The 144179-nt window shown below is 39.4% G+C and overlaps 4 protein-coding genes across 8 annotated transcripts in view; 3 read left to right on the top strand and 1 right to left on the bottom strand.

The window, feature by feature from the left end:
• Positions 1 to 2533, top strand: part of FAM135A (family with sequence similarity 135 member A) — an 81821-nt gene extending 79288 nt beyond the window's left edge. For 3 of the 4 annotated variants that reach the window (XM_027884200.1, XM_027884198.1, XM_027884199.1), the window contains one exon: positions 490 to 2533. In XM_027884200.1, the coding sequence (XP_027740001.1) occupies positions 490 to 695 (206 nt within the window). In that variant the 3' untranslated portion in view covers positions 696 to 2533. The remainder of the gene's footprint in view (positions 1 to 489) is intronic. The other variant, XR_003571261.1, reaches the window with a different exon arrangement.
• A 3392-nt stretch (positions 2534 to 5925) lies between these two features.
• On the top strand, positions 5926 to 13147 carry SDHAF4 (succinate dehydrogenase complex assembly factor 4). Its single transcript, XM_027884202.1, has 3 exons — positions 5926 to 5997; positions 8339 to 8491; positions 12848 to 13147. Exons 1-3 carry the CDS (start codon positions 5958 to 5960, stop codon positions 12955 to 12957), a joined length of 303 nt encoding a protein of 100 aa, XP_027740003.1. The 5' UTR covers positions 5926 to 5957; the 3' UTR covers positions 12958 to 13147.
• Positions 13148 to 34598: 21451 nt separating this feature from the next.
• Positions 34599 to 122258, top strand: SMAP1 (small ArfGAP 1). Of its 2 annotated transcripts, XM_027884209.1 has the most exons (11): positions 34599 to 34787; positions 60380 to 60513; positions 61215 to 61300; positions 65104 to 65179; positions 74168 to 74245; positions 78303 to 78383; positions 100133 to 100217; positions 108693 to 108820; positions 119163 to 119331; positions 119966 to 120297; positions 121279 to 122258. In XM_027884209.1, exons 1-11 carry the CDS (start codon positions 34670 to 34672, stop codon positions 121411 to 121413), a joined length of 1422 nt encoding a protein of 473 aa, XP_027740010.1. In that variant the 5' UTR covers positions 34599 to 34669; the 3' UTR covers positions 121414 to 122258. The 2 variants fall into 2 exon arrangements, with proteins under 2 accessions (XP_027740010.1, XP_027740011.1); XM_027884210.1 differs by lacking the exon at positions 74168 to 74245.
• A 15-nt stretch (positions 122259 to 122273) lies between these two features.
• On the bottom strand, positions 122274 to 141829 carry B3GAT2 (beta-1,3-glucuronyltransferase 2). Its single transcript, XM_027884211.1, has 4 exons — positions 141250 to 141829; positions 129766 to 129910; positions 122884 to 123032; positions 122274 to 122804 (listed from the first exon to the last, which is right to left on the bottom strand). The coding sequence occupies exons 1-4, from the start codon at positions 141787 to 141789 to the stop codon at positions 122718 to 122720; spliced, it is 921 nt and encodes a 306-aa protein (XP_027740012.1). The 5' UTR covers positions 141790 to 141829; the 3' UTR covers positions 122274 to 122717.
• Between the last annotated feature and the right edge of the window lie 2350 nt (positions 141830 to 144179).

Raw genomic sequence — 144179 nt, 5'->3', positions numbered from 1 at the left:
GGTGGGATGAACAGAGCCTCCCTCCATGAACAAGGAGGACAAACAGCTTTGATTTTTGAGGATATTAAGTTGTAGTGTCAAGCCCTGAGCTGTAGTTACTTGAGGCTTAATAGAAACACTGAAAGAAAAGGTAGTTTCCCATTTTCAGTGAGAGTTAGTTGTTGTATTTACTGTTGAGACATCCTAGCACAATTGCATTCTAGCATTATATATTGACAAATAAATAACTTTTACATAGTTGATGAGGACATTCTCACTATACTAATAGTACTCACTGTACTAATACTAAAATGCATAGCTTAAAAATATTTTTCCAGCATTTCCAGGGGAAATTAAACTTCCTGTATAATCTACCTTAACAGAACCACAGTTTAACACATTTCATTACCTCTCTTACTCTGCAATGTATTATTTTTGAGTTCAAGGTCAAAGAATTGTATTTGCTTCTGGTGATTCACACAGTACAATTTTTTTTTTTTTCATCTACAGGACCAATTTATGCTGAAATGATCCAGAACCTGCTTCTGCCAGTTCTTCAAAATAAGGAATGTAATTTGGTTCGTTATAATGTAATTAATGCATTACCCAATACAGCAGATTCTCTCATAGGGAGAGCTGCACACATTGCTGTTCTTGATTCAGAAATATTTTTAGAAAAATTCTTTCTTGTTGCTGCCCTAAAATATTTTCAGTAAGAAATGCATTGTAAGAGACTTGGTTATTACCTCATTAACAGATGAATTGAAATAATGTGTGGTGTTAAAAGTATAGCCTAAGCTGTATTTTAAGAGATATTTATACTTTTTATATGAAGATAATTTATATCATCCACACTTAGGGCTTTTTAACATCAACTTTACTTTCTAGGTAATGTGGCTGTGCAATATTTTTTTATTTTGTTCTTTTTACTTTTCTATTACTTTTTCTTAATTTGGGGTACCTAATTATTTAGAGATTAAAGCACAGTGTGTACTTTGGTTGGTTTGTTATTGGCTCTCAGACTACAGAATTCAATGTTACTTGGCTACATTTTACAAGAGGCTTTAGATGCCAAAAATAAATTGGATTTTAAAATTCTAATAAGGTCTTATGTGTTCAGTTGTCGTATTTTAGCACTGTAGGAAATTTAACTGGAAACACAATGAGCTGCTAAAATACTGGATATTTGAAAATGACAATACTGCAGGTCTCACTACAGCTTAACAGTTTTCTACAAAATCATTATCATCATTGTTAAATATATTATGCCTGTGAGGATACACTTTCTACTGATCTCAAAAACATGTCAGTTTACATACACGAGTTTTATTACTGGAACTTTCGTTTTCAGAAGCAAATGGCAACTAAGGATTTTTGAATGTTCAGTGATAGCTGCCTTCAAATAATTGAGGTTTTGCAAACTACTAAAATGGCTCCCTACTCTATCGGTTCTCCAGATGAACATGGACAGTTTTACATGGACTTCCTTGTATGTAATTAAAATAAGTAAACATTTTAAGTTTCTGCAATACTTTTATGAATTTAAGCAATTTTTAAATATTGTTAAAACATTTTATTGACTACAAAGTATTGTAAATATAAATCAGTACATCTTCAAATGAGACAAAATTGTAAACTTTACCTGTTTGGTGACACAGATAAAATGTTTTTTGATATACAGGAATGTTAAAGGTCTATTGACTTTCTACTGGTGCTGAATAGCATTGTTGAATTCCCTTTTCTCTGTTTCAGACAATAATTCACTACAGGTTGGGGAAAAAGAGTTACATGTGCATTCACTAATTGTACACTAATTGTAATGAACATTTTTTGAAAAATATAAATTTGTTGTATAATGCATGTTTATTTTTAGCATTGTGTTATTGCAACTGGTGTTAATAAAATGAACAAATGACTCTAATGGAAGCAATTAAAGAAACTGAAATGTTATGCTAATTACCAAAATTCTTGGGAGGCTTTTTTGTATATAATTAATAATTTTGTACTTTTGAAATTAATATAGCAATAATAGTTTATATTGAAGTGATTTTGCATTTGATATGGTTTGTTGTATAATAGTCTTTGTAATATATGGGAGGGGTTTTTTGCCTGTAGCATACAGGATGCTTAAATGAGTACCTACAGTTCAGCAATGTACACACTGTAAAGAGTATTTTATTAGAGTTGTGTTAGGCAAGTCCTTCTGACACAAACATGTCTTAAATACATTCTCGCTATAAAAATGTCTGTTTTTATTAATAATTTTGTATTATAATGGTACTACTAGTTCTAAATGTTTAAACTATGTTCTGGTATCTCAACTGTCTTTTTTTTAAGAGTATTATAGTAGTTGGCTAGTGGCTAAACTTTGAATATCCACTTAAGGGCGCTAAAGCTACAAAATATTCCTTGATTTACAATGAGGATGTTAAACTGCTCTTAGTACACAAGTATTTAGATGGTTCTGTCACTGTTGAAAAATGTCTATCTTCCTTTCTGTCTCTGGAAATCTGAAAATATAAAGCATGCTTTTGTGATCAGCAAAGCAGAAATATCCTGGCAGAAAGTCGTTTTTTGGGTTTTTTTAATAGTAGATCCCATTCACTTAAGGAAGCTTGAATTAGGTCTGTTCTTTGAGGAGAACAGACAGTGCAGGAAATCACATGATATTTGCATATAAGTTTATCAAGGAACGGGGCAAATTAAGACAACATTAAATTCATTTTGTCTCCCCTCACTTGTATTACCCAGTGCAGTCCATATGTGGTCTGGTAGCCCAGCATGTCCGCGAAGCATATGAAGTTCATATTTGCACTTACAGACTCTAAGGTACACTTGGTCTCTGAGCAGCACATTCAGCCTTGGATGTTTTGGACAACTGTGCCTGTGTTGTGTGGCATGTTCCCCCTACTGCATATTTCTGCCTTCTCTTTCCTTGACAGAAATACAGACTCATATATACATAATTGTGTCGTCTGATGCAGTAGCAGCTATAAAGTGCTCCATCTCATCACTCTTCTCTTTGAATCAGGGCTTCATCTTCCTGTAGTGATAGTGACCTCACCTTTATGCAGGTATCCTACAGCTGCTTGAAGAATTATTCTGCTTACAGAATGAGAGGTAAGAATTGAGGTCGACATTCCTTTAGAAAACCGCCACTCTCTTGTTTCATGAAGGCAGTAGGCTGCTACTGTTATTTCACAAAGCTCTCTGGGGTATTATTAGTAGGTCACTACATAAAATTAGGTAGTGTCTGAACTTCGGTTTGCATGTAGTGTATAGAAATTAATTCCTTGGTTTGTGTTTGAATCTTCATCAAAATTAATCTTTCTGGTCCTGTAGATCGAGCAATTGCTATCATGTTATACGGAAAATCACCAGGCTTTACAGCAGGCCCAAGAGATTTCACATTCACAGAAAACTTACTCTGTACCCACAAAACCCCTTGATTCCAAGCCAGTTTTATTTGCCCAGCCCTGACCAGGTGTGGTGTTCAGATAACCAAGCTTCTTGAAAGGGTCTGAGAGGAAGAGTGGGCATATAGGCAGTATCAGAATACTTGCTGCCTGGGGCAGTGCTGGTTGTGGTGCATTCCAGATAGACCCATGGCCGTTACATTTGTCTCATCTGAATTGACCTGCTGCATGGCTTGTGCTACCTATAAGTCTTTTACTTCCTGCTTTTTAGAAAACCAAAGCAAAATACAGCACTGTTTGTGTCATCCTCGAGAGGCAAGCTGCAGTGCAACAGATAAATGATCAGTAAACAGAGGAAGGAAAACGAAAAAAAAAAACCAACCATTGAACTTAATCACAAAGTAGAATATTCCTGTGGCGTATGCTATGTTTGTTTTTTCCAGTGTTCAGATTTATTACCTCCTCAGCCACAGGATCTAGACATGCATAATTCAAGAGTTAAAAGTGAATTTTGCATTTTACAGCAATACAATATATGAAGACAGAAGAAAAATGTTTTGTAGACCTCAACTTATTTTGGGGTGGATAAACAGTACCTCATTAATCCTTCATTGCTATTTCATTCTTGCCATTTGGAATTGCACACATATGCATGTGCATACGATGGATGCGTGTGTGTATGACTTTCCATGGATTGTGTTAAGCTGTTTAGGAGCAGAGCTTACTATTATTTGGTATCTGCAGACAGCCTGGTATGAGAGGCTTTTTTAAAGGAAGGATTTAATTTTTTTTTTTCTGTATTGAACACCTAAATTATAAGTTCTTGAACTTCAAAGAGATCTGTTGGGGTTTTTTTTCTTGTTCCTTTTGGGCAGAAGAGCATTTTTTTTCTGCAGTCATGTTTATTCTCTCTCATCTAGAGGCCCAGCATCTTGCTGTTAGAATAAAGAGAAGGATTTCTCATTATTTTGAGTCTGTAATGTCTAATTAGTCATGTTATAAAACGTTGATTGAGAAAATATCACTTGTAAAGTAGTCAGTTATATTTAATACTTCCAGTGTACAGCCTTTGCCAGATGTAGAACAGTAAACTCAAGGGAGCATTGCTGTTCTTAAATTATCAAGATTTACTTCATAAACTCTTCAGATGTGAACACAAAATACTATTTTAGACTCAGCTCTCCAAGTTATTTTCTGCAGTTTAGTACCTGTGCACAGAGGGCTTCAAATTCTGTTTTATGGAAGAAAAAGGTCAGCTGGAGAAGTTTGAACAGTGACAAAAAGCAAATGTTGCCATACTCAAATCATTAACTGTGGCTAATTAACTGGAGCTCCACTCCATGAGCACAGGTGTTACTTATCCCAGGGTTAGGGTTATACTGAGAGAGAGTGTTAAAAGCACCTTCACGGGTTAAACTGGAAAACTGAAAGGCTGCCATCTGAAGTCCTCTGGTCCAGCAGCCAGGGTTGCTGGATTCATAGAATCATATGGGTTGGAAAGGACCTTTGAGATCATCAAGTCCAACCCTTGATCCACTACCAACCAGAGTTAGTAGACCATGGCACTGAGTGCCACATCCAGTCTCTTCTTAAAAACCTACAGGGACAGAGAATCCACCACCTCCCTGAGCAGCCCATTCCAATGCCTGATTACCCTCTCTGTAAAGAATTTCTTCCTAACATCTGACCTAAACCTCCCCTGGCAGAGCTCAAGCCTATGCCCTCTTGTCTTACTGATAGTTGCCTGGGAGAAGAGACCAACACCCACCTGGCTACAGCCTCCTCTCAGGGAGTTGTAGAGAGTGATGAGGTCTTCCCTGAGCCTCCTCTTCTCCAGGCTAAACAACCTCAGCTCCCTCAGCCTCTCCTCACAGGACTTGTGCTCAAGTCCCTTCACCAGCCTGGTTGCTCTTCTCTGGACCCGCTCCAGCACCTCAATGTCCTTCCTGAAGTGAGAGGCCCAGAACTTTCTTGCTGCTTTTGTGCTGGAAGGGTGAATAATGCCTGGTTGAGTGCAGAAAATGCATCAGCTGGCATAATGGAGAGAGGGAGATAAAGTTTATTTGTTAATAAACATTTAATATTGAAATATTTTTTGTAACCTTGAAGTTATATGGCCTTTAATTTGTAAGGACGAACACTTGGTCCGTACTATGGCATCAGCCAAAGTTCCTTCACGTCCTAGGCTGCCTGTTTCAGCAATGTGTTTTTGTTATTAGAACAAAACTAAACTAGCAGGATTGTACTACGCATGGGGGTTGGGGGTTTATCTCTCCTCTTTAATTGCAGAGGAGAGATAAAATGCCAAAGGGTTGCGCGGAAGGGCGGGGAGAGAGGAGTTACAGCTGATTTCCCGAGCACCCCCACGAGTCCGGAGCTGCCTCCCGGTCCGTGCCTCCCGGGGCGCCGCTCGACTCCGTTTACCGCAGCCCGGGAGGGAGCGCGGTGGGTGGCGAGGCAGGTGCGGCTCCGCTGCCCGGACCCTCCGCCCTCACGGGAGCCGCTCCTCGCCTGGAGCCGCCGCCCTCGGCGCCTGCGCGGCCTTGGCTGTCCGGCCCGGCCATGGCTCTGCGGCTGCTGCGCGGAGCGCCCGTCGCAGCGAGTAAGAGACCGGGGGAGGGCGGGAGGGGCCCGGCCGTGCCGCGAAGGGGCTCCTCGGTTCCCTCAGCCCTTCCTCCCGCAGGGAGGGAGGGATGAGGGGGACAGGGCGGGCACTGCCCGGAGCTGCCGGCGCTGGGGGGGCTGGAGGGCGCCCAAGATGGCGGCGGGCGCGGGTTGTGACACCCCGGACCGTCAGCCCGGGAGGTCTCGGAGAGTCTCTGTGAGGTCCCTCAGCTTTCCCCACATCCTCTCATTTCCCTACAGCTGTTCTGCCGTCCTCCTTCCCCACCCCACGGATATGAATTAATTATTATTCTCCCCTGTATCGCAAGCCTGCTATCAGGCATATCTGTTATTACGCAGGTTTTTCTTGCCCTGTCGTTGCTGCGAACTTTTTAACGGCAGTGAAATGTTAGACAGTGGGTTAATGTTTGTAGAATAGCTGGAGGGAACTTAACTGTGGCATTGGAAGTTATTGGTTCATGCCCTTCACCTGAGGAGGTTCATGTGGTTTGTTTATAGAGAAATAGGGCAGCCTGCATAACAGAGCCTGTCCCACAGGCCTAAGCTGCGGGTCGGGCTGTTTCCCTCTCCAGCAAAAACTGAGGTTCTGTGATGCTGTTGATAAAATACTCCTGAAACAAATCACTACAATATGTGTTAATGGAAGAGCTGGAAAAAAATGTTGTTAGGTATTTGTGCTCTATCAGGTTGATGCCAAGATTTGGCTGATGCTCTAATGCCCTGAGCGTCCCGACGTGTGCCCAGCTTCCACTGCATGCATGGTTTTGTTATGATAAATCATGGTCTGCAGGCCCCTTCAAAAGACAGGATATTGCAGACACTGGCAGTGCAGCACCTTTAAAGGCTTGGAATTTTCAAATTCAGCTATATCATTGCGTAACTCATAGATGTACTTAATAAATGGGAGGGCTTTGTGACACCCTGTAGGGGATGAGGGAATCAAAGATCACTTTGTAGAATGTGGTATCAGCTGGTGATAGTTCATCTCATCTTTTTCAGAGGTATTTAATGTTGACTTTTTGTTGCTTCTCTGTCAAGAAGAATGTATTTTGGTCAAGAACATTAAGTATTGCAAATAGGAAAAGGGATTTTGCCTCTTCTCTGGTGACTGAGATAATTGATTTTGTACCAGTACCTTAATCCGACTTTTGTTTGAATTTGGACTAGAATACCAGCTATAGTTTAATTTTCTAGCTATCTTCTTTTTTAGCTTGCTGAAGAATGACAGGAGTAGAAAGATCCAGTGTTTGCAACAGATCAGATACTTTACTGTTGATAGTTTATGTTATTCTTAAACTAAAAAATACTCCTTTGGGGCATTGGCAGCAGTTGGTAGATGTAATACAGTTTATGTGGCTCTAGGGTTTAATGTTAAAGACATGGTATTTTAAAATGAGTGAATGAATATGCTGATTCTGGGAATACAGTTGGGTTGTTGGTTGGTGTTTATTTAGGTGAGTCAAATTCATGCTGCTTGAGAAGGTTTCCTGATTAAATCTCCTCAGCAAGATAGAATAATATTCCTTTCAGACACTTTGCAGCTGGTACAGGGAAGATTTCTGTTTGAATGTTCCTTCTTAAGTCAGAGTTGCTTTAGGCACCTGTCCATAGCCAAAATATTTTCAGAGGATAGTTTATGCTCACTGTGGACACTTGGCATTTTAACCAAAATGTTAGTAAGACTTTAAAGGAAAAAGTTTATCCTTCTAATTAAAGCATTTGCATGCAGTTATATAATTGAACTTTTATATGCTCAAAGTTTGTCCTGCTTTTGACTACCAGCTGAATTATTTTACCATCCTAAGGGAAGCCCAATTATCCTCTGCCAACATTCTGGAAAACCTGTTACTAAGGGAACAACGTTTATTTTACTTTCCTTTGAGAAAGCAGAAACCTTTTCTGACTAAAAAGCTGCTGGAAATGAGCCAAGACCTGGAAATCAGCAGGTTTCTTGGGGGAGGTTAAGCCTTTTCCCAGAAAGCAGAATGTACTGGTCTGTGGTAGCATAATTACTATTTAGAGTCTAAAATACAAGAAGGTAACAGCAAAGGTAAGTTCAAACAGTTTAAAATACACTGTTTATGTGAACTGAGTTATACAACTAACACAGTTTTGCCTACATATGTTTCTAGGGCCAAAAATAATTATCTGTGCTGATTTCTTAGGTGTTCATGAGATAAATGTTAAATAAATTTTAGGGTTTGTTGTCCTGTCCTCTGCTCCCTAGTTTCCAAAGTAGAGTTTTTTCAGAGGTGCTTTGAACAGTTACTCGGTGTTAAACTCTCACATTCATGGTACGTGTTCCATTTGCTTGATAGAGTCATCACTTCTGTGCAACTTGCGGAGCAGCTCCGGCTCTAAGCCAGAAGGAAGATCTGAAGCCACTAAGCAGCCACTTAAGAAACCAAAGTTACCAGTGGGCCGATTTGATGAACCAGAAGAGTCCAGTATAGAGAGGGAACCCCTGGAAAGTAAGTCGTGTTTTACAAAATTGAAAGCTTTATTTTAAAGGCAAGACTGTGAGGTGCTGTGCTGATGTCAGTTGAAGAGGATGACTGTTACTCAGCACTCCTCAGAAACACTTTCTAAGCTTAATGGTTCCAAAAAAAACAGGCAGGACAATGGGAGAGAGTAACAAGATGCACCAAATGGAGTATGAGAGAAAAGTCTTCAGAGCAAAAGTGGTCAAACATTGTAACAAGTCACCCAGAGAACCTGTGATTCCTCTCCTCTTGGAGATATTCAAATTTGCGTGGCTGTCCTGACCTAATAGCAGTCCTGCCTTCAGCGGGGTTGGGGCCAGGTGCCTGCAAAAGGTGCCTTTCACCATAAACCATTGCATGATTCTGAGAAATGTAGCTGGTATTGGTCTGTAATAGTACAGCTGTAAATGGTGGCAGTAAACTCATGAGGGCACTGGCTACTTTTTATTATTCCAAAAGCCTGTTCTATTTCTTAGTCCACAAAATATTTTTGATTCATGCTGCATTTCTTCAGCAGTAGTGATGACCCATGTTTATCTATTTTGAGGTCTCTAGAACAAGCTTTTTAATATATCAGTATCCAAATGACAAAATGTCTGAAGAATCCCAGAGTGGTTTGGATTGGAAGATCATCAAGTTCCAACCCCTTGCTGTGGGCAGGGACACCTTTCGCTAGACCAGATTGCTCAGAGCCCCAATCAACCTGGCCTTGAACACTTCCAGAGATGGAGCATCCCCAGCCTCTCTGCACAACCTGTTCCAGTGCCTCAACACCATCACAATAAAAAAATTCTACATAGTATCTAAACCTACCCTCTTTCAGATTAAAGCCATTTCCCCCTGTCCTCTCACTACCTGTGCTCGTAAAAAGTCACTCTCCAGCTGTTTTTTATAGGCCCCCTATAGGTATTGAAAGGCTTTGCAGTAAGGTCTCCCCAAAGCTGCCTCTTCCCCAGGCTGAGCAGCCCCAGCTCTCTCAGCCTCTCCGCATAGGAGAGGTGTTCCAGCCCTCTGGTCATCTTAGTGGCCTTCTCTGGGCTGGTTCCAACAGGTCCACATCTTCCTTGTGTTGGAGGCCCCAGAGCTGGACACAGTACTCCGTGTGGGGTTTGTTTTTCACTATTTTTATTTTTTAAAAAGACCCAAATTTTTATTGTGCACGAACTTTGAAAGATACAATTCAAAGAATAACTTGCAACTATTTGCAACAAATTAAACACAAGTTTCTTTTGCCCATCATAACTCTTCATGAATTAGACATTAGCAGGTTGATGCAATGTCTTCTCATTCTTCTATATTCACTGTATATTGTGCCTTTACATGTAAACAGAAAGCCAGGTCTGAAAGCACTGACATCCTGGGGAAAAGAAATACAGACTGATTCATAATCTCCAAAAGGAAGGCAGCAGAGTGCCTGTTGGAAGCAGAATTTCCTTCTGCTGTAAACATTCCTTTGGTAAATACTTCAAATGCATTAAAGGGCCCTTCTGTACAGAGCTGGTAATTGCTTCAATTCTTGGGATGTAGTCTGCTTGGATAAATAACATCATTTTCCAGAACTGAATGTGCTACTGTTTCACGAGAGCATTGCCACACACTTCCAGAAAATTAAAAAGCAGTGTAGCTGTCACATCTGTCGGGGACTCTGGATTCAATATCTGAGTGAGCCAGTGCCATCCATAGTTCAGTCCCTGAGGATGTGCCCCTTGTTTGTTTCCATAAGGCCAGCAGAGTTGAATGATAGCAGCATAAAGAGGAATCATTCCTGACATTCGTTTAAGAAACTGTTCTTGTTTTTCCACCTTCGAATCTTTAATTTTATATCCAAAATCCTCAGATATCTTTCCACAGAAGTACCCTTTTTCCATGCAGGGTAAAATGGCACAGAACGGGAGCAGTTTTTGTGCAAGTGTACTAAAAAGAGGTCTCTGATTCGAGGGTGTATTTCGCAGATTCCTGAGGCCTCCACAGCAGTTGGGGAAGCTGCATCATGGTGAAAAGCTTCTTGTTTCACAAATTTCTCTGCAAGTTTGTAGTTACATTATTTATTATAGTATCATCATTATTGTATTATGGAATCATCTCCAGAAGGGTTGCACTCATTTTCAGATTGTGACTCACTTGAGAACTGATTCAGAGTTGGAGTTACTGTGTGAGCAGCTATTTAATTCTTGCCTTTTTTTCCCAAGGAAATAAATGCCATCACTGCTTCATTTAAAACAAATGTGTAATCAATATCTTTTGCTTTTTGCTTAGGTGTTCTAGGTTTAGAGCAAGACTCAAGGTCTCTTTTGCCTTTAAACTGAGTTGTACTTGTGTATTTTTTACATATAACACAAGCAGTAATTTGCAGATTGCCTATTGTATTATTAGGCAAAGACTAAGATTTTAAGCTACCTGTTGGAATTCCCATGGCTATGTAGCTCTCATGGAGAAATCTTTTGAGCATCTGCATCCACTGTCAGCACATCGGTAGTACTTGGGAATTGGGGTGATGACATCTACAAAATAAAATTACTTGCATTTGTGCTCCTTGTACTACTAGAGGTGCTCCAATACTGACATTTCCTATCCTGATGTGCATCAGTTTTTAAACAGACATCCCAGTATGTCATCCTGTATAGCCTCTAGCTCCATGAGTCTCCCTCCATCTCTGTTCTTTTTCTCTGCTATTCAGGATTTCTGTTGTTGTCCTTTCTGATTTTCTACCCTGCTTCTCATTACTTCTGTTATCCACTGGGGCTGGGTTAGGGGTATGACTGAGGGAGCCCCAGGCTACACGTATATGTGGGAGGCTTTGGAAAATCAGTGTGACAAGGGGCTTGTGGAGTACAGGGAGCTCCATGGAGCCCTGCAGTCTAGTGCAGGATGAAAAACCACTCAGCCTGGGATAGTGCTCTGCCACAAGTGCTTCATGGTTTGGTGGCCTGAGTTAACTGCTCTTAAGAGACAACCCTGAGTAAGGGAGCACTGAGCAGGGTAAGCACACTGACCGACGTGTGGAAAGCTGTGGTTGAGAAAGTGCTGTAAGCTGGAAGAGTACTTTGCTTTTGTAGCAGGACAGGGGGTTCTCATGGATGAAAAGCTGGATGTGGGCAGCCCGCATCCTGGGCTGCTTCAGAAGCAGTGTGGTCAGCAGGCCAAAGGAGGTGGTTCTCCCCCTCTACTCTGCCCTTTTGAGACCTCACCTGGAGTGCTGTGTACAGCTCTGAGGTCCTCAGCACAGGAAAGACGTGGACCTGATTGTGCAGGTCCAGAGGGACACAAAGATGATCAGAGGGCTGGAGCCCCTCTTCTATGAAAACAGGCTGAGAGAGTTGGGGTTGTTCAGCATTGAGAAGAGAAGGCTTTTGGGGAGACCTCATTGTGGCCTTCCAGTACCTTAAGGGGCTTATAAAACAGAGGGAGAGGGACTCTTCATACAAGTAGATAGTGACAGGATAAGGGATTCTAAACTGAAAGAGGGTAGGTTTAGATTACATGTTAGGAAGAAATTCTTTACTCAGAGCGTGGTGAAGCACAACAGGTTGCCCAGAGAAGTTGTGGATGACCTATCCTTGGAAGTGTTAAAGACCAGGCTGGATAGGGCCCTGAGCAACCTGACCTAGTGGGTGGTATCCCTGTCCATGGCAGGGGAGTTGGAACTAGATGATCTTACGTGTCCCTTTCCAACCCATTCTATGAATCAAAGAAGCACTGCTCATGTGTAAACTTAGCACATTACTTACCAGAGAGAGATGAAAGTCCCTTTTTACCCCACTTACAAAGAGTCTCCCTCTCCTGAGAGGGCATTACAGTGACTTAGTGAGCTTAAGTTTTAGAAGGTAAAAAAGGTCCAATTTCTAGCCTGATGTTAATGAATATCAACGTGCCATTTCTTGAAAAACACCAGCATCCAGGAAAAACAGGTTTAAATACAAGAATAATAGAAACTTGACTAAAATTCAAGTGAAATTTGAAACAGAATGTTTAAAATTAGAGACCTAAACAAACAGAAAGTGTCCTGAGGTTTTAGATTTAGTGAACCTATGTACAGTATGCCTGAATGATACAAGTACTGACTGCGAATTCATGAGAAATTGTGTTGCTTTAATGCCTCTCAATATTGAGGTGCTTTTTTATTTCCGTAACTGAATATGATCGTACATATTGCTGATTGTAGTAAAAAAAAATTAAATTAGTTTTGTAGGACTGCGAAATGTTTAACTCAAAGTTGCCTTTAAAAATGAAAGAGAATTGATTTTGTATTTGAAAATGAAACTAAGAGGCAGACATCATAAATGGTGACATCTTTATATTTGTCAACGTTATAGGAATTTTAATGAACTTTCCCTGTTATTTTAGAATTTCCTGATGGAATCAATCCTACTACAAAAGAGAGGGGTGGACCTAGAGGCCCTGAACCTACACGTTTCGGAGACTGGGAGAGAAAAGGACGCTGTATAGATTTTTAATATTTAAATGTGTCCGTATTGCTAATAAAATATTTCTAGTTGTTGAAAAATGTAATGTACAGAAAAAAAATCTCACCTGGATTTGTTGTGAAGCTTCTTGTTTCTGTCATGCTTGTGGTGAATTTTCTGAGTGATATAATGTAAATAAACACAATGCTGCAACTCACATTGTGGAGCTGTTACTTCTCAATGTCTGCCTGATCTTTAACGCTGCTTACAGTGTGCAAGTATAAATGCAGGTATAGTGATGTGAAATTGGTATTCAGGAGCTAACGGGGGTGTGTAAGGGCTTGGACTTCTGTATGAACGTAAACATTTATGTAGTGTTGTAAAAGTGTTGAAAGAGCTTTGCAGTTCATGAACCTGGACACCATTCATCAAAAGAGAGGCACCTCTAGGAGATCAGTAGGTCCCTGGTTGCACACAGTGGTTCACTGGTGACAACCCCTTTACTCAAGAACCATCCCCTCTGTCCCTGTCCCAGTGCATTGGGCGTTTTCTCCTGTGTGTCGAGCTGGGATGGTCTTGTCTAGACTGAGGACTGTAAACAGCACAGTGGAAATGGAGGCTTGATTCCCAGAGGTCAGTTCATGATAACAAGTAGTACAGGGGTGCTCTATGTGCAGTTCTAGAACAGTGTTCTTTATAGCCTGGCTACTTCCATGCTATTTGCATTATCTCTTCCTTTGTAAGTGGAGATGCCCATTTGCAAACAGGCTGCTTGGGAAAAATACAGCATGACTTTCTGACACCTTATGGTCAAAGGGGACTAATTCCATTAGATGATCTAATATTGCAGGTCTTTAAGTTATCTAGCATCACACTAAATATCTTTCAGTCAGACTGAGCTCAGTTCTTCGTTCAAGAATTTGCCCAGTTATAAATGCTGTAGTAGAGTGCAAATCTACCACTTGTGTGGGTTCTTATTAGTCAGAATAAGCTGTCATTATTGAAATGTGTGAACACATGCTCTATTTCTGTGCAAGTTCTTTTTGATAGCCTAAACAAATGGATCTTCTCTAGTCACAGAAGCAGAGAATAGTGTGGGTTTTGCATTACTCTGGCTCTATGTGGGCTTTGCTTAGCTTTGTGTTTGTATGGTTTTATTAGAGCATTAAAGTGTATTGGTCCTATCATAAATCTCTGCAGCCTCCCTAAAATTCACTTGACTGGCAGCCAGTGAGGGAGCTCCTTGTTGAAATTTGCCAGTTTGTGTACCTGGTGTGCATGTTATGGACATTGGATCGCACTAAGTAATGAGTGCAGATGTTTGTCTCACTGTGATGACATCCTACAGAAGTACTGAAACTGTGCAGTTACAGGTTTACCTAACAAATACCTCTCTGAGGAGCAAAATGAGATTAACTAAAGCTGTTTCTCATTAAGTATGTTATTTGGTTGTAATTACATTTTGAACCTTTAATCTTTAAATTCTGCAGCGTGGTTTGGATATTGGAAAATTGGTCTGTATTTATATCTAATTCATTTTAGTTTCCCTTCTGTAGTGTGAAAGTTAGATCTTCCCAAAACCTATTGGCATTTCCAGTTACCTGAAGATATCCTGGGTCAGCTGTCATTAAACTAAATATATGCTGTTTATTAACATAGTTATTTCTAGCCATCCTTTGCCTTTTCAGTTGCTGTTGGGTTGGAAAAGACTTCCTCACGCAATACACCACCTTTTCAAATGGAGAGTAGAAATTTTAATTGGAAGCTTCTGCCTTTTCTGCATCGTTATTAAGAGGCTTAACATCTTAATTTGCAAATGGGCGGTAACACTACTGAAGTTATTTTATTTTTGAATTCTAAATCTTCTTCTCCATGGATTGTTGCATGACTTCATTATCTTCTCATACCAGGTTTTACCCGTCCCAGCACACATTCCACGAACGTTTACATAGTTCTACTTCTTGGCATTCCTGATTTTCAAATCAGTTGCTTCCTTCAGCATAGACCAGCTACACTCCTCCCTGGATGCAGAATTACGTCTTTTTGATTGAGCATACAAGGAACTGGTCTTTTCTGTCCTTTTCTTTATGTTACAGTTGGTCATCTTCAGTCTCCCTCAGCTTTGTGAGTAAGGGCTGGCTTGAGTGCTTTCCAGGCCCCTGCTTGTCTTCTTTCATGCAAGTAAAGGTACTAGATACTCACTGCCACCATCCATGGAACACTTGGATTTGTAAGATAATTCTAAGAGCAGTGTCTGTACCAACAAGACAGAGTGCCTCATAAAGGCAGGCGTTTTGCTTTCTTTCGTAGAATCACAGAATCATTTATGTTGGAAAAGACCTCTAGGATCATCAAGTCGAACTGATAACCCAGCAGTGCCAAGTCCACCACTAAACCATGTTCCTGAGTGCTACATCTGCACATCTCTGAAATACCTCCAGGGATGGTGACTCAAGCACTTCCCTGGGCAGCCTGTTCCAGTGCTTGACAGCCCTTCCATTGAAGGAATTTTTCCTAAAATAAAAAGGCTCTTGTTAACCCGTATTGTAAATAGCTGTCAAGGAATTGGTGTTTGGGAAATGGAGGATATCACTTCAGTCTTTGCTTGCAGAATGTGTCAATAAGAGATAAGAAACTGAACATTTGGGCAAAATGGCATGTAAGAGCCAGAGAGTGAATGCTAAGGGCCCTTTTGCGTGGTCTGGCAACCAGACCACAAAAAAAGGAACCCTGGGCTCCAGTAATAATTAAAATTTTGTGGTGCTGCAAAATCACTTGTGGTACCTGTCAAAACCAATCATGGTTTGAATGTAACAATTGATACAATGTTATCATAAGGCGTAAGTTATCATTTCTGTTTTGTTTTCTTGCAGTGCCTGCAGTTAGGAAAGCAACACTTCAGCACTTTTCAATACTCTTCCCAGATGATTACTATTAGCGATTCACTGAGATACAGCATTAGGGTGAGGCAATGGCTTGTGGCATTAGCCATCAGATCAGCCACAGGTATGTTTTTATCATAAATATAGATTGAATCTATTTTTATAGTTCTTTTTGTTAGTATAAACAGTGAAAAGCAGCAGGAGTTGTATCCATTTTCTGTTAACTTTCTGGGAGACAAAGGAAAATTGTTCTGCCTGTGTAAGCAAATTCTTGCAGTACTAGAGGATGCTTGCTGTTCTGTTTGGTTTTCTTTACTAAAAACATGTATGTTGTGTTTCTGCAGTGGATTGTCTTTTAAACTTGTTGCTGCTGCTTTGCCTAGATACATTTTGTACATTATTAAAATTATGACATCTTTATTGTTTGAAGAAATTGCTCTGTAATGACTCTATTACAAAATACATGAAGTTGCACCGAACAGTTAAAGAAAATACTTGCTATATATTGCCTTGTTTGGAAAGTTTGTATTTCAGTGCTGATTTTACTAAGTTAAAATACCAGATCTATTTACCCTTGATGGTAGCACATGTCTATAAGTAGCACTGTAGAATACTGTCATAAAACTTTACTACTTTTCCAGTTGACTGCAACAAATGATCACAAATTCCAGCAACCTGTAGTGACAGTTACATTACTTGCCTTTTTATGGCCCTTATTTTGGTATTGTTATTGAAAAAGCAGCACACCATGTTGTTCTGAAATGTCAGGAAAAGAGCAAATTCATTTATAAGAGCAGTTCATTTTGTAAGAGAATAAGATTTGAGCGTTCCATGGTTTTTGTAATTGTTCATCTGTCAGTAACATGGCATCAAGCATATCAAAGCATAAGGAAATGATTTGTGTTTCTGTGTGCCCATGGTGATTAAAACCATACACACTTGTGGTTGCTTTCATGCTTTTGTAACATGCAATATAAAATACCTTTTCTTAGCGGGTGTTTTTTGTTGGCTACGTTCTAATGTGGGTGTGGCTGTGCTCCCTCCTAATCTCAGTAACTGGTGGTCAGGGAGGCAGTCATCTGTAATCTTCGCGAGGACTTTTGTTGCAGAAAGGGTGGCCCAGTGGAAATCAGATCATAGTTACAAAATGGCAGATTCTGAGAAAAGATCTCTATTTAAAATGAATGCTGTAAGGAGTGGAACTAATAAAGTGCTGTTACCTCTCAATGTCTTGCCCCTCCTGCGGATCAAGCATCTTTCTCCATATTCCCCTGTTGATTGACATTGTCTCCACCAGCCAAGAGAAGGGCGTCTTTCTGCCCGTCATTTCCCTCTGAGAGGAATTATTTGGACCTCTTTCTCAACCACTGATTTCCACAGAACTCGCAAGAACTTAAGAGTACCTTGAGAACTCTACTCTCCTAGACACCTTTTCAGAACAGGTTGGAGTTACTGACTTTTAAACTGCTGAGGCAGTGCAGAAATTGGCCTCCCATCCTTTGGAAACCAAGCTGATGAATTCTTTGAACATACATATTTTCTTCAGAAATATTTAGCATCGCTCTGCATTTTTTTTCTGTGAGAATTCATTTATTTTTTTTCCCTCAACATCAGAAGTGCCATCTAAAGCTTACAGCAGCAAGGTCTTTGACATGCATTTTCCAAGCATTAAGTCTCTCAGTCAGCTACAGTCTTGTGCCTGTAAAACAACCACATATTTTAATGTTGCCATTTTTAGGATGAGAGTGTTTAAAGAAGCTCTTTAAGGTCCTTACTTAACACATTAATTTGTATTAAAGCTGATATACCTGGCCATCAAAACACAGTTCTGATTCTCAGATGTTAGTCTCTGACAAAATCAGGTGAGCTATGATGTGAAGCAGTGGTCAGGTTAGTTCTAGAAGCCAGATATTGAACTATTGCTTAGGCCTGGGACTCTGTCGTAATCAATTGTTTCAAACTTAAGTAACCATCTGTATTTGCTTCGTAATTAGTTGCAATGGAGTGAGATGCCTCTAAAAAGTAGTTTTTCTTAATAGGGGAGATGAATTTGTCCTTACAGATGGTGAATGGAGGGGGTTGAAGTGCATCCTCTCCATTGCCTTTGAAGGCTGCCTGAACAGCTGTCCTAGGCGAGGTGTGAGTTACTGGCTTTCTTCTCAGAGGGAGGAGGGTTGCAGTGAGGCAACAGGACCTCCAGTGCTTTTGCTGCCTATGCCCTTCCCAAGCACTGCTTGCAGGGAAGGGAGTGTCCAGGGCCAGCTCTTCGACACGTTGTAAAAGGGAGTTTGCTTACCTTAAAATGAGAGGAAAAGGCTGAAGCTAAGACTTTAAATTCCTTCTGCCTATCCACCTCCAAAACAAATGCCTAAAGCATAAAATAGTCAGTAGGGTAACACTGAATGTATTTACATCTGGGTGGCAAGAAGTATCTCAAACCTACGAATTCGTTGGGGTTTTTTCCCTAATAAGGAAAGGATGAAGTGCATCAACTAACAACTAAGCAGCCTCCTTCTGATATGCTGCTGAGAGGGAGCCAATATCAAAATAAAACTGGCAGACTAGGAAAAAGAATGATATGTTTGCTCAGCAAACCTTTAGTGTGTGTGACTTCCTCGTGAGAGGTTAAAGAACAAAGGATGGTGTGTTTCCAGTTGCCATTTGAAAGCTGGGGAAAATTTCATCATCTCTTTTAAGAGAGATGAGCAAATGTTGCTAATCTCAGGGAATATCCTGCTTTTAGCCTATTTTTTTTACCCCAGGGCTTTCACTTGCAAGTATGTATGATCTTCAGGCATATTTTTTTCCAGATGATTTTCTTGAGACAGAACTGCAGTATAATGACATGTAGCTCTTTTGACTGGCAGGCATATTGCTTCATTCTCCCTGCTTTTGGTGATGTCCTTTTTTTTGCTTGATAATGACAGCTACAGCTCTTTCATTAATAAATAGAATATTATTTAATTCGACTTTTAATTTTTGCCATCCTTAAAGCCGTTTTTTGATATGTACCCTTAGTTCCTCTGGAGTAGTAATTAACAGGATACTTCACAAAATTAATCAAAAATTGCACGTGTTTCTCCCTCCTCTTCCTTTCTCTGAAAGTAGTCTTCTGATAATCTGGGGGGTTTTGTATGTGAAGATCTTAATAACAGTCAAGTTCCATGGACTGGAACTTCTCCAGTTGCATTTGAATCTCAAATTCAAGTTTATTATTCTATTAAAATTTAGCTCTTTTGGGAGGTCAAGGATGTAGAGGGAATAAAAGATACCTCTAAGAAGTAGCACCAGTCTCCCTGAAAGTTTTACACATAAACCCAAACTCATTTCAGAGTCTCCTCGGTAAAGGTTACTTTCCTTTCAGAGCATGTGGCTGTGGTCCAATCTGTCCAGTCAGGACACTCCAGTCTGTCAGGGCAGTCCCAAACTAAGTTTTTAATGCACATGAATGGCTTAGTTTGCACAGAGAAATCTCATCCTAAAGTAGTACGTGTCTGACTGGCAGATACATTGCAGGCTCACCTGAGTACCGATGCAGTTGCTTGTAATACTGCGAGGTTGATCTCTGAGCCGGGTATTATCCTTCTGGTCCTATGTGTCATTTCCATTTTGAAGATAATCTGGGATTTATTCCTCCTTAAGAACAGAAATCTCAAAGAGGTGTCTGTACCTGCTGCTGTTTTGGGAGATGTGCTGTGTCCTCTCGTCCCCTAGCTCAGGAAGACCTCTGATGGGAGAGCACCTGTCAGGGAGAGGCTGAACAACACACTGAACAGGTGCAGGAGGCAACAAATACGCCTTTGGACAGCTGACCACCAGATGGTCCTTCCTGTAAAACCATTTATAGTGAGGTGTGGATAATACTGGCTGTATCAGAGGCCTGCTGGGTTCCACAAACCCTCCACAAGGAGGAAAAATGGAATACTCAGTGCAAGATCCATGCAGCTATTGTGGTGCTTTGCAGGAAGGCACAAAGCGAACAGCACAAGAATGCAAGGAAAGGATAAGTATTTTCATTTCACCATATTATTGAAATAAGGGTGGAGAATGAGATGACCGGTAGTGTATGGTGTTACAGAGGGGAGGGGAGGCAGGACTAGGCTTCCCCACCTGAACTGCACTAAGCCTGAGCTAAACTGCTGCACGAGCTGGACAAGTCTCTGGTTCTGGAGTCTTTCCTTCCATTTCTGAATGGCAAGGTCACTGTAACAGCTGACTGACCTTTTATTCTAGGCTTTTCCTTGTTGCAGCAAGTTCTGCAGTGCTCTAGATGTCGTACTGTTCCTGGACACACAGCAAACTTCTCCCTAAGCCTGTGTTCTTGCCGATTTTTTGTTTTGTTTGTTTTCCTTGTATTTTTTGAAGTTAGGCTGTCTCCAAGTCATTGCCTTGTCAGAAGCAATTTTAGCTTGAATACGCTGCTTTTCTAGGCTCAAGGACGAGAGGCCTGGATTTACCATGGGTTCTGGAAAGGGTTTGGTGTGCTGGAGCGTGACCACTGATGCCTTGGTAATTTGACACGGATTGACAAGCAGGGGTGAGTTCTATGTAGTACAATGAGCAGCTGAACACTGCAGTGCATCAGTGGTGGCACACATGAAAAGCAAATTCTGTGGGAAGCCAGTCAGCTGAGCTTTCTGTGAACAGTAGGAAATGTACAGTGCAGCCCAGCGTGTGACTGTCACAGCCCCCTCTCACACATCCTCTGTGCTGCATCCAGTCTCTTTCCTATCACCTCGCTCCCAGTACTCTCAGCTCTCTTTCCCCATTCCTTGGCTACAGACTGGGCAAACCCAAGCAGCTGCAGGGTGTATGAGTCACCATGCTTTTCTGCTGTTCCATGTAGATGCAGGATAACCTACAGGCTTCCTTAGCAGCATCCCAACTTAGTCCTCTCAGGGCAGATGGGTTCTGCAGGCTGCTAAGCCCACGTTGTCCTCTGAAGCACCCAAGTGCTTCCAGGCACTGAGCAGGTAGCAGTGTGGACTCCTGGCATTTCCTGCCAAGTACTAATCATATGGTTCTCCTCTCTGGTCAAGATGTGTATCTGCTCCTCTCCATGGAAGAAAACTGCTTCCCACGCAGAGCTGAAACTGAAAATTGTAACTGCTTCTAACGTATGAATATCTGCATATATTTGCATATCCTTATTCACAGATATCTATATATATAGATGTATATATAGATACAGATAAACACCTAATACAGAATCATTCACAGATTTCATTCCTGTGTGGGAGGTTGGCATTTCATGAAATCATTTCACAATGCATCAAAACTTCATAGATAACAATTATAATAAGATACTGTATGTAGTAAAACTACAACTAATAGTATTTCTTCTGGAGTTTGCTTAGTTTTTATATCATTTTGAAAACTGAAGAAGTTACAGGCAGATCAAGACTGATGTAAAAAGCAAATACTAATGTCTCATCTCCACTACTGAGAAGTTGTTTAGTAAATGCCTATTTTTGTGGTCACAAAAGGAATCCTGATGGGACACACCAAACTGTAGAAGAATTGATACCGTCTGCTAGAACTATGCCCAAAATCCAGCTAGGGCAGCATCCTTCATCTGACAGAGATATCACCCAGTGCTTTAGTGGAAGTCCCCTCGTAGTAGACATTGTAGAACATCAGTGGGACAATTTTCTGTTTCAATCTTCCGTTATCTCTTACCATGGTCTTACAGGTTAGGTTTTAAGCCTTTGTAGGTTTTCAGTACAATTCTCTTTCAGACCCTGTCTTCCTCAAGCAGTCCTACATCTTGTACACAAAACAAATTGTCTAGAGACAGGACTAGACAAAAGGTATAAATTAACTTTGGAAATTGTTTAAAGAGCATTTGATCAGCTGCTCCTTTGAAACTGTTTCTCAGTTGATTTTTTTAATGCTGTGATTAGTCAAGAGGACTTGTAGTGTTTCATGAGTGGAAAAAGATAAACAAAAAGATAAACATCATTAAAGAAAATAATATAGAGAATAAATTTAAGATACTAGATACCTGAACAACTGTGTATTTCTACTGACTTCGATGTATGTGAGACAGAATCCAGTGTGAGTAAAGGTATGTTTTTTCCTCATTGCAGGTATTCAACTGAAGCCACAAGAAGGCATGTCGGGTATTTCTCTTTTGTAATAACAACATCATTATACTTTTAGAGTGATGGGAGAAGAAAATCTGAAGTGCTGGCAGATGCAGTTATATTTCTCAGTGGAGAAATCTCTCTGAATATATCAGTCTGTTCTCAAAATTTACACTCATAGGTGAGTCCTTGATTTTACCTGTTCATATGGTGTTCAATCCTATTTATATATGTTATTTTTATGACTTTTATTTTCACCTGAAATTCTAATATGAACAATATCTAATTTCTGTGATCTGTATCCCGCCCTCTAATCGCATGTGCCAAAAAAAGAGGATGGAGGACTGTGTCATTCTTGGTTTTTCCCCAGGTGTGCACAGTTTGCTGTACCACTGGCATTAAAAAACAATTCCTGGCCAACTATAGCCATATTTCTTACTCTTCTTGTCCAGCTGAGGCTCATGCAGCTTCTGTACCTCATGCCATTTGCTCTTCTACTTGTAGTCTGTAATGCTGTTCTGCAGTGGTCACAGAACTGGGACAGAATGCTTCCTTTGCATCATCAGTAAACGATGGGAAGAATTTGGAAAATACATGGAGCCTAACACTTGGTAGTCAGTGTTCCCTCAGTCTGTGGTCAGCAGTGCTCAGAGGGCTGTGTCATATGAACTAAACCACACCAGTCGTGGCTGAAGTGTGTTTAAGAACAAGAAAAACAAGACTTCAAGAACAATGAAGTTTGTGTGTGTGAAAGAATTTATTATAGTTGGCTGATGGTGGGGAATGCCAGCTACTGCACAGAGTAAGGAATTAGGGTCTGCAGAGGACAATAGTAATTAAAAATGTCTTTGGAAATATTCTTGTACACATACCCCTTACTTACTTCTCGAGTAAGAATCAGCTGAAGTGTGATATATTCACATAGTTTACCTCTCCAAAGAAGTTATGGGTTTCTTGGACACCAGTTTGAGATATTTTTAAAGGCAAAGAAGTGTGGATACTGTGTGCAGCCTGAGAAAGCATCAGAGCAAAGACAAAGAGCCAAGGTCCCGTTCTGCTCTCCAGGCTGCTGACACTGTGTGGATTCTTTGTTACATTAACATGTGTGTCCTCTCCCTCAAAGAAGAAATACGTATAAGGACAACTTTAAAGAAATTATTGACCTAAACCCTTATAGTAAGAAGAAAGGATTATTATTCACAGCACCAAGCCTGACAGAGTTCAAGAAGTGTTTGGATGATACTCCCAGGCACATGGTGTGACTCTAGGGGATGGTCCTGTGCAGGGCCAGAAGTTGGACTTGATGACCCTTGTGGGTCCCTTCCAACTCAGCATACTCTATGATTCTGGGATTTTCATTGCACACGCAAGACAATGCAAGCTGAAATACTTGATGGGAATCAATGATGAACACGAACATCCTGGCACACCTAACATCAACAACAATTTGCTCAACTGCAGGCTCTGAATAAATTTTGAGATAACACTGTTCAGCCAGGTGAAGGTCAACCTGTTTGTGAAAGGAGCCTGCTTCTCAGACTCCCTGGCAGTCAACATGTGTAGGCTATTTCATGCAGCGTGGGGACGCGTCTGAAAAAGATAAATAACTGGGCTCCACTAAAGGCCACACAGGAGACAAACACGGGAGAAGACCAATAAGCTGCATCTCTTGGTTAGACTGAGGTGAAAACAAACACACGCTGTCTTCAGGCAGGTGACCTCTTGGAAGCATCAGCCAACTGCCCTAATTTTAACACACTAAACCATGTGTGTCACATGCAGACTGTCTACAGTGTGTGACTACTTTGCCAGTTCTTGTGTGCCTTCTTCAGAAAAAGTATGTCTGTGTGGGACCAGAATAAAACTTCTTGGAAACAGCAATCTCCTCAGTGCTTGTGCAACACCTTAGACTGTTTTAGCCACTTTAAAGCGGTTCTTTTCCATAAAACTCAATAGTTTTTATCAGTTTTTACCCTTCCTGGAGATTTTTTTTTCTTTTTTCTTTTTTTTTGGTCAAGGTTTCATTAACATTAAAATCAGGTTATTTGAAGGAGGAGAAATCCCATTTCTTCCTAATTTCAATTTACTATCAGATTATTTGCTTTTGTAATAATGTTTTTTTCATAGTGTCTATGCTACAAGTACAGCTTAAACAATTTGCATCTGTGGACATTGGCTATCTTTGAAAATTAAAATGAAAGAGTAGGACTCCTCACAGCCATCTTTGGCTAATAACAAAGCTTCAGATTCCATGTAGATTACATGGAATCCCAACCATGTAGATTACATCTGATATATTATTAGAAGTTTTCCTTCATCCACATTTGTATTAACAAAAGTAAAAAAGCTTTGAAAAAAAAATTTGCTGTATTTTTTGTTTACTAAAAAGGAGCTTTTCCATAGCAGAAATTTGACCTTTCGGTTCTGACCACAGATGAAAAATGGCAGTTTGAGGACTAAACCAGAAGGCTGTACCTCTAGCTATATAAGCCTCACAGCTAAAGCAAGGAATGTAGGGCACCCACTCACTGGGCACCACTCAGCTGGAGACCAGCTCTGCAGGCCCTGCAGTGTTCATCCTGCTTTTCTGGATGCCAAGAAACTTTCCAGAAGAGTCTTCAACTGAAGAGATACAGAATCTAAGACACATGGGATATTTGATCTCAGCCATAAATGGAATCAGAAGTAGGAAAACCTGCTTACCTTCCAAATCTGCTCCCCTGATGCATATTCTTGGAAGCTGCAATTCCAAGATGAGTCATGCCAGAAACTCTGCTGTAGCTGAGAGAGCTTGAGGCTGTAAAGGGTCAACAGAGTGAGGCAGCTGCTTTCAAGTGCAGGAAGCGTTTCCTTGAACCTCAAAATCCATGCCATCTTTTAAAAATAAATGCAAAGCAGATACTTCGGAAAGAACAAATGAGCATGAGGCAAATGCCTTCCCCTTAATCTAAGCTCCAGGGATGTAGGACTTCATAAGAAAATGTTCTTTAGCAGCACTTCACCTCTATAAATCTGGTATCACATTGAAAGGAGACCAGTACATTATCTTCATCTCATTGATGGGGAAACTAAGCCCTTGGTTGTGGAATGACTTGACCAAAACCAGGCCTGGATCTACCTGTGTTGGATTAGACCCATCTCACCCAGACAGAAATGCTATCTCTGACTCCAGCCACCAGAGATATCACAGGAAAGTACAAAAAAACTCACATTACATGTGTTGACAAATCTGCATATTTACATTATTGTGTGGTGCAGAAGGGAGGTTCATGAAATTGGTGAGGTAAATCTTCAGTCAAAAAAAAAGCCATAGGAAATTATTTTTTCTTTCCTTTTATATGATACAAGTAGGTTATGGAAATGTGTGCTAGGAAAAGAAAAAGATGAAAAAGCTCAGAATTGTAGTTTTGAGTTACACTGTCAGTGTCATGCAACCTACCCTGAAATTAGAGAGCCACATAAAGAGCTTAGTTAAATCTGTCATGTCTCTGAACGCTGCGACTCGAAGGACATGAAGCCTTGTCTTTAACTATTGAAATGCAAAGTGAGTAAGTCACAGAGAATATAAGAAAGTTGTATAATACTGACGTGGATAAATTTTAGTACTGGTGTGACACCCAGGGAAATTTGCTGCTTGGTTATCTGAGGTGCAGGCAGTGAGATTCAGCTGACACCAGAGGAAGCTGTGAATTTTGTGCAGTGTTTTGACTGACAGGACTTCAGAGTCATCAGGGAGACAGAAAAAGCCACTGCTGATCTTGAGAGATTTCATAGAAAACAGCCCCAGACTAGAAATGGAACTAAATATTTATTAGCATCCAAGTGTAACCAAACTAAAAACTGTGGAAATAGCAGAGGAAGACAGATGTCTAACAATACCTTTCCATCAGATGCAATTTAAATAAATTTTTGTTTTTCATTTTTCCATTGGTTGAAAGTCCTACTGTCATGGTAAGTCTCCCCTGAGTGAGTTGAAGGGGTTCAGTAGTCTATCTTAGTACTCAATTAGGATTTCTACTGAGTAGAGTGCCGAAAGGATGACATTTTAACTGCATGATTATCAGAATTTAAGAACTGCTGTAGTTTGGTAAGATCTAAGATTTCTTAGAACTATAAATTGAAAATAATTGACATCACTTACAATGTACTACATTTTTATTTTAACCTTAACTTGTTAACTCACTTATTAAGAGCCTTCAGCTAAGGCTAACAACTACTTGTACAGCATAACAAAGAGAGTACCATGGCTATCATGGACATGGATAGTAAAGACAATCCTATCAGACTATGATAGTAAGAATAGAGAGAGATAATGGCTGACCTTGGGTGTGTCATTTAAACTGAAGATTCAGAGATGAACCTCACATCACAGGGGTTGTAAGGACAACATTGCTCATTACAAATTATCCTTTAGAGAGCAAGTAATTATTTCCTGCCCGGCACTAGACTATTATTAAACGTGTGGTGTTAACAACATTTAAATAGAGCTTCAAGTCTAAATCACCCTGACACACCAAGTATTCATGTGTTGCATGGGACACCTTATTTTGATAATCTGCATATTCCACGTCATTTCTGCAACCGATCTGATTAAGAAGGGCCCCTTCTGCACAACGTCCAAGAAATCAACAGGGTTTTGCAATGTACTAATGCTATTGCTTTGAAGAAGGAGTTGTTACCGCACGGTGTAAAGTTTTCCTTGCCTTTCCTGCAATAGGAAAAGTACGCACCACTCCGCTCCACAGGCTCTGACTTGCACTCCTTGAGGAACAGAAATGGTCGGTTCTGCTGCTCCATGCACATACTCCTGTCTTCACAGAATCAGGTTCTGACATTTTTTAAAAAAAGCAGTGCTTGTTAAATAATGATCTTCCTTAGTAGACTCAACATCCCATATAAGATACACTTATATTACTTTTTTTTAGCCTAGGATATCTCTGCTTTCTTTATAATTCATTATTTTATAGTACTCAGTAAAATCTCCATATTTTTAGGAGACAAATTCCTCCCCCAAAGACTTGCAGCGCATGCTGGAACTCTGCATGGGAGTAAAGCCTGAAAATAAACCATTTTTCTGCACTTCAAAGGTCCTAGAATAATCTGGCAGACAAGTGACATTAAAGAACACAAAATGAAGATTCACAAGAAATGATTTATGGAAGCTAGATCTTGATCTTGAGCTCAAACAAATGCACATTGTGTAGATGATTTTTAGAAGTGAGACATTTGGCTTGTCTTGAAATCTCTAACAGTCTTTTTTATTACTACAAACTGTCTTTAAATCTGCCCTGTGAATTTTATGAGATCAATCTTTTCCCTTTTTTCTCTGTAACTTCTTCACCCATTACCTAGCTAGGCTTTTAGTTCTGTAACCTTCTCCTTTCACTTCCTAAGTAAAAAGATCATTTCATATTCAGTAAATTAAACACATGGCTTTCAATGTATGTGCCAGTACACTTTTCTTCAAGAAAAAGAAATATGTTTTCCAGATAAAACATCAGAATGAAATAAACACAGAAACAATGTGCCTTTGGGGAGTAAGAAAACACTCCAGGGCTGATTATATTTGCCAGAACACTGAACATAGACTCATCAGATTGATTAAGTCTGTCATAACAACGAATCGTTAAGCTATAAAAGAGAAAATTCAATATCCTTTCTAAAGATAGAAGCCTATTTTTAAACAATCAAAATAACCCTGTGTTTAGAAAGTCCCCATTGCTTTTCTGTACTAGTATTTTGAACAGGACTTTGATGTCAAAGATGCTGCTGTGGTAAAAGCACAGACATAGCAATGGTAATTTTTCTGTGTCTGGGCCCGTGTCAGAAAGACGAGCATGGCAAGTGAGGAGTAATCAGCTCCATATTGAGAGGAGAGGGGACAGGAGGGGAGGGCAGGGGAGAGGAGAGGACGGGAGGAAAAAGGAAAATAAAAAGGAAAGGAAAAAGGAAAGGAAAGAGCTGAGGAGCAAAGGAACAACATAGATTCTGTACAGAGAAAGAACTGTTGAAAAACAATGCAGTTACAAGGGGGTTTCCACAAAAACTTCCCTATTCTGTGAAAACTTGATCTGATCTGGAGAGAATTCCAGAGTCAGCCTAAAGGGAGGCAGCAAAAAGGTGAAGCAAACCAGTGAGCTGGAGGGAATCCCAGTCAGCTGCCTGTGCAGAGATTTCCTGTTTCCTGCCCATGCTGTGTAGGGCCACGTGGCTCTTCAAGAGCTGCAAATTCCTGGAGCCAGAGCTCATACTCTCCTGACATCACACTTCCTATGCAAGTTTTTGTACAAAAAGCCAAGTTAAAAAGATCACATCAACCATGTCTGGCTTCATGCTTCGAGAGGCAGCCGCACAGGAGATTTTTTAGTTGCCATGTGTAGCCACTGCCCTGGGAACACATCCGACTATGTTTCTCCTCAAGTAATAGATCAGAGAAGGGCTGAAGGAAGAGATTATTTTTTTTCTTTTGTACAGCCAATCACTTTTCCCATTTCTTGAGAATCTGGTGGCTGAAGAAAAACATTTTCCTGCAGATATAAGCTCAGTTTGTGAGTGCTATGGACATTCTTTTCTTGATAAAAGGCTCAGTACTCTCTAAAAATATCCAGCTTTTGAAGTAGAAATTGTTATTCTTCAGCGTCTCTGGACTTCAGAGACACTCAGAAGCTAGTATGATTTACTATAACCCCACCTGCTCAGCCTCCCCCAGTATGAAATTATCTCAAAGGAGCAAAAGTAAAACAAAAATATTTAAAATGTTTGTCTTCAGTTTTTCCACTTCTCTAACAAAGATTCTACTACGACAAAAATAGGTAGCATTGGCAGGACCACTGCATAATACCAAACAGGTAAGATATAGCACACAATTTTAATCACTCCTCATCATAAGGGATATTGAAAAGACATACACTGATTTATTTACACTATTATTTAAAAAGTACTACAAAAAAAGAGAAGGAAAAACTTGATGTTATAGATGAAAAGCCATCTCAAAAGCTGTGTATGTGTAGACTCTATTTTGTGTTCAACAGTCTGAATGTTACAATTCATCAGCTAGTCCTTAGCCCGCGCTCTCTGCAAGTTCAGGACTTCACTGGAGGGAAAAAATGGGCTATATGAATCACAGTTCCTATTGTTGAAGAGCTAAAATTAAGATTTGTGAAGATCAAAAACTGTCCTAGCTTTAGTGTCTATCCTGTCATTTACCCATCAACAAAACATTTTTAAGCTTCAAAGACTACCTTTTGCACAGTAGCACATGAAACAGTAATAAAAATGGAGCTTAGCTCGCTCTGTATTTTCTTTTCATATTTTTCCTTCATATTTCAAATTTATGATTTTGCAACTGATTTTACATCTGATTATTGCTCTTCTTCTTGGCTAGATATCAAGGACTACTGATACCTAAGGCTGGTAGTCTAATCCTCAAACCCTGACTGAGCCAAATGTATGACTCACAGAGTTTCATCTAACAGTCTCTCTGTTCAGAAAGCCTAATCTTAAAGTGAGATGAATTGAAATGAAAAGCCTCAGACTGAAACATACAAATAGCCTTAAATAGCTGAAAATACTCTGCGAGTTTGGAAAGTGCAAAGCATTTAATTTTTAAGATCTCTTCCGTGCTTCCATCAGAACCATATGGAGATTTCATTTCCTTATATTCTACACCTACACTATAATTCACACTAGAATATAGTGGCCAAATACATGCACCAGTTTAAAACATAATTGTATATATGCATATTAGCTCTACAGTATGGTATTTTTTTCCTGAGCTTACACAATTTTGACATAGAGCAAAGGTCATTGAAATATATTTAGTCATCTGCATCCATCTATTTAATTTACAGTTTCCTCCTCAGGTATTAATTTCTATTTACAATCAAAATGCAGATTTACTAATAATTCTTAAGAAAACAAGATTGTTGGTGAAGCATAATCATGTTCTGGGATGCTACTTTCATAAAAGATGGAGATCTCTTTCTAGTTTAAAGAATTTCTGTCTTAATTTTCAGAAGTGCAAATCACATAACAATCTTTCAATGTATTTCAAATGCTCAGCAGCTATAGAAATTAGACCGCCTTATCCGGGATGTCATAATGCCAATAATTCATCTAACACCAAGTGCTTGGTCTATACACAGAAGTAAAGGAAGAACCTAGAAACTGGAGGAAAAATGTACACTACCTCCAATACCTCAACTCTCGGGTCAAGTGGCTGTACAGAAACAAGCCTCACCTATAAATATTGGTGCTTTAATACTTTGTAACCATCTGTAACCATTAGGAGTGACACTATAGCTATTTGTTTCATTGGCCAAGCAATGAGTGCTGACACTGTAGGAACACATGACTCATGCCACCCCTGGGGGACCCTGCAGTGCTTATCAACCAGAATTCCAACTGCAGGGACACTATAAGGCTGTCAAACATGGAATACCCATTTTGGGGATGGTGAGATATAATCTTGTTACTCCTGTGTACACAGTATATTCAACTATGGTTTGGACAGTCTTGTCCCCAACAACTTTTGCATCACATAAAGATTCTTTTCATAGCATCAATACATTCTGTACAACGCAACTTAAGTTTTGTAAAGCATAAATTAATGTATTATGATCAAATATGCATGTAGTTTGTATATTTACATTAAAAATGTTTGTCAAAATAGAATTAAAATTGAGCTTTGAAAACAAAATTTTCTGGTTTTCAAAGGCTGTGGCTTGTTGTATTTTAGTGGGGGTTTTTTGTTTGTTTTGGGTTTTTTTTGTTGTTGTTGCTTGTGGTTTGGTTTTTTTGGGAGCGGATTGGTGGCTTGGGGTTTTTTTTTGGTAGAAAATACTGCATTTTTAAACACTGTGCTGAATTTGTGGTGCTGTATTTTTTTTTTTTTTTTTTTTTTAATTAAAAATATCAGAACTGGAGCTGGGTAGGACTTTTCCGACACAAAGTACACTGCTGAAAAATTCTCATTAATTAAAAACAATGCCGAGAATCCATTTCTTAAATGTCTATCTTTTGCCCACTCAGGTACAAGACGGTCACCCTCTCTATGCTTTATAGTCAATTACGAGGCATAAATTATCAAAAAAGTCGTTCATCTCCTTCTAACACAGGCCCTTCCAGATGATAACTAAGCTCACCCCAGCGAAACACCTCTCTGAGAACATGACAAACCATCTTCAGGAATGTCTGTTTCTCTCCACTAGCCATCTAGGGTAGACAGGTATGACTGGCTCATAGCTCAAGATTCTCTTAAGTCTGTGATAGAAATTGCATCTAAAATGTTTGCTAAAACACAGTGTCAACTTTTCAGGTTCTGCCATTGTCTGCCAGACAAGGAACTCAGGTACCACATTACCCCAGACTCCATAGCCTGAAGAGCCAGCATGGAAGAGTCCATGGAAGTTTTAGATAGATAGATAGATAGATAGATAGATAGATAGATAGATAGATAGATAGATAGATAGATAGACAGTACTTTTTACTTAAGAGCATGAAACTATCTGAAGCACCGAGGTTTCTTAAGAATCAGAAATTCTCGACTGAACAACTCTAACTAACTGAAACCCAGTTTATTTCTGGACTTCGATATTTGAGGAGGAGGCATTAGAAAAATGCAGCTATTTTGACACCTGGTTTCAATCCAGTTAATAACTTTGCACCTAATATATTCTTCCCCATTAAGTCAAATTTATGCTGATACTGTCCTGATTAGCAAATACTATTTAAAGCTGTTTTATGGGATGATTCCTGAATAAGGTGAGTGTCTAGATTCAGTGAATTTCAGCTATCAGTTTATGAAACAACATGAACTTCAGAAGTTGTCTATAGGTATCCCTGCAAAACAGTGGAATAGCCTACAGGATAACAAGTAGTGACATTTAGGGAGAGATCTTTCTCAGGCTGGATGTATCTTTGCTTTTACTGAACACAACCCAATCTCTAGCATTGAAAACTGCAGAACTCCCGTGATTAAGTTACTTTATGGAAAATTCAGTTAGCCACATGAAACTCATTCACTTCTGAAGATACAGGTCTTGAAACACAGAGTGTGTACTTACACAATTCCAAAACTGGATTGCATAGGTTGTGCTCTGCAGGGCTTAATGAAAGGTGAAGCAAAGGGCACCGAGCTGACAGGCTCAGCATGACAACTGCATATCTTCTTCTGAAGGAGCAATATCTCTGGCCTCTCTGCACTACATGTCATGGCGTGGTGTGGGCAGACCTTAACTCGTTCTGTAAATCATACTTTATCCTGAAAGACATATTTTCTTCCTTTTTTTCCCCTCTGAAAAATGCTTCAGGCAGTAGCTTCACATCTACAACACTCTGCTTCTCTTTAGGATCTAGAAAAAGCAACAAAGGCACAGAAGGGATACATTTTTGTCCTCCTTCGATTGACTTGAGCTCTGAGGGAAACACCTAATAATGTATTTACAGCATGCTGTTTTCAAAGAGCTATCTATTAAAATATTAATAACCTGTTCATCTCAGCCCCCTGGTGAAGCAGGTGATTTCATTTTTCTACTAGAAGCAGAATTATTTAGGATACTTTCCAGACCTGATAAATTAAAGGATAATTTTCCGACCTGAACACAGAAAGTGCATCTGCATGTTTGACAGTTAGAAGGGAGTATTCCACATAAATCAAGATATCTAGTTTTAAGGCACTAAGGCAAAACTGCACACCAAACAATATACTTAGTCTGCACTTGTGTAGGTTTTTTCTGGCAGCATGGAAGGCAATTTAAAACTACTTGTAAGTTAAGGTCAAGTCTGTCATATACAAAAGCAACTACTATTTTCTTGTAAAATGGCAGTGCTGCTGGTTACTTAGCATATGAGAGGCAAGTTAATGTCCTTTTCTCTCAGGGAATTCCTACCTACTTCTATTGCTCTGAGTCCTGGAATAACAGCAAGGAGTAGAGGCTGCCCTTTCAGCTAAAACTGGTATTCTCTACAAAAAAATTCCAATAATTAATAACACTTCGGGCTAGAAAAAAATTATATGCTTGTACATAAATATTCAGCTAGAAGAAGTCAGTCCTGCTTAATGTCATGTTTAAGCAGCCAGAACTATTGTGCCCCAATAATCAAGTCTCTAGGCAAGGGACTCATGGCAAATATCAGAATACAACATATGTGTTGCATACCTTCTGGTGTAGCAAGTCTGGATTTAGACACTGCGGTAAGGCAGCTGGAGCTCAGCTTTGTTGTGCCATTTGGTATTTCTGGTTTTAACCCTTAATGCCTGCTCCAAATAAACTCTCTGTTGAAATTATGTGTTTATACCACATCCTTGTTATGCAACCTCACATCCAGTAGCTCATTGGCCAGGAAGATCTATGAGCAGATTTTAACTCTATTTGAGGGAAATCTAAGCATGTTCTCCCTTTTTGGGTGCTTGTTAGCTACTAATTAACTTGATGTGCATATTCTCAGTTTTTTCTGTTGTAACTCTCCCAAACCTAGGGGATGTTTAGTTCACCATTGGATCTGAGTAAAAGAAAGATACAGAGAATGACTCAGTAATTTAATGGCTGAGAGAGAAAAGACCTGAATTTCCATCTGTCTCACTTAAGTATTTTATAGGCTATATATAGGCTTCAGCTCTTTCCAGAAGGGTTGGATTAGAGGCAAAAAAACCACAACAAGCTAGAATTGATCTGATCAAAAGGATGTTACTGGTGAACAGACTCAGCAGAGTAGTCAAGAGAGGTGAAGGGGCATGATGCAAACTGGAGAAAGGGGCAATATAGACATGGTACAAAGTGTGGAGGTCCACCCTTGGTCCCAGAAAATCAGCTTGGGCTGTGCCTTCTGGAGGTACTTTGTGTCCAACTCACAGGGCAGCCGCAGGATCCAGCTCTGCCTCCCTCAGAGCACCTCACCATCTCGGTGGAAGTGGAAAAGCCCTAGTCTCCTCATTGATTGGTCTCTGCTGCCCGTAATTCTTTATTTCAGACAGAAAAATGTACTCATGGAGAAAGTTCAGGGGGCAAGTTAAGGCTATGGCAGTATCTGTTCAGTCAAGAGGCTGTAAGAGCTTATCTTTTTCTCCCTCGGCACTAGCCGGAAAAAAGGGACACCTGCTTTTTTGACCCTGTCAAAGACACAGGATGTCCCAATCCCACGGACGTTGGCAGATGCCTTGGCTGCGTGTTTGGGGTATTTACCACCCGTGGGTTGGTAAATACAAGGACACAGGGTGTCCCGATCACACGGACGCTGGCAGATGCCTTGGCTGTGTGTCTGGGGTACTTCCCGCCCGTGGGTTGTTGCCACCTTGAGCAGCGCGGCCTCCCCGGACCCGTCCCCTCACGGGCGGGGCGGGGCGGGGCGGGGCGGGGCGGGGCGGGGCGCGCACAGGTGCGGTGGCTCGCGCCGGGCCCCGCCCTCCCTCCGGGTAGCACCTGGAGGGAGGGGTCACCCTCCGGCGGATGGATATTTCACCTCCTGCATCCAGGTGACCCCTCCCGGCTGGGCTCCGCCTCTCTGTGTCCTTCCAAAGCCGGAGGGGGGTGGTTTACGTCCTTTGGGAAGCGTCGCTAGGAGGGGGGTGACATCCTGGTTCGGCACTGGGGACCCGGCGGACTATTTTTCGTCCCTGGCGGCATAAGGGGCTGTCTGGGGTGGGCGTGTGCGCGCGCGCGGAGAGGAGCGAAGAGGGAGGGAGGCGGATGCGTCCGCGTCCGCAAGTAGTTCCGGTTGAGGAAGTCGGCTCTGACGGCCGCCGGTTCCGCGGCCGCGCCAGGGCAGGAGCGCTGCCGGCCCCGCTCCAGCCGCGCCATGGCCACCCGCTCCTGCCGGGAGAAGGCGCAGAAGCAGAACGAGCAGCACCAGGCCATCCTGGCCAAGCTGCTGCGGGAGGAGGACAACAAGTACTGCGCGGACTGCGAGGCCAAGGGTACGCGGGGCGGGGGGCGAGGGGACACCTAGGCGCGGCGCGGCCCCCGCGGGTCCCGCTCGGGGCTGCGGGGACTGGGAGGGGCCGCGCCACGTCCGCAGGGGCGGCGAGGCATGGCGGGCGGCACCTCCTGGCCCCGGCCCGGGGGGCGGCAGCCGGGATCGGGACCGCGATGGGCGGGCCCGGGACAGCGGCGGTGCGGGCGGGCAGACAGCCTGTCCCTTCGGTGCCAGCCGCCTCCCGCTCCTCCAGGGGCTGGGCTGTAACCGCCTTCTCCTCCAGCGAGGAACCCCCAGCTGGGGCTTTATGCAGTGACTGGCCCAGCCCTTTCCTGAAGTTTCACGGCCGCGTCCGTTTCCTGCGCTGCCAGGTATCGATCCGGAGCGGGCTGTGGCCTTCGGGAAGGGGCTGGCCGGTGCCAGGTTAGATGCCAGATGAGCTGAATGCCGACAGTCCAAAACAATATACCCTGCGATGCTGACTCAGTCGACATGCCAGGCTCTGTGAATCTGGCTGTCTGTGTCCGATCAAATGTGTCATAGATGTAGCTTTGGTCATGAATGAAATTTTAAAGATTATATCGCTGTCAAATTTTACACTGCTTTAGTCCAATGGGTTTTCTTTCCTGCACAAAAGTAGATACATATTTGTGCTTGTATTTACCTAGGATTCTATAGCTTTGAAATAGAAAAACAGCACATTCCTCTTTCATCTAGAGTCAGTTGATTAAGATCTCACCCTAAATAAGGTGACTGCACAGTAAGTTATTAAGTGTAATCCTTCATGAATAACGACCAGGGCTTTACACTCTATGATTAGTCAGAGCTGCCTTGTTCAGTCCTTCTCCATGTCGAGTGGAGGTGAAGTACAGTGAGCTTTGTTTGAGCAACCAGAAATGGCGCTGTGTTTGTAAATTCTCTTTCCAATCTCCATGTGCTACTTTTTTTGCCACTGACATAAGACATGCAGTGCCTTGAACAATCAGAAACAGGACTGTGTTTTCCTAGGATATAACCCTAGGAATTATATGATGTGGATTACACCAAACGTAAGAGATCTTTATATTTTGTAAGTAACTCTTCTTAAACTTTTTCTAGTACAGCTCCTCTTGCCTTCTGACTTCTGGTTACCATTTAAAAGACTCATTGTAACTGGTGGTTTTCTGGAATAACCGTGTTTGTATGTTCTGTGTGTTATTGGCACTTCAGATTTCTGTGCTGAATGCTGCTCTGAGTTGCTTGCTGATGGAATTCCATATATATGTTGTTCCGTAGCATAGGCCTTAGGGCTGTGTTGCTCAAGATGAGAGTCTGGAATTCTCCGATTACTTTTCATTCTACCTTCCTAGTTTCCTCTTTTTAAATATCACCTGGTCAAAGTATTGTTTGTAAGTCTCTGTAGTCCTTGGTGCTTGGTATCTTTTGCCCTTTCAGATCAACAGTGCTGACACTTTCAGCTTCCTCTTCCTTATATTTGTGTTCATTAATGTATAATAATGTATTTTTATTCACTGTTCTTTTCTTTGGTGTTTTGTTTTGTAAGATCAAGCTTCAGTGTATCTTGAATTTGATTCTTTTCTCTTCAGGTTCTGGAGGACCTAGCAATCTTGACCTGGCTGCCTTCTGCTAGTACTTGTTAACTCAGCTTTCATCTTTCTAGTAAACTCAAATCTGATGGCACTTCTGAAGGCTTGTTGTTTTTCCCTTTTACTCAACCCCACTTCTCCTTTGCTGTCTTTCTGTATGTCAGAGGCATGGCTTCCTTTCACCCTGTCCTCCAGGAAAGCTGGCATGAAAATACTGGGTGATGCAATTTGAGGGAATTACAGGTTGTTTATTTATTCTCTTTCTCTCTTCAGGTTTATTTTTACTTTCTTGATCCTGTTCTAGCAATTTTTATTTTAAGTCTTTTATCATATTACGTTTATAGTGCTATCTGACTCTGCCTGTACTGTATGTAAGTGTATGTTTTTTTATAGATGGAGGGCAGTGTGTGGAATGGTAAAGTTGCTTTAGTTGCAGCTGTTCTAGAGGTGCTTGACTGAGAGATGGTCATAAATGCACAGTCTTTGTAGATATCTTTCCATAAGTTAATAAGTTTCTTTCTGGGAAGGAGAGTTGTGTGAACAAGTTGAGTTGCTTTCACTATACCCTGAAGTCTGGATTTCTGTATACTTCCAGAAGATGTAGCTCAGAAAAAAATCATGGTTAATTGTTTAGTTGACAATCAAGCTTGTCATGAGCCTGTAACGCCACTGGTGAGCTCCTTGTTATATCAGTCTTTGTTGAAACTTCTTGTTAACAAAATAAGTGAAAAATCTGCTTCCAACTAGCAGTGTTTTCCTAACATGTTACACGTTTAATCCATGGTGTTTGAGTGCTCATGACTTGCTGCTGTCTGGCAAAGCTGTAGTTTTGCTAGTCCTGGAATGCAGTGCTGTCTGAGGCAATAGCTATTAACATGGCTCTGTTAAGCTAACCAGAGTCTATCAGCTCTTTGTGTGACTTTCCCCAGACTGACAATCTCCTTCACCTCTCACAACACTCACAGCATCCCTTTCATCTCTGGTCATGTTTGTCATTAGTCTGGAATTCCCTTTTGCTACTTCCACTAAGGAGCCTCTTCATCCTGGATTTTGCAGACATGAACATGAAACCACTCATGACAAAATATTTAGGATTTCTGCCAGTCCTAGTTCATGTTTTTTACAAAACATGGTTTTCCTTTTGTTAGTGTAATTTATTCTGTTTTCTTTGAAATGTTGTCTGCTTTAGTTTCTGTTACTTCCCTCTCTTTTGTGAACTTTGCTCCATTTTCTGTCATTCTCTTCTCTGTTGCTCAGTAGGATCCCTTGAGTTCTATTTTTTGCTTTTTTCCTGTTCACCTAATTGTGAGGTAACACAATCTTTGGGATTAACTCTGGTCGTGTTAACTAAGTTGCATTTGTGTCTTGGGTCTTATTATGGCACTGTTTAAAGACATTGTTTTCAGTACAGTCTTTCAGATAGCTGTCAGTTCAGCATTCTTTCTTAACCGAAGCTAACAGGCTGTCATCCTTTATTCCTTTCTCTCAGCCTAGGTGTTATAGTCTTTCTTAAACCTGAGGTTATTACATTTACCCTAGGCTTCTGTCCAGATAGTTGCATCCAAGGGTTGTGGAAATTTTGCAGATTATGCTTGTATATCTGTTTTATCTGCTATTCTTTGAGGCTTTGGGAATTCTTAAGTAGCTAGATATAATTTAAAATCTTTAAAATATCTTCTAGACCCTAAAAAAATTAATCTGATCCTATTACTGTGTTTATCACTTGTTACTTTCATTGTATCTACAGTAATGCCAGTGTTGAACTCCTCCTTTGTATCATTAAGACTTCTCCACTGGCTTTTACTTCTTGTATCCAAAAGATGGTCATCAAAATTTACTACCATCCTGTCACTCCTAAGTTACTGAGCTAGCTTTCCTTGCTCTCAGGTATAGGACCACCATCTGTATTGCCTGTGAGGAGATTTGAAGCATGCCTCTTTCCTATGTTATCACATGCTTGCTCTGTGTAAGAATTCCAAGAGTTACTTCTTGGTCTTCCTCAAAATAATCTTGCTGTCATTAATAGTGGTCTTGTATCAAGAACAAACCAATCCTTTGGTTTCTGAACTACTTTTTCAAGTATGTGGTATGCAGACACATTAGATGGCTTTGGAAGGTCTAGAATGCAGCTGAAGGTGCATCTGCCAGAGTAGCATTAAGTAGTAATTAGGATTGCTGACTCTGGCAACAATTTTTGGAAGTTGTTTTTATTCTGTATTTGCCTTTTGCCTTTTAAAATAGTTGCTGTGAATCTGTTTGTCACTGCTAAAACATGTTGGAAACTACCTGTTGTAGGGCCGTACGGTAGTTGCCATATGTCACCTTCAAACTGTGAATCTTACAGCTGTCAGAAAGGGTAGATGATACCTCTTTGGGGAAGAAGCCTAAAAATCAAAGGTTCTGGAGCTGTCTTTGCAATCACTGAGACTTCTGGAAGAGTGGGGAGGTCGTGATGACATTTGACAAGGCAGTGCTTGTCTGTGTGCTACCTGTTCTTTACATCCCTGTCTGAACAGCAGTTACACTTACTTAAGTAAGGCAGTAAATTTCTTCCCAGTGTTATACTACTGGAAAGTAGTTACACTTCTGTTTCTGATATTTGTGGGAAATAATAGGGTGTGTTGGCAGCAGCTTAAGTCACCCTGAAGTTCTGAGAGGCAGCTGAAATTCCTTTGTGATCCTTTTCTTTGTATAAGTAAGTAAAGCTGGCAGGAACTGGAAGGATCTGGGAGAAGGAAATAGATGGACAAATCTATAGCTATATCAGGTGTGTAGACTATACCGAAAGCTGTTGTAAAGCATGTGAATTTTTCTTCCCTTTCACTGTAGAGGGAAGGTAATGCATTTTTTTTATTGTTGTTTCAATGTTGGTATTTGAGTCCCTTAAGCAATAATACCTCTTAGAGATCTGTCAGATGGTGCCAAAATAAAAAACCTGTTAACATCAGTCAGGGACCCTTTGACTATAGGGCATATAATTTGCTATTTCTTTGTAGTTAATACCTACTTATAACATGCCAGAAGTCTCCTGTGGTGGTGGTGGTGTTGTTGGGCAGCAAGGCTGGTGTTATTTGGATGCTGAAATTAAACAGTACTGAATCAAGTACTTAGAGTTGAAGTGTGTGATGAAGCACAAAAGGAGATGCTTTTTTCTTAGAAGGGGACAAGATATTCGCTGGAATCGAAGGTCTGTGCACCTAAGCAAGCAGGCCTGTAAATTGAAGACAATCAGTCTTGGTCAAACGTTCTTGATTGTTTCTGCAAATGTGGAACATAAGACTGATTACTGTCCCTAAGGATGTTTGAAACCAGTGTGAATGTTCTCTGACATACCTTTTCTGTTTGTTATGATTGTATTTGGATGCATTTGTCTTTAGTACAAATGGATGGAGTACTGAAGTCTGCATGTAAATTCATCTCCCTGTCAAGGAGGCAATTACCTGAGTTGTCAGCTGCTTTCCAATTTTTTAAAACTGTAACCAATGTAATTGGAAGCTTGCAGACCTTAGTATAAACAACTGTAGATGTTCTGGACCTTCAGAAAAGGTGAATAAACTTTTGTATTGGAGGAAGCGTTCTGGTTTTTTGGGGTTTGTTTTTTTTTTTTTAATGTTTACTTACTTCATGCCTGGTAGTGCTTGAAGCATGTTTAAATGATCTGGTACCATAACCCTAGGACAAAGAGGCACATGGATGCTGTTGGTCATTCGATGAGATTAAAATTGGTTTATTTTGGTTATAATAGTAATGAAAATACTTTTTAATACTTAGAGTTGTACTGTGCAGTCATTAAATCTATATGTAACTGAAGACTTGGTCTTTTCTGGTTGAAGAGTGACAGGTACAGGCTCTTAGGGGTCTGGGGAGAGACTGGACAGGAAAGACTGCAGTACTGAAATTTGTGTAGCTAGAACCGCTTGTTAGAGTTTTGGCTTTAAGTAAACCTAATTTTAACTTCCCTAGCAACTGGCCAATCCTAAACAGAAAGTCTCTCAGCACTGGGGGAGCAAAAAACTTAGTTTAAATAAGTGAGTAAACTAGCTATCAGAAGAAATCTGAATTATTCTGTGTATGTTTAAAACTGTTATGATTATTTTTTTTTTTAACAATTTAAGTCTTGTATGAGATCTATGTCTGGGAGATCAGCTTAAATATTTGTGTGTGATCATAGCTTTTTGTGAAACTACCTTTGCTCTTTCCTTGTTTGTTGTGTGGTCTTTCCAAGGTGTTAATCTTGCCTTTATTTATTTATTTATTTATTTAAGTACACTTTAATAAATAGTGTACTTCTTCCTCAAGATTTAACCTAAAGCAGGTGGATAGCTTATAACCCACTGCCCCCATCTCATGCAGGGCTTCATCTTTTGCTTCTTACAATGTAAGAAAGCTTCGGGACAGCTCATCAACAGAGCTCACACTGGGACAAGGCCCGGCTGCTGTGCCTCCTCAGGTGGAGATCTTCCCTGTCTTCCTCCTGAGGTGGAGGAACCCTTGAAGTAGGACACTCTGGGCAATGGGAGGCAGTTGGATTATGCTGGAGGTCAGTTCCACACATCTCCAGTGCAACTTCTAGTGCTGTATTGAAGTTCAAACACAAAGTAATAACTGACCAGGAGATTTAGTGTTCTGTGGATATTCTGTGCCAGTGACCATAGCTGCAAATATCAGATGTTACTGCAGGTCACTTGGATCAAGAAATTGCTAGTACTTCTCTGTGTGTTTCTGTTGCAAGGTTGGTATTGCTGCTGGGAGATCAGATTGGTAAAGATTGTGTGAGCATAACAGACTGGAATATGAATTGACAGATGCAACAATTGAAAGCCTCTAGCTGTCCAGTGAGGCTTTGCAATATCCTTCCTTAAGGAATAATGAAGGCAAACCGCTTTGATTCAGGGTGAGTCTTAGTTGAACTTTGCAACCGGAATGATCTATGTTGAACTCTAGAATTTCTATTGATACAGTTCCTTACCATAATTAGTGATCTTCTGGTACTTACACTCTTGTTTTTCTGGCCTCTTCATGAAGATAATGCCTTCAAAGACCTTAAGGGACCAGAAACTCCCTTCAGTTTCTCCTTATGCTGTATACAGATATATAACCAGATAGGGTTTTTTTTTTCCTGATTCCTTGCTACTAAATAAAACTACCTCAAAGTTCTGTTTTTGTTCTGTATGCTCTTACCTGTTGCTGATACTGGCTGGATGAGACTGAAACTGAAGTGGTAACTGTCTTCCCCAAACAAGGAGCTCTTACACACCTCGTTTGCTGGGAGAATAGTGTGGCAGTTTTAGCTTGGAATTTACAGAACCACTGTAAGTGGGTTGGGTATTGCTATGTTGGGTGACTCCAGTGGTGCCTGTAAGGAAGGGATTTGTTTCCGTCTCTTGACTCTTACAGAGCAAAAAAATACTTTTAAAAAGTCACAGGAAATCTTTTTAACTTGTAATAGAACAGAGTTTTTTGCAAAGTCTGAAGGCTTTTTACCCGAGTTCTTAAAATGATATTTTTGGGTGCAGTCTCCATTCTTTAGGATTTAACTGAACTTTACTTGATGAGACCCAAAGTCGCATAATGTAGCTTTGAACTTAGCCTTGCTTTGACATGAGGCTGGATTAGGTGACCTCTGGAGGTCCCTTTCAACAGAATTATTTCTGTGACTACTAATAAAAATATTTGTGGGATTTGGCTCTTTATTGTGTATCATACAGATGCAGAATTCCTTACATGCTTAGTTTGCTGTCCTACACTGAGAAGTCATTGGCAGTCTAAGCCGTGTCCATTGTGTGAACCATAAAGGTGGGACAGTTCTTGAAAAGTGACCATTAGTATTGATAAGACCATGTTCTTGCCTTTTGGAGTGCAAAACACCTCAGTCCTTTTGGTCAGGGCTACAGGTGTATCTCCTAATGGTACTTGAGCTGTGGTTCTGCTACTCTCTAGTGACATGAAAAAGCTGCCACTTCAGGATACTGTTTACACCAACTGGTCTTTCCTTTCTTCCTAAATATCCTTTTGTGCAATGGAACGATACTGTCTTGTGAATCTGCCCTTTTTGATCTGAATGCTGTCAAGAAAGAGTAACTGTGCTGCAGCTTTAAGAGTTCTTTGTGCATGATACAGAGGAAGCAATTACATATATCTATGCAATAGGCAGACTTTTAGGGAGGTACCTTTTCCTGGAGAGGTGATTCCCTCTTTAATGCATGTGCCCTGTAGGATTTAAGAGTCAATTATGGATATTACTCAGGGAGTAGTCAGCAGTTGATTTAGCTCAGGTGTCACATTGTCCTAGACTAGATCAGTAAGGTTCTTGTGAGTATGGTTCAGCTGTACATTAGGAACTTAGATGCTTCATTTTGTTCTCTTGTGGCCACAACTGAATTCTCAAAAGCATAATGGCTTTGCCTTGTGAACAGGTAAAGTTTTTTGGTGATTCTTATTCTCATGTTGAGGTTCTTAAAGAGTTATCCTATGAAACCCATGACTAGTTGACTCTGCCTTCAATGTCCTGTCAATAAGTTGTTAGATGTTATGGAAAAGTAAAAATTATTTAAGATTGAGCCGTGTTTTTTACTGGCATTGCAGAGTGGGATAGCTCATGCAGCTGGAGGACTGCAGTGGATAAGTGCAGGTCCTTAGGAAGGGCAAGCTGGGAGGGTGATAAAGGGAGACTGCCATTTGCTGTGAGAGCAGTGGGGCTGCCTGTAGCTTTGCCCAGAGATGATTAATGAGCCAGTTGAGAGCTTATGGGTCAGGATTAGAGGCCAGACCATCATGGGTGGTGGTGTCTGTATCTGCTTCACACTGGATCAGGAAAGAAATAGTAACAAGGAATTTCATTGAATAACTCAAGCCTAACCTTCACAGGCCTTGATGTCCATGGGAGTCTCAAACCACCCTGGTTATTTTCTGGAGGAACAGCATAGCATGGAATAAATAATCAAGGAGACTTCTGGAATGAATTGATGACCACATCTCAATACGCTGATGACCACATCTCAATAACTGAGGACCTGTTACAAATGAGGAGGGACAGGTTGAAGATGTAAAGGTTAGGAATAATCTTGGCTGCAGTGGTTGTGAAATGGAAAAGTTCAGGATCTGAAGAGGAAACAGCAAAGCTAAAGAGTAGGATTGCAACTGTGATCTTCAGGAAGGAAGGTTTTGTTCTGTTCAGGGATCTTCTTGGAAGAATCATTTGGAAGATGGTTCTGAGTAGAGAGATCCAGGAGAGCTGGTTAACGGGTCTAAGCTCCAGTATGGTATATCTGAGTGAAGAGGAAATTTGGCAAAGGCAGCAGAGATCCTGCTTAAGTGAACAAGCAGCTTCTGAGAAAGCTCAGGCATAAAAAGGAAGCATATAAGAGGTGGAAGCAGAGACAGGTGACCCAGGGGCATGCATGGCTGCTCAGAGCAGAAAAGTAGACAGGTGGAAGAAATGGGCCAATGGGAACCTTATGAGGTTCAACAAAGAGAAATGCAAAGCCTGCCCCCAGAGAAGGGGTGCTGGGGGTGCAGAGGAGATGCTGTGGGTCAAAAATTGGTCATGAGCCAGCAACGCATCCTTGCCACAAAGAAGGCAAACAACACCTTGGACTGAATTTCAGGAAGGGTGTGTTCACAGGATCCAGAGGGACACAATCCTTTTTCCTCAGCACTGGTGTGACTGCATTGCTGTGTCCAGTTCTGGGCTCCACAGTACAAAGAGAGGGACAGAAGAGGCTGTGTGCCTGACAATCAGAGGGAGGCTGAGAGAGCTGGGATTGTTTAGCCTGGAGGAGAGAAAGCTGCTGGGGAGATCTTGTCACGGTGTATAAATACTGGTGATGGAGGCAGACTTCTGTGTGATATCTGGTGATAGGACCAAAAGGCAGTGAATGCAAATGGAAACACAGGAAATTGCACTGAAACATAGGAATAAACTTTGTTATGGGAGATGTTGAATATTGGAGCAGGTTATCTGGAGAGGGTGTGGAGTATCTGTTCCTGGAGATACTGAAAATCTGATTTGAAACAGCCCTAAGCAACCTGCTGTATTTTCTGTTCTCTGAGCACAGGGGCTTGGACTAGCTGAACTCTTGGAGTCCCTTTCAGTCTCTGCTTCTTCAGATCCAATTCAGTTGTTGCACCACATACAAGTTGGAGTCCCACTGCAGATACCGTGTAATTTTTTTTCTTTTTTTCTCCCTAGTGCAAATATCAGCCTATGTAGATTTAAAAGTAGGTTCTTTTGTTTAAAGTTGAAGTCTCTTATGAGAAAGAAAGGTGATTAAACAGCAGTTAATATAGGCTGTAGTAGAGCTGTAACTCTTCAGGAAGTATAGAAATCTCACTGTGATTTGGTCATCTAGAGATTAAAAGGACCAAATCTAGTTATTTGAAGCAAGTGAGAACTGAGTAGAATGGTAAAAGGGTTACTGATGTCTTGTTTGACTGAAATTCTGTTCAAGTCCAGCTAGGAGAATACCTTCACTACTTAACTGCCTCATAGAGCTGGTAGAAAGTTGTTAAGAGCTTGTGTCCCTTGTGCCAGAAGTTTACCTGGATCTTAAGACTGCTGGTTTGAACTCTATATTATGTCTAAAAATTATGTCCCCTGGAAGACTGGGACAAAAGAGAAACTACTACAGATTCCTGTTTTTCTTCCATTCTGGCCTCTTATCTGATTAATGTTTGAGAACTTGAGCAATATTATTCTTAACATTTTTCTCATGAATGGCTTCACAAAGAGCCATTCAAACAAAACTGCTTTATTTTCTGTGTGATAACTTGGCATATATTTAAGATTTGAATGGATTCCTGTTTGCATTCATCTTTGTTTACAGTAGACTCTGATTATATGATATAATGCTAACTCCTGCTTTTCTTCCACTGTCTTGTCTGGATTACTTGTTACTTTCCATGAGGTACTAAACTTATATGTCTGAGTACATTCTGTCAAGGAGCTTCTGCTTGGTGCTATGAAGTAACCCAGTCAAGAGAACTTGAGTTCCTGCTTTGTTTCCTGCTTGTCCAAAATACTGATGAGTAGATTTGGGATCCTCTGAACAGAGAAGCCAGATGCTTTTCTGCTCTGAGGTAAAGATTTGAAGGGAAGGAAGAACTCAGAATTTCAGAGAGCATCCTTATGCTGCAAGTCTGTGGAAGATGTGGATATGGAGAGCACTGATTCTGTAGCTGATGCAGATGGTGACTAGATTTATGGGAGAAGTCACAACTGCACAGGTCAGGGTTCTGCCTATCTCAGGAACCCTAAATTGTCCATTGCCCTTTTCCTCTCTTGGGGAGAGGTGTTTGCATCTCAGACCACGGAGAAAAAAGAGGTAGAAATTGTATCTTGTCCCTCTCAGAGTGGAGCTGTGGACAGCCATGCATGATACTTAGAGGCAGTGTTGCCAAGCAACTAACTTTGCAGTTGTGGTTTGGTAAAAGAGCAGTTCTGTTTCTCTAAGCTGTACTTGGCTATGATTTTGTGTTAATATATTGATTAAGGGTGGGGAACTGTCTCTGTTGCACGGATGAGAAAAGAAATGTGATATTCCACATTTGACTATCAGTTGCTATATTCTTATGTTCCCCCCTCCTTTCTTAGGAGAAGGGAACAAAGATTCTAATGCATTTTTACTGAAGTGTTTGAACGAAAATGAATAAAGCTTCAAAGAACAGGCCATCACTGGCAGCAGTAGTCCTATAGGAATTTCTGCAAAAGAAGATGGAAGTGATTAATTGTGTAACCTGGTATTCTTGAATGCAGCTGAACTTGCAGGGGGATTCAAAACATGGCAGAGAGTGGCAACTGGGACTGAGTGATCATTTTAAATAAGTTCCTTGTAATGTGTGCTCAAGTCATTTGGGTTTAAATTTGTGATTCATAACTATTTATAGAAACAGTCAACAAGTAATGATGCTTTTAAAATATATAGGGACTGATTTTTCCCGTTAAAGTATGTACCTATGGGATACTTGCCCGTTACCTGTAGAATAACAAAAATATCCCTTTAAACATGGCAAATGCCACACTTAATGTGCACCCTTTACATCTTCAGCAGAAGTACGGTTGTGCATTTGAGCTCTCCTCCTAAGCAGGGGGTAAACGAAAGAGAGATACCAATAAGACACCAGGTGTAGGCTTTTTGGTCTTTGTTCTCATTACCAAGTGATCGCTGGGTTGTTCTCAACTTTAAATATTGAACTGCTGTATTGGGTTTGCCTTGATGGAGTTAACTTTCCGTGTAGCAGCGCTCGTGGTGCTGTGCTTTGCAGCTGCCAGGGTGCTGATAACACTGGTGTTTCAGCTGTTGCTGAGCAGTGCAAGTACAACATCAAGGCTGTCTCTACAGCCTCACCTCAAAGGCCACTAAACTGGGGGTTTGCAAGAGTTTGGGAGGGGATGTAGCCAGGACAGCTGACCCAAACCAACCAAAAGGATGGGGCTACAACAAGTGATGCAATAAAAGCTAAAAGAAAGTGGGGCGTGGGGAGCATTTGTTGTTAAGGTATTTGTGTTCTAGAGCAACTGTTATGTGTACTGAGGCCTTGCTTCCCAGGAAGTGAGCATGACTTGCTGATGGGCGAATAAATATTTTTCTTCTTCCTTCTGCATGTGGCCTTTGCTTTTCTGTATTAAACTGCCTTTATCTTGACCCATGAGTTTTTTTCATCTTATTTTCTCCCTGGTTGGTGTGTAATGGCCAGCCAAGGTTGTTGTACCACGGCTGCTGAGAGTTTCCTCTGTGTTCTGAGGAGAAAGTAACTGTTGTTCCCATTAATAAAGAGTACAAAGCCTTGGTTCACTTTTCTGGGTGTTGTAGCATGTAGAAAGCAGCCTTTGGAAGAAGGCCCTTCACACTTGCCATTTTCACTGCAATTTCCATGGAGTTTGGGTGTTCATGGAGTCTTTTCTTAAAAAAAGGTTACTCCAAAAATATATTTATAAGGCAAAAAGATTCTGTCAAGTGGTTGGTGTTAAATGAGACTTAAAAAAACCCCAACAAGATCACATGCTTGAGATTCCTGCAAAGCTTTGTGAGTAAATTCTGAGAACTGATACTTCTAAGGCACCCTTAATCCTACTTTGAACCCATATTCTCAATTCTATATTCCAGACTAAATGCAGTGGACAACTTTGGTATTGTATTCCATTTGTCTTCTGGCATCTGAAGAAAATGGTGTTTTGAGGAAAAATATTTTACAGCAACAACTTATTTTCTACAGAAACTACAGAAGATCACTTTGGAAAAAAAAGAAACAAAACTTGCTCTCCATTTTTTTTTTAAACACAAATCTAGTTAAATTACCTGTGAAGAACACTATTTAATTTTTTTTTTCCTTTCCCAGTCACATGTAGCTGATAAAATGATGTCTGAATGTTGATTGTCATGCTGGAATTTTGAATTATAATTAATTTAGTATTATCTCATAGGAGACTACCATAGTTTTAGGAAGAAAGGAGATACCTTTAGAAAGATGCAAAACATGTTTAAACCTCGAATGTGTGGCATGATGCATTTGGATTGGATATTAGTAAATTACTTCTTGGTTTAAAATAAGAAAACTTTGAAAGACTGGACCAAGTTTTTCCTCAGAGAGATGGTGGAATATACCTCAGAGATGCTCAAAGCACCTGAACAAAGCCTTGAGCAGCCTGGTCTAATTAGATCTGATTGAAATATTAGGTTAGTCTAAATGACCTCATAAATTCCATTCACAGCTAAATTATTTTATAATTTTTATTCACTGATGGAGGAAATACAGTAGTTATGTCTTTTAAAGAGAAGATGTTAAACGTTTCACAGAGCACAGATACCTTCTCTTCTGTGTATTGGTCCAAATCCAGCTTCAGGGATGGGTGTTGAAGAATGCCGAGGTGTGAGCTGTTTGCTTGAGGCTTTGGGAGAGTACAGTACTGAGGAGTAGCTAGCCTGGCATGCATGTCCTGGGCATTTGTGGGAAGGATTTGTGTCAATGCCACTGGAGCTTAAAGTGAAGGAAAGTCCTGATTCTGTCTTCTTCAGCCTGTTCTTTCCCGTGGTTTTGTGTTAAGTTCCACAGAAGAACTCCACAAAAAGTTCTACTCTGAAGATTGATAATATTGTTACAGTAAAATGAGGGGATCATCCAAGACTAGAGTTGCATTTGTGTGGTAGGCTGTTCCTACAAATACATTAGTGTTGGAGGGTGGGCAGACAGGCTCTCTGTAGGTAAGAAGTGAATAGTGCAGCATAAAAATCTGCTTGGTCTGATGTCCATAACCTGCAGAGGAAGTGAGGGAAGACAGTAGTATGTAGAGGAGCAAGGTAGGTGAATATGTCTCTGCAGTGACTGTGGGTGTTGTGAGGTTGCTTTTTAACCACTGCCAGTGGGACGGCAGAAGGAATTAGAAGGGTAAGAGTGAAAACTAATGGGTTGAGATTAAGACAGTTTAATAGGTAAAGGAAAAGCTGCACCCCCAAGCAAAGCAAAACAAGGAATTAATTCACGACTTAGCATCGGCTGGTGGGTGTTCAGCCATCTCCCGGAAAGCAGGGCTCCATCACATATAACAGTTATGTAGGACGATAAATGCCATCATGCCAAATGTTCCCCCTTTCTCCTTCTTACTCCAGCTTTTATTACTGAGCATGGTGTTGTATGGGATGTCCCCTTGGTCAGTTAGGGTCAGCTGTCTCAGATGTGTCTCTTCCTGGCCTCTTACCCATTCCCAGCCTCCTCACTGGCAGGACAGTCTGAAGAGCAGAAAAGGCCTTCATGTTGTGTAAGCACTGCTCAGCAATAGCCAAAACATCGGTGTGTTATCAGCACTGTTTTGGTTGCAGATCCAAAACACAGCACCAGAGAGGCTGCTATGTAGAAATAAATTCCCTGTCAGCGCAAACCCATATAGTAGAGAAGACTGGTACGAGAAACTGTCTGGCCAGTCTTGATAGATGGTTTCAGTGTATTTCTACAGCCTAGAGCCTGAAATTTGGCACTGTGCTTTGGCTGCTCATGGCTTGGATGGGTGCACTCTTTGCTGGGTATGAACTGGCTGTGTGGCTGGGCCCAGAGCGTGGTGGTGAATGGAGTTACATTCATCTGGCAGCTGGTAACCAGTGGTGTTCCCCAGAACTCAGTAGGGGGCCAGTCCTGTTTGATATCCTTGTCAATGATCTGAAGGAGGGAAGGAGTACACTCTGTCAGTTGGAGATGACACCAAATTGGGTGGGAGTGTTGGTCTGCTGGAGGGTAGGAAGGCTCTGCGGAGGGGTCTGGACAGGCTGGATTAATGGGGGGAGGCCAACAGTATGATGTTGAATCAGGTGAAGTGCTGGGTCCTGCTCTTGGGTCACAACAGCCCCGGGCAGCGCTACGGGCTGGGGGCAGAGTGGCTGGAGAGCAGCCCTGCGGAAAGAAACTTAAGTGCTCTTGACAGCTGGCTGTCGAAAGACATGGGGCTGCTGGAGCGTGTCCAGAGAAGGGCACTGAAGCTGGTGAAGGGTCTGCAGCAAAAGTCTTATGAGAATTGGCAGGTGGAGCTGGGGTTGTTCAGCTTGAGGCAAAGGCTCAGGGGGGTCCTTACAGGGGAGACCTTTTCATTCTCTGTAACTACCTGAAAGGAGGCTTGTAGCCAACTGGGGGTTGGTCTCTTCTCACAAGTGACAGGGCAAGAGGAAATGGGCTCAAGCAGCACCTAATGAGGTTTAGATTAGAGATTAGGAAAAATTTCTTTATTGAGGGGGTGGTCAGGCATTGAAACAGGCTGCCCAGTTCCAATGCCTAAAGTGTGGAATCATCATCCCTGGAAGTGTTCAAAAACATAGATGTGGCACTTGGCCATGCTAGGTTAATGGTTGAACTTTATGATTTTAGGGCTCTTTTCTAATCTTAATGACTGATTCTATGGTCCTTGTAGAGAGAGACTTGGATCTCTGCATCTTTTTCAGAGATAGGTTTATGCTGGAGAGGTTATGGAGTTGCTTTTACCTACCTTGTAATGTACAAAGGAGTGCATCTCTGGAGTCACTGAGGACTACACAGAGCAGTGTGTACAGTTTGTGGAGTGTTTACTGAAAAATCTTTTCAGTTAAATTTGAGAAAAAATGGTTAAGGGAGGATCTTAGCGCAATTACCAGATGATTTCTCTCTGGTGGGAAAAGGTAACCTTTATTCTTGTTTATGGCAAACAGGCTATATTATAAACCTGTCTTGCAAACAAATCTTATTTCTGAGACTTTTGTCATAGTTAAAGGAAGAACTCCAATTGCTGGCTAAAGGTTTTTTTGCAACAGATGCTTATATAACCTTTATCCTTTGCCTGGCTATGTAGGGGGGTTGCTACATCTTAACAGAGTAGCATAGATTTACATTTTCTTCTTTTCAGCGATGCTTTTACTTTATACTTAGCTATCAGCTTATGAAAACATTTTGTAAGAGCTCACTGTTCCCCATTTCGCTTTTATTTCTGCATATAAAAGGAATATAAATTGCACACTTAGAACCATAAGCCTTTCAGCAATTCCTTGCTGACAAGGGAAAAATTGCAGTCAAGACCAGCTCCAGAAGTTTTCTACTAATACTTTAATATGCTGTGTAACCTTGTCTTTTCTGGGAAGTACCTAATGCTGCTAACAGGAAATGACAGCTTGCACACCTTATTCTTGCAGCCTGAACTCTGACACAGGCAGTCTTTCTCTTTACGAGGGAACAGGCAGGATAAAATTGGAGCACTTACTCCTTAGCCAAATTGAAATTTCATTTCTGAAGCTGTTAGCTCATTGAACGTGCCAGGGTTGGCACCTCTGTCATTTCTCATACTTAGGGCACTGACTTTACTTTCCAAAAGGTGTGCTGTAGCAGGCTGGTATCCGACACAGCTGGTAGAAGTGCTGTGACTGTGTCCCGTGGACTCTGCATGTGCCCTCTGTATACAGTCACTGACACGTGTGCTCTGCGTAACCAAGGGTGAGCCTGGCAGGTGTGGTTGCCAGACAGGGATCAGGAGCTGCTGTCTGACAGTTCTGTAGTTGGTTATGATCCTGCTTACCTGGGCAGTGTTAGGATGGGTGAAATTTGTGGTGTGAAGTACTTCCAACTAAGGAATACCAACTTTGTGAAATTGTTTTAAAGGAAGTTTCCATACAAAACATTGAGTTAAACTGATATTTGCATCAAAAGTAAGTGTTTTAATGAGGTAGGTATTCTATTTAAATCCTGCCATCTTAGAAGTAAGATGAATAGGAGGCCTTGGTGATGTTTTGGGGAGCATGTCTCCAAAAGCTGTTCATGTTCTCCTTTTTCTCTTAATTTACATCTAGAGTGATCAACTACATATTTATGTATAGAATTTCTTGGTGAACTCTAAATATTATATTTTATTTCACAACTTAGCATTTGCATCATATAATCCCTTAACATTTTATTTTGGAAAAGCAAACTTCTAAAAATCTTTGTCGAAAGATTTTTAGTAGCTGACTGTTAATAAGGTGAAAAAAATATAATTCTTTCACTTTGTCACATTACAAGATTGCTTGTGCCAAAGGGCTATTAGACAAGAAAAAGGCTGTTCATTTCAAGAATAAACTGACATTTCCTGTGTATCTCCAATGGCTTTAACTAACCAGTCCTCTGATTTACAAACTGCACTTTTTTCATATTCTAAACTTAATTCTCTGTAAAAAGCTTTTGCTATTTGAAATTAATTGGATGCATTCCAGAATTAAAGTAGGTATGAAGCCAGCCACTTGATTTTGTGGCTTAAACATAGAACTGAAGGAACATTCATGTCACCGTACTTCCTTTCTAGTTGAGGTTTCGTACAGCCCTTGAAATTTATTTGAAATGCTTTTAGCAGTTATTGATGCTACTGAATCAAGTGGATCAGTGAGCTGAAGGAATAATTGAAACTTGTTGATACATATTTCTCTCTCTGACTTCAAGAGGTGGGAGGAGTTTGGATGTGTGATACTTTTACACAACCCCTTTGGAGTCGAGCATAGGACTGAGCTTAATGTATTTGTTGAGGACTGATGAAAAACAGTCATCCAGAAAGACAAGTTTGGAGGAATTCTGTCCCTGAAACTCTCTACCACTTTCCTGACACTGGCTAAAAATAGCCAAGCGATGCTTCTAAGGCTTCTGTTCACACTGTTCTTGCAGTACACCTTGAACCATATGAATTTCAGCTGCTACCAAGCTGGGCTCTGGAACAGTGTGCTTGAATTGTCTGCTTTCAGTACAACTTTATGCTGCTGAGTTTGATTTTATTTAAAACTACAAAACCAGCTCATTTCAAACAGTTCTCGTTTGAACTCCTGTCACATGTGGAGGGTTTTATGTTCTCATATTCTGGCCTTGACTATCCAAACACAGGCTTACACCTGTAAGAGATTGCTAAAAACTACTGTTTAATCCACAGCCTTTTGTTGCCTTTGTTTATATAAAACAATATATAAAACAACTTAGACTTTGACATCTGAAAAGCATATAAAGACTGAGCTTGCATGTTTTTCGTGGTCTTGGGTATGGACGTAAAGCAAGGAAGCCTCTTCTACTGTAGAGGAAAAGAAACGAAGCCTCATGTGAGGAGTAGATGTGACATGAGAATGTGTTTCAGGCTGTTTGCTCTGTTTAATCAGAAACTGTGATGGGTAACTACTCCCATATCAGTAGTCTCAAAAGACTTAAGGTTCAAGGACCTCGAAGAACATTTTATTTCATAGAATAAAGTTCTTGTACTGTGGTTCTTGCATGATTTCCTTTACTTCAAGGTCTTTATGCAAAATCTTTTATTCTTTTGGAAATTTGTTCTCTAATTCACAAAGTCTGTTCAGTGGACATGATTAACATTGCAATTAAGCCTTTTGCATTGGGGGTGGGTGGGTGGATGGTGTTTTCATGTAGGTTTTTTTTTCTCTCTCCCCAGAAATATTGGACTGTTTTGAGCATTTCAGTATCACCTTGACTTAATCCCTCTCCTCTAGTGTGTTATGTTATGAGGAGAGAAATTTGGAGGAGTCACTGTAAGATCTGCTTTGGTTTTTTACTTTGGTAGCCACTGGAGAAGAGACTGTTTTGTGTTAAGTTCTTGTGTTGAATTACATAAAATACAATCACTGCTTACTTGCTTATCTTCTTTTTTCTGTATCTGGTATATAAGGGTCTTCTGTTCACGATCTTTATCTATATATCGGCTCGGAGAAATTATAGATATTGCTGGAGAATATTCTTTGCTAACTTGGTTGAAATCCTGAGAAGCAGAACACTTGAGTAGTATGAAATGTGTGTGGGAGTAAATGCAGAGAGAGAGAGCACTGCATGGGTATGCTTGGATTGATGCAACCACTGAGGCTTTGTCTTTGGCCAAAAAGGGATAGCTTTTAGTAACTGTCCATCAGCCACTCAGGATGAGTCAGGTGTGTAGATTTTCTTGCAGTTAGTTTTCTGTTCCACAAGATGGAGCCAGTTCTTTGGCAAATCAGCTCTGTCAACAAGCAGCAGAATTTGAGGAAACAAAAGAGAATTAAAGTAACTTGACCGTGCATTATGGTCAAAGAACAGGCTAGGTGCAGTTGAGTGAAAGGAAGAACTACAGTCTCTGAGAAGTCTTTCAAGATGTTGGCCCAAAGGAAGTTTGCTGCAGACTATATTAGACATGCCAAGCAATTAGTACTCTGTGTAATAATTGGCTTCCTTCCTTGTAGAATTTCTAATTGGTAACTAACTGCAAGAATGTAAAGTGAAAATTAACTTAATGTCTATGTACCTCCATCATACAAACCTTATTTAAAGTTAGTCTTGACAAGCTTTTTTCCATTTAAAACTTTCTCTCCAATTTATTAGTTGCCTGGCAAACTGGTTTTATGCACACAGTATAAAGGATTCAGAATTGTTTGCTGAGATGTAAAATAGTTGCCCTTCCCACTGACAGCAAATATAAAATTGAAAGGCTGCATGTTTCCTTTTTGTACCCCAATTCAGACCTCTGTTTGCTCTCTTTGTAAGTTAAGAGGTTTAGTAAGAGTGGGCAGCACCTGTGTTGAGCAAAAGGAGCGTTTCAGTATTAACTGCAGTTATAGTAAGCTGAACAGATTGTAATGGGAGTGATGGAGGGAAGGAAACTCTGAATTATTGTAAAAAGGGAAGGAACCATCATCATTCTACTTCATAGTCAAATCTGCAGTGATTTTGTTCCATTGTGGGTGTCTCCCAGTTATGCCTTATCTCTTTTGTCTCTTTTTAGTTTTTTCTGATCTCCATTGTCTTTTTCTTTTTTCTAACGTGTTTGTGTGACAGGTTCTCTTACTTGTGCCCAGTCTTGCCTTTCTCACTAATTTCCTGCTAGAAGTGGAAGCTGAGTAGAGGCTGGAGTGTGGACTGAGATGTTTAAAACAGTTGAAGGATTTTTTTACAGGCTAATCAAATGAAGAGCTAAAGCAATGGTTCACACTGTATGGACTGCTTGAATTCGTATACAATTTCACGTGGTTTGTAATGTGAAAAAGTACCTTTTCCTCAGCATTTTGAAGGAGCAGTATCGTGTAAGCCGTGTTTTGTACCTCATACAGTACTGTGCGTGTGCTGATGAAAAATAAAACTTGAGCAGATGTAATAAAACTTAAATCTTGACCTTAAAAACACTAGTTTGCTTTATCTTGTGTTTTCTTTGGAAATGCACTATACCAGCTTCAGCATTACCATTCCTGTCAGTATTCTTGACTGAAGATCTGTGTCAGCTGTACCCACAAAAAGTTGGCTGTATCCACTAAAACTGCATTAGTGGGGTGTGTCAACAATGCTGTAAATTGTTGTGGCTTCTTCAATCAGCTACTTTCTAAAATAGTGGAGTACAACACGTGGTCCTTACAGAGAGAGTTAATGGGACTGAGTGATACACAGGAGTATGTGCACAAGCATTAAACACGTGCAAGGTACTGGTCCAGTTTAAATAATACGAAGGAGAAATCTGTTATCAAAAATTATATCCTGAAAGAGGCAAAGTGTGGAGGAAAAGTGGAAAAATTTTTAAAATATGTTGAGAAAAAAAGCTTTCCCTCACCAGAGAATATGTAAAAAATTATGCCTTTTTCACAAAATTCGCACTTTGATGTTCATTTTGGAATGAAAGAATGGCATGTGAAGTTGGATAAGTTTTTCAGCAATTTAAAAGTTGGCTCGAAATCAACTTATGTGAAAGCTTTTATCTAAAATTATGTAAATTATTTTCAAGCTCTTTATTGCTTAAGTTTTAAACAGCTGAAGTCACTTTTTGAGTTATTCTTAGTTTTACAGCTACGAAATAGCAGTAGATATTTCTACAAGTAGAGGGAATGTTGGTTCTATACAATAACTATACTGGCATGGAAGTCTATTGTAACTGGAAAAAACTTCTCTAGGTTTTTTTCTTAAATTCACAAGTTGTCTAAAAATTCTGAATACTTCGAGATAATGGCAGGTTATGTTGGTGGCTACATATTTCTTTCATTCTTAGAGTCCAATTGGTGTATAATAAAGAGAACATTTGTCACAGTTGGTGTCGTTTCCTTGAACCTGAATGAATAGTTCTGTATTCAACCCTTGATACACAGTTTCTGAATGTAAGGTAATGTAGTAGCAGGTGTGATGGATTGACCCCACTGAGCAGCTGAATACTCACCCCAGCCGTCTCTCCAGTGGGGAGAAAGTAGAAGGAAGGTGGAAAGTCCTGTGGCTTGAGATCATGGCAGTTTAATAAGGAAGGCAAAACCTGTGCATCCAAATGAAGAAAAGAGTATTTCATTCAGTAGTTCCCATCAGCAGGTGAATTTCAGCTGCGTCATGGAAAGCACGGTCTCAGCTTGTGTAATGGTTGTTTGGGAAAGCAGGTGCCATAACCACTGTTGCCCCCCTCCTCCTCTGTCTTTCCTCTGGCTTTTATTCTGCAAAGTGGCATAATGCCATAGGGTTTGGGATGTCCCTTTGGTCAACTGGGGTCTGACTGTGACCCCTCCTGGCCTCTTTCCCCCCCCCCTTCCTACTAGGTGGGGATGGGAGAGAAATCCTTGAATTTGTGCAAGCATTGTCCAGCTGCAGCCAAAGAATTGCTATTGTCAGCACTTTTTTGATCACAAATCCAAACTGCATCTCTGTAAGGTCTGCTATGGAGCAAGTTAACTCCATCTCAGCCAGGTCCAGTGCATTGGGAAATGTCACTTGGTATTTTCCATTTAACGGGCAATAGCCAAGACTCCAAATGAATTTTTGCAAAGCCATATGACAGCTCAAATGCATCCTTCTGTTTAGTTCTTACAAGAAACTTGCACTTGTGCTGTGTTTAAATTTCAAATCAAAATTAATCACTCCTTTTTATGAAGGCAACTGAATTATGGTTGCCAGTAAGACTAACTATGCACAATAAACCTTGTGGGCTTAAAAATCTAACCTAGTTATTTTAAGGGTTACTTAAATTGTGAATGATCTTACACATTCAAAATCTTGTCTTGATTTCACTGGAAGATAGCACACACCTTCACAGCCACCTGTTAAGAACTGAAAAGGAAATTTAAGTCTAGTTGGTAGACTGTATTTAGAAATATAGAAAAGAAAGTTCAGAGTGAAGAAAAACAGAATTCAGTTCTCATCTTCGAAGCAGCAATCTGGCTTAGGATTGCTGAAGTTTTTTCCTTTGTTCAGCCAGGCAGTGTTTCAGGGACTTCACAGTATTCTAGTATATAGTCTAATATAGATATTGGTTGTTTTCAGTCCTATGGCTTGTTTCCTTAAAATTACTTCAGCAAAGATTGAAAGAGGCTGAAAGTATTTTTAATCAGATACCTACATTTTAAACGACTGAAGAAATTACTTGAAGTATATTTTTATATTGGAGCGGTGCAGCAAGCTGTGGAAGAGCAGCTCAGCTCTTCTAGTAAAAAATGTGTATTCAAACGCCTTTCAAAAGAAAAAAATTACAATTCTATTAAAACTTATGTCAAACATGACATAAGTATTTCATTTTATTATTTGCTGATTGAAGTTGCACTGAATAACATAGTTCTTGATAGGTAAGATAGCATTGCTACTGACACGTAAAGGTGTTTTAATTAGCGTAAAGTAGCAGTCATCAAGGTTCTTAATGCCCAGTCTTCATTTTTGAAGCCAAATGTCCGTCTTTAAAATTAGCTAGCAAAATATATACAGCAGATAAACCAGGTTACTCCCGTAAATTTTTCTGAAGAAACCAAATGTATCTTTAAGGATCCAGAAGAAGAAGCCTGTGAGTATTTTGATTAGTGCAGAATATTTCCTTTATACAGAAAAAAAGATCCTGACTTCATACAGAGTTGGCAACACTGTAAATTTTTTATTGAATGAGTCCAAATTACCTTTTAATGTTTCTCACACAGGAGGGTTTGCAGACTAAGCTTTAGTTGATTATTTGGTTAAGTCAGGCAAAGTTGGTTTGCTGCCCGCACAGAAAACATTTTCTGACTTCTTTTACCTAGTGCTTAACTGTGGCTGTAATTGATTTGTATTAATTAAAAAATTTTTCATTTGAAATTATTATTATTGCATATTAGAATTAAATTCAGAGGCTACACATGAATATTTTTGTCTGGTCTCAGGTTTGCCTGTTATTCCACTGTTTAATTTGTTTCTTTATTGCTTAAATATATTTTATTTCCCCAATTTATTTTATAAATAAGTACAAATTAATGAGTCTGAGCTTCTGCGAAAATACAAAACTGCACTTTTCCAGGAGAAAACCAGCTAATTCACAAGTTGTGTTATAATCTTTCTTTTTGTTAACAAAGTTTCAAGTGTAATATTTTAACTACAGAGTTAATGACCTCTCTCTTAATTCATTAAGGTAGACTTACAGTCATGTCAAGTTCTCCTTCCAGTCTTGTCTCATTAATGTAGAACTTGCCTATCTGGGGTCTCATAGCTGAGAAAGAACCTGAAGAACAGGAAACTCATTGAATGTGTAGTTGTACAAACTCATTTGTGGTAAAAAGTTCATAGCGGTTGTGTAAACACCCTATAGGGATAAAAACATGGGCAGCATACAGAAACTGCAGGTAAACACCTGCTGTCCCTGTAGTAACTGCATCAAAACAGGCTTTGCTTTTTTAGCAGGCACATCCATGAGTTATTGTTTGGGGAAAAAAATTGAGAAGCTTTTGGGCACACAAGACTTTTACCTTTTTTTTTCTAAACCATAATGGCTACGTTAGGCGATTGCATAAGCTGAGGTACTTGATTTGCAGTGGAGTGGCTAAATTTCTTATCTCTAAGTTGTATTAAGTTTCTTCTGGTGCACTGCTTTAGCTGAAATTTGATTAGTAGGTTTAGGCGAATGACCTGCAAAACTCTGTCCTGGAGCACTAAATCTAAAAGTAGTATAAATTTTAAGTGGAATATTCCTGTAATATAAATCTACCAACCATAAAGATTGTGTATTATATATCTGTAGTATTTTATAGGGGAAAATATAAAGAGCAGATTAATAGGTTGGTAGTTGCTGAACTGTTTAAGACACACATTACAAACAGTCTGACTAGTAGTAGTTATTTTAGTAGATATCTGATGAGGAGTAGTTTTAATGTAGAACTGCCATGTGGGAAATGATGCGTTAGTTTCACTGAGTAACTGTTAGATCTCTCCACCCTTGAAATCTAATTTTAGTAACACTGATTTGGAAAACTGCCAGTCATCCTAATCATTTTGATCTTAAAGGTCAAGCAGTGGACATCAAATGGTCTGACTTCTTGAGATCTTGAACAAGGTAAATTAAAAGCAAAGTGATTACCCAGAATACAGACAATATTTCCACTAGTAGGAGGAATGCTTCTTGCAACCAATCTGGGGATCTGTGAATGTACCTTGGGATTTCAAATATCAATTCTAAAGAATGGAGTCTAGCTGAAAGGATTTCTCCTGCTTCCTTATTTTGGCTGTTGCTGAACAGTGCTCGCACAGTATCAGGGGTTTTCTTGTTTCTGTTCTGCTCCCCAGAGTTGCGTGGGGAGCAGAGTTGAGAGTTGTTGAGAAATGCAAAAGTTGCATGAGTGGTATAGATTCACATCTGTTATACAAAAGCAGAAGATAATTGCTTGAAATATTTTCATGCTCTTCAATGTGTTTTCTTGCTTTTGATGATTAATTGTTTAATCTTTGAACTCCTTTGAGCTCAGAGCTAGATGGACTTTAAAGCAGTGCCTTTAACAGTGGGGCTGGATAAAATGATATAAATGTGTTGAATTAGAGACTGCATAGTAACTTCAAGTGAAGGATTCCAAGTGTCGCTGCAGTCATTCAGGCCAGCATACTTTAACTCTGTCTCAACATGCCAGCACAGCTGAGAAATGATGGAAGGGTTCATAAATCAACCTGATTCTGTGAGAAAATCAGTCTGTGAATGGCAACTCATACTATAGTTTAGGAATCAAGGGTACGGAACATATTCATTTTTCCAGCATTCTTAGTCATGGATATTTTTATCAGTTGGTGTTGCAAATCGGTGCAATCATTACCTAAGAGCTTGCATGCTATTGTTGTAGAGTCAGTGCTGTATGAGGTATTAAAGGATTTGTTCCATTAATATAAGATTGTCCTGCATTTAATTTCAAGTTAAGTACAGATGCATGTCTTAAGAAGCTTTTAATTCTTAAAATGAGCAACTTTTACTGATTTCTGCTGATGCTTGCACCTGAGGCACAGCCATAAGGATTATTCAAGATGCAAGCAAAATCTTGTTGTTGCTAGTAAACCAACTTTCTAAAGTTTGTTTATTGGGGTTTTTATGACATGGGGAGATAGACACAATATATGACTTTTTAGCTTAGTCTGACTAATTAATGTTCTGTGACATTATTTAGAAGTAGAAATCTGTGAATAAAATTGTTAACAGCAGGAATTGTTAAAAGTAATATGTGTCTTAGAGAAACTACCATGAGCCTTTATTCAAACTTGTTCATTCAAATTGCCAGTATAGAATTATGCCAGAGAAAATGGAATTTTGAAAATAACTGATTTATTTCCCCATTCCTTTTAGGTCCAAGATGGGCCTCTTGGAACACTGGTGTTTTTATTTGCATCAGATGTGCAGGAATACATCGAAATCTTGGGGTCCACATATCAAGGGTCAAATCTGTCAACTTGGATCAATGGACGCCAGAACAAATACAGGTAAAATATCTTAAATATGTTTCCCATTTGGTAGGGATGCCAGGAGTACTTTTGAAGGGATTTGCATTTATCATGCTGCCCAGCTTAAATGTTTTGTCAACCTAGTAGTTCCTAACGTGTTATATTTCTGCTGTAATGAGTTTAGGTTGCAAACCCTCACCTCAGAAATTGGTTTAGCTATCTTTTTCTGTATAATTTTAGATGTATTCTACCTTCCCACAGGGACTTGGAAAGCTACTTCTTTGTTGTGTCTGTAGAAAATGTGTTGTAAGCCTTTTCAGTGGGTGACACTAAGGTCGCATTCATACATCTTCATGATTCCTGGTTATGTTGTTTTGGTGTACCAAGCACTGACTTTTCTAGGTATTCTCCAGTCTGAAACCTTTTTCTGCCATCAGACAAATTTTTTTACTCCTTTTCTTCATGGTCTGAAGAGCCATCTTGAGAGAGGAAAGCTTTTCTTTCCCAGGATGGGTTAGTTGACGCTGTAAAGAGCATCAGTGTTTTTCGCTTTTGTCCAGCAAGTCTTGGCAGGCGGCCCTCCTGTGCCGTGGTAACATCTCCCAAGACAGACGGCAACAGAGAGATCTTCAAGTTAAAAGCTTGTAGTGTCATTTAAGCACACCAATAGCATTCTGACTGTATCAGGATTTAAAGTATTGGTGGACATGAACTAACTGTTTTCTACCACTTTTCCTTAGTGCATGCAGGAAATGGGAAACACTAAAGCAAGACTACTCTATGAAGCTAATCTGCCAGAGAACTTCCGAAGACCTCAAACAGATCAGTATCCTTTTTGTTTTAGCTTTCACACTGAGATGACTTTTAATGCAATTTAGATGTTATGTTTCAAAGAACTGCTACATTTGGCAGCTCATCTTATTTATTTCATTGATATTGTTGTATAAGAAATGACAGGGGAAGTTGAGAACAGTTCAGAAAAGGTTTAAATTACTTCAGTTATTGCAAATCTACTTTGTAATGAGATTTGGCAAGCCCCATTTATTTTTGCTTTCTGAAGAGGTGACTTCATAAATTCCCTGTATGTAGGAAGGTAGAGTGATACTAGAGAGTTCTTTAATATTCTGTCTTTCTTGAGTAACTGTCAGTTGAAGTTAGAAGCATTTGATCAGGAAATAATGAGCTGAATGGTGAAGTAAAATAAGCCATTGGATCTTACTCAAGTGAAGTATGGATTTCTTTGTCTAGGTGACTAGTATGGGAGTACATAAAAAATGCCTAACCTCTCTGATGGCCACCACTTGTTTGTTTGTGGTTGTCACTATGTACCTGGAAGGAAAGGGTTGGAAGAAAAACTGTCTACCAACAATAAATAACTTTTTTCAAAAAAACCCACCTTTTTTAATTTACTGAATCACTAGGGTAATATATAGTAGCATTAACTTAAATTTGCATTTTTCTTGATTTATTGAAGTTACTCCATCGGTAGGATTTGCTTCACCTGATCTCACTGGAACTCTTTAACTATAATGAGATCCTAAACACCTAGTGTTAAGTGAGCTGAATCTTTCCCCAGCTCTCTTTGCCTGATAATGATACAGGCTACAGGTGCTGATAAACAGACTTAGTTGTAACTGGATCTGAATATTCTCCTACATTCAGAAGTGATTTTAGTTCTTCTGTTTATTAGATACTATGCTCGATATGCTATGCTGGAAGATTTTTTTTTTTTTTTGGAAGGGTTAGACTACTTTTTATAAAATACACTTGAGCAAAACAGATAATTTTGTTCATATTCTAGTAGCTTTTGAATTAAACATACATTCCCATTATAAAAAAGTAACTGGAACCAGATAGCACTGTAGTATTGCAGCTGTAATATTCGAGAACTTTATTTCAGCCATAGGACTGAAATACTTTGACTAAAACTTACTCAAAAATGGGTCTTGAAGATGTATATTTTATTCTTACTGCAGCTAACTTGAATTTACTGGTGCTATTGCATGAGAAGCAATAATGCTTTACTCTAAGCTTTTCTTGTCAAATCAAGCCCAAAGTCTAATTTTTAGACTTCCAGAATAATTTCTTTGTTCATACTGTATACGTTGAATTAATCATATACCCTTTTGAACAGTTGTCAGCTTCTGAGTGGTGGACTTAGTCAACTGAATGTATTTCATTGCTTGTGTTTTCTTTATTACGACTGCGATACCAGGATAGGTGATGCCAACATTTTTTGTTTTGTTTCTCAATTTCCCCATAACTTGGCAGCTACTTACCAACTTGGCATTCATGACAAGCTGTTGTATTATGGGTGTTTTTTGTCCTTCCTCTTTGCTCTTTGTATCACTACAAAATTAGCTTTGTGTATCACCAGTGTTCTGGTTATGAATATTCTCATGTTCTGAATATTCTTTTGGATGAACTATGAAAACGTTTTGCATGTAATGATCAGTTTTGTATATATTCATCTGTATTAGTCTGTAACTTCCTGTAGCACTATAATATATTTTTTTAGCTAGGAAAGTGGACACACTGGAGAAATGCGTATGTGAGATCTTCCCAGAATCTTTTACTAAAAGTCCCCGGTCACATCTGCTTCTTAATCACAAGACTGACCTTTCTGAGTATTTTTTTTCTTTTATTCTACTTGGCAGGGATGATGTAGTGTAGAAGCTAACTTTGAGGATCATTGTGATGTTTTTTTGTATGGCAGTTGGAAAATGGTTTTTCCTGTTGGAAAATGGTTTTTTCCAAGAATAGAGTGAATTATTTTTTTGTGTCTTCATTTTACTCAATTCTTAACAGTTTTGGCATCTGTTGAGGTTGCTTAAAATTCTTTTATTAGCAAGAACACAGTAGGTTATTGATCTAAAGAAACTTAGACATGATCCAAAAATTCATGCATATTGAAGGGGGTAACTTGAATAAGGTGGATATTTTTCAAAAATAAGCCACATGAAATTTAAATACTTATGATCGATCCAGTGTTAGTAATTTTAAATTAAACCTTTCTAATTGTCTGAAATACCAAATGTGCATTCTGGGCAACTGCTAAAAATAGGGAAATACTTATGCAAAAGACCTAAAATATCTAACCCCAAAATCTGTGCAACCAAAACTTAGAACACTTGACAATCTTAATGTGGTGTCTGAAAATGTTAATTGTGACAAATAGCTAAGACATTTTCTTTGAAGAAAGATCAGTTTGTTCAAGGGTATTTTATAACAATCAAGTTTTAAATCTTCTCTGTATTAGTTATATTTTAGTACAGTTATCCAGTTGCAGCCCAAAAGCATGGAAAAAACCATTAAATTCCCTTTCTCTATCTTATTCTCCCATGGAGTTAATATAATCCAATAATTCACACTGTAATTTAGAAATAAATTTTTTGAGGGAACCCTGTTAAGTATTAGCTACATCTGTAAAGTTGTGGGAGGTGCATATTACACAACTTCCATTCATCTGTGATTTGATAATATACATTGATTCTTTTGGCAAAATGATAGTATAAAGGATAATGCAGTATTAGTACTAAGATAGTTGTACATTCAAAGTGCAAAGATACTCTTTAGAATTTATATATATTTGGAAAGAGGTAGAAAAGAATGTTTGGGGCTTTGTAACTTTTATGAAACAGTGTCTTCAGGTGACACTTACATACTATTTGAAACTAAATGTGATTTTTGACAAAACAATTTGGTGCACAGAGTGAAGGGGCTGAGCTCAGCGTTAATCTTAGGACGTAATACGTGGAGGTAAAGTATCTTTCCAGAATTGCTTTGGAAGTTTAAGAGGCAATGAGTCTGACCTTCCACAGTTGCCATTTCAATTTTTGAATGGATAATCCCATTGCTGGACAAATTAGTTAAAATTTATTCTACAGATACCAGAGAACCAGCTTTACTAAAGTTAAAGTTTACACTGCTTTGGATAAGCTGCTTTATGAAGCTGAGAGAGTAATTGAGGAAAAACTAGTTTTCCTTTTGCATTTGAGCTACTGAGTTGCTAGTTCTGGTTTTCTACATCAACATTCTTGCTGCTATTGCCATCTTTGCTTCATTTATCACTAGTGTTTTAGTTTTGTTTCCCTTCCGCAGGGATGTTTGTTAGAACAGGAGACTCTCAAGGAGGACTTTTGGATCTTGGAGAATTGTTTATGATAAGCTTTTGATACGTGGTATAACTTGTTCAAATCAGAGAACAGGTGGATACGTTTCTCTTTTTTTTTTCTGAAGAGAAAGTATTTTTTCCCAAGTTAAGATGGTAAACTACAATTATTTACCATATATAAGTACCACTGTTAAGTATTTTCAGTACTACAGCCAGGTAGATTATAAATGCCGGGTGATGATGTCCTAACTGTGGAACACTGAGTTATACTACATCTTTTTCATAATGGTTTCTTAAAAGATTAAACTGATTAATTCTCTGTAGTAAAAAGAAGTTCATTTTGGACACTGCAGTAGCGATTGTTCTGTGTAGAGTGGTTTATTCTGCTGTTTTAAAACTACAAAATGAGACGCAAGAATCTGGTGCAGTTTTTGAATTTGAATAACCTGTGAGCTTTTTAGGTTAATGTTACTATTTATCTGAGTGCGTATTTTCCTTAAAATAGCTACTTCCAGAGCTGTGGAGTTTTTCATCAGGGACAAGTATGAAAAGAAGAAGTATTATGATAAAAATGCAATCAATGCCTTCAATGTAAGTAAACAGTTTCACTCAGAATTCTGTCACTACTTTTTTTTTTTTTTGGAAAACTACAGAAGAGAAATATAGGAAACATTATGTATGTTAAAATGTCTTTTAGAGTCCAAACTTTCTGACACAGAGCTAACTGCTTTCCTCTGTATCTCTTGAAGGTTGTTCCTAAGTTCTGTAAGTTTGACAAACATTGTCCATTACATTTATAATAGCGGAGTGTTATGATCCAATAAGTAGTTTGCTCACAACTCTTTATATCTGTTTTCCTCTTTCAGCCATGAGTAGTTCCTTAGCAGTATACTTTGAGTCCTTCATAAGTATATTTTTCCATGTTACAGGGATGAAATAGGATGACTCTTCCTGGTGACATTGTTTTGCCTCATTCTCTGTAATACCTTGATGAGAAATCCTAGTGTATTTTGAGCCTCTCTTCTGCTGAATTCCAGACTGCTGCTTGCAGTGAGGTGAAGGCTTTTCTGGTAAAGCAGTTTTGAGAATGTCAACCTTGGCTGAAGTTCAGAGTCTTATTAGTTTTTGGTTGTCTGTTTTTTGATACATCTATTTCTGTGACATACAATCTAGTTAATACATTTTTATTTATATAGTTGTATTTATGCTTAAATATTATGCATAAACACCATACAGCTATACACACGTTGTGTAAGTATGGCCTAACACATAGCTTACTTCTCCGTCTTACTAGACGGTGCGACAGTGAAGCAAGTACAGGTGTGGGCGTAAAGAGTGAGAGTATATGCTGCCTTTCCCATCTGAGAAAATGGATCATGGAATGATGGTTTCATTTTAGAAGGAAAAAAAAAAAAAAGCAAACCTGGAAACTACAGAAGTGTATTTCATTAAGCATTGTTGAAATAAGGGAAAATTGCTTCACTTAAAAAGTAAGATATGATTGGGGTTTGAATTACACTGTCAGCTACCCTTCTTTATTTTTATTCCAAAGTAGAAAATAGTAGGAATAGTTTAAAATCGTGCTTCTTTACAAAGTTAAAAAGACTCCAAAGATATTTCTAAATGGGGAATCTTAGTGTCTAATTTAGTAGTTCACTGCTGCCTTAATATGCTCAAATGAGTAATCGGAGTTTGCTTTATCGTGTTGCAGTCTAATATGAATCCCTGTCATAGCAGCAAGGATAGAATCCGGACAAGCTGAAGAGATGCATGTTACTGCTGAGTATTTTCTTCCTACTTGGGCTTTTCTTTCTTTGACTAATGTAAATGGCATAATCTCTTTGGGATAGGAACAAAATCCGATTATGAAATATTTTAGCAATAGATGACTCACGCATATTCACAGTCACCTGCATTTCTTCAAGGCCACCAAACATCAGGTTTGACCTGGGCAGTGTGAAATCACAGTTATGCTAAGATCCTAGAAGTACAGTAGCACCTACAGTTGTCATGTGGTGCTTCTATTGGGTTACATTCCTCGGCCCTGTCCCAGCTCATAGACTTTTGTAGTGCTGTGACTGGTATTCAGTGATCATCTTTCTCTAACAAGCAAGAGGAAGAAAAGGCGAAGCTGGGTCGCCATTCTGCCTGTCTCATGCTCACCTTTTCTGCTCTGGATACTGTTGTCAGGGAAGACAGGAAGTTACTTACGCTTCCAGCACGTGGAGGTCTGTGTGAAGTTTGAAAAGAATGTGGTGAGGAGGGGAGTTCTATGAAGTACGTGCTTCCATGCACCTTTGCAGGGTGTTGTGACAGTTTCTAAAACTTTGTTTTGCAGTCCTGATGACATCTGAGACACCTTCCGTCTTCCTGCCCTGCCAGAAGGTGGCTAAGATTCCCTGGGAACGGAGGGGCAACTGTGGAGAAAAAGGGATTTTCCAACTTGTAACCTTCAGCCCCCCATCAAGTGTTTTGGTAGCATCAAAGCACTTGCTCGTACAATCCTTTCACGAGGAGCAGTGAGCAAAAACAGTTCTTGTGAACTGTTCTGATGGGGTGTCAGTGCTACACCAGGGCAAGCTCTTCTGGAGAATTTCTTGACGTACTTTTGCAGAGAGCACCTTGTGCCCTATTTTTAAACAAAATTAGCATTGCTGGGGTGACGTGAACTTTTTAGGATACTTTTCATTGTCACCTTTGAAACAGAAACACTTTCGGCTTGGATTAGGACCAATTTAAGTTGGAGAGGCATAGTTAAGTTGTAATTTGGTAAAATGAATCCCTTCTGGATATAAGCAGGTAATACAGAAGTGCAGAAACAGGCTCTCTATGCCCTAAGGATCGCTTTCCTTAACGTGGTAATTTCACTGAAGTGGTGTTTAAAAATTTAAGAGGGTTTCCCAGATCTCATCCACTGTTACAAGTTGATGGTGGTGAAAGCTTCCTGTAGCATAAAAGTTGTTTTGAATTGACTATCTTAAAGCACGCAGTACAATATTTCTCTTAGGTTAAGTTTGTTGAGTTCATAAGCTTTTCAAGTACTCAGTCTGTTGGAGCCCAGGAGTATATGTCAAAGTTCAGTTTTTTGTTGTCAGGATTCCTGTATCTTTTGTTACAAATTTTTTATTTCTAATTCTTAATTATATGAGATGTTTTGTTTTCTACAAGAGTGTTATATTACTAAATTTGATTTTTAGAATTGCACACTACAATGACAAAATTAGCTAGAGCAGAAACCAGTAGTGCCATCAAACACACAGATGAAAAATATGCAAATATGAAAAATTAAATTATTTTTCTTGTGGTTCAATGAAAAGCAATGCAGGATAAAGCTATGGTGGATAAAAAGCACCTGTGGTTTTATTGGCTAGTTACATTTTAAATAGAACAGTGCATTTAAGTAGAAATCAAATATGCATTAGAATAATGCTGACCAAAATTTGCTTCACTTTAAAAAATATTTAAAATCTACTAAAATGCATAAATCTTGGAGTTTTTTGGTCCATCATTTTTGGAAAAATGTGAGATGAAGGTTCTGTATCACTGCTCAGGTCACTGTGTTGAGTGCATATAAAGGTTAACTATGCAGGTATCGTCAGAAGCAATCTCTGCAGCTTTTAATACAAATAAGTTTATAGAGGAATGCATATGGAAATTGCCTTATTCAGGGTGGATGGTGATTCAACTAAGTAGGTTCCAGATACTTTCAGTCTCAAAAATTATGAACTGGTACAATCTATTCTACTACATCAAGTGGGAATATATTATCACATCCTGACAATGTTTATAGAATAGTAAATGAAGTTTCTATATTTAAGAAAGGGTGTAAATTTTGTTTGGAGCAGATGTTTTATGTGACTTAAGTTCATTGCAGGAACATTTTTCATGTTTTCCTAAGACATTATTTAACAAGTATGAACTTAGGCTACTGGCTAAAATGTGATGTTCATTAAGAGACTGTGATGGTGCACTGTCTGGAAAGTTACCTTAAAGGTGATTAAATCTGTTACACCTTTACTGCACTAAATATGTTATGCAGGCACCTTAAGATGAATAAATTGGGATATGATAGGGTACATGAACAGTGAGTTTATAGTAGCTATTATTCAGAAGCATTCCATCATTGTCATGGAGAGAGGTTACCAGTTACCCTTCCCAATATTGCAACAACACAAGTGGGTTTTTTAGTGGTCTGTGAAAAATCTATGAATCAAGTGATACGAAGTATTTTTAAAATATGTTAATCAAGATAGGCATCAGTAGGACGCACTGAAATACTGTACAAGAATTATGACTTGAAGCAGGGATAGTGAAAGGGGGATAAAATCTTTTCAAGATCATTCTGTTAAAATGGGTTGAATGATAGAATTGCAGAATAGCGTGGGTTGGAAAGGACCCTTGGACATCATCCAATTCCTCCTGCTAAAGTAGGGTCAGCTAGAATAGGTTGTTTAGAGCCATGTACAATTGAATTCTGAATATCTCCAGGGCTGGAGATTCCACGACCACCCTGGACAACCTGTTCCAGTATTCAATCACACCTCCACAGTAAAAAAAAAAAAAAGAAAAAGAGTCAGTTTATTCTTATGTTTCAGTAGAGTTTCCTGTGTTTCAGTTTGTGTTCACTGCCTCTTGGTCCTGTTTCTGGATACCACAGGCAGCAGTCTGTCTGCCTTAGTCTTTGCTCCTTGCCCACTCTCTGCCCCTCCAGCTTTCTTTCCTCCAGGCTAAACAGTCTGAAATCACTATCCCTTTCCTTGTTGGAAAGGTGCTCTGGTCCTTTAATCATCTTAGTGTGCCTTTGCTAGACATGCCTCAGTGTGCCCATGTCTCTCTTGTACTTGTGAGTCTGTGATGCTGGCTCATGCCTAACTTGTCCACCAGGACCTTGAGGTCCTCTTCTGATATCTGCTTTCCAGCCACTTGATACTGAACCTGTACTGGTACATGGAGTTATTATACCGAAAACATTGGTTAAGCTGGACAGGGGAAGTGGAAGGAACTTCAATAAATTAAATTAAAATTAATTCTACCCCAAGCAAAATCAGCACAGGGAGACATTTTAGTAATTTTAAAAAAAGCCTTGCCAGTTAGCCTAAAGAACTTAAGAACCTTGCCAGAAGCCTAAAGTTTGTAGGTGTGTTATTAATAGTACATTACTGTTCTTATACTCCTTTCAGTATTTCAAGAATAGGCCTCTTTAAAAAATGTCAAGCAATTGATGGTGTGTTTATTTGCATCTAATAGCAGTCTGTAATTGCTACTGCTTAAAGATAAATTGCTGATTATAGTATTGTCAACATTCATTGTAGATGTAATAAAGTCGGAAGTCTTCTGAAAGAAGAAAAGTGTATGTAGCAGCTGAATTTAAAGCCGGCCAAATGAAAGCAGAGTAGTCCTCTTCGTTTAGGTTATTTCCCTGCATATTGTGTGTGTATAAACTGGCCACTCGAGGGCACCTTTGTATTTGTTTCAGCTGCAAACTTTCTAGGTGGTTTGATAACACACTCATTTTTTAATCTCTTGAATCTTCTGCATGATAACACCCTACATTTCATATTTAAATGGAAGCTTAGTATAGGTTTTTAAAGCTTTAACTTTAATCCTTTTTAATAAAAGGCTAAATAATTATGTGCTTTACATCAAAAGCAGGATTTTGGAAAAACTACAGATAAAAGTGAAAACTTTATTTAGTACCTACACTTTAATGACCAATAGTGTTTGTATGACTGTTATGTGTAATCAGAAACATGTTAGTACAAACTGAAGTACAGTCATTCTGAGATTTTGTATGTTCTGTTCTCTGACAATTTGATTTAATGCTTGTGCTTGTTTTAATTTTTTTTTAATTTACTTTTTTTCACTTGAAATAGTAGTCTGGTACACAGACTACATCAAGACATTGGGTCAACTACTGTTTTTATTGTTGCTTTTACTGTTAACTCAGCATGTACTTGGATAGTGCCACTACTAAGTAATAACTTAATAAATATTATAGAAGTTTTTTATGGGGAAAATGGGGGCAGATAACACATTGCCATGTAAGAGGGGCAGGTAACTGGACCAATACTGTAAATCTGCAGATTCCTTCTTTTCTGATCTTACATCTTTTGTGCACCACAGAGTGTCTCGCAGAGCATGGGTGAAAATGAAGTTTTACGGTACTGTTGCATATGTGTATGAAATTTCTTGCTTAGCACTGAAGGTACCAGATGCTTTAAAGATAGTACTGAGCTTTATTATGCAAAGTGGCTATTTTTGCTGTATTGTCTTTCTAAAAAGGAGTCCCAAGACACACACAACAGAAAGAGATTCAGGAATTGCTAAAACTTAAATGACTGCAAGTCTTCTGGTCTGAAGTGAGATAGAAATTTTGTGGACATACAAGAAATATGGAAACTTAAGAAACAGCTCTTTGCTTTCATTCTCCGTTTTAGGCAATTCTGAATTAACTTCTTAATCAAAAACCCAACTACTCTTAAGTTAAAAATGAAAATGACATATTTGGATGCGAGTTGGCATTCTGCAATACATTCATAATGCACACAAGCACATCACCATTATTCTTTTTCTAGTAGTATGTATGATTGATTGCAGGGTCACCATTGGTTTTGTCTGGTACTTTAAAGTACCAGTAATCAAGGATGTCTTAGTTGACAACTTTCCAGAGCATAGTGCAAACATGTTATCAGAGTAGATCAGTGTGTGCTTTTATACTTGAATTCTGGAGTATGGCTGGAAATTGTCTTTTGGGTTTTGATATAGATATTTAGATGGCTGTCAGCCAGCACACCCAGATCTTTTTTCCCAAGGTGGATTTCCAGCTGCTCTTTCCCAAAAGACCCAAGTTCAGGACCTGGCACTTCACCTTGTTGAATCTTACTCAATTGCCTTGCCCATGGATCCAGCCTGTCAGATCTCTCTGCAGGGCCTTTCTGCCCTCCAGCAGATCAATACTCCCACCCAGCGTGGTGTCATCTGCAAACTGACCGAGGCTGCACTCCATCTCCTCATCCAGATCATGGATAAAGATATTAAACAGGACTGGCTTCAATACTGAGTTCTGGGGAACCCCACTAGTGACCAGCCACCAGCTGGATGTAGCAGCATTCTGCCTGGCCATCCAGCCAGTTTTTATCCAGCAAACACTGCAGCCATCCAAGTCATGAGCAGCCGGTTTCTCCAGGAAAATGGTGTAAAAGTTTTTACAAAATTATAGGTAGACAGTGTTCACAGGTTTAGCTTTGTCCAGCTGCTCGGTTTGATTGGATTTTTTCAATCCGCTTTCCTTATCTAGCGCAGTATGGTAGATAACAAATTTAACATGATGCAGTGGTGATAAAGCTGTTCAGCAGCCCAACCTTGTGCTGTTGCTTTCATTATATAAACCTAATCAGTTCTTTATACATTGTAATGTGTCTTCTCTTAAAGATTAGCTTCAGTCGTATGCCTTTTGTACTCTTGCTTAGTTTAATATTTGCATATGTGAAGTGTGCTTTCAAGTTCTCTTTTTTTGCCTGAAGTGGTTGTAGTGCTGCTGGTTGTCTTTAAACGTTACACTTGGGCATTTATCAACTTTTGCATGTTATATATCCCACGCTAGATAGTGACTGCATTTCCCTCTGTCTTCTGCTTACAGCTTGCATGATGCCTTTTCCTTGTTTCTATGATTCTTTACTTGATTACCAAAACTATAATAATTGCTTTCAGGCTTTCATAGGATTACCTTCTCCTAAATTAGATAACACCTTAATTTATGAAGATGGTATGCAGATTGAGAAGAACTATTATGGGAGGATGGCAGTTGATGCAAACATCTATAGTGCTCATTCTTCCCCTAACCCCAGATGAAATTCTGCTTACCTGGTTCTGTGTGGTGAATAGCTGTTACCTGCTGTTCAGCTGTGAGAGCTATCAAGCTTGAATTCTAAAATCTGAAGCATACAAAAGAATGAAAGAAACCTCAAACCCAAACCAAGAATCACACTTTAGCAACTTGAAAGGATACTTAAGATGTTTCATTATCAGAATTTCACACATTTGCATTTAATTGAGATCTTAGTAAGGAGCGTGATGTTATAGCCCATAGTTCACTATCTTATATAGTTACCTTATAATTTTTCTGACATTATCTTGTGACAGTGTGGTGCAGTCTGAATAAACAAGATCCCAATGTTCCTATAGCAACAGAATGCTACCATTTGAGAAACTGCTTCATTGCAGCAAATATATCCATAACTCTGCTAATAACCTGAGGATTTTAAAGCCGTAAATTTCGAAATGAGGATTCTGTTTCATATTTCTGCAGGTAAAATTTGTTTTAAAATTAAACCTTAGGAATATCTTACCTGAAGTTCTACACTACCTTCCAGCATAGCCATAGTTTCTGAGTTTGTAAAAATAATAAATATATATGTTCTATGAATATTCCACCTGTACAAGCAAAGGTACTGGTAGGATTTTCTGTAAGAATTAAAGGGTGCTTTGGCATGAATATAGGGTGGATTTTTTTAATCAGCTTTCAGTTTCCTTTTGGTGCAAACTAGTTTTTTTAGACTAAGTAAAAGCATGTCATCTAAATCGGTTATTGTGCAAACTAGTTTTTTTAGACTAAGTAAAAGCATGTCATCTAAATCGGTTATTGTGGCCCAACATAATGACATGCTCTGTTACAGCTTTATTTATTTCTAAATTTTCCTTTTGTATCGTAGAGGTGATACAAGACAATCTAGAAGTGTTAGCTGTATAGCTCTGAAGATCTTCTACATGTTTGGAAAATGTATTTCAGTTGCATTTTTATAATAAGGCAATAGAAAGATAATGTTTCCATTAAAGTGATCAACTACGCACAGAGAAATAGGATAGGAAGATGTATGAAAATACATTTAGAGAAATCCTATTTTCTTGAGCCTATATAACTTACACCATTTGGATAATTCTGGAAGTCTACTGGCATTAATACCAATCTTACTTACCATTTCCTAGAAAAGAAGTGTGACTTGTCTGGGAGGTCTCTCAACCCACTGTTAAGATGCAGCTTTATATTTACCCTAAGCTCTTTAAGTACTTGGAGTGCTCTTAGAGAAGAATTAATTAGAACTTTAATTAACGTATAACTTTCAGAGTTATTTTGCATTCCTCTTAATAAAAGTATTCTGTTACAGTGAACAAGAACAAAGGCACTCTCTTCTCTCCCCCTCCTCTGGGACAGTGTGCCTTCATGCTTCAGGACATTAATATTTCAGTAGTTACACTGGATAAAAATTGAACAATGGATGAAACCTAATTATTTTTCTTAGGCCTGTGATATGATCTTATCCAGATTCATTTTGTTATATTCTGTTCTAGTGAGTTTCGTTATAAGTCACACTTTCCTGCCTGAAAGATTTCCTTTAAAACTTGTACTCAGGAAAAAAAAATCAAATATTTTGTCTCTTCTTTATGTTTCTTCTATGTTGTGTAACCACCACCACCAAAAGAAAAGGAATGAAAATCATGTCTCTTAGCTGCCTCTGCTCCTTCACTTCCCAGCTGTTCTTGCTTATTTTCTTTCTCATTTCTTTCCTCTGTTTTGTACAGATATCATCTTCTGATGCTGCTCAGCCTTTGGCATCCTCTCCTTCTCTGCAAGCTGCTGCTGAGAAGAGCAAAGCAGAGGTATTATTGGTCTTGGGTGTAACTCTTATCAGGTTACTGCTTTGCACAAATGTTTACATTTATAGGATAATTTCACTGAGGTAACTTGAGAATTTGAATTGCTGGTAACACTTTACACATTTAAAATATTTCTCTCCTTTTTTCTTGGACTAGCTAAATGAAAAGAGCCGATACAGCAGGACAAAGCATATGTGTGATTGTTACCTCTTGATTGTTACCTAGTTTCTGTGTCAGAATTTTGGTTCTGCTCTGGTGTAGTGTCACAAAACTGTGGAAAAACCATTTCATTCTCAGCTAATGGGTATGAGTGACACTGTCCCGACTCCTGAGGAATAATTATTGATATCTTTTTTTTGTATTACTTGCTTGTTTCAGAATCTAAATTATCAGTATTATTCCAGCTATTTAGTTCATTCTCCTTGGAGATAAATGTAGAATTGATTTGACTCATACTAGTTTTAATATTCCTTCTAGCTGGGATATGTATATATGCTGATGTTCCATTAACTGTTTAGGAGGGCCTTTCAAAAACTTAACACACAAACAAGAAGTAGATGAGGCATCATTTGTGTCATCTTTCAGTAACTGCCACAATTTGCAGCACTAATGAAATACATTTTTTAGACTGGGAATGCTCTTTCAGATACTTCACTCTAAATTGAGATTCTATACAGTATATTAAATAGTTTATGATCTGATCATGTCACATTTTTTCCTTCTAAATACAGAAAATACGGACTGACATTATTTTATTTTGGCTATATTTAAACATTAATTAAAATTTAAATGACAGTGTCATGGACTAGACCTCAAACCTTACTGAATTTGACGTGTTTTTTACATTATAGCATGAGCAGAAGCAGCCACTTGGAATGAAATTTGCCTTTGCTTTCTTACTCACCTCTATTGATGCGTTCTCATTTGAAAGTTCCTCTGTGTATGAGTATGCCATGCTGTTAGAAATAAAACTTGGGAAAAAACAGAATAATTTTTGCTTAGAATTTAGACCAGTATGAAGCCAGTTTCATTTATTATCTTCACGGTGGTTTTTGACTGCTTTTGCAAATAATGAAACACTTGAGTTGAAGTTCTGGCAACAATACAACATCTGAGAAATGTTTTTATTTTGTCTGAATTAATTTTTATCTAATAGAGCTGAGGCAGAAAGCTTGCATATTGAAATTGGGAAGTGTGAAGATGAAGGACTTTCGGGTTTTCCAGTACACAGTGAAAATTAAATGAATGAAAATAAACTCACTGGGAATCAAAAGAGTTCCTGTGGGCTATGTGAGGTGTGGAGACAGAAACACTGGAGAACAGTTTAAGTCTCTGTGTATTCACTGTGGAGCTTTCAGAGTTTTCTTAAGGGCAATGAGAGGCATGTATTTCTATTTGGTCACCTTTATGGAGTGTTTGCAATATGAAACTTTCTGCAAACCCTGCTCGATCTTGAAGTCCTGAAGATCAAAAGTTTCCAGATGCTTCTTCCTCCAGAAGCAAGGTTTCTTTAACAAAACATATTTTAAAAAAATGTTGGAGTCAAACTGGACAGGACATCCTGAAGATCATTGTATGCCAAAACTTAAACGCTGCTTTCACTGAAACATATTCAAGCAAAGTTAAGGTACTCTATTTGAAAAGTAAGTGTACTGTCATGGCACTTCCGACACCCTTTCCCAGGAGGAAAGGAAACCAATCATAGAATGGTTTGGGTTGCAAGGGACCTTAAATACCACCTATTTCCAACCCCCTTGCCTTGGGCAGGGACACCTTCCACTAGACCAGATTGCTCACAGCCCCGTCCAACCTGGCCTTGAACACTTCCAGGGATGGGGCATCCACAGTTTCTCTGGGCAGCTTGTTCCAGTGCTTCACCACCCTCACAGCAAAGAATTTCTTCCTAATACCCAAACTAAATCTACTGTCATTCAGTTTAAAACCATTCCCCTTTGTCCTCTCCCAGTAGAGAGTCCCTACCCTATCTTTCCTGTAGCCACCCTTTATGTACCACAAGACTGTAAGGTGTTCCTGGAGTCTTCTTTCTTCTCCAGGCTGGACAACCCCAACACTCTCAGCTTGTCTTCACAGGAGAGGTGTTTCAGCCCACAGTCATCTTTGTGATGCTTCTCTTGACTACTTGCTTCAGCAAATCCAAGTTCTTCTGATTTTTGGGGGCCCCAGAGCTGGATATCAGAGGAAGGGTCTTAAGAAATCAGAGTACAAGGGATAGAATCACCTCCCTTGACCTGCTGGTCGCACTTCTTTTGATGCAGTTGTCTAAAATGTAGAAAGGTTCCTTCAGGAGAAGAGATCAGGTTTATTCAAGTCATTCAACTTGTGAAGGTTGGAGTGGGAAGTGGGGACAGAGAATGAAAGACTTTGGAAAAGTTACTACTCTGACAGTATATTTGCATGTATATTAGAATGCAGGTTGGTCCTAGCGTCAGTAAACAGTAATGGAAGAATGGCTAAGCTTCACTGAGAGGCATGGCTATGCATTTGTAGTCCTAGTTCAAAAAGCCAACAAGTCGCAGGCTATTACGTGACCATAAAATAAAGCGCTACTCTGTGTTTGTCCAAGTCGCATGGACTTCTCTTGAACACCTTGCACTGCCTGAGGTGAGATACAGTTTTGGCAGCGCCTCTGTTTTGGAATACAATGTTCATTTTTGTGTTCCTAATGCTCACTGAAATCTAAGATGGTCTGTTTCTTTTTTTCAAAACAGACATTCTAAATTCCTCTGCTGCAGTTTCATGACTGTGGTCATTGCTTTCTGTTGCTTGTAAGCAGGTGCTTGGTCTGGTAGTCTCATTTTCCAGCAACTGAGTGTTCAGGATAATTCACAAGGTTTAGTGGGACTTGAGTAGCCTCAATCCATCTGGTAAATTTGGTGAAAGTTTTGTTTATTAGAATTATTAGAAGTTGTGAAGAATATTTTACTTGGGTCACTCTGTGCCTGGTCCCCCAGGTCTCCCAATATATATATACTGAATGTTAAAAAGAAAAAAACCCAATCAATCCATATTGACACAAACTGTAACCTAGTAAGCTATTTTATTTTTAATATTGGAGCTGCACAGACACTTATCTAACCTCTCAACCTTCCTCCTAATGTTGGGAAACTTGCTAAACAGTAGTGTTTTGTGAAACAAAGCTGTTTCAAACTTTGAACAAAGGGATACAAGTCTAATAACTAAAAAACATTTAGGAATTAGTACAAGGTAAGCCCTTGTGTTAATCCATTTTAATGTTAAAATATACTCAGTAGTACTACACTGTAGTTGAACAAGGTAAATGCAGACAGGTTACTGGTCTAAACTACTAACACTTTTTCAAAGCAATTTCTGGCCTAAAAAGTGCGTGTCTTCTGCATGTTATTCCTTAATGAATATTTTATGCTTTGATTCAGTCAGACTAAATCTGTAATATTGGCACATTTAGTCATTTAAAACCAAAGTGAAGAAATTTCTGTAATGTCATTATGATGCTTTCAAAGTAAAGGGATCTTTTACATTTTTGCTTTCTGGAACAACTTAATGTCTTATGACTCAGCTAGACTGTCATAAGAGTCTAAGGCAACTTTTTATATTCAGGAGTGTTTTTTAAGACACCTAGATTATCTTTTAAAAATTAGTAACTTTCTGCAGAAACCCGTGTGCAAATTGCCTTACTCTAGTTCTTTGATCAAGGTGACCAACGTCTGCCCTGATAAGAAAGGTTATCAACAGTTAATGGAAGTACTTGTAGAGATGGGTTTTCTCTTCAGCTCTGCACAGTTCAGGAGAAGCAGTGCTGGTTGTTTTTTTTTTTCCTTCTGCTTAGAGGCAGAAATGCAGATGAACAGGTGAAATAGTAAATTTCTTGAATTCTGAAAGTTACAGTATTTTTAGTAGTACTGTCTGAGCAAAATGAACACTTCTGGAAGCAGAGCAGATACAGGCATAAGCTCTGATTTAGAAGGGGATAACTGAAGATATCTGTTTATATTCTCTATTGCTGTAGACATTCAATATGTTTGCAAATTGGGTACTAGCAAAATGCTTTTCCTTTTTGCAGAAGGAAAAAGAAAAAAAGAAAGAAGAGAAGAAGAGAGAGAGAGAATCAGAAAAACCATCAAAACAGTTAACAGCTGAAAAGGTAAGAAGAATTTGTTTTCTAAAGTTATTTTAAAGATTACACATAGTATTAGACATATAGAGAGATTTGGGGAAAAAATAATGTCAGTGTATATATATACACACACACACTTGTGTGTGAGTGTGTATATGAATAATAATCTGGTTAATCCACATGAATCATTTACTTGGGCTGTTGCTTGCATACAAAGGTTGGTTGACCATATGAAGAGGATGCATTTAGGTTAAGATGGGAATTAAAAGTTAAGCTTTGTTAATGTTTAAGATCGGACCAAAAACCTAATTAAGGCTTTAACTTGTACCGTAGCTATTCTTGCACAGAAAATTTTCATTTTTATTGAGTCCTGTATTACCATCTAATACTGTCTTTCATGAGTGAATACATTTTAAACGTAATTGTATAATTTATAGAATTTAAGTTAAAACTCTAGATAAGTTGAAAATATGCAGCTAGATCATGTCACAAAACATGACAGGCAAACCATTTAAGGTGCTTCTTCATACAGCTATGCTCGAACATAATGAGCAGCCTTAGCAACGTAGGTACAATTAAGATTTCAGGTACACTTCTGTATAGAGTTAATATTAAACAAAAATGAAATGGGTAATTTAAGTATTAGATAGAATAATTTATTTTACCACAGGTGTCCTCTCTCAGATTATGTGAATCCATTAGTATATTCTGGTCTGCAAAATGCATTGGGGTCTCCATCTGTCAGTTTATTCCCCAACAGTGCAGTGTTGCAATTATGAAAAATGTTGTGTATTCATAGGCTATGATTGCAGTTGTGTTTCTAATTCAGTTTTCAAATAGAGTTGTTTTCATTTTGCATAACACAACAAGATATAAAAATATATTCACACTTGGGGGGGAAAGCCCCTATGCATTACAAACATCGTTTTTCTGAAATGAGAAAGCAGTTTTGGAATAAGTTAATGCAGAAGCCAACTTTGTTATGATAATGTGTGTAGCTTCACTGAGGTAGTGGAAAAGGGTATCCTTATTCATATGGCAAGAGGTTCAAGCAAGTTTATGGGTGACAATAAAAACATTAGAGTTGTTGATTGTTGAACTTTTACAAGGGCAACCCAGCCAAGTTAAATGTTTTATTCTGGTCCTTATAACAATATACTTTAGTTGTAAAGGCTAAAAACGTTTCTATGGTTTGAAAATCTGAACTTCGTAGAGCGCAAAGGTCTACTTTTGGTTTGGGAAAGAGACAGTTTCCCTTTGCAGAGATGCCTGAACTTTGTTATGTGGCTGGTTAGGTGAGGAGAAAGGACAGCAGAGCATAGTTACAGCTGAGGAATTTTCCTAATACTTGAAATAAAACCCTATTCAAATGTCACTGGTTAGGTTTATATTTGAAAACTCATTAGATTACCAGTTAATGATCAAGTAAATAAAAAGAAGTATTTTGATTTTAACTGCTTGTACTAGAAAATGCGGGGTTTCGTAAATATATCTGTATTAGGTAATAGTGCTGTTGTAGCAGCTGCAAAATGTTTGAAATATTTCACCATATTTTATTTCATTAATAATGTGTCAGCACTGATTGCTCAAATGGAGCTCATCTGTGTGTCATCTTTTTAATTTAAGAGATTCTTCAAGCTTGGGATTTTCAGGGCTTTTAAAGATCACTCATTCAAAATAAACTGCTTTTAGACACAGCCTATAAACTTGATGTATTTTAAAGTTGCAGTTGCTTTCTTAAATCTAAAGGAAAGAGGCTTGTATCAAATACTTGTTTCTGTTGGAAAGTCCTGGTGAAATAGAGAACCAGAAGGTTTTATTTTTATATACGAAATAATAAATTGCTGATTTTGTGGTGTGATTCTGCTTTAGGGAGCTGATAAACATTAGTATTTCAGTAATAATAATATACTTCTTATCCAGGTAGAGACCGCCTATAGGATATTTTAAATATTGTGTGTTCAATCAGGAGGGGAGTGCAGGCATCTTGACCATAGTGTCATGTTTTCAGCAACCACATCAAGCAGTAGATGGGTTTTTTTTCCCATTTTTCACCTTCCTGGAGGAGGAAACAGAATATGAGAATTCTTTGGATACTTCATATGTAAAGTCACTGATCACCTTTACTGTAGGCATAGTTTATCTCCAGTCTAGACATTCCAGGCTTGGGAAGTCAGTTAATTAAAAATACGTGAGCAAGGAGCTGGCAGTTCTACCACAATTTTGAGACTTCTTTTATGTTAAGTTAGTTGAAGCAGTGTTTTAACTGTCCTGTGGAAGAATCAATAAAGATGGAAAAAATTACAGTTCTTAAACCTGTAAAAAGTTGAATCTAGGGAAAACTTTCAGATCTCTTTGCAAAATGTTATGTATTCGTACAAGTCTTAAGTTTGTAGTGGCTTCAGCTTTACCTTCTGAGTTTAAATTTCTTAGCTCTTTAAACAGGAATATGCATCCTAAAAATTTAAAATGTTCACATTCGATTTGCATGTTTTGATCTTTGCTTCATAGAACTGACTAATCTGCTCCTACATCTGTGTAAGAGTCCTTCTGCCGTGACTAACTGATCTTTAACCTTTAGCAAGCTGAACGTTCAGTATGATTTCTGTTGTGTTTTCAAATATTGCTGAAAGCTTGTAGCATTGATTTAGTAAACTTTTGATCCCAATATTGCATTAAGATGTCGGGTAATTATGATATAAAAGATACTATATTGATTATCATGCTGTGGTAAGTAAAAAGGACAGAAAATCATCTTTTAGCTGATTTAACAATTGTGAGTTTTCTTATGAAATGGCTTTTCAGTAAAGAAACCTCATGTGCTTAAAATTAGTTTTGTGGGAAGTGTTTTTTTATGAGCGCTCGAACTTGAGACAGGGATTTCATATGTAGAGTAGGATTTCCTCAAAATCAGAGAAATCTACTGCAGAACAGTGAGTAGGATACTCATTTGACTGTTTTTCTGGGCTGTGTGCTCTCTGTGACAAAATTACTGAGTAAGATCTTACTGTGTCAGCTACCAACTGAGTCTAGTCCAGTGATTAGCATTTTATTGGAAGCCGCCAACAACATGATGTTCCACATCAGATCTGCAGAACTCCTAATAAAATACGTGATGTTGCCAAGTTACTGGCAGCTGTAATGTTTTTTTCCGTCTAATTGAAGAAAGTTGTGAAACTTGCATAAGTTACCCAAGGTCCTCCCTCCCCCTCTCCCTATGCCATTTCCGCAATTACAGACCTCAAGTTTCCTCAGTGCTTGTAATTAAAATAACTCTATCTTTACAGTTACTTGGGAGAAACAGGAAAAAAAATTGTAAGAAACTGCGGAAACAATTATTATGCAGTTCATCATGACAGAAAAAGTGGGGCCAGTGGAGCTGAGATGCCCGATCAAAGCCCGGCTTGTTTGCAAGCAACATAAATGCCAATTTTAGCAGTATAAAAATGTGTTAAATTGCAAGATTAAATAATCACACTGAGCTAATTGTGTGCTTCTCAATGACTCCTGTGGGCCAAGAGCAAGAATAAAAGCATAAGGTAGACTGTCATGTAATGAAAGCAAATTTTAGATATTCCATACAGATAACTAAGATTAAGAGATTTTAAATTTACTAAAAAAGTAAATCTCATGCTTTATGAGCCCATTTTAGTATTGGGGAGGGGAAAAAAGTCTGTAATTTGACCACCAGCTTATGTGTTTCATTGGTGGTTACACAAGAAAATCTTTAATTTGTAGATGGGCAAGAACAGCTGGACTTTTGCTAGATTTTTGCTAGCCATTTTTTAAACTTCATCCTCCTGCCCACCCTGTCGTATTAATTACTCTTTTGCACAGCTGAAGTTAATGACATTTCCCAAATCAGACGTGATTTTCTTTTTTTCTTTTTTTTTCTCCTTTTTTTTTTCTTTTTTTTCTCCTTTTTTTTTTTTTTTTTTTTTTTTTTTTTTTTTTTTTTCTTTTCTTTTCTTTCCTACTTACGCTGACTGAGCAAGTTCTCCACTCAGGAGCAGAGTAAACAACATTTTTATTTCTAGTGTGTCTACTGAGTAGAATTTTTGTTCATCTTTAGGCAATTGAATGTGCTCAATTTAGAATCATCTGGTGACTTCAAAAAGAAATACGTAGCCTAAATATTTTACTATGTGAGGGAGCTACCAAAGCCTCATAGTAGTTTTTTTAAATAAAGATTTAAACTGTGCAGGTAGTTCAGGTAAAGGTTCTTCTCACAGCATGTCGGAGCACTTTAGGTAAGCTTCATTCCACTTCTTCGTGCAGCACGTTGGAGCAGGCTCTGTGTGCAGCCCTTGTACCTTATACCTGTCTTCCACTGGAAGGAAGCATGGAAGGAAATGACATGGGTTCCATTTAGGTCTTCAGACTGATCAGGACTATGAGGAACATAGCTAGGATGTGGCCAGCGTGTGAACTGGGAAGATTGTGTGCCACAAGGATAAACAAGAGCTGCAAGAAGGGAACTGAGGATGACTGTTCACAAGGGATCAAATGGTATAAGGAATAACACTTCATTTAGTAAAGGCACTTGCATTTCTGTTTAGAACAGAGAACTTGGATTGAGCTGTATGAATGACTTGAGTTTCAGACCAACTAGGACCGTTCCAGGTTTTTTCAAGACAGTGTTTATGTCCTCTTGCAATACAAATGCAAACAGAAAAGGCCTAACTGGGTATAACGTCTTGAGGCTCTGGTGTGCTCCCAGGGTAAAGAAGGAGAAAATTCATATGCTTAAATGTTCAGATTTTTGTAGTACTGAACTCTTTATGTAGCCTAATTTTTAAATTAGGAAAACCTGGTGTACAACAGCATTAGCAATCCAAAATTAAGCCAGAAGTTATTTGGAAAACTGTCCATGAAAAATGTGGTATTTCTGATAACCAAAATTAGAAAGTTCAGCTAAGTCCATGACACTGAATGCTTTGGAAATGTTTGGGTTCAGCACTGTGTAGCTTTCTCTGGTGCTTATTTTAGAGGTTTCACATGAGTTGAATACTTTTGTGAAAATATTGTAATGTTTTCACTGTAAAATACTGCATTGCTGAGGACCTTAGTTACTGTGAAACCACATCTAATTTATTGAAAGTAAACCCTTTTAAGACAAGATAGTGTTGTACTGGAACAGTAAAGTTAAATGGCTAGGGTGTAAAGAATAAACTATTTTTTTCCCCACAAACTACTTGTGCATGTGCAAACTAATATTGACATTCAAAGGTAAGACTTTTTTCATTCTGCTGAACATATCAGGATGATAAATGTTTCTGAAGGATTGCAGAAGTTACACTTGATTAACTGAAGTACAATATGACACTGTGAGTTTAGTTTGTTTTATTATATTACATTTTGAGTTTGAAACTGGCTCATGTTTTTGTGTAGAGTTATTTCAAATGACAGGAATAGGTCAGTTGGAGGTTATTTTTCAATGGTGGTATATCAAATGCTGTTTTTCTTCCCCAAAATGGCAGCTTAAACTCAGCAGTAACAGTGAGCTGCTGTTTCTCAGTCAGCTGGTACCAGCCAGCACCGGATGACCTGCGTTACAGAGGTACCCCTCAAATAAAAGTTGGGGCCAATCATAGTAGGACCTTTTCCCCTTCATGTAGGAAAAACAATGTGTCAAATACTCATTTAACCAAATAGGAAGAGCTTAATGTAACTTATTAGGATGGTGTGTTTGTTTTACCCTAAAGACCAGCTAAACCTCCCACAGAAATTAACTTGCCTGAACAAGTGAGGCAAGGGGAATGATCCGTCTCCCTTAGTTCTCTGTGATGTTTTTTATTTACCCAAAGTATTCCAAATTATCATCCTAATAATTTTGGACAAGGATAAATGAATTGGAACAAATAATGCACTAACATTCTACTCTTCTTTAAGACTGAGTAGCACGGTGAGAATTGGGGGAAGAGTGAAAGCCCTCAGAGTTTTTCGTGTCCACCAGTTTGGTGGAAGTGATGTGTTTAGGTATTTATTTTTAAGTTGTAGGAATAAGTTGACTCACAAATACTGCCCTGAATGATAATTTAAATGCAGAATTACATTATAAATATTCTAAATGTTTTCTTTATTTTGATACTGTATTGATGATACATTTGCTAAATCACTTGAACAACTTGAAATGTTGAAAACATTTCCCTAGACTTCTAAGCCTTATTTGCCTTTCAGAGTAATTTAATTTTAAAGTTTTTTCCTTTTGATTTTTATATGAAATGTAATATAATTTTAAATTATAATATATAAGCAATCATATTTATCACAGGAACAGAAAAATAGAAACGTGTTTTGGCCTCTTGGTTGAATACATTGTCTTATTTATACTCTTAGTCCTTGTTTTCAGAAATACAGACTTAAGTAGATACGAGTTAAAGCTTAGGATTTAGGAGTATGTGATAAAAAATAGGACAACCTGTTTTGTTTCCCCCTGTTCCTACAAAGGGTGAAGGATTTTAAGGCTTCTTGTTCTCTCAGTCTGCATTTTACAGACTATTGACCTGTGTCAGCCTGGTTTTACATTTCTAATCATACCTTTTCAGTCTTGCAGAAGAGATCAGATTATTTTTGGTTCTTTGGTTGTTTTTAATGCTAATCTGGAGAAAGGCAAATCAAATTAGATTCTTCCCGAAACTGTGCTATTCATTCTTTCACAGGTAACAAAGGACTCCTTCTACTTGTGGATTGCTTTGAAAAATAGTCTTACTTAATGAAATTAATCTGTCATGGCTCTTATTACGTATTGGAAGTTGTAGACAAAGAAATTAAGAAATAGATATTGCAGGTAGAAGCAACGAAAGAGAACCTTTTTTGTCAGGAAAAAAAGGAAAAGGATTTATCTTTTTAGTATCAGAAAAGGAGTCAATGTTCACATTTTTTCCTCAACCCAATGCATCTTTGCTGTTAGTGTTTGATTCTCTCAGCTCTGGTCTACGGCAGAACAGTCTTTTAATGTGGGTGGTTTTTTTAATTCAATACAAGTAGAATCTAAAAACTATGAGAACAAGCTTAAGTGTGTGTTGCTTTGGTTAAGTTTTCCTTTGTTTAGCTTGTCAAACTGTTTTTAACAAAAAACTGTTGCCAAGTGTGCTTAGTTTTAATTGATCCTCAGTTACATTTTTGCTCCATGTATGTTCAAAATATAATACTGCCTTGGCTTTCCAGTTGATAGTACTTATTAACAGATAGCGTTTTCAGCTCCTGCTAAGCTTCACCTTTTTTCCTGGTGACTTTGAGAAAATTAGGTAAGCAAAGTTACATATACTTACTTGTATCTTGCACAAAATAAAGTGCGCACATTTAAGCAAGCATGAACTAAATCAGCCTTATTTTGTGGCTGGATCTGTCTTTTGAAAAAAATAATCTGTATGACCAAGACTTACTTATTCTGAGACATTTGAAACCATAGGAGCATTCATGATTGAAACTGCAGATATACAATCTCATCTAAAAAGTTTTGTAAAAATTATAGTACTAGTTATGAGATTGTGTACAATCAATCAAACGTGCAGGAACAAAATGCATGACACTTTTACTGAAGTGGTACGGATACATGGAACTGAATGTAAAGAAGGGTAAAGATTGGATGAGATGAAGCTGATAAGAGGAAAAATAATTAAAATGTCACTCAAAATAATAATCTTATCTTGTTTTGAATAATAGGGTTCCTTTGTTTTCCTAAAATAATGCAAGTATTGGAGCATGAGCAAAGCAATCAAGTGTCTTTGTGTGTTCTGTTTCATTTTATCATGCTTAAGCTAGAAAGTGCTTAATCTCAACAGTGTGGGACCATCAAGGTAGGGAGTGGAGTTGTGGGAGGCCCTGTCAGATGTGCAGTCCTACTGAAGAGTAAAGATATTGACTTATTTTTCATAAAAAATTATTTTAGATGTTACTGATAGCATTAAATCTCCATCATTAACTTAAGCTTTAAATTGTTTTAAAAAATAATGCCCTAGGAAGTTTCAACATTGCTCATGGCCCTAAAACAGTTGCAGAGACAAGGTTTTGACTCTGGTATTCTTCCTGTTGCATGATTATGTCTTCACAAAATTAACTCAAAGGTATTTGGAAGACAGCACTGTATCTGTGATAGAGATAAAAGCAAAAGAAGATAGAAGCAGGATCTGTTAATACAATTCCAGGGAAGTGGACTAGTTTCTCACTCTAGATAATTTTGTAGGATCATAAGTATGATGCAGAATTAAGTTATCGGTTACCTTATTCCTCAAGTAACTAGCATCTCTTTATTGCTAAATTCCTTTCATATATCTATCAGAACTGTTAACCCATCTGCAATCAATTTCCTCTTGGCTCTGTTGAAAAAAGAATTGCAATTGGATGAGCTTGTCTTTCAGTTTTGCTTGAAATTTTTCCTTTATAAAATTGGTACCTGCAGCTAGAAGAAAATGGGGGCAGTTCTGATGTTCGTCCCCAGGCATGTCAGTGTACTACTGAAAAGTAAATCCATCCTGCCTCTCTGCTCAGCAACTGTTGTCTCTCTCAACTTAAGGATATTTTATTTCACGTCAGAGGAATATGCTTCAGGCTTGTTTGTTAGGGCAGAGGGTGCATTTTACACTGTGTAGTAACATGGATAACTTCTGATCAAGGTAATACACAGATTTTTTTGTCTTATGTACCTAAGCCTCAGTTTACACTGTAAGTAGATATCATCATGTCTTTTTTTTTGGTTTAAACACAGATTATTTTACAGGTTGGGGTGAATTTTAGCATAAATGTTGAAATGGATGACTGAACAAACTAATCAGAGGCCTTGTAATATCACTTTGAAGGGCCAGTTGTAAAACTTCAAAATCTTTGAAGCTGTGAATCTAAAAAATTTTAGCAATCCTTAATTTTTTAAAGAATGATTTAAATATTAACTTTCAGAATATTTAGTAATTTCATATAGATTCATATTACTTTAACTGGAGGATTGAAAACAAAAGCTTGACTAATCTCCAGTGGAGATGTAGGCTGCTAGACTGGATTGTGGATACAGTGATTCTTGCTAGTTGATGTTAAAAGTTATGATACGTAGGATGAAGACAAAGAAAATGGAGCTTACCTGAGTAAAGAGAAATCCATTTTGGTATTGTATATGATAGGTTAAAGTTACTTGGCTTTTGAAGCAATTGTTTCAAAGTGATTAACTTTGAAATGAGAACAAAATTAAGGAAAAAAAACCCCTGACTGGCAGAAGCAACACATACAGCTAATGATGCATAAGTATTTAATAAACACTTCTTCCTCTCACTAAATTCTGAATTTGTGAAACAGAATTATGTATTTCTATGTGAGGATGATAAAGTACTTGTCAGCTCTTTTCTAACTTTCATAGCAATTAAAGAAAGCAACAAGCTGATACAGAAGTAAGAAAAATAAACTTAGGGGACTATTTCAGTCTGATTAGTTGTTGGTGACAGGATTGAATTTCCGTGGAGTTAATTAAGAGCCTTCTTTAAATGGACCTCTAGTGATAAATATCTCTAGTATGCTTAGACTTCATAAAGTGTTTGTATCGTACTGCTTGCCATAATGATAGAAAAGATGCTAGTACAAGGTATTAGTCCAACACTGTGAAACAGAACTCTGTTAAGAAAAGTTCTAACTCAGAGGCTGTTTATATGAAATGATATTCAGTATGATGCTGTAAGACTGTGACTAAAACATAAAGACTGTAAGAATAAGAGGAAAAGCAATAGGGAGGAGCAGAGGAGTAAACTAATGAGTGAAAAGAGAACACAGCAATCTGCTTCTCCTAGTCCACTGAAAGAAAGTGGTGAGGTGGGTCAAGGAAGGAGATTCTCTCCCAGGAACCCTAGGCAAGTAAGGGTCGATAGCATACTAGGCTATAGGACTTCTTGTGGAATGCATAGAGAAAAGAATTTGGGGGTAGGGCAGATAATATTGCATGAATCTTACAATGGGATGTTTAGGTGACAGAGACTAAAAGCAAGGAAATGGAGGAATCGAGGTGGATTGGGGTGTAAGAAGCGTGAGGAAGCAGGGGGGAAGGGAATACAAAGGGGCAGTCACATACATGCAGGTTGCTGGGCAGTGTGCTTGTCTGAGTCCTGCACTTGATCACCACAGGCTACTCTGTATATGTCCCAAATTCTGTTTGCAGCCATGTTGTGAGTGACTGCATTGTCTCTTCTGTGTCTGTATGTAAACATTAGCAAACTTCAAGTTGAACTACCAGACTAATAGGATAAGAAGCTGATGTTGACCACTGGAGAGAGACTGAAAGTCTGAGGGAATCTGAGGGTCAGCAGCTGTAGAGACCAGCGTCTAGAAGCCAACTGTTGCAAAGGCAGCATGTCCAACACCAGCTGCTGGAAACAAACATTCTGTGATCACAGATATTGTGTAACAGGTAGCAAATTTCATGCTGGAGTAGCCAGTGAGTGAGATATAAGCACCAGGAAAGATCCAAGGTGTGAGCTGATTGCTGTCTAAGGGTAGAGAGTCTTGATAGTGGGTGAATATAGAATATAATATATTCTATATCCTGTATTCGTCCAGTATATATATATTGGATCCTGTATATATCCTGAGCTTCTATAGGAGGCTCAGAGGGGACCTTATCGCCCTCTACAACTCCCTGAAAGAAGGTTTCAGTGAGGTGGGGGCCAGTCTCTTCTGCCGTGCCTGCAGTGAGAGGACAAGAAGAAATGGCCTGAAATAAGAGGGGAGATTCAGATTAGGTATTAGAAAAAAGGTTTTCACTGTTGGTGTGGTCAGGCATTGGAATAGGTTGCCCAGGGAGGTAGTGGAGTCACCATCCCTGGAGGTGTTCAAGAAGCGCCTGAATCTGGCTCTGGGTGATGTGGATTAGTGGTTTAGGGTTAACAGTTGTAGTGGTGGGTAGACAGTTGGACTTGATGATCCTAAAGGTCTCTTCCAACCTTGGTGATTCTGTGATTCTAAGTCTCACTCAAAAAATATTTTTCAGCAAAAAAAAGCACTTTTGTTGTAGTTAAGGAACAGATTGCAAAGCACAGCTTCATGAATAGGGGTGGAAAGGATTTCTTGCATTGGATTGTTTTTTTTACTATGAGTTCAGTCAGTTGCCATACATGAATCAGCTCATTCTTGCCTGGAAATACATGAAGAAGGAATTACAAATACGTGCCCTTTAGTTCTGATTGGGTTCACTGATGTATTATGTACAACTTGAAAGGTTTTTAGAAGGAAAGTTATAAAAGAAAACAGTTAAATGAGGAACTGGAACTAATACAGCTGCATTATTGTAATCTTGCCTAGGCTAATGAGTGTGATAGAAGTCAAGGGGAAATATGTAAGCTAAGTTCATATAACCATAATAATGTGATTCAAAAACTGAAGGTGTATTTAAAATAGTTTATAAAAATAGAAACTGTGTTTATTGCATTTCACAGCTTGCAGACTGAGATGCATTAAAACACTTTGACCCTAATCCGATTTATAGATCTCATAATGGGACACTGGATTAGCCTTAAGATGGATCTGTTTAGATTTCCTGCTTCATAATAATTTCTTCTAAAGGATTAAAGCCCCAGGTTTTATTGGATTAAAAGTAGAATTCTTGCGTTTTATCTAAATCAAGTTCTGTGACAAGATAATACAAAATAGGAAAAGGGTTGATAAACAGCTTTTTCTCTACCTTTTGTGTCCTTGTAAACAGGTCCTTGCTTCTGGGCTCAAATGCAGTAATTTCAAAGATTTAGAGCTGCAGCAAACTCTGCTCAAGTCCTTGCCCCCAGAATCCCTGGAAAACTTGGATACCTCTGCCCTCAAACTGTGTGCCTCTCCTGCTCTGCAGTCTTGCCATCCCTAGATTGGCTTCAGGTTCCTGTTTCTTGTTGTGACCATTACCTACCAGTCATCTTGCAGTCATTTGCTTTTTTTGAAGTATCAAGCAGGAAAAAGAGCTTTCTCTCTTTTTTTTAGACCCTGCTCTGAACTTGTCAGCTTCAAGAACTTAATATACTGGAAACTGAATGCATAGAACTAGTATTTCAAATGTGGTGGTTATTGTATAGATTTAATACATGAATATAAGAATTTAAAGGATTTATCTTTGATGTTTTGCTGTAGTCTCAGCAGTAACTATGAAAAGACAGCCAACTTCATTTGAGGAAATTATTCTTCTCTGTGGTTCATACTTTGTTTTGAGCAAGGTAAAAGGGCCTTTGAGGTTGTCTGATGCATTAGAAAGGAACTAAACCTATCCAGCTAAGTATAAGACATGAAAGGTTTTAAGCCTTCTTGGAATACATTACCTAAAGTAAATGAGATCTGAGCCAGTGTTTTAAATTCATTTAAAATACAATGTTAGTACTGCACGGTCAATAAGTAATAACAAAGGAATAGTCTTAATCCATTTTCATAGAAATGATTAGCATATTAGCCTAGACCGAGATAAAATCATATTAATGGAATAAGATTATGGAGCAGGGTCTGTTAGCTCTGCCGTGAAGTTTTTTATTCAAATTGCTGAAGATATAACACATTTTACATAATCTTGTTCAAGTACCTTGCTTTAACTGTGAAAATCTAATGAAATCCATATACCCAGGTTTTCAAAGTGAAGGTGTGGATCAAGGACCACTTAAAAAAGTTTGCCTTTGAGAGTGCATTTTGTCTGAAGGACCTTCATGTGTACAGACTCACATTTACGACAACAAATGGCAATTTGGTTTTGTTGATTTGTTTGGTGTAAATGTCTTAAATTGGCTTATGCAGGTCAGTGTGAGTAGTTCAGTGTCTGTGAGTGACTGGAATAATAGCAATTAATAATAAACTTAATAAATGCATTAATAATAAATTAATAATAAACTAATTAATTAAAACTAACTAAATTAATAATAAATAATTAATAAACCTAAACAATAAACTTACATTTTCCCTTTGGGTTGGCTGTTTGTTTGCTTTGTGGTAATCCTAGTTTTATAAATGAGACTGTCAGGTTTTGTTGCTGTTGTTGTTGACCTGCAGGTTTTTCTGTTGGTTGGAAACGAACAGAGTTTGTTTGCAGGGTCACTGCAGTCTGTACATAATGATAACACTCTAACATAACTTGTGTTTCAATATAGTATGCCTGTTTTCTGGCTTTTTTGCTAGTTCAGCAAAATAGGAGTTCATCACTTCCTAAAAGTATCCTGAGCTGTGAAGAGTTAGTCTGATTTCTAAGTTTCTTCTTCATCCATTTCAAGTCTGAAGAAAAAAAATCTTATGATATGATATGATATGGTATCTTATGGGAGGGTAAACAGAATAACACATTTCATCTTTAATATAATTTAAATATAATGAAAAGATTAATTTTTACTTGTGTACATGTCAGGTACAAAAGCTGTAAAAACATTCTTTAAAAATTCTAGGATGCCTATGTAAGTAATGCTGTAAATAGATATGGACTAAACTTTGGATAGCATAAATATATGAGCTGTCAGAAAAAGCACATCTACAAACCTATTGCAAGCTTCTAGTCAATTACTAACATTATTTTCTCATATGGCAATTCTCAAATGTTTATGCTCTCCTGCAAGTTTTATTGCAAGCAGGTAATGAAAAGGGAAGGAATGAAGGAATCCAGTTGCTTTATGCACAAGGCATGCTATTCCTACCTAATAAGAGGAAAGGAACACTTTTGTTCAGTAACCGTAGAGGCGTATATGAGCTCTAGTGAGTAAACTGGAAATTGCTTTAAAGTGCTTTTCACAAAATTATTTGATGGATCTTCAGCTTTCATAAAGCTGCTTGTAGTTAAGGAAGGGTGTATAAGTTAGAAACGCATTGGTACTCAGATCTGTTTTAAACAGACTGAGTTCTGGATTCATATGAATTTTTCATTGAAGTAGAAAATTGAGGAAAATGTGCAGAGAAGTATTTTTTGTGTTTAATATTAAAATATGAAAGAAAATAGGAGCAGGTAAGTGGACTGGACAGCTGATGAATCAGATTTTTGACAGTGACTGATACCTTGCTTCAGAATAGGAGAGACTTTTACATTAGTAACTTACTATTGCTCTGACTGCAGAGTTTTTCTACGTCGGGGCTGTTAGTCATGTGGCTTATGTCTTGCACCATGTATGCTACCCCTCTTAATTCTCTCACACAACGTAAATAAGGTCAGTGATAATCCTAAAAGCTGGTGTTGAAACCTGCTAAATTATTTACATTAGTATCTTTTAGTAGTGAATTTGGCAAAAGTTCCGCTAGTTTTTAAAGTATTTGTTTGGGGGGTTACATTTCTACTGGGTGTCATGTCTTTTAGAACTGTTAAACCCTTACAATCTGTACCTATGAAGATAATTCACATAAGGTCACAAAAGCAGAAAATGGAAACCTGAATCACCCATTTATAATGAAAAATAACCAGAGTATTTTCACTCTATGCTGGCACATTTGAACCAGGCCTTACCAAAGAAGTTTGTTTCAGCACTGTCAATGCCAGTGCAAAATGTCGGTTGCCTCTGTCAGAGGAGAGTGTTCTGATGAACAGGAACATGCAGAAGAGTAGTCCAGAAATTTAGACTGACCATAGGCTCTGGAATGTATGATCATATTAAAAAACATGCCCTGAAAGGATAGCAGTGTCCTTAATCATTTCACAAACTTGAATTATTTTCCTATTTTACTATAATAGTAATTAAAAAAGGTCAGTGGGGTTGGCTGCAGAGCAACATAATTGCTGCTAGATCTGAATACTCTTACCATTTTCTCATTGAAAGTCTAACACCAGACCTCGTGTATATTGTCTGCTCTGTCAACCAAGCAAGCTGGTATAAAGCTTTCCACTTCCCGCTTGTCTTCCCCTGCCCATCTTGTGCACCTAAGAGCCATACGTGGTGCTGAGAGCTGGGAAAGGACAAGCTTGTTGTTTTGCAGAAAGGAAGCATTGGTAACACCAGCTGCAGACCTCACAGCATCCTGAACTTAATAGGTGTGTGACAGTCAGTCTTGCCCGTAGGTGACCAGGTCCCCTATAGGCAGCATCTTATGTGCTGTGCTATAATCTTTGTACAGGAGGAAGGAGGAAGATTGACTTGGCAATGCTTTTTTTTTTTTTTTTTTTTCCCTGAGGCAGAATGAATCACTTATATAATGGTTATCTCCAAAAATAGCTGGCTGAAGAAAATTTGATGGAATACCCCACAGACACCCTGGACTTCCTACAGTATATGACTTGTGCTTCGGGTGTTACTTAGTGTTCCTCATCTCCTGCAGACTTGCTGCCTTAGTTTCTGTGAGAAAGCATTGCTGCCCATACCAGGGACTGGGAGTTTGCCTTTGGATGAGTCTGCTGCAAAACTGTAATGCTTGGATTCAGAAGTTCAAGGCTTATGTATGCTAAGTTCAATAGGAAGACTAAATTTGGGAATTCACTGTGGGCAAAAAGAAAAATCCTTGAGTGCTGTGAGAGCACCGCTCAGCAACAGCCAAAACAATGGTGTGTTACCAGCAGTGTCGTAGCCACACACCCAAAGCATAGCACCATATCAGCTGCTATGGGGAACGTGAACTTTGTCCCACCAGACCCATAGAGGCAATTAGTTTGCAAAATACATGGTATAAAGTAGCTGTCAGTTCTCTTGTCCTTGTCAAAGAATCATCCTCTTTTACTGGATAATTTGGTTTAGAGTAACGTATAAGAGAGAGAAACAAGTCTGTAAGTCAGCTCCAGAACTTAATGTGTGAATAGAGTAATTACAGTGTTACTTGCTGATTTATTTGGTTTCATTTAACTCAAGCAAAGTATTTCACATAAATTAGATTGAACTAGAATGGTGTAACTAGTGGTATATGAGGGCAATGCGTTGTGAGAGTTCAATAAAGGTAAATATTGGTTTCTGCAAAACAGAGCTTTGTTTTTTGAGACCTAGTAGAGACAATTTTTTTTTTCTGGCCTAACCTGGTGTTCTTACCCAATTTTTAATTTTTAAAAATTAAACTTCAGATAACCTCTTTTGTTGCACAAAATTTGTAAAGAAAGAACAAAGGAGTGTGGCACAGCATTGCAACATTAAATGCAGTTTGCTGGATTAAAAGATACCCTTTCATGATGGAATGGAAACTTTCTCATTCTGTGTAAATTGGCTAGTTATTAACAGTTCTTTTCATCTTTGAGGATGTAGTCAGAATTGGAGCAAAATAAACCTCAAAACTTTGGTACAGATTTTTGTAACTTTTGCCACCAAATCCTGATGGACTGGAAATTACTTTAAAATCTTGGAGCTGAAATTGGATGTAAATGAACAAGATTGGTAAGTGATTAACCCTACCACTTTCTAATGGCAGGAAAATGAGCTGAATTAAGTCCTTGGTGGTACCTCTGTGAATTGCAAGAAGACTGGTACAGCTCCCTCTAATGAAGGCATCATCTCAATGTGAGATTAAAGTAGTCTTGTGCTCTTAGTTGCTTTAAAATCAAAATAAATTACAGGTGGCCTGATCTTCTCTACTGTTATCTGCTTTTGGATTTTATTTGTGATGGTTTCTTAGCATAAAACATTAAAGTTGACCAAGGTGCAATGTGGAGGTATATGGAGATTGCCAGCATATGTATTTCTCTCCTGTAATTTCAAGCCAATGGATTTACAGTGACAGTGTGTGGGAAATTACGTGAAGGTCCAAATATTTATCTCTGTATTTTCTTCTTTTGTTTTCTTTTAATAGGAAAGAGGTGCTGCTTCTTATCTGTAGACATAATTCTCAGTTGTTCATTTTGGTAGAGATAAACTTAGGAGAACTTCCTAAATATTTTACAATATTTGCTCTTTAGATACTGAAAGGTTATTTTTCTTGTTACCTAAGGACTACTCATGGATATAGTTATTAGTACCATACTGTCACATTATTGTACTGTAGATGTACAGCAGGAAAGATTTAGATATAGCTTGATTTGGGTATAAAATTGGAAGTCAGTCATCACTGGATACTAAACAGAATTGAATGAGAGCAGGATGTTTAAGAGGGAATTGTTTCCATGATAACACTTTTAGCAGTTATCAACAGCATCAAAAGCCTTATTGAAGTAAAGGAAGATGCTGCATGGTGCTCTCCCCTTGTTTGCCAAGACAGTCATGACACTGTAGAAAGTTGTTGGGTTGGTCAAGCATGACTTCCTCGTGGTGAATCTTGCTGATTCCCCCAGTCATGTTCTTGTCTTTTATGTGCCTAGAAATGGTTTCCAGGTTAGTTGGTCCATCACCTTCCTAGGTACCGAGGTGAAGTTGAGCAACCAGTTGATTCCTTGATCTTCCTTTTTGCCCCTGAAGATAGGAATGACAGAAGAGTGTATTTAAATAAAAGGTTAAAAGGACAGCATTGGAAAATAAACCAATAAAGGATTATTGTATACCAGTTACTTGTCATCTACATGATTGCAAAAATGTATAGTGCCCATACTGGATCTGAGTAATGAATGTGTCCCTTCTCCTCTACTGAAAATATGTGCTTTATAGATGAAAATACACGTAAAAGATTGCAAAGTTTATTTGCCTCCTTAATTTGGCAGAAGTATCTAATACCTGCTGAATAGGGGATAACTTAAATTGATTAGTGTGGTTCTATTCAAAAAAAATGGCTCAGTTTTCCTTAAGGCAGAATATTCCAAGTCATGCTAGATACTAAGCTGATCGTGTGGAGGATGTTCTGGTTTCAGTTTTTTTCAGTGATATTTGCAAATAAACTATTTTCAGTAATTTCAGAATAATTTAAGGCAGCGGGCATTGCTTGCTTTCAGTAGGTACTTCAACATGAGAACCACTTTGAAGAGTAATGTAATGGCCATTAGTCAAAACTGTGAAAAATGGCAGTGTAAGGCCTGCATATCAAAGATTCTTGATGCTCTGCTGTTTGCAAGGACAGTGTTTCAGAAAAATGTAGCATAAAAATTATTTTGAATGAGAAATTTTTAATACAGAACCTGAAGTAAATATATCTAGGAATTGCTATAACCATCTACTTTGTTCAATAAAACCACATAAGACAGTCTTGAATGTTGTAAAAAAGATAGTAGCCTCAGTAACCCTGAAGGCTCCACTTGAAAATAAATGACCAAAATTGTGTACCTGTTCCCTTCTACTTGCCTTTTTCATATCAGATTTTTAATGCTATTTTTAGTTTATTTAGTGCTGCTTAGTCTCCTATTTTTCATGAGGTCTTATTCCAAAGCATACAACAAGGAATAGATTGTCTAGTACTGGTGTCAATACTTAAAAATAATTGCTGTGGGAGTCAAGCAGACCTGTAAGAGAAAATGAGATGGATCTTAGTGCAGCAAGATTCCAAGCATTTGTCATGCTATCTTGCACCTCTACAAAAAGTGGTAATTTTTAGATAAAGCACAACACTAAATTAAACAGTAAGTTTAAGAAATGTCACTGCCTTGTTATGCAGTTTTTTGCCTGTTGCACACTTCTGTGCTCACTGTGTGCAGTACTTAGCATTAATATCTCAAAAGGCCACTCTCTCCATAAAGCTTAGTCATGTATGAGTCCTGTTGGAGGAAAACTACTGAAAATCACGTTTCTCTTTATGATTGGGAATAAAATTTTCCAGTGACACCAGTTGTGACTTCCCTGTTTGTTCTTTTCCAAAAATTTCAACACCTTGTTTATGCCAGTATTATATGGGCTGGAAGGGACCTCTTGAGGTCCTGTGCTCCAAACCCAGAAATAGGGCATGATCCCTGCTACAGAACACTTCTATAAGGCACTGCTTTTCACTGTACCTTATTCAAGTGGACCACAGTGCAGTCAGGTAGCCCAAGATCCATGGGATCAAAGAGAGAACAAGACTGTCCTAAGAAATAACATGGCAGCAAGGGGTATTTGGGTATTCTTAAGAATAACTGTGTGCATGCAAGGTTGTTGTTTCAACTCATCCTACTAGTGCAAACCTTACTTAATTTATGCCTAAGTGTAGGTGACTTAAGAGAAGTCCCTGTCTCTCTGTGAATCATGGCAGACCTTAAGCACTGTGAACAAACGTCATCTGAATTTGAACAAAAGCCCTCCTATGTGCCTTGAAGCATCTTAAGCAGAAATACAGGCATACCCAATTATAGAATAGAAATCTCAGGAGGATAAGAAATTCCAGAAAATGGTCTTTGTTATGCTGAGAGAATGGGGGGGGGCAACGTAGTATTGCAGGTAACATTAAAGGTAAGAGGAAGATTTTTTTTTTTTTTTGTTCCAGATAGCTACTGAATATTGCTTTGCATGAGCACTATTGTACAGATGCAGCATTGATAAATACTAGGTGAAGGTTAGTTAGTTTGTTTGTGCAAACTGTGTAGCTGTAAAGGTATTGGACAGTGCTTTAAGGAGCAAATGTCCATCAGTGAAACAAATGCAGTAATAATGTCTAGAAATATTTACTGTGCTAACAAGCTTGAAAATAGGTTTGCAGTTTTTCTTTAAGTAACTAACTGTGAAGTAACCTTAAAACCTATTACTTTAGGTACTGGCAAGGGAGCAAAATGGCACAGAAACTGCTGATCAAGACATATCGTAACAATATTGGAAATGGCTGTCTTAAAGGATTGTATTTTTATAGAAAATAATTTTATACCTTGTGTCTTCACTGCCTTTCTTATTTACTGAGTGATGAAACAGAAATATGCATTTAATAATTCTTGAAAATGTTCATTTGACAAAGCAGAGGCCCTAAATGGATTATTCCTACTATATTTTTAAATTTTTAGTTTAGGTAATGAGATTAATTTGCTACAGTAATAATTATCAAAGAAAAAAGACTGCCATTTGAACTCTGTTTAATTCTTACTAATATATGCAAAAGTGCTTGCTTTCTGTGAAAAGTTTGCATTCAAAACTAACCCTGTCAAGCTTTAATTTTTTTCGAATTTGTGCTTTTAGGTCGTTACCAGAAATCTAATCTGGAGTAATGACAATTTGCACATATGATGTAATTCTAACAGTTATTCTCTGCAGTTGAAAGAAGTTCTATATTCAGAATTTTAAAGATGTTTAAACAAAAGAAAAAAAAAGCCAGTTTTGTGAAGTTAAGCAATGTGTCAGATATGCTTCTTTTTACAGCTTCTCTGACCCATAGTGTTCCTTACAGAGTTGGAGTAGACTCAAGTGTGCAAAGTTTTGTGGCAAATTCTGTTCTGAAATATTCACTGTTAGTTCTGATTGGTGTTCAGGATAATAATTTAAAGTTTTATGGCATATATACTGAGATTTGGTCAGTTGTAAAATATTTCATTTTGAATTGTCACTTTTACAAAATTCTTGATGTGCAAAAGTTTACTTTCAAAAACTATACTTTTTCGGAGCATTGGGAATCAGTATGCTGTGCTTCAGATCATAAGCTCAGACATGAAAGTTATAATACAGTATAGAATCAGGGAACCCATGGAATATTTTTCCAGCAGGTGATTTCCCAAACATTTTGATCTTGAGCAAAGTATGTAAAGTCAACCTAAGAATTTTTGGCAAGAGGAACCAAGTATTTCTTTGAGAGATTAGAGTCAATTTGAGTATGATGGTACCTGTGCTGCAGAAGTGAATTTCAGTTCATTGGAGCTCTTTGCTGGAGGTTTTCAGTGGAGGCTTGCTCATACAAGAGGAGGTCAGTAGTGTGACAGGATTCTATTCACTGTTGGAATACTCTGGAGCTTCCTCACTGCTTTTTACAAACACCAAGCTCGTTAGGTCCAGTTGGCAGGAAAGTAAAGGATTACCTGAAAAATGACATCTTTTGTGTCCGTTAGTTGAACTTCAAAGTTCTCCTAATCTAAATACTAAGATTTAATGACCTCAGTGACCTCAGAAGTCTTAGTGACTCTGTCAAAACCACATTATGGGTATGATAAAGGTGTGAGTGAAGCAGGTTCTGTTGGTGCCAGCCCAGGGCCCAGCCTGGTGGTGCTCTCCCACCATTATTAGGTAATCAGTTCCAGTTAAAGGCTGTGCTCATTGATCAACCACTTTGCTTTGTGTTTTTGTGATGAGTAAAGGTGTATTAAACCCATGTGAGGAAATGCACTTCCTATGTTACTATTATAAACTAGTTTGTATTAATTTCAAAAATTGACATTTCAATGGATTCAGGTAAACAGCCTGATATTGGTATGAGAAGAACTATAAACAGATTTATGAAGTAATTTTCATAATCAAATTTCACTTCAATAGTATCTTATGTTTTGAAGTCTCTAGGCAAGAGCTCCCTTTTCCAAAGAAGAAGAATGCTGTTATTAGCCTTAAGGTTTATAAAGGAAAAGATCATGAGCACAGGTTGTGTGCATCAGTGCTTAGCATCTCTAAATGCTGCATGTTCTGCAGATATTCTTTGCAAGAAGGCTAAATAATGTCACTAGTCTGCTTCTAGTTTTTAAATCTAAGCTTCTAAAAACTTGATTTTTTTTTCTCTTTAATATTGAAGAACTGTATAGTTTGGTTGCTGAAATGACTTGATAAATTATAGACAGCTCTTTACCTAGTGCATGATATGCAGTGGTTCAGTTTAAGAGTTTATAGGACTTGTTTTGAAGCTATCTTTGAACGTAAATTTATTTAAAAAGTGGTTGCATAAAAATGAAGATATAAAGATGATTTTTACAATCACGTGCCATGTTCCTTTGACCATAACTGCCACATAGGTCATTACAAATCAAGTTCATTATGATAAACAAATATAGCAAAGGACTTTTACTCCCAATATTGAAGCAGCATCTTTAATGAGAATTTTTTAAGCAAGGAATCTTTTCAGAAAGGTTACTTGTGTTTATTTTTTTTTTCCCTTAAAAGCCACAGAAGAAAGAGGATCAGCAATCAGAAGCTAAAGCAAGTCCAAAAAAGTCATCAGAACCCACGATTGACCTTTTAGGACTTGGTAAGCAGTACATAATTACCTGGTTTTAAATCAAACACATATACCTAATTTTTTATTTCAATAGACATACTTTTATTTTTGCTCTGTTTACTGATTGCTATATAAATTTGAAAACCATAAGATTGAATCTTTGAATTTGAAAATATAAAGGAGAATGCCACAGGGATATGGGTATATACTTATGTTTTGCTAAGGACAGTAATGAGCTCCTCTGGGAAGGGGAAGTTATCAAAGTGATCTTCAAAGGGCTTGTGAACTGTTGTATTTCGATGTTTATGGTACAAGTGTGCTTTTCAGTGAAAATGCTGAGGTTTTCTGTATTGTGTATCTGTAAAATACCTTGTAAAATTCCTGTATCAGGTAAAAGAACAGTAGACTGTCGGACTGCAGCTGACTAGTGTCTTGTAAACCTTAACACCTTGGGCATTTCAGTGTTGTGTACTAACTGCGACCATCGTTCATTTTTATCTAAAATGCCTTTTTGTTTTCTGACTGGCAGGTAACTGTGCTTGTCTTGTAAATAAACTAGTTTGAAGTACAGTAATTTAATTTACCCTGTTGTGTATAGTCCATATTCGTAAAATATGTCTTTCATTTATCTATGGTTACTCTAACTGTGCTTCTTCCATTTGATACATGGAAATGGAAGAATATAATATTGCAGTAACTATTTTTATTTCCTTTTGTTATTTTCTAAAAGTTGTGAGTGGATTTTAAAAGTATTCCCTTTATATCAATATAGTGGTTATTCTTAGTTTTCAACATAATTTCTACAGGATATTGGAGGAGGCTGAGAAGTCATTTAAATGTCATTAGACTAAAAACTTGACTTTGTAGGAAAATGGTTTGGGTTTTTGTAATTTTTTGTTTCAAGGTATGAATGATGTGACAAAAAACCAATAAACGTCTTCTCTGGTTTAGAATTCACACTCTTATCCAAAATGCATGTTATTTTCCCTCTGGATGTAGACTTAACTGTAAAGTATTGTTTTTGTATGGGTTATGTCTATGTTGTGGTCCGTATCTCATTCCAAGTAATCTGCTACTATAGGCAAGCAAATCTTAATTAACACAGTAGAATGAATGTAGAATGAACCTATTAAAAAAAAAAAAAAAGTAATTTAGACTTGATACAAAGCTGATTTCCCTTTATTTTCTTTTGGCAGAACAGTAACCTAATTAAGAAGTAAAATTCAATCAATATGTGGTTTTAAGATTACTAGGCTTCTGTATTCTTTTGGTAATGATTTGGAAAGAATCTCGGTAACACTGTGTCATGATATAATAATAAATTTGGATTGCATAGGCTAACTAGAGATGTAGTATGCAATGGAGAGAGTATTATAATTGGTGTTCAACAGCTGTGCTTCTTCAGTGAGGTATACAAAGGGCAAAGTTTATAATATATATGTTAAAACTCCCTAATTTTAAAGGAGGGAATGCTTAAAGATCTTTTAAATAACAAGTTGAAAGGCAGTGTAATAAGCCAGTAGCACTTGGAATCCACTGAGCTGCAAATCAAATATGTGTTAATGAGAGCAGACCTGCATATTCCATTGGGAGAATTGTCTTTTAATTAACACTCGCAGTACACTACTTCAGATGGTATTAAAAGAGAGATCACATCAACCCAGTACATCATACAAGAATAGCACAGGTTGGAAAGGACCTCAAAAACCCTCTGGCCCAACCTGTCTGAAGGAGAGCCTAGAGGAAATTATCCTGTCTGATCACATCCTGAGAACCTCCAGTGATGGGGACTCTACTACATCTGTGAGAGGTTGTTCCAGTAACTATTCTCACTGTAAAAAATTTATGCCTTATGTTGAGATGAAACCTCTCTGGGCACAACTTGTACCTGTTGCCCTTGTCTTCTCTATGTGGCTCCTTGTGAGGAGAGAGCCTCTGTCCTCTTTGTAGCTGCTCTTTAAGTATTGGCATGCTGGGATGAGATTCCTCCTGAGCCTTCTCCAGGGAGAAAAGGCTGAAATCAGTCAGTCTTCCCTTACAGGGCAGGTTCTGCAGCTCTTTGGTCATCTTCATGGCCCTCCTTTGGACCCTCTCCAGACTATCTGCGTCTGTCTTGAACTGGGTTGGGGGGGCAGAGCTGGGCACAGACTCCAGGTGGAGCCTGGGAAGTGCTGAGTCGAGTGGGGTGATTGCATCTCTGTCTCAACTGGTAACACCCCTGAGGATGCAGGCCAGAATCCCACCTGCCTTTGGTGCTGCAGTCACGCGCTGCAGATTAAAATGTTTGATATGTCATATCAAATAATATTAAAATGTATATGATTGCTTAGCTCATTCTTCTTAGTGAGCAGACATGTTCCTAATGAGGATTCATTCTCTTAGGACTTCATTTCAAATGAAGAACAGTAGTAGCTTTTAGTAGGGCAGATCAAAATTGCTTGTGATAGCAGGCTAAGTAATTTTAATAGATCAGAATTCATGCTAGAGTAATTGTGGCTTTCAGAACAGCCCAGCTTCTTTGCCAGGTGTTTTCTTGAGTAACCCTCAGTGCTGGCTTTGGGTATGGGGTTAACTTTTGGGTCATTGCTCTTTTATTATCTCAGTGGGTTTTGTAATAATGACCTCATAATCCTGAGACAGGACTTAGCCTGTGAAAACTGAAGCTACACAATACCTTAAAAATAAATGCTTTCATTTTTCTTCACAAATTGCAAAATTTTCAAGATATTATGTCTAGGCAAATTGTGTCTTTAAATCTTATAATAGGAGGAGATAGTATCTTTGTAATATCCTCAGTGATCATACTATCACGTCTGTGTTTCTTCTGAACCTTTTTTAAATAGATTTGTATGGTTCCATTGAGTTCCTGATCGGGGACTTATTATTGAGATCCTGTTTGGATATTCACTGTTTGATCCAACAACATTCGTGCCTTTTGGCCTTTTGTTTCAGAACAGATTTTAGTTTAGTACTCCACACACAGAAAGGTGGGGAAATGGACATGTAAAAGCTAAATATTGTTATATTCTCCACAAGCAGTAGTATGCTTGCTGTGTTCTTGCTGTGCAGCTCCAAATTCCTTCCCTCTGTTACCAGGCAGTGAGAAGTCACAGCCAGTTTCTGTAGGCTAAACCTGAAACTGCTTTTGTAGTCATCTCTACAATTATTTGGATCTTATCCATGCTGGGAGGGTGCCCTGCTGAAAATGTGGAGGCTTAAAATTGGTACTAAAATCAATAATAGGGGATTTTATAACATGAATTTTTAATATCATAATTATAGGAGACATTTTTCAATTTGAAAGTCACAGTGTGTAAACCACAGTTCTTCAGCACTTAAATGATTGGTGGTGCTGTATTTTCATCTCAGTGTTAACCTTGTGCTCTGTGCTCCTTTTGGGGTTTTTGTCTTACAAGGTAGGTGTCTCCACTTCTGCCAGGTTGATGTAAACATTTTTTTTTAATCTTGTAAAAAACTGTGTAGTAGCTATGTACATATGTGGAATATTGGAATGTTACACAGGCAGTTTTGGATCATTGTGTTTGTCAAGGAATGTCACTTAGAAATTATTTCAACATACAGAAAAAGGGAAAAATTAGGATTTTTAAATACAGAATTATCAGAGAGAAGAAAAGTGCATTTTCCATATTCTGCATCATTTACCATGTTTAGATGTGCCCTTCATAAAATGGACAATTGCACTTTCTGGAAAAGTCATTGTATTAAGTTACGGTGAATGACTAAAAGAAAAGAGATTAATTTTTTTGTTATTATGTACTGGATTTGATGTGTGGGGCATTCATCCGACATGGTTGGAGGTAAAGTATGATATGCTGAAAGCTGCTTATCTCCTTCTGCATGGGAAATATTCTCTGAAAGAATTCTGTGAAGCCCAGAGAGCTTAATCATGGTATGAAATGTAGCTGAATGTTGCATAACTGAGAAGTGTACTTTTGTTGATACTGTTTGTAAGTACCAAAGAGCATGATTGGTCCTAAGTTGGAAAACTGGATTTAAGAAGTAGTAAAGATACATAAGTATGTAAGTATGCATATATAGATTCCAGATTCCTAGAATCGTAGAATAGTTCAGATTGGAAGGGCCCTTTAAAGGTCATCTAGTCCCACCTCCCTGCAATGAACTAGATGAGGTTGCTCAGAGCCCTGTCCAACCTGGCCTTGAATGTTTGCAGGGATGAGGCATCTACCACCTGTCTGGGCAACCCATTCAGTGCTTCACAACCCTCACTGTGAAAAAATGTCTTTCTTGTATCTAGTCTGAATCTATCCTGTTTAAGTCTAAAACCATTACCCCATTTCGTATTGCTACATGCCCTGATAAAAAGTCTGTCTCTTCTTAGAGGTCTCCTTTAGGTACTGGAAGGCCACAGTAAGGTCTCCCTGGAGCTTTCTCTTCTCCAGGCTGAACAACCCCAACTCTCTTAGTCTTTCCTTATAGCAGAGGTGCTCCCACCCTCTGATCATCTTCATGGCCCTCCTCTGGACCCACTACAACAGGTCCATGTCTATTTTGTGTTGGGGGCCTCAGAGCTGGATGCAGTAGTCCAGGTGGGCTCTCACAAGAGTGGAGTAGAATCCCCTCCCTCATCCTGCTGGCCGCACTGATTTTGATGCAGCCCATGATACAGTTGGGTTTCTGGGCTGCAAATGCACACTGCCGGCTCACATCCAAGTTTTCATCCTCCAGTGTTCCCAGGTTCTTCTCTGCAGGGCTGTTCTCAGTCTCTTCATCCCCCAGCCTGTATTCATAGCAAGGATTGCCCTGACTCGGTTCAGGACCTTGTACTTGGCCTACTACCTGTTGAATCTCATGAGGTTTGCTTGGCCCCAGTTCTTGAGCTTATAAACATGTTAACATTTGTAGTATTGCTGCAATGTTAATCTTATGCTTAGATACCCAATATATCTACCCAAAATGAAAATATTTACAACCATTTGGGTATGCAGCATTGTTAGATTTCTGGCTTTTCCACATTTCATTTTCAGAAGTATTATATGGAAATTGCCTCCCTATGAATGCTTTTTCACTTCTGCAAAGGTTTTAGCAGTAACTAAAATTTAACTAATCCATTAAATAATTCTGCAGTAATTTTGTCCAGACCTTGTTTGCTTTTTTGCCCCAGATTTTTGTTGAAAGTATGAACCTATTTATCTCAGTTCTGGCTGTCTAGTAATTTGGTATAAAAAATAATCATATGCATATTTTCCCTCTATTACAAGGCTTGGTATGGCTGTCATAAATTATTGTATATATAGAAATACATGGCTGCTAAGTAACAAAGTTCTTATGAATAGTTTGATCCCTAGAAAATGAGTTTCAGAAACATAATGCAAAGTTTAGCAGCAGATCTGCTTTCTTGCTGTTTGGTCTCTTGCTGTCCCTTTAAAGCTCTTCTGCTGGTCATTCTCACTATTGATACAGATAAATATACCAAGGAGATCAATGATGTATATAAAAGCTATGATTTATATGAATAACAGAAGGCAGCAGTGAATTGGAAATTGTCATGTCAGGCATTAATAAAATACATAGAGAAAAAGAACGTAAACTTCACTGGAACCCTTCACTGTATTTTTAAATGTATTGTAAATAGCTTTTGTTTCTGCTATCAAACTTGAAATTGAAAGCAGCATCTGCTGTTGCACAGATACAATCTGTCATAGTGTCATAAATTGTAAGAAGAGAAGTTTTAGAACCACCACTAGGAGCAACAATGAAGAACAGTGTCTGTTGAGTCTTCATGTTACCTTCTCCAGCTGAGCATGAAAGCTCTGCCTTGCATGTACTCTCAATGCAGTGGCTTCTGCCACATCTAATACTTCATCCCAAGCTACAGATGCGTTCTCCAGAAAAGTGGTGGAGGTACTGTTTATTAAAAGTTAATTGCTTCAAAGTAATTCTGTAATGGTTGAAGCTATAAATCTCTCAAAATATTCTGACAGACCCATTTAACTCAATGTGATTTTTACCTGTTCCCTGGACAGGCTACAGCCATGTTTCTTTCCGTCATATACACTCCACCTCTTCTAATCAGATTTAAATGGTAGGTGGCACAAGCTGAATGAATAGTGATATACTTAGAATAGTTAGAACTGTACTGGATTATCTTTCTTATACTAGAGAACGATTTAAAATATGGAGGGAAAGGAGAAAATGCTTCTTAATCTGTGACCTCTGTATAAGAACTGTGAATTATTATACTGAAATACAAGTCTTTGTATGCCTGCATGCATATATATTTAAATGAAGACACTAATATTGCTACAATTAATAAACTGGAGTGAAAACATTGTTAGGTTTCTTCTATTTTCTGAAACCTAGTTCTTTTAGTTTTTGTGCAGGGAAGAGGGAATATTTTTGGAGTTGCTTTTTAATAGATAGAAATATTCCAACTGTTTTTTGAAATCAGTAAGACAGGATCATCTATTAATACTATTCCTACAGGCGTAAAACTGTGTTATAAACACTAATTCAAAATGTCTGGTTTCTACACCAATAGAGATAGCAAGGTATTTTATTTATTCAGTAAGAGAGGAAAGGTATGTACATTACCAAATAACACTCTTACAGAAGCAATCTAGCAAAAATCTGGGTTTTCATAGTATTAATTTATAAGCAGCATGTTAAGTGCTTGAAAAATACTGTGTTTTTGCAAATATATTGTGTCATGAATGTTCTAAATATGTGAAATGCTTGTTTAAGTAAATGATTGCATTTAAATTTTCAGTCTTCTACATTAAACTCTTACATTCAGGGAAACTAAATCACTTTCAAATATGACAAGAGAGATACGTTTTTAATACAGGTTCCTGACTGAGGAAATGAGAACATTAAATTATTAACTCCTGACAATCCTTTTGCTTGAAAATTATGCACAGTTCTAAATTTATCTGAAACAGTGAACCTTTGAGATGTTTTTGGAACTGCCAGTCTGCAGAGTGACCTCAAATTAATGTTGTTGCTTAAATTTGTCAGTACATTTATTTACACACGTCTCAAAGCACTAGTGTGGATGGAACAGTGGAGCAGATTATACATATTGTCATTTTGCTGTCCACTGACTTCCATTTATTGCATTAAGATATAAGTAACTATCATAATCATAGATGAGTATGTAGCTTTGCTTTCAGAATCATTGGAATGGCAATCCCCCAGCAAAGTCAAATCAGAGCAGTAGAACATTAACTCTACCCCAGCCAAAAATTGGTGTGATGATCTTCTGAGTGGATTGTATCAGAATGCAATGCCTTCTCATACGAGTTAGCCGTGAAAAAACATGCCAGTCCTATGATGTTAGAAGCAGTTTTTTCAGTGTACTGTAATCTAGGGATTTTAGAGTAGTGATCCTTCTGTGATGTATAATCACCCATGCCAGTCACAGCAGGGTTTCAGTTGCAGAGAATGTTTTGACTTAATTCAACTATTTTGTTCTGCCAGAGAAGTTCTGCAGTGAGATTTGATAATTTTGAGACTAAAATTCTTTTGCCTGAAAAAGCTTTCTCAAATTTGCTGTTAAGACTATGCAGTCACCATAGTCTTCAGTAGAATCTACAGTCATCTTTGTATTTGTCAAGCTCTGTATAATGACAAACCGCTTGTGATATGCTTAGGCATAAATTTATGAGCCAGTTCTTACCACTTGATTTTGAACAGCTTAAAATCAAAAGAGAAATGGTTCTTCTGTTCCCTAAAAAACCTTTTGTGATATTTTTGTCCCTATATATTTTCAAGTATTTTCTTGAAATTCTCCTTAAAGTGTAATGCTCCATCCCTCTCATTGTCTTGCACGTATCCACCTTCACCTGGATCAGTAAATGTATTCACATGTTAAAGTGGTTACTGGCACCAAGGCTGTGGAAGGTTAGCTCTGTACAGAATGAGAACCATGGGTTCTTATGGATAATTATCCCAGTCTGCCTGGCAGGGGTATTCATGTAGAGCTATAGAATAAAGTTCATGCAAAGTACTTTTGAGAAAGGGGGGAGAATGGACTTTTTTCCTAATGAAAAGTTCACTTACGTACACTTGAGTAAATTAGCAGATCAAGAATAACTTCATAGATTCTAAATGGAAATCGTAACTCAAGAGCACAGATGAATGTATTTTGTCTGATACATGGCTACCAAATTTGGGCCTTCTCAGTAAGACATCTGTTAAAATTCTTACTAAAAATGTTGGTGTGCTTGAAAAAGACTCCTGAAAAAATGAGTAATGTGTACCGATAAGTTTGTGTGGCTGTCCTTAGGGAAATCTTAAGTGTTTTGTTTTGTTGTTGGTTGTTTTTTAATGAAGCACATTAGTATGCCATGTTTTTAGGGAAAGAAGTCTTTACAAAATCTGAACAATATCACAGTCTGAAAAATATCTCAGAAATTGAGTACATCTTTGATGGGGGCAGGGTAGGAGGGAATAGGAAGCTTTATTTTCATGCTGTTAAGATATTAATAATTTTCCCTTTACATGTGATTCTATTGTCTTTTTAAGATGGTCCAGCTGAAGCATCTGTTACAAATGGAGGCACTGCTGCTGTCACAGCACTGAATGATGACCTGGATATCTTCGGCCCAATGATCTCTAATCCTTTACCAGCAGCTGCTGTACCTCCTGCTCAGGTACAATTTATTTACTAGTTTCTTAGTTATGTGTGTGTGTAAATGTGTGCATGCACATGTATATTTTCCTTCAGGGAATTGTTCATTCACACAGAAGGAATGATCACTTCGCTACTCTCATGGCTGAAGATGCTTTAGATGTAATGGTGATATTTTTCTCACCTCTTCAAGCTTCTGCACTGCTTGGATGTAGATATAGAATTAGGAAATGGTGTGGTCTTCCCTTCTGGTTATCCAGCTAAACTGGATTCTCTCTTATCCTGATGATGGTAGTCATGTTTTCTTTTATTATAGTCTTTTGTCTTGTTCTTTTTTTAGTTGCTGAGTATAATTTTAGTTAATGTTCTCAGGTTGCTGGGCTTTAAGTCATCCTTTTTAAGACCTCTTATTGCTTTGTGATGCTAATATTTGGGAAAGGCTGCAGCAGATGCTTCTCTCTAAGAACTGCTAAAGATTTTGGGTCTGAAGCTTCGTACTCAAAATCCAGAACGGATATCAAGAAAATCTAATATTGATACCTGGGCTGATCTGTGTTTTGTCTCATCTTGGAACTTGTATGTCTTGCTTTCCTCGAGGAAGAGTAGCATAATCCCACACAAAGAACCTGCTTAAACCTGCAGGTGTTGGTGTTGGACATGGCTGGTGCAGAATGCACGTGTGCAGGCTTCCTTACCCCAAACCGGCTGCTCAGAGGGTGGTTTTGGAGGAGTAGTGGGCTAACCTCCCCATTTGGGGAGTCCTGTTAAGGTAATTTAGAAGCTTATTTTTGTGTAAGGCTTTGTGCCACTCAGCTGAACTGGAAAGATTTGTTTTTATTCTTGAATTTATGGTTTGGGACATGTGATCTGTACTTGTTTGTCTTTACCAGTTAGTTTTCATAATATATGTGAAATGGAAGGGATGATGATGAAAAGGAGTTCTGAGTACCTCAAAACATATGCATGTTGTTCAGCAGAGTTCATTCTTTATCCTTTTCTCTCCCTTCCCCTGCTTGTTGCTGAGGGCTGACTCTGTGCAACATGCTAGTAGGGTTTTAGAGACTGAAACCACATTTCTTTTTAAACGTAATACTACAGATGGGGCAAACTTCCAATGTGCCTTAAGCCACCCATAAACAGTGAGGGAAATGAGCTGTGTACATGTATTTAGCTATGGATGTGTTAGCTAAAATTGTGAAGGAAATTGTTGGTCTAATTTTCTTGTCCCTTTTGGAAGTCTATGTTCAAAGTACCAGGAAGAACAGTATTTGGGTGCTTGTTGTCTGCTATCCTAACACATTATGTCAAAATTGATCTAGAGGAACCTACCTGTAAAGCTAGATGTAAAAAGCAGTCGCCCATTTCCAGCTTCCCTGTGTTTTGTAATGTATCCAGTTTGTAATGTAGATTGAGTAGATTTAAATCTATGAAGTTTCCACTTGGCCCTAAAATCAATGGGCCATGGTAGTAGTGCACAGAATGGATAGGACTGAATTCTGGTTTTCCCCCTTTCCAGTCTTTCTGATGCTGGAAGTGACAACCTCTGTATGTAGTTACTGTCTGCTCAGGAGAGAAGAGAAAAACCTTTTTGCTTCCGTTCCATGAACATGTGAAGTGACCTGCTGGTAAACAAATGATTTAGCTATAGAATGCAGGAAATACAAAGGAAGGCTAAATATTTAAGAGTGAGAACAAGAAAAGTGAAGGGAGATACCTGGATGACAATTACGACAGGTGGTGGGTTAAGTAATGGAGTGGCTGCTAAAGCATAATGAATTACATGTATATAGATAATTTAAAATGCATTTCTACAATAAAGATTTGGTCACTAGATCTTCTGTGAGAGAAGTATTCTGAAATGTAGTTTATCTTCATGCTAGTTTCTAGGCTAAAGATGGTATTTATTAAATTGATTAAAAAATGCTAGAAAGGATGACAATATTCTCAGTATCTAGTCTGTATCACCTTGTTTGTGTATGAGAAAATCTGAATATATTTACTTGCTGTAAACAAACCTGTCCAGATTTTTAGTAACTTTTTTCATTTTTCTTAGTTCTATAATCAGGAACAACAAATGAAACTTTCATCAAGCATTTTTTTATCAAGCACATGATCCTTATGGCATATTGCAAGATTTAAAGCTTGGTTATCTTTCATTTTTAATCAGTAATCTCAAAGAAAATGTAATATAATCAGATAATCTCCCCAGATAAGAGACAGGGACATGGTTAGGTAGCAGAAGACAGGTGATTACATGGGTTGCTTGGTAAACTAGGGCAAAGAAAATATTCTGGTTTGCTTTAGGATTAACAAGACCTCGCATGTGTTGCATCTCAGGACGGCAGTGTCTAGTCTGGGAACTGAGGCTGGACAGGAGCCTCTCATCTGGCAACAGTATGAGTATTTTGTAAGATCTTTCCCCTTGTAACATGGCTAAAAGTTGTATGGGATTCAGAGAAGAGTCGGGAGACTAAAAAGGTTGCCTTGTAATAAGAGGTTTTGTAGACTTGGTCTGTTTAAATTTCTGAAGTAAAAAAGTGGTGTGATTATGATGTGTGATTATTTTGTGCAAGGCTGCAGCTGGGAAAGTGGGCATGAACTCAGACTAGCAGTTGAGTAACCCTAACATTCAGTTCCTGTGCTTGGAATTGGAAAATTTAAAGTAGAAATTCATGGCCAATCCTTAATTTGAACTTGTCTGAATATCTATTAACAGACTATATTGAAATAAAAAATCCCCATGAAATAGAAGAAGGGATCAAGTATGGAATAGCATGGCTTTCTTTCTCACTGAGATATATACCATGATGAGATTCCACAGTGGGATTTGAAAGCGTTGAAGAAGAAGGGAGTGTAATGGTGCTCCTCAAACTGATTTGTAGAAGCAACAGATGACCCTTGAGTTTTCACAGGATTGCTTTTCTTTTCCAGATTAACCTGAAAGGCAGCATTTAGTGCTAAATGCACTTGGTTTTATGGCAGTGTGGGACACAGAAGTGTCTGTTTGAATGTTTTATTATGATCTCTGCAAACCTTAGGATTTATGTCCATTGTCATAGCCAAGACATGATTTTCAAGTGAAAACTAAAGCATTTGTTTCTCCTTTTTCAAATATGACTTCAGTGTTCAGGATCGTATGCATTTTCATTCTGCTTTCAGATACGTGTTTAAACTTTATCACAGTTTTCAAAAACACAAAAAATATTTTCCTACTGTTCAGCATAGCTGGATGCAAACTATTGGTTTTGTAAAGGACTTGTAAAGACCGAGTAACTTTTTCACTAGAATCTTGTCTAGAAGCAAACTCAAGGGGGTTTGAGAAGAGTTGCCTTAACCAGGTCCTACAGTAGAGCTAGATAAAAGGCATGTGCTAGAAATTTACCTATTGTGCAGTGCTTGTAGGCAGGAAAAAGGAAAAAAGAACATTTTGTGTTTTAAGTGATGCTTTTTCATGTGAAGTGAGCATAACTAAATTACGGCTATTAGAATAGGGTTTGTTGCATAATATTCTATAGGAACTAAGCAAAGGTCTGTTGTTCTTACTGATATTTAATTTCCTAAATGGTTTTAGCCAGAGTTTAATTCAGACTTTGTAATGGGTATGTCTTCCAGCAAAAGTGTGATCTTCCTTTATCAGTGAAACTTGTAGGGAGGAGGAAAAAGGGAGGACTGTGAGGTATTAGGTTTGGAAGTATTCACTGAAACATTTAATGTAAGTCTTTCTCCAAGCAGGGTGATAAAATTCAGTCAACTTAAACTTTGTTTTAATTTCTCTATGTGTGCCTGATTTGAAGTGTATTGTATTGGAAGCTCATAATTGGTTCAGTGGCTACAAAAGTATATTTTTAGAGAAATAGTGTATGTTCTTCATGATTTGTACCTGACAAATTTTCATGTAAAGTGCTGGTATATTTTAGGTAATTAGATGTTCTTAGACACTCATTTTCTGCTGAGGTCAGGTGCATGTACCTGGCACGATAGCCACTGATCAGCCGACAAGTTTAAACTTGTTAACAAATTGTGTTGTTAATAATGTGTCAAAGCTCTCAGTTCTTATGTAAAAATGAAGTTTGCTTTATTGTGAGTGTTATTTAAACAGGGTCTTACTTGAGAGCTGTTTAGTCCTATTCAAATATGATCAGTTGAAACGCTTGTAGCTTCCGCTCATTTTCAGGTATCCAAAAGCAAAAGTTTCATTCCTTCAAGTTGGGTTACGGCAATCCCAAATATGGGTATAGGTAAGGCAATGAGTCGGTTTGAGAGCAGCCCTGCAGGGAAGGACTTGGGGGTTCTGGTGGATGAAGATCTGAACCTGAGCCAGCAACGTGCATTTGTAGCCCAGAAACCCAACCGTATCCTGGGCTTCTTCAAAAGCAGAGTGGCCAGCAGGTTGAGGGAGGTGATCCTGCCTCTCTACTCTACTCTCATGAGATCTCACCTGCAGTACTGAGTCCAGCTCTGGGGTCCTCAGCAAAGGAAGGACATGGATCCCTTGGAACAGGTCCAAAGGAGGGACATGAAGATGATCCGAGGGACATGAAGATGATCCGATCACTCCTGTGAGGACAGGCTGAGAGAGTTGGGGTTGTTCAGCCTGGAGAAGAGAGAAGGCTCCAGGGACACCTTATAGTGACCTTTCAATACTTATAGGGGGGCTACAGGAAGGATGGGGAGGAACTCCTAATCAGAGAGTCTAGTGACAGGAGAAAGTGGAATGGCTTCCAACTGATTGAGGGTGGATTTAGATTAGATATTAGGAAGAAATTCTTTCCTGGGAGGGTGGTGAGGCACAGAAACAGGTTGCCCAGAGAAGCTGAGGATGTCCCACTTGATGCTTGGAGGTGTTCAAGGGCAGGTTGGATGGGACTTTGAGCAACCTGGTCTAGCAGAAGGTCTCCCTGTCCATGACCGGAAGGTTGGAACTTGATGATTTTTAAGGTCCTTTCCAACTCAAACCGTTTATGATTCTATGATTATGCTCTCTTTGGTGCTGGAAAAACCTTAGGTGGAACACAGTAGAAGAGCAGCCATCATGCTCCAGAACCAGAAAGGGTCAGCTGGACAGTCTAGAGAAAAGGAAAATTATTTAAAGTTCTAGAGAAGGAAAATCTGAAGAAAGAGTTGGAAATGAGACTGCAGGGGAGATACCTGTCTTCAAACCTAGAAAAGGTTGATTGCGAAGAAAATGCTGCATTTTTTGTCCTGAGTACTGGACATGCAACAAGAAATAAAGTTGAATTTTTATCTTATTTCAAGGTTAATTATATTTTTGGATATGGTCTTAGAAAGTGATAGAAATCTTAATCTGACTTTTTCAGGTGTTGCTAATAATTCCTAAAATAAGAAGAGATGAGATTTCCTTAGTTTTTTTTGTGTGAACTGAATATAGTTGAGTGCTCATTTCCTCATCAGTTATTACCAGGAAATAACAGTTGATTATTTTTAATGGAACTGTCTAGATGTCTAAAACCAAAATATGCAAAATCAAAAACAGGAAGAGCTGAAATAAGCAGCAAGTGCATTGACAGTGCAAAGATAAAAAGGATAAGAATTGTACACAGAATTTAAGAGCTTAATAATGTACTTAGTGCCTAACTTGCTTACATAAGAATAATGGTGTGCTAGGCTGTATTTTCCCTATGCAGGTAGCTCTTCCAGTCAGCAGGGAGAAATTGAGAATGTTGTGTTGGGACCATTATTTATCACCATATAAATGAAAAGCAGTGGAGGCCTGGCTTTTCTACAGCCCATCTGTTTTCGTACATTCCAGACAGGGACCTGCAGGTAGCAGGAAAGTGCACGTGCTTTTTTCTCCCCTGCAGTTCTTCGCTCAACTCCACGTCCCCTTCCCTCTTTCATTACTGTTGCCACCTCTCTTTCAATCTGTAGATGTTGGAGCAGCAGTCCCTGTCAGGGCAGAGGTTGACCCAGACAGAGTTTTGGATGATTGATGTGGCCCTGCAGCTTGCAGGCTGTGGGAGGTGCCTGGTGCCTCTCCCTGAGGCCATGAGAGATGGTCTTTCCCACAGGAGGTGAGCTGTTCTTCAAGAACTGTGCCACCAGGGGAGGAATTATGGCAGGAAGTGAGCAGGCTGTGCAGCATCAGAAAAGATGAGGGCCAGACAGGATCCTCTCAGCGACTCAGCATCTTCAAGAGCCCCAGAGCTTGACTGCACTGGAGACAGGCAGTCTGCTCCTGGCAGGGCAGTAAGTGTGAGCTCTGAGGTAGGTGAAGAATAGAAACTGGTGACTTCTGGCACTGAGAAAGTGGGCTCCAGCTCCACCTGAAGATTTCCTACCACGGAAGTGGTTCACAGCCCTCAAAGCTGAAGAGCTTCTTTCAAATGAAGCACCCGAGGTTGACAGATGTTGAGCTACGCAAGGCCACCAGGATGAAGAGGCGAGTGATAGTAGTGGGCAGCTCCCTGCTGCAGGGGACAGGGGAGCACCCCATCTGCAGATCTGACCTGTTGTCTAGACAACTGTCCTGCTTGCTAGGGTCTTGGATCTGGGATGTTGTGAAGGGAGTGCTTAAGTTTGTTCAGCCCTCTGTCACCCCTTGCTCTTCTTCCATGTGGGCACTGCCAGAGATAATTGGGAGTGAAGAGTTGGCTGCAGAGCCTGACTGCAGAGTCTGATGGGTTGAGGCCCTGGAGGGAAGAGGGACCCAGGAAAGGTGGTTGATATTCAAGGATCACCTCCTTCAAGCTCAAGAGCTGTCCATCTCAGTGAGCAGCAAGTCAGGCTCAAGATGCCAGAGACCTGTGTGGGTGAACAAGGAGCTCTTGCCAAACTAAAACACAAAAAGGAAGCCTACAGAAGGTGGAAAGAGGGAGAGAGTAACCTGGAAGGAATACAGAGGTACTATCTAAGCATGCAGGGATGGGGTTAGGAAAGCCAAAGCCCTGCTGGAGTGGACTGACGAGGGATTGTCAAAGACAACAGAAGGCCTTAGAAGTACATAGGTGACAGAAGGACAAGTAGGGAAAATGCAGGCCTGTTGCTGAAAGGGACAGTTTTCCTGGTTATACAGGACAGGGTAATGTAAAGGCCAAGTTACCAAATTCCACCTTCGTCTCAGTCTTAACTAGCAAGATCAGCATACAGGAATCCCAGGCCCCAGAGACTAGGGGGAAAGAGTGGGGCAAGGAAGATGCACCCTTGGTGGAAGAGGATCAGGTCAGGAAATACCTCGTGGTCCTGATGGGATACACCCATGAATACAAAGGTAGGTCAGATAGCTAATGCCTTTGTGAGGCCATTCTTGATAATCTTTGAATGACTGTGGTGACTGGCAGAGGTGCCTGAGGATTGGAGGAAAGCAAATGTCTTTCCTGTCTTCAGGGAGGACCAGAAGGACGATACAGGGAACTAAAGGCCAGTCAGTCTCACCTTGATTCCTGAAGTGCTTTGTCCAGTTCTGGGTTCCCACAGTTCAAGAAAGACATGGACATACTGGACAGAGTTCAGCAAAGGGCCTATAGGATAATAAAGGGACTGGAGCATCTGTCTTGTGAGGAGAGGCCGAGAGAGCTGGGATTGTTCAGCCTGGAGGCTCATGGGGATCTCATCAACATATACAAATACCTGATGGGATGGTGCAGAGGATGGAGCCGGGCTCTTTCCAGTGGTGCCCAGTGACAGGACCACCAGTAATGGACAAAAGCCATGTGGACTGTTACTGCTGTCAGACCAACATAAAATATTGAGGCTGTAATGATCTTCTTTTTTGCAGTCTTTTGGCAATTAAAAGACAAAACAAAAATACTTATTTGTAGTCTCACTTATTAATCTAAACTTCTTGTCAGCCACATGCTGTTTGTGCAGTCAGATGGCAAGTGTGAAGTGTCAGATTCAGCTGCCATATTTTGTGGTCCTGACACATGTGACCAATATTTCACAGTGAAAATTTCCTTTGGATACGTATTGCCTTTTACTGGTAATACATAAGCTATAGATTACAAAATTTATTTAAATTTAAACTTGAAGTATATTGAAGATGACTTCCAGTAGTTCTGAAAAATTCTGTTGCACTAATTTTAGTGGCATAATGACTGAGAGCACTACATGTAGGAAAATGATTATATGTATGCCAGGTGTGTTTTTACGGAGGCCTTGGGTAGCATGACAGTGTTAGATACCTAAAGATCATGTCAGTGTTGTTGGTTGTTGGTTTTGACTTGAATGCCACCTGTTTTCTTGCCATGTATTTTGCATTACCTTCCATTTATTCAGCTTCAGGGAGTGATTGTTCAGTGTGGATCTTCTATAACCAAACTGAATGAAGAGACATTAAATGAACATTTAGGATGTAAACATGACATGATCAGTCCTCCAGGTCTCCAGCTCTCCCTTCTAAAGAAAAGCAAACTCCTTCCTTGCTGCAGTGCAGGCAGTGGAGGGGAAGCCACCTCTGTTCACCCACTCCCACTGCTTATGTGTCCTCCTTCCTTCAGTTTGCTGAGCACGGCTGTCACACAGGGGGCTGTCTTAGGCAGATGCCATGGGAGGAGATCCTTGTCCATATGGAACAATTCAGTAATGGGACTTCCTGGACGTATGCACCATAAAACAAATACACTGCTGTTCAGGATGGGCATTTACCTGATTGTATTGTTACATCTGACTCTGGTATTTTTAAAGATTGGTTATGCCACCCTGATAAAGAATTGTCTAAAATAGAGGGGGCTTCCTGCTACCCATTTAAAAAAAGTTGATTTTGCATTGCAGTCAGAAATTCTTGTGAGTAGTAAGAGGCAGAAGGGTTTTTTTAGTAGGAAAAAATTGAGTTTAAGTGTACGTTGGCCAGAGAGAAGGTTTCACTCATCTTTTTCTGTCTGCTTTCCCTTTGTAGTGCTGTCAGCCCACTCTTTGTTGCTCACTAAGTCCTAGTGACTTTGACCCAAATTGGCTGTCATATAAATGAAGATTTTCAGTTGCCAGGAAGTTCCCATTTCCTGTTGTTTTTTTTCTCTTCCCTTTCTGCAGCAATTTTGAAGGTTTTTCACCATCAGCTATGTGAATCTACACTCCTTTCTCTTGGTTTGACAAATTTAACTGGTAACAGAATTGTTCTGTGGTTATTTCTTCCCTGATCTATGGCACTGCCTTCATCTAGAGGTTGTAGGCACCTCAGGAGTCAGATGTGTTTTCTGAAGCTACAAATTGAATGTTTGTATTGTGGTGTTTGTGTGAGCATAGTGGACTTTTCAGGGCATAGTCAGAAAAACCAGAAGGTAGAGGTTGTTGCTTTAAGGAAGATTTGTGAGTGTTCCAGATCTGAATATTTTGTGGTGTCCTCTTGCCTGTCTGATAAACTTGGGTGTGTGTTGACAGAAAACAGATGGAGCTGGTTACGTGTCCAGTTCTTTCACAGTGGTAGTCCAAGGAAGATTTTCCTTTCATGTGGGAAAGAGTTGAAACTCACATGCTGTGGGATGCGGCAGGTGTGTGCTAAGCAGTTGGGAATCATTTAGCTGGACTAAAATAAGGCCATAATGCAAGGATGCTTTGCAGTCCTGGCTCTTTTTCAATGTGCATACACTTGACTTGCTTTAAGGAAACAGGATGAGTTGTGTATTTTAAGGAATACAACAAGAACCCATGTATTGCCTCATTCCCTAAGCAAGCCCCCATATGGAACTTATGTGTACGAGCAACAAATTAACAGCACTGAGAGACACCTGGATATAATTTGTTTACAAAATATTTTAGTGTAAGAGCAATAAAAAGCCTGCCAGCCTGCCTGTATTTTAGTTTTTCAGTCCTACTACAGTAAGTTTTTGATAATTATGTTTCTCAATAAGTGAAACGTGCTTAAAGAACTCTAAGCCAATTATAAACATTGTATTTTAGAAATTTTATTACTTTAAGTAGATAACCAAAATTTTACTTATGCCTTTTCTCCAAAGATACATTTCAAAGCACTTAATCTTTTGTTTTAGCTCTTCTCTAATCTATTCTGCCTATGAGAGGATTAATGAGATGTGAATTGTAATCTCCTTATTGATTTCCTAATTATTTTTCATAATCTAACTCCAGCTCTTGATTCATGCTTCTCACTGATGAAAAATGTAGAAGCAACAGGAATGAATAATCTGTATGTGTATGCCCTGGAGCTGGTCGAGGATTTAGTTTTCTTTGTTTTGTAACCTCCATCTGGTCTGGTGGTGTTTCCTTATCATATACACTGCGTTTTTGTCTTTAGTCATACCACATCTTTTTAAATTCTCATTTACTTTAATTTAGTTTCTGCAAATGAGCAGGTTTTTATTTGATTGAGGAGCAAGACTGTGCAGTAAATATTTAACAGAGCATCTTTTTCCAGTTTCATTCAGTAGTCTGTCTTGACTTTTATTTCCCAGAGCACTTCCACTAAACCCGCAGCTGCCACCTTATCTGCAGCATCCGGGGATCTTGATCTATTTACTGAGCAAACAACAAAATCCGAAGAGTCAGCAAAGAAACAACTCTCCAAAGACTCCATTTTATCACTGTATGGCACAGGAACCATGCAGCAGCAAAATGCTCCAGGTAAATAATTTTGTGAAGGTTTTTGTCCTAGTTTAAGCTTTACTTAGAACAGTTATCTCCTACAAGTATAAAGCTAAGGTTGGCTACCTGCTAACTATATTCAAATGAAGATTTTTAATTTTACCTTTTATAAAACTGAGAAAAATTACTGAAATGTAATACGCAAGGTAAAGAAAAACACAGCATGTGATTTTAATTTATTTATAGCTGTTCAAATTATCAAGTGTACAGTTTACTGAAAGATCTGTGAACTCATCTTCTGCGATCTAATTCATTGCTGAAGATGTGAGTCTCCACTGTGTAACCAGCAGCTGCCGAGACCTGTACGGAGCTGTCAGAACTTGGGTTTAGTTATGTTTGTGTGAAAACAAAGACCTCCAATACAGCAATTAAAAGGTTCTGGTTGGCCACAGGGATTTGCCAAACTCTTCTTGGCAGTTAATTTCATGGCGAGTCCCTTTCCGTTCAGGGTTTTAAGCAATTTTTCAGTTTTAACAGAAGCTAAATTGACAGCTGTGACATACAACTGGATACAGTTATCCTTTGAAATTATTTTGGTGCACTTCAGGCCTATTGGGATGGGGGAGGAAAATCACAAAATGCTTTTGCTGAAAGCTTCTCTTCTCTGGTACAGGTATGTTCATGGGGTCATCTTCTATGCCATTTACCACACAACCATCAACTCACTTTCAAGGCTTTCCAGCCATGGGAGTTCCTGTGCCAGCAGCAACTGGGATGATGGGAAACGTGATGGGACAATCGGTGCCAGTCATGGGACAGAGCACAGGCGTGATGCTAGGAATGGGAATGCCTAATGGATTTACTGGCACTGCACAAACTGGTGTGATGGGACTTCCTCAAAATGTCGCTGGACCTCAAGGTGGAATGGTGGGACAGATGGTCACACCACCACAAAATAAGTATGGATTGCAACAAAGCCAACAAGCTCAATGGAACCTCTCTCAGGTAAAGACTGGCTTCCCAGACAAGAGTGCTTTAGAAAAAATGCTGCTTTTCAGATACAAGATGTGTGGCTGTAGGAGGAAGGTACAGTGTAGCCATCTTACAGACTACTGGACTATGAACTGCTCAGAGGCATAGGCATGTGTTAACAAGTCAGTGAATAATTCAATTAAAGGTAACAGAAGCAGAGAATAATTTTTGCTCTCAAACTCGTTTTTACGTTGAGCATTGAAAATTACAGTGACTAGGTAATATTTCTAGGGAGTATGAATAGTTTTGCACCATACCTGAAGTGAATGTGCTGAATTTTGAACTCTTTCCCACCTTTAACCAGATGCTAAATTCACGGGAATTTAATTTCATGTGAATTATTTAATTCATTTAAGGAATTACAGCATCTTGAGTAGATTCTTTAGCAAGAATGGTTAGATTTAGATAATACTCAAGTTTATAAATCCACCTCATTCTTTGCTGATTGCCGCCTAAATAGACAATTTGTATAAAAACTTGTATATTCAAGATTATGAGGTCTCCAAAGAACAAAAAAAATACCTGGAGTTGCAAGTGCAGACAAGGCTATATTACTGACTTTGGTGTCTCTTTATCTCTCTAACCACAATTCTCTTGGTTAGCTTTGACGCTGTGAAAGCAAACTCTAACCAACCAGCCACATCGGCCATCTCCCTCACGTGATGTGTTGGTTCCTTAGTGGAACATTCATACAGATGTGACATATACACCAAGTGCTGCAGCCTGTCAGCTGGTGTATTTGAAGGTGATTGAAGGGCTCCAGAAAAACTGGTAGCGTGGAAAAAGGCTTAGAAACTTAGATTGAGTCAGTATTTTTATTAATTGAGAAACATTTTTAGGGAAATGTACTATTCACTGAGTGGCTGATTGGAGGCAGGACTGCTTTTGGCCAGCAGCATGCTGTGGTTCAGTGCCAGTGCTAACCAGGCTCATGCGCGTGTTTGTGCTTTGCAGATGAATCAGCAAATGGCTGGAATGAACCTCGGCAGTTCCAGCAACGTGATGGGCTTTGGCCAGCCCCCCAGCACAGCGGCAGGATGGACTGGAAGCTCCTCTGGCCAGACTCTCAGCACACAACTGTGGAAATGAAAGTTGCAATAGAAGTCTCGCCCAGAACAGCCACCTAACATTCCTTGTTCAAATGCATTTACTTTTGCTGTTCCTTCCATGTACATATATATTCTTTTTTTTTTTTTCCCCAGCTGTTCAGATTAAGAATATAACTGACTGACCGTGTTGTGGTCTATATTGATTTAAATTTGATGTAGTGAAAAGCAGATCAAGAATATATTTATACATCATTGGAAGCATTTTCATACAATGCATATGATTTCATAGACCATATTAAGAAGCTGCTTAACCACATACTGATTTTTTTCCCTCAAAATTCTAGATCAAATGTTTGCATATAAGGGACGTAGCTATCATGTTAGTAATATCCAAAAATATGAACCCCAATCCCCCCAAATTACCCAGTAATCCTGTAGAAGGTACTGTATGAACAAATGTTTAATCATATATAAATAGAATGTAAATGTATCACTGAGCAATGTTTTCTAGTGTATCAGACAAATTTTGTTTCATCATACATTTCACTGTGATGTTATTATGGTGTGCATAACAGGGAATGTGGTTATTGAAAGAAAGATAAACCTGGATGTTACTGTAGTTCTACAAATCAATAGTTTATTCTTTTAAAAATGAGCATTTGATGCATTTGAGTTTCCTGTGATAAAGTCTCTGATCTGGCTCACGAGGCACACGCACAGTATTAATGCTGAGAACTGGCGGCACAATATGCATACAGGGTAACTCCAAATGAATGGATATATTTTTCCTTGCAGAGATCCAGGTTTATGACAGTGATTGTGTTTACATTTTATGGTGCCTCGTAATGATAAAATGTTATTTCCCTATATTAAAAGGATAAATCCGTAAATGATTCCGGGTTTTTATTGTACGACCTATTTGACTGCTACTTCTAATGAAGTAAAATGTTCGGTTTGGAGAATCCATTTATGCAAATATTTAGATCAACAGTTTGTGAGTTAAAATCGGTTTATAATTACACCATTAAGCTGGATAAATACAAAAAGTATATACATAAATAATGATTTTGAAAAAATTCCATTACACCACGTTTCTCTATGTGGAAACAGCGTTAAAACAAAGGTAAGTGTCAGTTTATTAAGCTGAGAGTTCAGAAATGCATGCAGACAAGTTAGAACAAGCACACCCACATGATTTGCTTACTAGAGTCTCTGACAGCTTCCTTTTTTTTCCACAGAAGTCCATCAGGTCTCACACAGAACCAGATGATTTTAACTGGCTGAATTCAAACACGTGCTGACGTGTCCGTTGTCCTGCACTTGCTGTGTGACTGTCTCCCCACATCATACCTCAATATTGACTGTATCCAGGTGGTACTTTGGCTCGTTAGCTAGATTCACCTTCTCTGTTCGTGTGTGCCATACCAGAACCTATAAAATAACATTTGTGTCAGTACAGTCATCTACGGAGATGACACAAAAGCTTTTTAGAAGGTGTAGAACTTGGTACCTTTGTGCAGTTGTTTGCTTTTGGCTCCAGTTCCTCCACTGTTGTTATCTGTTTCAGAAAATCAGATTCTTGCATTCCTGGTTGAGAACCACGACGCTTGAATACGGCTTTGGGATGCGACAGGATCACTTGAAGACTCACAGCAAATCCTTGGATAGAGGGGGACAGGGAAAATGTTATGAAAAACCTTTGGGCTTTACATTTTTGTGCAGTTACACTGAAGCCTAGAAATCTCCCATGCTCTTTTTAAAATTGTGTAAATTTGATTATATGGATAGATAGTATTTGGTATGTTTGTACATCCTACATTTCTGTCTTTTGCCCTCGAGATACAATCACGTTTTTAATTGCACCATATTTTCAACATATTTTATCTATTTCCTATCATGTAAGGAATATATACCTTTTTGTCCTGAAAAGCCAGTTATTGCTATGGATCCTGGACTATTCATCATTTCTACTTCTAATTAAGAAATAAAACTCAATTTTAAGTACAATAAAATGTATAAAATTTATACTGTACAAATACTTTTGCATTTAAAGATGAAAGTCAGAAAAAAGGTTAAAATACATTACAACTGTGATCTTTAGAGAGTTTCAGCCTGTAGAGAGTTTTTAACATTACTGATGGTGAAAGATGAGCCACGTTAATGCTCTGCCTTGCACACTGTGTAGTTATTGTGGACTTGTGAATGACTTTCATCACTGGTGGTCTGCCAGGCAGTCTGTAGGTGATCTGTGCGTGGCACAGCACGGCTGAAAGGACTTTTTCAGTGCACACGTCCCTCTGTGATGCATTCCTCCTGTAACGTGCATTAGGTCCCTTGAAGGGAGGTTGCACACAGAGAAATCACTGGTTTGAACAAACTTGCCCTCTCTGAAGAAGCTCCCATGAATCTCCAGTTTGCCATTATTTATAGAACTCTCCAGTTTTCCTTCAGCAGTGCTCAGTCACATGTATGGTTCTTTCAGTAAGACTTAAAACCCGACCGATAGACTTGTAAAGAAAAATTAGATTTGTAACTAACTCATTATGTCTGATTGCCAAGCCCACTAAAGAAATCCTTTCTTTGTCAGTTCAGAGTGGTTCCAGCTGTCCCTTTATGACACAAGTAGTAACAGTTTTGACATCAATTCTGGAAAATGGAAAATTCTGGAACATTTAATTCTAAAGCCAGTAATAAAATGTTATTGATTTAAAATTGAGCATAACTTTCTCTAACTCAATATAATTCTGACCCCTTTTTTACTACAATTGTCTTGCTACTGTATTTTCCTTTAAAGTATCTGTGACTTTTATGGGGGCCTTTTGAAGAGGAAAATAGAAGGAATTTATTATTATATCACGTGTAAAAAAAGGCCTATTTAAACCAACCACTTTATTATGCTCTTGCTTGCAGGAAAGCACAGGAAGGCACCAAAAAGTTTGTTTTGTTTTAAATAAAGATTTGGATCCTGATAAAGACTATGGGTTGGACATAAATTAAGGTCCAGTTCACTGATGGACACAGGTTGCAGAAGACATGTTTATATGTTATACATTTTTTGTAACTTTATACATTATATCTTGTCCAAGATAAAGAAAAATAGGTATCTAGATGGAGAGGGCACATTGTCCACACCTTACAGAACAGTCTAGTGAACAAAAGACTTCCAGGAGGTGTGAGACCCTGGCTGTAGCCTGTCCTCACTCCGTTAACCTCTGCAGCAGCACTGCTGGGATCCAGCTGTTCTCTCCTGCTGCTGCCGGGCTTAGCTCAGTGCGCCCAGGCAGAATAATGGCTCTGGACTTCTCTTCCCCAGCAGGGGTTTGTCTGCAGCAGGCTGCAGTCCTTTTCTGCTTCCTACAACTTGTAGCCTGATCACGAGGGAGCACAAGATGGGCCCCATCCCGGTTTTGTTGGTAGACAAGCGTAATCATTTGGGAAGAGCTGAGGTTGAGCATTTAAACTCCCTCAGCAAGAGACAGCAGCAGTGTGTACAGCCAGCTTGCAGCACCTTGAAAGGGACCTTAGACTTAATACTGATGAACAAACTGACCTGCTTCAGTTCAGTGGTTTTGGTTAGGTTTTGTTGGGTTTTCTTCCTCTGTTAGAACAAGCAATAAATTTTGGATGCAACTGGGCTTTTATAATTTTGGGCACATAAAAAAAAATCGTTGCTTTGCATGGGAAGACATTGTTGGAATTCTGATCAGCTGTGTGAGCTGCTGTTTCTTTTCAAAAATATTTAAAATTCAAACTGGCCATGCATAAACAAAAAAATGAAGTAAACACCAAAATAATTAATGTAGTGGCCTAGTTTTTAGAGTGGGGAAGGAATCCCATTCCAAGCAGAAGAGGCACAGATTTTCCACTGCTTATCTTAGTGTGTATCAGTGTGGCTCCCTGGCTCTCACAGCCCATACTTACCCATACATTGATTAATTTCTTATGCTTGCTCCTCTGTTGAGAAAATTGCATGGAGTTCTGAGGGTGGATTTCTGAGATCTTCAGATGGGCCGTGCCCCCTGCATGTAACACATATCCTTGCTACCACGCTATTGCAAACTACCATGATAGGGTGCTATCAAAAATCAGGCATCAAATGAAACTTAAATTATAAACTGAGTGTTGTGGGTGGCAAGGACACAGACTGCTGTGCACAGACTGGCCTGAGGTTTGTTTCCTTGGTCAGTGGTCATGCTGTCTTTGTTTCTTAAAAAAATCCAATAAAGCAACAACTTGAGGAGATAAAATAATGCAAGGAGATTTATCCCCTGGCTCTTTTAGTTCTTCAGCTTTGCTTTATAACTGCTTTAATTTCACATGTATGGCATTTTGTAAGATGGACTTGAAAGAAAACCACTTTCTAGTGACACCTTTCCATTGACTTTTTATCACAGATGTATCATTTTGATGTCAGAAAGAGAGGAGATGGCTCAGGTTTTGACCAGACTGGCACTAATTTCTCTACTAATTTCTCTCAGTAGATAATGATCCTGTGCTAATGGATGAAAAGGAGCTGTTATTTTGAATTCTGTCACCAAACAGGGATTAATTTGGGATTATTGTCTCCAGTGTAGCATAACTGAACAGTGCTAACATGCATACAGTTATTTTACTTAATCATTATTCCTACAAGGTCATATTGTGCTTAAGCTCACATGAAATGCCACAAGACAATTTCATAGCTGGAGTGTGAAGAGGTGTTTTGGGGGTTTTATGGTGTTTAATGCAAGGTTGTAAATTAAATCTAATTGGCTGAAGAACCACCTAGACAGGAATTAATTTGCTGGAGGACAAGGTACCTGGGAGATGTGGCAAAGTTTATATCTGTGCTTCTTTCAACATTAGCTGTTTCTGTTAATTCACACCTTGACTTGTGTTAGAGCAGTGGCTTCTGTTAAAAGGCAGAACTATTTTTCTTCATCCAGTTAAACTTGCACCAGTGTTTAAAGATTTTGTTGCCATGATTAATGCCATTGCTTCCTAGATGTTCTAGATAGGATAGTGGCTGAAGGCAACCTGGAAACTGAGTGCTTATCATTTCTGGAGAGTATAAATGTTAATGCTCAGTGCTAATGCAGAAACAGACCTACTGGTGTCCACATGGTTTGAGGTACCACCTTTGGCTTGTTTGACGTGCCATGGCTTGGGCTCTGCTGCTCTCAAGTTCTGTTCTCCCTGTGACACACTGTTTGGGTTGCAGTAAGGCAGAGATGCCTAACCAGGGGTTTCTATAGTTCAGAACAAAGGCATCTGCTCACAATTAATTCACCATGAAAGGCTCTTGATTGTAAACTCAATGTTTAAAATAGTATTTACCCTTTCGTGGAGGGGGGGTTGGTTTTTTTGAGCATGCTGTCTGCCATAGCCACTCAAAGCTTTTTGGTTTGTACTTCTGTCTTCCAGCAGTGGCACTTTCAGATTCACTCAAAATATGCCATGTTTTGTGTTGTCATGATTAGACTAGCTTTTTGCTCAGGGAACCCTAAGAAAGATGAGATGTAGTGAAGAACTCATAACTATAGCAAAATAAAAATTAAAAAAAAAAAAAAATTTTTGCTCAGGCCCTAGCAGAGGCACTTAGGGCACAGTGAATGAGCTCTGGGCCACACATCCAAAATCTGCTTGCCTAGTCATTTACAGGCATGTAAATGTGACTGAAGTAACTCCTGGAATGCTAATGTAAAGTATGTGTCTGCCTTCTTGAACAATCCTGACATAAGGAGAATCATGATGTTAACATGTTTTCACAGGTGGTCCAAAATTCTGGCACTGGGAACAAGCCAAATTTAAAATATTTAATATAGAAGACTTTACATCAGGTCCATACTAAATAACACACTGCCTAACTCAGAATCGGTGTCACGTTTTTGCTTTCAACATTCTTTCTCACTTTTCTTCCCTGAGGGTAAGGAAGTTTGTGTCAAACTCTAGAACTCACCTACAGTTAAAACTGAAGCACAACTTAGAAAACACCTGAAGTAATTCATATGATGTGCTGGATGCCAGTCAAGAAGCAGCACAGGAAACAGCTACTCTGCTTTCTGAATGCAATTTATCATTGGAGAATAGGAGTGTCAGCCACAAATTTCTCAAAATAAATAACCAGTGCTTAATGAACTGATCTAATGTGACTGCGATGTGTGAGTGTGTTTCACAGAATCTGGTGAAATTCTGAGAATCCAATGAAATCAGCAGGACCTTTCTCCACTTGCAGTAATTTGAATTTGACCTTGTATTTTGAAGCCCAGAATAAGAAGCTTTATGTGCTTAAATGCAAGGATGTGCTTCATCTGAACATCCACACGATAAATCAGTGATCCCAAACCTTTTAAGCAGTCCTGTGTTCACACCTTGACTCATGATCAAATTCTTGTGAAAATCACTATGAAAAGACAGTTCAGTAAACCAAAGGGAGCCTCCTTACCAGTGCACTGTGTATCAGAACGTTAACTGTAGACAGCTGAGCAGTTTAATACATGCACCTATACTTTTTTCATGGCAATATTTTCGAAAGAGGTCCTTGAACTTCCTTATGTGCAGTATAACCTAAATTGCTTGTGTGTTTGGTGCAGCAGATGGAGAAATGCCACTGATGGACAACAGCATGGACTTGGGTTTTTTAGTAAGTCTCCCAAGTCTGCAGGGGTGTGTTGGGAAGTCGGGAGCAAAGGGCACGGCTAAGAAACTGAGTGCTGACATGTGTCCTGTAGACTGCACCTGCTCAGACACCTTTGCAGTTCTAGATTTGCAGTTCTATTCATTAGTGCCCTTCCACTGTATTCTTGAGGGGATTGAAGATGCAACTTTCACATAATTTTTTTAGCATTCTACACAGCATCCATTTTTCTCCTTGCTGAAATTAAAAATGTAATTTAATTTCTTCAGTTTTTTGAAGACTAATAAAGAGTTGTCTTACAAAGTAGTAACTCCTTGTTTGCGGATCTGCAGTAACTTCCTGTACTACCAATGTTTCTTTGTCTCTATAACCCTCCCTTTTGTGACTTTTATGAAAGTACAAGCAGGTAATGCTCCTAATGGAGCTGCTTTTCCCTCATGCCAGTGATTCAGCCAGCAACTGCAAAGTAAACCACAGTTTAAGAACTTTCCATGTATCTCTTCATGGCTGGGTTAGAGTCCCTTGGCCATTGTAGTATAATGGCTTTTTGCCTGCTGCTAATGAATTATAAACCATGCTCTCACCTAAATAATGCCCATCAGTAAACCCTCCTACAGCACAATATCGATACGCATCTATGAATCCACAGGCAGAGGCTGTTAAAATGGACAGCTGCAGTCCTTGACACACTGCATGGGTTTGGGCATTGACATACCTACATCTCCCCTGAGGAACGCCTCTGCCTGAACACCCAAATATTAATTTTTATGCCACGTGGTATTATTGTCTTGAAATGCCACTACAGTGCAGAAAAAAATCACCGGCCGATGTTTTTATCCTTGAGGTGTTAAAAATTATAAGTACTTTATTCTTTTTAACCAATACCACTGTATATACTATACATATTTATCATCTGACATTTCAATTAATACATTCTGCTGACGTGAGAAAGCACTGTTGTTTTCCCTCTCCCAAAACACAAGTGTACCAGAGAAAAAAAAAGTGGCTATTTCTTTCCTGTTCTTGCCCTTGTATTCCTACTTTCCCCCTTTGTTCCTTAATACAGAAGATGCCTAAGCGCAAATATCGTATCACTTGCTAGGAAATCAGCTGCTGCTACATCAGAAATTGGACTTCTACACAGTGGTGATTCATGTGGCAGTTGTGAACATATTCAAAAGATTGTCTAAGCATGGACTGACAGCAAGACAGAGCTGCGTAGTGTGCAAGGTTCACTGCAGAAGATTGATTACATCCATTTTGAAGTTTTTCTACCTTCATCTACTAGGCGATAGCTGTCAGTGATTTTTCACCTAAGCCCAGTGTTTCAAACTATATCCATCTACAGTTATCACTGTCATTCCAAATAACCGATACAAAATGAATAATTTCATGATACAGTAGCATTTTACAACATGAGGTCTAAGAAGGGTCTGCATTTATACTGCCTGGTTTAGATTGCTGACACAATGACAGGCAGGAGCTCCTTGCAAAAATTACTTGGATGAATTAACTTACAATTAACTTGTTTCAGATGAACAATTTATACAACATAAAAGCCAAGTTGCCACATAAAATTAAAAATAAATGAAAATAAGTTCAGATATCACCAAGCAGCAACTTAATTAGACAAGATGTGCAAGCTAAGACTTCCAGGATATTTAGTGCCAAAGGGCTGCACGCAGTGCTGACACTTGGGAAGTTTTAAAAGCTGCTTACGTTGAGAAAATCAGTTACTATAAGAAACATTCATATATCATGTAAATTGATCCTTACCTGCCATGTCAATAGCAAAGGGCCTGTCAGCTCTCCAGCCCGTGTACCAGCCGACAACTTTGCCGTTCTCCACGACCGGGCGCTCGTACCGCCGTCCCCCGACCAGCCCCACGGGCCACACGGACACCTTGCGCGTCGTGCGCATCTGCAAGAGGCAGCACAGCATCACTCACTGCCTGCCCCTGTTCCCAGCAGGATTCTTTTGTACGTGTTAGTAGAAAGCCTTCACATTAATCAGCAAGACTAGGTATTCAAAGGCAATTCTAGCTGACAGATTTCAGCCCAACAGAGTAAGTACTGGAAAGCTGCATGTGCCCACTCATTTTCTGTGAAATCTCCAGCTCTTTAGCCCATAGGCACCTCAATTCTACTTTAAACACCCTATTCATAATATCTTTTATAGCACAATTTTTAAAAGCTGTGAAAAAACAGATTTGGTTATTTTTTCCTGTTTGGGCTTTCAAAGGTGTAGTAGATCTTTTTTATCTGCAAGACCACAGTATTCTGTCAGTAGGTTTATTTCTATAGATTGCTGAGATATTTTACAAACCAAATGAGAGAAAATGTAATGATTTAACAAATACACACGTCACTAAGACAAATACAATTAGTCTGAGACTGGTAAAAAATGCACTGAGTACAGGAAATTATGACACAGAGCTCTTTCCTACCTGCAAAAAACAAAGATTTGTACAAAGCTGAGATGCAGCTCAGATCTGTTAAATGGTCACCAAAAGGAAAAAAAAAATAATTTTGGGGTTAAACCTTCCTTAATTTTACATTTTCCCTTTGAAAGCTCTGCTAAATTTCTAAGAAGGACGAAAAAGCAGGCCCAGGCAGGATGCTTACTATCAGTAACAGGAATTTTTCCGAGTGGTGTAAATGTAACTAAATGCAGTTCTAGAAATGTGGTCCTTATCTAACCTTGAGGAACCTACAGATACTAAAAAATAATTCTTTCTTTAGCAAGAAGGGTGCACGACTGGGAGTCACTTCAAGAAAGACATTGAGGTGCTGGAGCTTGTGCAGAGAAGGCCAATGAAGCTGGGGAAGGATCTGGAGAGTAAGTCATACGAGGAGCAGCTGGGGAAGCTGGGGGTGCTTAGCCTGGAGGAGACTCAGGAGAGACCTTATCACTCTCTACAACTGCCTGAAAGGAGGTTGTAGCCAGGTGGGGTTTGGCCACTTCTCCCACGCAGCTAGTGACAGGACAAGAGGAAATGGCCTCAAGCTGTGCCTGGGAAGGTTCAGTTTGGACATCAGGAAGAATTTCTTCACTGAAAAGGTTGTCAGACATTGGAACAGGCTGCCCAGGGAAGTGGTGGAGTCACACCATCCCCGGAGGTGCTCAAGAAACAACTGGATATGCCACTTACTGCTATGATTTAATTGATACAGTGCTGTTCGGTCAAAGGTTGGACTCAATCTTGGAAGTCTTTTCCAACCTTAAAGAATCTGTGATTCAGTGAGTTCAGATAACTGGTTCACTGGACCGTTTTCTTCAGTAAACAGGAGATAATATGACATGAACTTCGACTCGCTGCTCCCCATGGGAAAATCAGATAGTCTGATGTGAGAACTTGAGTAGACGAGTGCAACGGACAAGGCAACTTGCACAATTTAATCACATTGATTCAAAAGCCACTGTTTCAACTACTGTGTTTTGAATATGGTTCTATTTAAACAAGTATTAAACTATTTCAGTGTCATGTGGGCTTAATTTGATCTATTCTAAAAACAGTCTTGTCTTTTGTTGTAATTGAAGCCTATTCCTTAGGGAAAGGTTATCCCTTTCTCCTTCCAAGCCCTCCTCTTAGCAAAACAAATACAGTTTTATATATTTGTTACTGCAGTCCCCTATTGATGGATGTTGAAGTAAAAGACAACCTTGGTTAAATATTAAACAATTCTTTCTCTCTCTGCCAAGGTGAAAGATTTATCATGCATATCATCTAGGCTCATAGGAGTTGCACCAGAAAAAACAAAGACATCACGTCAGTGTGGTTCACATTTCCAAGCTAGAGACATTAGCAGATTCTTAAAACTTTCACACAGGGAAGGCATAAAATATATATATATTTGAAAATCCACAAATATATATGGAAACACAGAAGAGAGATATGTACCTTCTCTCCCTCCTATTACTCATATATCTTCAAATTTGTTTAGCAGAATTTCCTCACCTCCACCCTAACAGCTGTTGCAGCAAGTCAGGGTCAGACCATCTCTCAGCAGCAGCAGCAGCCCACAGTGTGTAGGAGCAGAGCATGTGTACAGTTGGCAATATGGGGATTTTTTGTGATAAGGATTCTGTCCAAGCCACTGACTATTGCCAGTGAGACACTACCATGAAACTCTCTACAGGTTATTGCTAATCATGTTTATCTGTAACTGCTCTCCCTGCTTATGTTTAATTTTCCAATCTCTCACACTTGTCCACACAGGAAAACCAGGGTTAGCAGTTACCTATTTGGGTGTGGACATCAGCCAAACCTTCTCTTGAAGATCTTTTAACTCTGGTTTTAATGATACATCCCTTTTGCAAATTTTGCTAACAGCATATTTAAATCAACATCCAAACATATCAGACATGGACACAGGGCATCACCCTGCTGGGCACGTCTACACAGGTAAGTTCCCAATAGGTTTCCAAGGGCACCAACAAGCCACATGCACCCAACTGTGCTACACCAGCAATACCCACAGGATGAACACACATGCTGCCATTAATACCTCCTGGAGGGTACAGATACCTGAACAAATTATTAATGCACAGAATTGCAGCACTTTAGCCACCCTGTGCCAACTGCACCCACAGTAAGCGTGAAGTGCCACAAGACAAGGGCAGACACACTCTTAGCTACGAGATGGTGGCTGATGCATGGTGCACCCATGCCCTGCCTGAGCACACAACAGAAGTTTGGGCAGCTGTACTGCACAATGGGCCAGCTTACACAGGACTTCTGAACTGGGTAAAGGGCAGCCTCAGCATCTATGCTGGCAGAACCAGACAGATTTACATCAATACTGTACCATACACAGTGTGTGCGAAAATCTTGTCAGTGAAAAGTATATCACTGACCTCATAAAACCCAAGAAGTTTTGAATTGGTACAGTCTTGGTTCTGTCTTGATGTCTAAGAGTTATGTCAGTAAAGCCACCACACAACAGAAGGCAGGAGCTCTACAGTTTGTTCTTGGGTTATCTTCTTTATTCTCACAGGTTACATTTTTGGAGAATGAAATAAGCAGGTGTCAAGAATACAGCAATCTCTTTAAGTAAAAGCTGAAAGAGCACATCTAGACCAGTATTTATGCTAATTCTGAAATACCTCACAGCCTCAGAATATGCTAGGCAGATGAAAGTAGGAATATTTCTTTTAATCTTCTGAGAATAGCATTACTGCAGTTAACATACTGCTATGTGAAGGCTGTATTTATGTATGATGTGGAAAAAGCTATTATTTGGATTAAAAGGCCAGCTTGCACCTGGAATTTTATGCTGCTAATCACTGAGACACAAAAAGGTGATTCAAAAATGTGTTAATTCTAAATAGCCTTAGTGCTGTGGGCTAAACAACTACCAAAATCTTATGACTTACAAACAGCTTCCTGAATTACCCTCCTGTCATCTGTAATCACAGCAGCAGCACACGCTGTCTTAATACTCAGTATTTTAAGTCCTAGTAACTTACATGAATGGTATTCATCTTACTTACACTTAACTCTCTGTAAGTTAAGAATCTGGTCTGTCCTAGTTACACTTCCGTAGTTAATGCACAGAGATAGGATCCCACTGACATGATTCATCCTGCCTGGCTTAGACAGCTATCTTAAGGTAGGATGAATCTCCCTCTGGAAATGCTTTTATCCTCTATTTACTTTTTGATTATTTGAAAGGGAGTCTTGGGCATAGGAGGAGAGTGATGTATTGGATGGGGAAGATGGTAGAAAAAACCTGAATGAAGTAGCAGGAGGGACACAATTGGGAAGGATTGGGCAAGGAAATGACAGGAGAGGTGAGTGACAACTGACCTAAGAAATCCCAGTGAGGTGATGGGCATACAACAGTAAGTACAGTTACAAGAGAGTAACCACTAAAGAATAGCAAGTGAAAATGCAGAAAATGTGGCTGAGTAATAAAAGGCAGTGATAAAAGCATTGCCAAATATAGCATCTCATTAGTCAATCAAGAAAAGCTGCTTAATGGGATGTGCTGGACTGATGGATAGGGAAGATACCAAACCAGTAACAAAAAACAAAAGCCCAGAGAGAATGAAGGCAAATGACAGACAGAGAGAACAAAACATGGATGTACTTCCTATAGTGAAAAGGCTTGCAGAGCAGCACAACCATCCTAGTGTTTTTGCAGCATGATGTTGATGGTTTTTTACTTAGGATTTAAAGCTCTTTGCAAATGCAAACCTGCTGCTACACGCCGTAAGCTTTTTTCCTCCCCCTATCATTTTAGCCTCTCTGTGATTTGTGCTCTATACTGGTCAGGCTACAGGTTAGCACCCAGGCTCACCATCCCTTCCCACTCCACCCCCCCAGCCATTCCAGTGACACTCGGGCAGATTTCTATAAAAAATTCCTATTTATTATTACCAAACACAGGACCTAGAGCTCCTTCACTACACCCTTCCACAGCAGAAAATTGTATGGGTTAAAAGAACACAAGCACAGCCAGGTTTCCCTGTCAGTTCTCACACAGTTCTCTGCATTACTCACAGGCCATCTAAAGCCACAGTGCTCTCACGTGAGAGTACTGTGAGTCAGACGGAGAGTTCAGCAGCAGTGACGCTGTGCCAGTTTACTGAGGCACTGGATGGAGCTTCTGCCCCTACTTACCATCACTCCAAAGGAGGTAGTAAGGCATAGAAAAGCTGTGCCAGTGAGTTTTGTGGTTCAGGGACAGTGACACTTAAAGGACAGAAACTTCCAAAAGCAAGGTTGTTATTGGTAAACTTGACTGTAAAAGGTATTCTCCATGGGAAAACTTGTAGAAAGGGTCTACAAGTCAAAAAAATTTTCAGTCATTGAACTAGCCTGCTCCACAACCCTCACAGGTGACCTGATTTAGTGCTTCACCATCCTCACTATTAGAAAGCTTTTTCTCCAAGCCTCTGTTTTAAACCTCCTCTTCTGATTTGTACACAGTCTACACTGCAAAGGGAGGACACATTAATTCCCCCCTTCTTTCCAGCAACATTTTCTATATAGGGTACAGTGATTAATGCTTTTAAATTATACCAGCATCCTTGGGCACAAATGTCAATATCACTTCCCTATGGAAGAAAACCGTACCAAATTTAACTAAAGCAGTTAGGAGCCAATTTCTCTGGACTGGGATGACTTCCAAAACATTTGCTACTCGTGGTACTTCTGGGCCCTTCTACTTACCGGTTCTTTTTCTCATCCTACTCTGTGTCATCCTACAAAGCTCTGTTCACTGCACTTCAGAAGAGCTGCTGACCCTCTCTAATTAATTTCAGAGTAACAGTATCAGTTTCACATATAAGACCACTGCTGTCAGTGCAGAAACAGACAGTACTTTGCAACCCAGAGTCCCTCACTTGGATAATGTATTTCAAATAGCGCCTTTTTTTTTGGTCACCGTTTCCTCTCATTTTTAAGATATTTCATTCTCTGCCAGTCTTTTCTAATTCAGTCTCTTTAGCGCAGGTATTACATGTCTGTGTGGAAGAAGAATGTCAGTGTGCATTTAAAATCTGTCATGTACTCCTAAATCATTTATACCCTAGAAAGGTATTTAATGCACTGCTAACTCATATTTGGATCATTTTTTTATTCTGAAGAATATAACTAATGACTGCCAGCTAATATTTAATTCTGTCTAGACTACTGAATGTTATTTTTAAGACTATATCAAAAGACTTGATTTCTCCAACCAGCTGCAAGAAATACAACAAAAGATTTTCATGTTTTCAAAGGTATAACGTATTAACTTATACTAGTTTTAAATCTTTTTGCGTAAATATATCCATTCAAAAATACACAGAAGTTAGCTTTACACCAGTACAGAGTACAAAGACCGGGACAGTTATGTAAACGTTACTGAAGGAACACTAACCCTTCCCTAGTCAAAACTGGAAAAAATACCAAACATTCACCTCTTTTGTGACGCATTTTTTGAGCTGCTCAAAATACTTTACAAAGATGATCACAGGAAAACTGAAGCCTGTGTGACATGCAATGCCTGCAAGTATTTCTGTTCCATTTTTAATAACAAGGAATTATTTTTTTTAGGCTACTGAAATGGCTGTTAAAAGTCATTAGAATATCTGCCACCTTCATATATAACTTTTGGGAAAGGGAAAAGCAAGGACGCAAGAAAATGCTTTCAGTCTGAATCTTGGGCTACCTGTAAAGACTGCCTCAACTTCAGGAGAACAGGTTGAGCTCTCTCTCCTCCTACCTCCTTTCCAGCTTCAACTCTACCATCACATTCAGGGTATTCTTGTGCATGCAACACCCACAGCAAATTGAATTCTGGTCCACAATTCAGTGGGCAACAGAGCTAACTGCTAAGCTACTAAAGTTTGGGTTGTTCTTTTTTCTGCCCTTCAGAAATGACAATTAGGGCTGTGATTTACTTTAAAACTCCATGCTGCAAGGCTTGTATTCAGATCACACCTTAGGGCATGGATTTCTCTCTGAGGAGGCCCAGTCTGCAAATCCTCTCCTAGCACTCAGACAGACAGTGGAGCACGCCACACTTGCATGCTCTGGACACCTAGCAAACCTCACTATGAAATTTTGGACATCAGTGACCAGAGGCCTATGGGTGGCAGGGAGGGAGAGCATAGTTTTAGATATGGGCATTTTAATTTCACACATATCTCAGTTTAGGTGTCTGAACAAAATACAAGCAAAAGGAATCTCTAAAACTCAATGCATTTCTGAATGCAGCAAGCTCACTTTCTCACAGATGTTGAAGACCTTTACTCCTCTTCGTCATACTCCTTAAGCTGCTCACCCCTCACCCTCAAGGTTTCAGGGCAGCCTGTAGAATCAACAGCAGAGTGGATCTCTAACACTTACTCTTCCAAGTTGCACACATATCCATACATGGACCAAGGAAGTGGTGGCTTTTGGCCAACTACACAAAACACAGAAAGAGCAGAGAAAATGCCTGAGATGTAGAAACACATGAATTATGTGAAGAGTTAAGGGAAGTGGAACTTAGCTCTCTATCTTCAGTTTCTAGTGCTTAGGTAAATCCTGTTTTTAAAATCTCTCTATGAAGGTGGAATTGCAGCTTTATCTAAGGTTTTCTTTCTGAAAGTTTAAAAACGTGCAATCAGCAGTTGCTAGGCATCAGCCACAATATTCCAATAACTTGCACTCAGGAATAAGATGAAACACAAATGCACCAGAAACTCTAAGATAGCCACGCCAAATAGAACAGCCTATAGTAAAAAAATGGAAGTTACGATGATTCTCGTAGAAATATCTGTAAAACATCTTAAATGTAGTTGGGATTTCAGGCTTTTCATTGGCTTTTTTTATTAATGTAGGCTTTCAACAGAAAACAGATATTTTCAGAAAGCAGACTGTTGTTTTTGATGGCAAGATGCAGATGTACACCTTCAGGTGAACAGATCATATCGGAGCAGAAAATACGTAATTACTTTTGAGGTCGGGATCTCAAAATATTTATAACAAAATATAACATGCCACAGCCACAGGCATTAAAATAAAAGCATGATTTTTTACCTGACCACCACTGTATGCTCAAGCAGAAAGAGTTGGGAATAACTTAAAGGCCATTTGTCCACTCCTGGAGATATTTTCTTCATCATTGCTGCAGCCCTGCTTAGTACTCTCAAGAATTTCACAATTGCTGAACAAACTGGTTCTTTTCCTGCAGCCTTTCCAGAGAGAGTAAGCCTTTTCTAACAAAATCCTCAAGAGAGCCAATGCTGAACATAGTGTAGCAGCAGAAAGACAAACCAGGATCTCCACCTTATTCTAGAAAGAACAATTAAACCTGCTCATACCCTGCCCAGTTTGACTTTGAGGACATAGTTTTGCCAGTCAGAAAACTAACCTATACATCCACATTCTATCACAGGTCTTAGGAATAAAAATAATTATAAACAGCACTAAAGGCTTCCAGATTTACTACAGACAGTGACATTTTCCAGAAAAACTCTACTGTAAACTGGGTTCTTAGGAGTTTTTTTCCTGATTTCGATGAAACACACTTGGCCTAGTTCTACTGGGCCCAGCTCACTCCATATCAAACATGAAGTATTCATTCCTATACATACCAGGCAGAAGGACTTTGGACAGAGACTAGAATTTCCTCATCAAAAGCTCTCAGAAGTGTCCCATGGCATTTCATGTCAAAGCATGCTCCTTTTTGATCATGACCCTCACAACTACACTACAACTCCCAGTAAAGCTTTTGCTGATTTTTGCTTTGTTAAAAAGGCTCTGTCTTCTGTAGGGCACCAGGAAAAGCCACAGCAAAAGAGCTGCCTTAAACATAATCCTTCGCTGACGTGCAGGTCCATGGCTCACCTTTTGCTCCACAGTTGCGCTTTTTTAACCTCTGAGCAAAACACATCCCTAACACCAATGTTTCTCTCATGCTGGCTTTACAATTCTAACCAGCCTTGGTTCCCACCTCCCCAACCCGTCACTGCTGTTACTGAAACCAGCTTTGACTCAGAAACAAGCTATTACAAAGAAGACAGACCTACTATTTCATAAGACAGCAAATGTACATAAGTACATAAATGTATATAAGCAGGTAGACTGTATCTCACATTGCTGCTGGCAGTTTGGGACCTACACACCTCTGTGCCCGTGTCAGTGACATGCTGGAAGTCACACCGCCAGCACAGGACAGTGGGTATGGTAGGATGAGAATTCGGAGCTCCTGTCTTGTCCTCCTACATTTAAACTGCCCTCTCCCAATGAGCAGACTTCAGTTTATCAGACCTCTTTTAGCATTAAGCAACTGCAGGTCTAGAGAATTGCTCCCAGCAGGGCAACGAAGTGAAAAAACTCCCTCTCAGGCAGAGTCACCACCACTTTCATGAGAGGAATTACTACCAGATTTCATCTGCACATAGTGTGTTCTGAATCTGTTCTCTTCATGCTTGGAAAAGACAAGTATAGCTTACGCTCATATATCTATCAATTCCTGAAGGAGAGATCAGGATTTACTACAGAGCTGTCAAGCCAGAATCCATGAAGACACAGAATTTCTTTTATCAAGAAAGAAAGAAAAAAAAAAAGCAACCAGCCCTCAAGCAGTGCCTCAACTGAAAATCAGGCTCCTGGCTCTCTCCAAATGTAACCTCCCACACATAAAGGCATATCTTGTTGGCAAAGCTTGCCAAGGGACTTCCATTAACTTTGCCAGGTCCACAAGGCAGTCCCTGTGTTACTACCAGTGGTGTCCCCGAGACCTTGCATACAGCTCGTTAGTGACCCCAGAAAACAGTCATGGGAACTTGCAGAGGTAACTGAAGCAAAAGCTCCTTCTCCACTCCCATAATTGAGCTTTCCAACCACCACATTTCACAGGGAAAACTCATTCATGTGTGTCTGTCTGTGAACACATGGCTCAGAATAAACACTCTTCCCCAGCAGCTGAACCCTGGTGAAAAGGAAGTCTTAGGACTGCAGAAGTTCATGCTGGAGGTTAAAATTCTTGTTAGCAAGAGAAAACACAGGTTGCCTGTTGTGTCTGTAATTTTCAAGGTTAACCCTTCAGACAGCTTTATACCCTTGCTTTCCTGCAGTTCCTACCTGATCAAAGAGGTAATGTGTACCTTTCTGTTGCATCCTTCACAGTGATCAGAAGAATAATGACAGAAATTATAAAATAATAATAGTGACTGAACCCCTTTTCAGTAGCTCTGGGTCACTGAAGTGAAATGCCTGTCAACACTGTTCTCTTTAGCTTGTCTGTAATTTTGGTACTAAAAGAAAAACCCCAAAACCAACAAGCTATCAAAAAACCAGTAAATATTTGTCTCCAAATATCTTTTGTCCCACACTAGTAATTGTGTCGAAGTGTACCTTCTGTTTCAATTAACAGACTCCCTAAGATTCAATCAGATTAGCCTTATAGCTGTGAATATATATATGGGCACTCCCATCACATCAAAGGTGGGTACGGTGGAATTACTCTGCATTACAATGTGCTAAGAACAGCCATGAGAATTTAAAAGAAAAAAATCAATTACAGCAAAGGTTTAGCCTCCAGGCAAAGATCCTTAAACTAGCAGCTTTAATGCTGAATGCCAAATGGGCAAAAGAAGTAGGACATCTCTGCTCACTGGAAATGGAAAGGGACGCATTACAAACCTAAACATTTCTAAACCAGCTTGCTCTAGGGAATTGTATGTGCTTCACATTTCTGTGTACTGTGTTCATTTTAGCCTACTGTAAAGCACACAAGGAGGCACATTGCTTGGAAGCAAGTTGTAGAATATGGGTGTACACCTCTAAATACAGTCCTGTTCACCAGCAGGAAGATACGGACCACAGTCTGTCTGAAGCTGTGTGCGTTCCCTATCTGCTGTCAACCTACTTTTCCCTTTCCCTCCCTTATTTCCCTGCCAAGGGTACTCTCCTAGTTGTCGCAGAAGATGTACATGATCTTTCTTCTGCTGTTTTATGTCCACTTATTAAAGTCCCTCCTTCCTGCCAGAGAGAACCCAGAAAGAAAGCTGGATACCCTCTGCCCCAAGCGCTTGCCAATTCCCACCGAAATGAAACAAAGCCCTTCACCAAGGGAAGGCAATAAAGACAAAACCAGGTCCCCTCACAAAAGAGACTCCTGAAAGGGTGGTTAGTCGTTACACAAACGATTTGCTGCTTTTAAGAGCGAAAAGGCTTCAAAAAGGCAAGTCCACTTGAAGGAGCTGGCTCCGGGTAAATTCATTTGCCAAGAAAAAACTGTGAAGGATGGCGACTCCTGATGCAAGTTTACCCTAGGAGAGGGATGCAGCTCGGAAAGAAAAAGAAACAAAAAAAAAAAACCCAAAACAAACTATCAAAGAGCGCTTTTCATGCCAGTTTTAACAAAAATACAAGAGCCCTCCTATAAACCTTAAACTTGCCTCACTCGGCAGGAAAGCGAGAAACAACAGTAAAAAGTTGGGGGGAGCGTGGAGGACAGGGACAAGAAACTTAAAAATCAAGAGAGGAGTGTCGCACGAAGGCAGCGCTGGGGAGCCGGGCTGAGGTGTCCGCGCCGGAGACCCGCATTGACTTCCCCATGCCTGGAATTTCTGAGTAAGGGGCACCGCGCTGCCGCGGAGCGGGCTGGGGCAGAGCCCCGCGCGGGAGCCTGGAGAGGGACGAGCGCGGGGAAAAGCGGGGATGCTGGATGCGGTGGGAGCCCGCGGAGAGGCGGGAAGCGGTGGAGCGTCGCGGCCGCGCGCGGTCCTCCCCCCCCCCCCCCCCCCCCCCCCCCCCCCCCCAATCCCGCACGCACCTCCTGGAACAGCTCCAGGCTGTAGGTGTTGTCGTCGTCGGCGAAGAAGAGCACCCCGGGCTGCGGGGGCGGCAGGTGCTGGTGGCGCTGCCGCAGCCAGGCCAGGCCGGCGTTGCGCTGCTCGGTGGCGCGGGGCAGCCCCGGGCGCTTGTAGCGGCGCGGTGTGGGGACGTGCAGGTGCGTGCAGGGCAGCCCCGCGCCCGCCACGAAGCGGGTCACCAGCTCGCTGCGAGCCGCCGCGTCCTCCACCAGGATCCAGTGGAGCCGCGACACCTGCCGGAAGGTGTTGGCCAGGCGGGTGAGCTCGGCCTTCTGCACCGGGCGGCTGTAGGTGGGCGTGATGGCATAGATGGTGGGCAGCGCCGCCTCGGGCCGCCGCCGCGGGGCGGGAGGCCGCGCCCCGCCGCTACCGCCCTCGCCCCCGCCGCGGGGGTACAGCGCGGGCAGCGGCGCCCGGCTACTATCGATGTCCAGCACGATGATGACGATGAGCACCCAGGGCAGCAGCAGGAGGAAGCGGCTGAAGAGCACGGACTTCATGCTGCCCCCGGCGCCCTCCGGCCGCGCCTCCGCTCAGCGCCGCCCCATGGACGGGCGCGGCGGGGCGGCCCCTCCGCGCTGCTCCGCGGGGCGCCCGGGCGGTGGCGGCGGCCGGGGCGGGCACCGGGCGCTCCCTCGCTCCCTCCCTCCCTCCCTCCCGCGGGCGCGGGGCCGCCGGCGAGGCGGGTCGGGGCTCCCCGCGGTGCCCTCCCGCAGCCCGGCGGGGCAGTGCCCGGTCCCGTTCCTGCAGCGCCTCTATTCCGCCCGCGGCCGCCCTTCGTCCTCCTCCCGCTTCGCCCTCAGCATCGCCGGACCGGGGCTCGGCGGGGACTCTGGGGAGACGCTCCTTCTCCTGCGCTTCCCCGGGCGGCTCTGGCGGTGCGCGGGGGCGGGGAGGGGAGGGCGGGCGGAGAGGCGGGAGCGAGGGTCCCCGCGGGCGGGGGCCGGGGGGGGCTCCCGCCCCGCCCCGCTCCGCTCCGGCTGCCACCCCGGGAGCCGTGGAGAGGGGGCGGCGGTGGCCCGGGGAGCTCCGCGCTTGCTGCCCTCGGGGGGCGGCGCCGGGGACAGGCTGGAAGGGACGAGGAGCTCGGGGGGCTCCTCCTCTCCGCGACCGGGACGCCTTCCCCGGCACAGCGGCAGCCGCCCGACGGGCTGGGCAGGGCTGGGCTGGTCTAGGGTAGGCGGAGGGTCCGTGCACGAGTACTTACGCCTCGGAGAGACGGGCACTCGCTCGCTTCATTTCTGGCTTGGTTGGATTTCTTTTTTTTTTTGTCTTTCTTTCTTTCTTTCTTTCTTTTTTTTTTTTTTTTTTTTTTTTTTTTTTTTTTTTTTTTTCAAAGGGAGGAGTGTTTTCGAGCCCGGCCGAAGTAAGAAGTTGTAAATAAGGCTGAGGTTTTCTGCAGCTCCCGTCGGTGCCCGTCAGTCGGTGTTGCCTCCCGCACATCACCCACACCGCCCTGCGAGCCTGTGCTCCCCCGGAACGCATTTCCCCGTTGTTCTGCCGAGCTGCGTCCCCAGAGATCATAGCTCCTTTTTGAAAAGGATACGTATATCAGAATTTCGTAATAATCCGTCTCTCTTTATTTTGAGGAAAAAACACTCATCAGGTGCTGCAACACACACGAAATGCTCAATCTAAAACCTCTCACGAATCATTTCCTCCCAGGGAAGTTTCCGATGCATTTTTCAACACTCCCTGCTGTCATAACTAAACACTTCCTTACAGCTTGAATTATGCTTTTAAAACTTCAAGCTGGATAAGAGCGCAGAAGCACAGCAGTAGAGTCTGCAAATTACAGAATTCTCCACGATTCTCTGATTAAAACATATAGATCGAATGATGGTCTCACTGGCTCATGAGCTATTTGAGATCAGAAATTGAGTGATATGTCACTGATACATTGATTTATTGGTAGCAATAGCGTGGCTTAGAGAAATCAGTCATGCTTTCACACCAGCCTCCTGGGCTTAAACTACTGCTTTCGTTCCAGTTTTACATGCATCCTTCACATTTGCATGTGTATAACAAATGCAGATAATGTGGACACCATGTCTATCTATCATTCATATCTATCTGCAATCAATCTGTTATTCAAAAGGACGTGTTAATCCAGCAGGCTCACAAACAGATAGGACATCGAAGCAATGTAATGTAAGCTGAAATTCATGTGAAAGTGAGGGTGACACATGACCAGGCACTGAACACCTAAATGAGGAAACATCTGTGTAGCAAAGAGCTAATTAGAGTTAGTGGAGAAGTGGAAGGGTTGTTATGTGATTAATGAAATAATATGGAGGAATGCAGCAAGCATAAATAGTTCTATATATCCAAATGAAAAACGTCTTGGATGTGAAATTACAGTTGGTGGTTTTATGCTGATGCATTTTATCCAAAGGACAATCACCTGAACTCCATCTCTCTCCAGTGGCTGAGCATACCATTGTTTTCCCATTTCCAGTACAATCCTATTTACAGAGATAATTTGTTCAAATAATGCAAACATGTGTACCAAAGCAACATACCAAGAAGCTACTGCTTGTTCTCATTTGAAAATCAGCGGTCATTTGGAGAAGTTAATTCAAAGCTAATTGCTCCTAGATACTATATGATACCATGTCAGGATTCTTAAAAAACTATTGGGACGGAACATAGAAACTAAGGGTTACAAATGGATGTGCTTAATTCGCATTGTTTATAGTCAAATATATAATATTTTAAAAGTACTGTATTACTTTTTCATCCGAAATATTATCTTTAGTGAACTTGTGTTTTGTATTCAGAGCTCAGCCTGTAGAGGATACTTAATAGTTTATGCCTTAGTAAAAGCAGCAGTAAGAATAGCTGAATGTAATTGCAGCAGTTTAGGAGGGAGCACAAACAGTAACTCAGC

This window comes from Empidonax traillii, unplaced genomic scaffold, assembly GCF_003031625.1.
Source record: "Empidonax traillii isolate 1590-97213 ecotype Southwest subspecies unplaced genomic scaffold, ASM303162v1 scaffold139:size1643147, whole genome shotgun sequence".
Taxonomy (NCBI): domain Eukaryota; kingdom Metazoa; phylum Chordata; class Aves; order Passeriformes; family Tyrannidae; genus Empidonax; species Empidonax traillii.
The sequence above is the reverse complement of the archived record's forward strand: the minus strand, read 5'-3'. Positions and strand labels throughout refer to the sequence as shown.

Coding starts and splice junctions, on each gene's coding strand:
- SDHAF4 (XM_027884202.1), top strand. CDS start 5,958: ATGGCTCTGCGGCTGCTGCGCGGAGCGCCCGTCGCAGCGA. Junction 5,998..8,338: donor CGGAGCGCCCGTCGCAGCGA/GTAAGAGACCGG, acceptor TTTGCTTGATAG/AGTCATCACTTCTGTGCAAC. Junction 8,492..12,847: donor AGAGAGGGAACCCCTGGAAA/GTAAGTCGTGTT, acceptor CTGTTATTTTAG/AATTTCCTGATGGAATCAAT.
- SMAP1 (XM_027884209.1), top strand. CDS start 34,670: ATGGCCACCCGCTCCTGCCGGGAGAAGGCGCAGAAGCAGAACGAGCAG. Junction 60,514..61,214: donor GGACGCCAGAACAAATACAG/GTAAAATATCTT, acceptor ACTTTTCCTTAG/TGCATGCAGGAAATGGGAAA. Junction 74,246..78,302: donor CTGAGAAGAGCAAAGCAGAG/GTATTATTGGTC, acceptor TCCTTTTTGCAG/AAGGAAAAAGAAAAAAAGAA.
- B3GAT2 (XM_027884211.1), bottom strand. CDS start 141,789: ATGAAGTCCGTGCTCTTCAGCCGCTTCCTCCTGCTGCTGCCCTGGGTG. Junction 123,033..129,765: donor CTTTGCTATTGACATGGCAG/GTAAGGATCAAT, acceptor CCTCTATCCAAG/GATTTGCTGTGAGTCTTCAA. Junction 122,805..122,883: donor AAGCAAACAACTGCACAAAG/GTACCAAGTTCT, acceptor GTTATTTTATAG/GTTCTGGTATGGCACACACG.